The 144,179-nt window shown below is 42.4% G+C and overlaps 1 long non-coding RNA gene across 1 annotated transcript; it reads left to right on the top strand.

Annotated features, from left to right (window-relative positions):
* Window positions 1–24,533: 24,533 nt before the first annotated feature.
* On the top strand, window positions 24,534–127,497 carry LOC104867805. Its single transcript, XR_781860.2, has 4 exons — window positions 24,534–24,603; window positions 36,257–36,394; window positions 84,164–84,325; window positions 127,435–127,497. It is a non-coding gene; the product is annotated as an uncharacterized LOC104867805 (long non-coding RNA).
* The last annotated feature ends 16,682 nt before the right edge of the window (window positions 127,498–144,179 follow it).

The raw sequence follows: 144,179 nt of genomic DNA, 5'->3' as shown, positions 1-144,179 counted from the left end.
CCAGAAACAAGGTATGTCTGTTCATCTTATATTCTCTTCTATGTCTTTTTTCAGAGTGCTGTAATTTTCAGTGTAGAGGTATTTTGTCTTTTTTGTTAGATTGATTCCTAGATATTTCATTGTTTTGGATGTTATTGTGAAGGGAATTGTTTCTTTAATTTCTCCCTCAGTCTGTTATTTGTGTACAAGAAGGCTATTGATTTTTGAGTGTTGACTTTGTATCCAGCTACTCTACTGAATCTGTCAATTGTCTAGAAGTCTTTTGGTGAAGTTTTTTGGGTCTTCTATGTAGAGTATCATATAATCATCAAATAGTGGCAGTTTAACTTCTTCCTTTCCTATCTTCCTTTTATTTCTTTCCCTTGTCTAATTGCTGTTGCTAATGGTTCTAGAACTATATTGAACAGGAGTACTGATAGTGGACATCCTTGTCTTGTTCTTGATTTTAGTGTGAAGGTTTTCAGTTTTTGATCATTTAGTATGATATTGGCTGTTAGTTTTTCATAGATAGCCTTTATCAGGTTGAGATAAAGACCATTTATTCCAATTTTCTGTAGGGTTTTTACCATGAATGGGTGTTGAATTTTGTCAAATTTTTTTTCTGCATCTATTGAGATGATTATATGTTTTTTGTCCTTGACTCTGTTAATATAGTGTATTACATTTATTGATTTATGTATGTTGAACCATCCTTGCATTCCTAAGATAAATCTGACTTGGTCAGGGTGTATGATCTTCTTGATGATCTTCTATATTCTGTTTGCCAGGATCTTATTGAGGATTTTTGCATCTATGTTCATTAGGGAGACTGGCCTGTAGTTCTCTTTTTTGGTTGGACCTTTCCCTGGTTTTAAAATCAAAGTAACACTTGCTTCCAGGAATGAATTTGGAAGTATTGCTTCCCTTTTAATTTCACTGAAGAGTTTAAAGATGAGTGGTGATAGTTCTCCAAATGTCTTGTGGAATTCAGCAGTAAAGCCAGAAGGACCTGGGCTTTTCTTTGTTGGTAATGTTTTAATTACATTGTCAGTTTTACTGAATGTAATTGGTGTGTTTAGATTTTTATGTCTTCTTTGTTCAACTTTGGAAGTTCATATGTATCTAGACTCTGTCCATTTCTTCTGTATTTTCCATTTTATTAGAGTACAGGTTTTCAAAGTAGATATTGAAGATCCTCTGGATTTCTGTGGATCTGTTATGACTTCATCTTTTTCATTCTTAATTGCATGAATTTGAGCCTGTTCTTTCCTTTTTATGATACGGTTGGCTAAGGGCTTATTAATTTTATTTACTCTTTCAAAAAATGCAATTCATTGATTTTTTTTTGTATTCTCTTAGTCTCCATTGCATTAATTTCTGCTCTGATCTTTATACTTCCCTCCCTTGTATGAGCTTTTGGTTTATCTTGCTCTTCTTTTTCTAGAAGCTTAAGATTAAGCACTAGATTATTTATTTGAGCTCGCTCTGTTTTCCTAGTATGGGCATTTACTGCTATGAATTTCCCTCGTAGAACTGCTTTCATTGTATCCCATGGATTGCTGTATGTTGTATTGGCATTATCATTTAATTGTAGAAACTGTCTAATTTCTTTAATTTCCTCTGTGACCTGATGCTTGTTCAGTAGAGTATTATATAATTTACATGTGTTTGTGAAGTTCTTGCAGTTTCTTAGGCTATTGATCTCCAGTTTACTTGAACTATGGTCTTATAGTATATAGGGGATAACTTCAATTATTTGCATTTATTTAAGCATGTTCTATGAGCTAGCATGCTGTCTATTTTGGAGAATGACCTGTGTGTAGCCAAAAAGAATGTAAATTCTGATTTTGTGGGTGGAACACTTTGTAGACATCTACTAAATCCATTTGTTCTAAGACTTGGTTCAGTTCTGTTATTTTGTTGTTGATTTTTCATCTAGATGATCTGTCTATTTGTGATAGTGGAGTATTGAGGTCCCCCAGTACAATTGTTTTAGTGCTTATTTCATTTTTCATATCCATTAATATTTATTTTGTATAGTATTCAGTGCATATATATTTATGATTGTCAGTCATTTCCCAATTGTTCCCTTCACAAGGATGTAGTGGCCTTCTTTGTTTCTCTTAATTAGTTTTGACTTGAAATCTACTCTGTCTGCAAAGAAGATAGCTACCCCTGCTTTTTTATCAGCTCCTGTCACATGGCGAAGTGTTTTCCACACTTTTACTCTCAGCCTGTGAATTTCTCTGTGGAGTAAGTGGGTTTCTTGTATACAGCATATTTTTTGGATTTTGCTTCTTAATCCATTCTGCCAGCCTATTTTTTTTTGATTGGTGAGTTGAGGCCATTAACATTGATAGTTATAACTGTTATGTATTGAGTTTTCATTGTCATGTTATTTTCCTGTGGTTGGTTCTTTTATTTTTTATTTTTCCCTCACTCCCATTAATTTCTTGCCTTGCCTGGTATAGTTGCTCTGTTGGCCCTTATGGAGTTGTCTTCATTTTCTGTTTCCAGGATATTGTTTAGAAGTGTTATGAGTGCCAATTTGGTGTTCATGAAATTTCTCAGGTGTTCTTTGTTGTGGAAGTATCTTATTTCCCCATCAATTTTGAAAGATAGTTGTGCAGGATACATCAGTCTAGGCTTGAGGTTGTTTTCTTTTAGGACTTGAAGTACCTCACTTCAGGCTTTCCTTGACCTGAGTGTTTGTGTTGAAATATCTGCTGTGATTCTGATGGGCTTTTCTTTGCATGTGATCTGTTTCTTTTCTCTAACTGCTTGTAATATTTTGTTAATCTGTTGGGTTTCCAGGATCTTTATTGTTATATGTCTAGGTGTAGATTTTTTTTTGATCATGGCTAATTGGAGTCCTTATTCCTTACTTATTTGTGTGTCAAATTCTTCCCCTCTGTTTGGGAAGTTTTCTGTCATTAGTTCTGTGAACAGTTTTTTTTTTTAGTGTCATTTGTACTTTCTCCTGCTACTTCATGTATTCCTATCAGTCTTATATTATTCTTCTTTGCATCATCTAAGAGTTATTAGATTGATTCTCATGATCCCTTACTGTTTTTGAGAGATTTCTCTTTCTAGGGTCACTGACCACAATCCTAGCTTCTACATCTGAAATTCTATCTTCACATTCATTCATTCATTCTGCTGTGAATGCTTTCCAAAGAGTTTTTACTCTCCTGGGTATCTTTGAATCTGTTTCATGGATTCCATTTCTTTCCTATGCTGATTTCCATCATGGTCCTGAGCTCATCTATTTTTTTTTTAATCTGTCTCTGTTCTAGAGTCTCTAATCACGTCTTTCATTCTTCTCACCATCTCTGTGGTTATCTGTGAAATTATTTCTGTTTTGAATTTTTCTAGAGCCTCATTTATCTGTTTTGTTACTTCCTGTGCTTTCTGTTCAGGGTCCAGTTGGTTGACTGTCAGACTTTTCCACCTCATTTCACCCAGAGTTTATCTTTGGTGATGTGGAAGTCTGTGTTTGTGCCTCGTTTAAATGTCTTCTCGTTTCTATTTTTGTTGTTGGTGCTGTCCTTGACTTAATTCCTGGGGTAATACTTTGATCTTCCAGATATAGCTGGTCTTTAGGTTTTGAGTCTCTAACGACTCTGGGGCAACCTCATTTTCATGATACCAGGAAGGACTACTGATTAGATCAACCACAACACCTTATCCCAAGTGATGCAATCAGCAGCACCATAGCATCAAGCACAGCTTAGAAAATGACAATTTGTGGTAGTTATTAATCTATCACCTTTGACTGTGTGAATTAAATCAAAATTGAGGACCAGCCCAAAATATATTTATAGTGAATAAACTCTCCATTATAGCAACTTTACCCTTTAGGATGGTATTTAGAAGGAGTTGGGGAGGGATGGATAGATAAATAGGATAGAGAAAGGTTAGAAGTGAGGCCAGAGGAGACAGAAAGATCACACAAACTGTACGGAGCTGTTGAAGAGAAGAGGAGAAGCACAGAACAAACTAACAGCGATAGGGAGGCTAGAGACTGTAATCACTTTTTGTTTTTTTAAACTAATGTCAATTGAGAGAAGGAAAAAAGAAGAAAAGGAAAAGAAAGAAAATAAATTTGAATTAGGATAGGAACAGGAAGAAAAAGGGAGAGTAATGAAGATCAAGGTTGGAGGGGAGACAAGATAAAAAGAGGAAAATATTTGAGAAAAGAAAAAGATCAAAGTTTAAAAAAATGATTAAAGTAAGAGAAACATTTAACTTTGAAAATAAAAAGTACAAATAGAAATAGAAGTCCTCCTTCTGTTGACTCAATAGATAGCATGGGCAGGAGGGTGCAGATCTAAATTAAAATAGTCTCAGCAAGCCAGCAGCTGTCCCCTGAGGTTCAGGCTGATTTCTGTCTTCAAGGCCCAAGTTGAGATCTCTGATCTCCTGCTGGGTTGAACTCTGCAAGGTTCTACTGCAGCTGTCTTTCCCCTGAAGTTAGACCAAGTTCCAGTGTGAGGTGCTGGTCCCTCTGACTTACCAACTATGGTGCTGTGGTGTGCCTTTATCACAGAGATTTTCATTACCTTTCCAGTGGGCTTCAGTTTTCATCTAGGAGCCTCAGAGAAGCCCTCTTTTTCCTGTTTGCAGCATGGGGGGCACAGACACTGCTGTGTTGGCACTTGAGTGGCTGGGTTCCTCTGCTGTGCTGGGCCAAAGGGGAGGGCCTACCAGAGGGTCTCATGCTGCTTATGTGCTTCTCTGTTGCTCTACACCAAAGAGGTGGGCCCATCAGAGGGTCACAAGCTGCTGCTGATCTCCTCTACTTTTGGTTTTTTGATTGAGATTGCATTACATATTTGTATTAGTTTTGGAAGTATGGCCCTTTGGACAACATTGATTCTGCCTATCTAGGAGTGGGAGATAGCTTTCCATTTTCTGACAACCTCTTTGATCTCCTTTTTCAGAGTAGTCTAATTTCTGTTATAGAGGTCTTTGAATTCCTTTGTTATTTCCTAAATAACTAATTTTTCTTTATGCAATTGTGAGTTAAACTGTTTTCCTAATTTCTTTCCAAGTGAGTTAATTATTGGTGCACAGTAAAGCTTTTGTTTTTTGTGTGTTGATATTATATCTTGCTGCCTTGCTGAATTTATTAGTTCTAGGAGCATTTCAGTGGAAATTTTGGGGTCTATGTAAAGATCATGTTGTCTGCAAATGAGGATAGTGTGACTTATTCCTTTCCTATGCATATTGCTTTTATTACTTTCTCTTGCCTTGTTACTCTCCTAAACTTTCAGATACTGTATTGAAGATGATTGGTGAGAGGGGAAATCCTTGTCCTGTTCCTTGTCCATACTTAATATAATGTTGGCAGTAGGTTTGTTAAAAATGGCTTTTTGTCAGACCAAGATAAGGTCCTTATATATACCCATTTTCTCAGAATTTTTATCTTGAATGGATGTTGGATTTTGTCAAAGGCTTTTTAAATGAGATAATCATGGGACTTTTTTGTCCTTGCTTCTGTTTATGTGATTTATTACATTTATTGATTTGTGTGTATTGAACCAATCCCTGATAGGAAGCTCACTTGGTCATGATATGTGATATTTTAAACATATTGTTATATTCTTTTCACCAGTGTATTGTTGAGGATTTTTGCTTCTTTATTCATTAAAAAGATATTGATATGTAGTGCTCTGTTTTAGTTGTATCATTTGCTAGTTTTTGGAATCAGAGTAATACTAGTTACCAGGAATGACTTTGGGAGTACTTCTCTTAATTTCATTAAATAGTTTGAGGAATAATGGTGTTAGATCTTTCTTAAAGTTTGAGTAGAAGTCAGTGATGAACTGATTAGGTTCTTGGCTTTTCTTAGTTGGTAGATTTTTTTTTATTATGGTCTCAATTTCATTTAGTGTAACAATTTGTTCTGGATTCCCCAATTTATTGGAGTAGAGAATTTTGAGGTAGCTACCAATACTGTTCTGGATTTTGGCTGTGTCTCTTGTGATTTTACCTTTTTTGTTTCTAATTGCATGATATGTATCTTTTCTGTACTGCTTTTGGTAAGACTATGTTTTTGTCTATTTTGTTTATTTTTTTGAAGAACCAGTTCTGTAACAATTTGTTCTGGATTCCCCAATTTATTGGAGTAGAGAATTTTGAGGTAGCTACCAATACTGTTCTGGATTTTGGCTGTGTCTCTTGTGATTTTACCTTTTTTGTTTCTAATTGCATGATATGTATCTTTTCTGTACTGCTTTTGGTAAGACTATGTTTTTGTCTATTTTGTTTATTTTTTTGAAGAACCAGTTCTTTCATTCATTGGTTTTCTTTTGAGCCTCAATTTCTGTCCTGAACTTTATACTTTTCTTCTTTGTACTACCTTTGAATTTGTATTTTTCTTATTTTTCTCAGGCCTTGAGGTGCATCATTAGGTTATTTATTTGGGCTTACTCTGGTGTTCTAATGTGGGCATACACAGCTATATGCTTTATTCTTATAACTGATTTCATTGTGATATATAGGTTCTAGTATGTTTTACTCATGTTATTGTATTTTAGAAGTATTTTATTTCTTCAATTTCTCCTATGAACCATTGATTATTCAAGAGTGTATTGGTTAATCCCTATATATTAGCATAATTTTTGTGGTTTCTTTTCCCATTGCTTTCTAGTTTCCTTGCAGCATGATTTGGTAATATACATGGGGCAATTTTCATTCTTTTCTATTTAGTTAAGCATGTTTTAAGGGCTAGTATGTGGTCTATTTTAGAGAAAATTCTGTGTGCTGCTGAGAAGAATTTATGGAACATTCTATAGATAATCTACCATGTGCATTTATTCAAAGGTGTGGTTCAGCTCTGATATTGCTTTGTTGATATTTTTGTTTAGTTGAACTATTTGTAATAGTGAGGTATTGAGGTCCTTCACTATAAATGCATTGATATTTATTTGATCTTTTATGTCCAGTAGTGCTTTTTTAAAAATGTAGTTGGGCTCACTGCTGTTTGGTGCATACATGTTTATAATTGATATCTCTTCCAGTTGAATTGTTCCCTTAACCAATATGCAGTGATCTTTCTTGCCTCTTCTGATCAGTTTTGGTTTGAAGTTCACTTTGTCTGAAAATATGTTAGTTTTTCATGTTTGCTTTAATGCTCTTATTTCATGGAATATTGTTTACCATCTTTTGATGTTTAGTCTTTGAATATCTTCTTGGATTAAATTTTTTTTTGTATACAGCATACCATTAGGTTTCAATTTTTGATCCATCCTGCAGTCTGTATCTTTTGACTAGAGAGTTTAATCCATTCACTTTGTGAGTTATTACTAAAAGGTATTGATTTATTCCTAATGTTACATTATTTTCCTGTTGCTGATACCTTTTCCCTCTTCTGCTTTAACTGCTCACCTTTTCTGATGCATTAATCCCACTGGATTATTTTTTTGATGTTGTTAGCTTCATTATCTTGCTCTAGGATATCTTTGAGAATTCTTTTTGGAGTGCTGGTTTGGTGATTATGAATTTGTAGGTTTTTTTTTTTTTTTTTTTTTTTGTCATGGTGTCTTTCTCCATCAATTTTGAAAGGTAGTTTTGCATGATATAATAGACTGGGTTGGAAGTTGTTTTCCTTTAGGGTTTGAAACACTTCACTTCAGTCTCTCCTGGCTTTTACAGTTTATGTTGAGAACTATACTGTAATTCTAGTAGGTTTACCTTTATAAGTGATTTGTTGCTTTTCTTTAAGGGTTTTTAAGATTCTGTGCTTGTGTTGGGCTTTGGCATTTTGACTGGGAAGATTTTGAAAAAGTTTTTAACCTGATCATAGCTAGTTGGGATTCTGTATGTTTTGCTTATCTGTATATTAATTTCTGTTCTCATGTTTCAAAAGTTTTTATTTGTGTAAATAGATTTTTTATGTCATTCATGCAGTCTTCTGATTGTTTGCTAATTCTAATTAACCTCAGTCTTCATTGCATCTTCTGACAGCTGCTTCATATGTTTTCCATGAGCTCTCATTGTTTTAAAAGTATCTCTGAGTGTATGGTCACCTGCATGAGCCCCATCTTTCAGCTCTGACACCCTGTCCCCTCATTAGTCTCTTCTGCTGCCTATTCTTTCATTATGGATTTTTTTCTATCTCCTAAATTTCTATTAACTTTTCATAGAGTCTAATTCTTTTTTTCCCTTTTTTCATATTTATTCCTCTTCCTTACCCCTCCCACTTCCCCTTCCCCTTTGGACCTTTTCGTTCTATTTCACATTACCTATTATATATTTTGATTCTCATTTACACTTTCAGTTTCTCACACCAGAGAAACTGTCTGGTATTTACACATGTGTCCTATTTATATCACTTAAGATATGGCCTCAATGTTCATCAATTTATAGGCTCTAATTCTTTATAAAAGTTGTCATTCATGTTTTGTATTGGTCGGTTTAGCTCATCTAGCTTTTTATTAAATATCTTCTTGGACTTTACTAATCATTTCATTTGTTAAGTTTTTTCTGTTTCTTTATATCATTTTGAGATAATTGAGCATCTTATTGATCTTTTTTTGTCTCCTCTTTTGTCATTTTATATGATTCAGGTGTTTTGCTTTTGGTTTCTTCCTCTCCCATGGATCAGCTTTGGAGGAGCCTAGTAGTTTTTGAAGGCATTTTTGGGGCCCATGTTTTCTCATGTTTGTATTTCTTTTCTGTTCTTTTTTTTTGGGTACTTGGGATTGAACTCGAGACCTTGTGCTTGTTTTTGTTTTTTTTTAATTTTGTTCTGGGGATTATGAATTAATTATAGTAGAAAGAATATGTTGCTAGTTTGGCGATCCCTTCAGTTAGTGTCTGTTTTTCAGTAATGTGCTGTGAGCATGGCTAACTAGACACCTTTGTCTCTGTCCTAGATTCTGACCTCTGCTAATGTGGGGAGAGGAGGGTGCAATGTGAAAGGTCAGTACCCAGCTATCTGGAAATGAACCTCAGTACTGTTGATGACACAAAGACAAACTAGGTATTGGGATAGCAGTAAAAACCCATTAATAGCAACAACAATGTCTCCAGGCAATAGGAACAAAATCAGAAATAATAACAAAGTGATAGCCAAATGATATTGTAATATCATAAGAACAAATAACAGCTACCACTGTACCACCCTTAACAATAGAAAAGTGGTCTGTAATTATAATATTGAACCAAAGACTAATCAAATTTTGACATAAAATAAACACTAAATGCAACAAGTATCTACCATTAACAATAGAAAAGAATTCAATAATAATAGCCTAGAGCCAACTAAATATGTAAAGAGTAGTAAAGCTTAATAGTAATACTAGTAAGGATGGATGCACCAGGGAAGAAAAAAATGAAAGAAGCAAGTCTTGAAAAAGAAAAGAAAGATGAGAAAGAAGAAAGAAATTGACATAAAGGATCCCATTAAAGAGTAAAAGAAAATAAATAGATTTAGATCAAATTAACAAAAGAATAAGGGAAAGAAAGGAAAAGAGCAAAATAAAAAAGGAAGAAAAAAAAAGAAAAAAGACAAAAGAAAAGACACCCCAAACTACTGAAAAACCAATGAAGAAAAAGAGACATGAGTTAAAAATATTTTTTCTTGTGCTTTTGAATGAGTGGTTCTTTTCAGGGTCTACAATACTGGAATCCACCAGATATCAGGGAGGGCTAGTGAATCCTAGCTAATAGCAATTTTGTTTCCACACTCATTTTTTTTATGTGTGTGTATGAATGCTCAATCCAGTACCACCTTTCTGCTGGGCATGATCAGTCAATGATTTATCCTAGGATGATATTCACTTCAGCCCCTCCCAGCTTTTGTGTCCTATATACCACAAGTTATGCCTTTCTCTGCCTTTACAGCCTATGGATTTGTGAGCCCCTCCAACACTCCAGGGACACATTTGCATATACATCCCAGGCTGTAGTAACTGTCTACACCTGCAAGACATGGCTTATCCAAGATCACAGCAGATGGGGGAAATAAATGAACCTCTGAGATCTATGCTGAGTGTAGGCAGTAGGTCAGTGGGAACAGGCATCAGACCTGTCTTCCAGCTCTGAACTCACTGTCCACTTGACTTCGTGGTAGCACTGTAAGACCCAGCCCCCTCTGAAAGCCACTCATTACTGGCCTGGCTTTTCACGATGGAGGATGGGGCCCCTGTTTCTTTCCTGCTATGAGTTGAAACTTCTCAGGAGGTCTACGTCTAGCTTGCACCCTCCCTGTGACTGTCTTTTGTGGCTGTCTCCATCTAGTCACTGTTGTACAGTGATGCCAGAAACCCGGAGGGGTAGTTGTATAGCTCAGCCTTATACAAGCAACTCCTTCCAAGAGTGGCCAGTATGACGAGTACTGCACTGGATTTTTTATGTAACTCTTGTCTCACTTTTGGAAAGAGTCACTTTCAGAGTGAAACCTCTTGCTGTTTTTGCAGTTTACAATAACTGTGGGCTTTTCCTGGGGATAGCACTGCTTCCCAGTCAGTTGTTTGTCTCTGTAGCTGCTCACTTTCCCCAGGCTTGCCTCGTGTGAGTGGAGACAGGTCTCATTCTGCTCTCTGGGAGCCATGGTCATTTGAAGGCTGCTTCATTCATTTTTCTGTGCCTTGCTTCACTTCTCCAGCTTCTCTGTAGTTTTTTTGATTTCCTGTCAGCTCCCTCCCAGTTCCTAAAGATCTACTTCTGTTTTTTTTTCCTCCCTAAGTTGTTGTTTTCCAGATGTCTTGATTTCAGGTCCTGGAGAGATTGTATTTTGCTGCCAGTCTTATTCTGCCACCTTTAATCCTCTCCATATTTCTTACTGGAACACAATATCTCATTTTGGTATTCTTCCATTTTGTGAACAAGAAAACAAACCTCCAGAGAGCCTCCTAACCACACTTATTATAATTCATTAATCCATTATTACAGAGGAACGGTTCCATATCAGGTAGTACTCTGAGGTTCTACAAATACTATCTTGTTTAATTCTCAAAGCAATACTAATGAGCTAAGGTCTCATTGTCCCTGTTCACAAATGGGAAAACTAAGCACCATGCAAATCTTAGTAACTTAATTACTGTTTCATCCATGTGCACATACTCAAAGAGTGGTGTTCAACAATTGAGCTCTGTGCCAATTGGCTTTGGGTCCTGACGCTGCCATGAGATACTGGTACAAATTATCCTGATTTAAAATGGATGCATATTGAGGATATACTCCTAAGTGAAATACATAAGTCACACAAGTGTAAATACCGAATAGTTTCTCTGGTGTGAAAAACTATAATATTACTTAATATCCTAATGAGATAATTGACAGTGTGAAATAGGAAGAAATGGGCTAAAGGTGTAGGGAAAGTGGGAAGGGTAGGGGAAAGGTAACAAGGGAAAGGAAAAAATATGACAAAATGAAAAAATGGAAATTAAAATATTTCTAAATGGGGAGGGGAGGAGGGGTTGAACAGATGGCAGGGATAAGGGGAAAAATGAGAACGAAGACTTGTCATGTAAAGGTACAAGACCCCAATAATGAATGTAACTGTACTGTATACCTAAAATGTATCAATAAACTCAATAAAAACAAACAAAAAACCCCCAAATTATCCTCTTTGGGCCCTTAACTTTAGAGTGTCTTCACTTCATAAAACAAATTTATTTGAGAACACATGGACATCTCTGTCATTGGTAGCTCAGCTCTGGCTTAAACATACATTTTCTTGACAAACACTGTTCAGGCCCCTGGGAACAATTTCTTTATATCTTGTCCTATGTCCTCAAAGTAAAAAGCAACTATGTTGGAAGGTGATGAGGGTTCGGAGCTGTGCCATTACTATTTTTTCAATTACTATCCCTGTGCCAGGGATTAAACTTGGGTCCTTGCACTTATAAGGCAGGTGCCAGAACCAGTGAGCTAAATCCCTGGCTCTCCATTACTAATACTGAGAGGTGAATGCTGCTTTAGAGACAGGGGAGATTAGAATTTCAGGAGTACCAAGGTAAAGAAAAGTATGAGCTGATTAAGTTATCAGATTCCTCTTGAAGAAAGAGTTAAATTCGCTCTCAATACATGAATACAGTAATCTTGCAAAACAAAGTAGCATTACTAGGGATGAACACAGGGCCTTCCCACTGAGGTACATCTCTCACTTGTTTGTTTTTTATTTTGAGGCAGAGACTCACTAAATTGCTGAATTGGGTTTGAATTTGTGATCAGCCTTACCCTCCCAGAGTGCTAGGGTTGCAGGCGTCACCACAATGTACAGTTTTTACTGTTGCTGCCACTGGATGGGGTCCAAGGAGGTTCCCCATAGGGGAGTTAGGGATCTCAGCTTGCTCCCCCCACAGGACAGGTCATAGACTCTAAGGATGGAAAAATAATTTCCGGGGTATGGCAGTATAAGCACAGGCACATTTACTAGGCAAATGTAAAAAGTGAGGGAAAATATAAAGAGGACTTCAGCTTTAACAAAGGGAAGGGCTCACTCATACTTTAGAGGTTCAGACAGTGCACAAAAGAATCAGGCCAGGTTTTACAAATTTTCTGGGCTAGGCTAGAGTCTGGTTGATCATTATTTCCATTCTGCTTCTGCAAGATGGCTACAGGACAAGTTCTTATTGCTCAAGCAGTGTAATTCTCTCTTCATGTGATTCGTTCTGCTCGGGGCAGCCTCAGTCTTATGAACCTCTGCTGGAATCCAAAGAATCTTTTTTGCAACCTCCCAAACTGTAAGCTAAATAAAAGTCTTCTAAAAAAAAACCCTAGCTTCAGATATTTTGTTTTAGCACAGAAAAAAATTCTTGGACATATCACTAGGAGCAATTCTCTTAAACTACCCTCTTTTTGTGTTTGTTTCCTTCCCTGATGATGATAGTGTTATGGCTTATATTTAGATTGTCCCCCCGCCCCCACAAGCCTCATGAACTCATAGCGAGGCTTTTCAGAGGTGGCTGGATCATGGGTATGTGATAACTAAATTAGTTTAACATAGATCTGGGTGTAAATAATAGAAGGCCCACCCTGGATGTGGGTGGCACCACCCAAAAGGCTTGTAGCCTGGATGGGATAAAAGAGAAAGGGATGCTTGCTGCTTCTCTGCCTCCTGCCTGCCCTACCATGAACCCTTTACCTTCTGTGATGCCCTCTGCCATGTTGCCCTGCCTTGCAGGCAGGTGACTATGGACTGAAACCTCTACAAACTATGAGCCAAAATATATCTTTCCTTCTTTAACTTTGGGTATTGGATATTTTGTCTTAGCAATGAGCAAAATAACTAAGAGATCTTGATTATTACATGTCTAGGTGTAGATTTTTTTTGATCGTGGCTAGTTGGCATCCTATATGCCTCACTTATCTGTATGTCAAATTCTTCCCCTCTGTTTGGGAAGTTTTCTGTCATTCTGTGAACAGGTTTTTAAAGTCATTTGCATTTTCTCCTGCTACTTCATGGATTCCTATCAGTCTTATATTATTCTTCTTTGCATCATCTAGGAGTTGTTGGATCGATTTCTCATGATCCCTTACTGTTTTTAAAAGACCTCTCTTTTCACAGTCACTGTTATCGTATCTTCTATATCTGAGATTCTATCTTCGCATTCTTTTATTCTGTTGTGTACACTTTCAGTAGAGTTTTTAATCTCCTGGATATCTGTTTGAATCTGTTTAATGGATTCCATTTCTTTCCTATGTTGGGCATTCATTGTTTCCATTTCTTTCTTATGCTGGGCCTTCATGGCTTCTATCATGGTCCTCAGCTCATCTATTTTTTTGTCAGTTTCTGTTCTAGAGTCTCTAATCATGACTTTCATTTTGCTCACCATCTCTATGGTTATCTGAAATTATTTCAGATTTTATTTCTGTTTTGGGAAATTATTTCTGTTTTGAATTTTTCTAGAGCCTGATTGATCTGTTTTGTTACTTCCTGTGTTGTGAGTTTTGAGTGTCATGGAGGTTCACTATCAGGCTTTTCATCCTCCTTTGCCCTAGTGTTTGCCATTGGTGGACTGGAAGTCTGTTTTTGTGTCTTGCTTAAGTGTTTTCTCTCTCTCTCTCTCTTTTTTTTTTTTTTTTTTTTTTTTTTTTTTTTTTTTTTTTTTGTTCTCTGGGTTATTAAATCTTCCTCATATCGTTGCATTTTAGCTTTTGTTTCTCTACTGACTCATAGACATTCTCACTTTCATAATATCAGAGAAAACAACTCGTCCAATCTATCCCTATCCCTTGTCCCAATCAATGCAATCAGCAACACAACGGGATCAATCACCTCCTGCAAATTGACCACTTGTGGTAGTCATCAATCCATCATCCCCTAACCTTGTGAATTAAATTATAATCAAGAAGCAGCCCAAAATATGTTTGCAGTGAACAAACTCCTCAACATAGTATATTTACTAAACATTTAGGATGGGGGCCTAGACCTAGTTAGGAGAAGAGTAAACAAGTAAAAGAACTGGAGAAGATTTCAAGTGAAGCCAGAGGACACACAATGACCACAAAATCTTTAGGAAACTGTAAAACTCAAAAGATATAGACAGTGCAAGTATAAGTACAAGAATATATCCCCTTAACAGCAATAGGGGCTCACTTTCCCTTGAAACTACCGACCCTTGAGTGAGGCTCAATGATAGGAAAAAAAAATGGTAATGAAAAAGAAAAAAATGATGAAGGAAGGAATCTGAATTAGGCCAGGAGCAGGAAAAGCAAGGGAGATGAGGGACGATATGGTGGATCAAGAGACTGAGTTGGTGAAAGAGAACAGAAAAAAGAATTTACAGAGTGGAATATGGAGAAGAAAGGAAAGGACAGAAAAATGACTTTGGAGGGCCTCTTTCAGACTATATCTCTGCTGTCATAATACACATCCTATGCAGCCATGTGCAGAACCACATCGACCTATCTCAGCTAGCCGAGGGCATATCCCCACCACGCAGACTGACCTCGGGCCACAAGGAACAATTTGAGCTCTCCGACCTCCTGCAGGGCTGAATAGTTGTATCACAGGTTTCCCCCACCCCTTCTTTAAAGATGTTCAAATTTGGGAGCTCAGAAAATTACCCTTTATAACCAGCTATGTCTCTGTGGAGTGGGTCCAAGGACTGGTACAATCAGGAGATGTGAGAGTGTGGGGGGAGAGGGTGCTCAGCGGCACCTGCACGGCTACCCTTCTGGCGCTGGAGCAGCAATGGCGGCACCCGCAAGAGAGGGCGCTTCTACCTGGACTTGTGGGCTGGGCTCAGGCTGGCGGAGGGAGATGCGATGTCCGAGCCTAGCTGCTTTCCCTGGATCTCACCTTGCTGGCTGGTGTTAGAGGAGCAGCAGTGGTGGTGCCCATAAGAGAGCAGGAGATCAGTGTTGCAGAGTAAGGTTCAAAGCAAGGTAGAGATCCTTATCATAAAACAGGTAGGTAGTGTAAGGGACATCTGTCATGGAGCTCTGTGCAAGACTTTTATTCTTGGGGAGGGGATTTAGAAAAGCAAGATGTGGTCCCAGCACCAAGGAGATTGGGATACTACAAAAGGCAAAGACAAATGTTCTCCCTAGAGGAATCCAGTGATCAGTGTTAGGACACAAGATCTAAATAGCCTGAGTATGGAGATTCTTGAGTATGAAAAATTTCCAAGTGTGGTCACAGCTCTTTTGAACTAGATCTGTCAGAGTGGGGCTGAGCCTGAGGGGAATGGGTGAGGGAGATGGGGAAGCTTAAATAGACCCAGAGCAGGGAGAGTAAAGTACAGAGGTAGGGGCCAGCAAGGCCTGGAAGCCAACATCTTTGTCAGTCTATGAAGAACAGGGAAAGGGAAGTAGGCGAGTGAGGCCAGATCTGGGAGTGGCTAGATCCTTTCTTTCATTTAGGTCCTTGTACAAATATCTCTTCTTCATAGGGTCTCTCCTGATTAGGCATTTTGTTATAGTGATGTGAAGCTATCTATCTGTCTGTCTATCTATCGAATCTTTCATCTACCTCTATATCTTATTTTCCATCTTCCCTTCTAGGCTGAAATTTTATCTGACCTGTTCCCTCCTGCTTCCTACCTCTAGGAAAGTGAGTGAGTGACTCACCATAGCTACTGAATAAATATTAAGTAAATTTATACCAGGAAGCGATCCCTCACTCTTCATGAATACCACCATAGTCAAACAGTGGCTGTTTGGCTCTAGATGGTGTTTCTGGCCAGGCCCTCTATAGTTTTCACATGGAAGCATTTTCCCCATGGCAAAGTATCTGTTCTTGCTTGGAGGGGAGCCCAGCAGGTGTCTGGCCCTCACTTCAAGGGGAGGACTTGGCCCATACAGGCCTGGGGTCTGCCAGGGGGATCTGTTATGTCTTAAAGGTCAGAGGGTGTGTTTTGGATTCTAGGAACCAGAGGTGCTTGGCTTTCTCCTGGTACTTCTCCTTTCCACTTTGTTTCCTGACTGTTTATGGGCAGAGGGATCAAAGCTGAGGGAAAGTGGCTTACAGTGTGGATAAGGAAGGGAAATTGAGACCATCAGTGGCTATGAAGGGAAGAAGACAGATGGGGCCTTAGTGATTTCCTGATTTCTGGATAAGAAACCCTTTGGAGCACAGATAGGAATCACAGAGAGGATGAGTTGGGATCCAGCTAAGTTGTATGTGTGTGTCTGTGTGTGTGCACATGGCATGAACTAATGCTTCCCTTTAGCTGACATGCTGCACAGCTGCTTTGCCAGTCTTTGTCCATTCCTGTGGGGTTGGTCAGTGGCACCAGAACCCTTGGGGAACTTTGATTTGTTTTGAGAAAGACTTGGATTTGAATCCCACTGATTGCTTGTGGATGCCACGCTAGGCGCATTTCTCATGTGTGAAAGGTGCCTGCAGCAGATGTTCATTGATCTGTCTATTCAGCATGCTTCCCCCCTCTTGTACACTATCCTAATCTCCCTTGGCATTTGCTCCAGTGGTGGTCAGATTACCTGGGCTTTCCAATCAAAGTCATAGAATATGGTTCAGGCTGGGCATGTGACCCTGTCCTGATCAAGTAAAACTCAATTCTGAGACTTTTGCTGAATGACTAGGACAGAGGAGACTGGCCTGGAGTTACTGGTGGACATCTCAGACCCAGTAGGGAGAGAAAACTTGAATGAAGAGGGGGAAAGGGGTGAGTGAAGTGAGTATCAATCCATCCAAAGAGCAGACAGAGCCTGGTGGCTCCCTGGTCCCTGGGTCCAGCTGTGCTGCATCCACCTGTGCCTTGACAGGTTATGTGCACCAACAGCTCTCTTTTTCCAGGTCTGCCTTTTACAGTGGAGAGTGTCTTCTTAATCCATTCAGTGTGCAATGGAAATTACTGAAAGAGCAAATGTTTTGATGTGCTCTCAATTATTACTAATTATTGTTGTTAATAATTATTATGAATTGTTAATACTAATAATAGTAATGAGTAATACTTATTAATAACCATCATAATGACAGTACTGAGTACTGGCAATGTGTCAGGCCCTCCTCTCCCAAGTCCCTGCACACCTGCAGTCTCCCTAGAGGCAGAAGCTACCTCCACCCCTGTGTATCAGGTGAAAAGGAACAGAGAGAGTGGTGACTCACCCAGTGCCTCTCCAGGAAGCAGTGATGGACACAGTGTATATGCAATCTGGATCCTGATGCTGCATTCGGGGTCGCTGTGTAGATGAACTGTGCAATATAGGATAGGATTCAGAAGTCACACAAATGCTTTTGAATTTATAGACGCAAAGAATCTATTTCTTTTCCCTGGAGAACTCCTTTTCAGAAAACTAGCTAGAAGCCTAGGGTCTATATATTAGTAGAGTTCTCAAGGGAACTGGTCTCTCTCACTGAATTCAAATGATTTATTTGTTTGTCTACTTATGTGGAGGAATTAGCTCATGTGATTGGTGTGGTGAGGGAAGTTGGGGGTGGTTGATTCAGGTGGTGGTGCTGCAATCTGTAGAGAACCCTGGAAAGTCCGCAAGAGTTCATGTTGTAGTCTTGAGTTTGAATTCCCCAAGGAAGGCCAGAAGGCTGGAAATACATGTAACAAGGCTTCTGTGTTGCAGTCAGAGGCTGAATTTCTTCTCTGGGAAGCCTCACTCTTGGCACTTAACACTTTCAGCTGATTAGGAAAGGCCCTTTCACACAAAGGAGGGCAATCTGCTTTCTTTACAGTCTACTGATTTAAATGATAATCACATCCAAAAAAATGCCTTCACTGCAATGTTCTGGCTCATGTTTAAGCAAACAGCTGGGCACCAGTCTAGTCTTCAGGCTGAATCAACAGTCTAGTCTTCAGTCCATCACTGGCACCTTGGATAGCACTGCTCCATGGCTTCCTTCTCTGGTCTCAGTTTTCCCTGTGTAAGAGAGGAGGTTCTGCTAGGGAGATGTCTGGGGCCTTCCAGTAATAATTCTTGTCTCCCTCAAGGGACTCGATGAGCCCAGTTATAAGTACTGGAAAGTGTGTAGATGGCTCTTTTTCCTGCCTCTCCCCCTTGGGGTGAGCCTTCCATTTCTGCTCCTCTCAGAGTCCCCACACTTCTGCTTTTTTTTGCATACTGCCAAGCACTCAGCTCTGCCCTAGTGGGAACCACATGGGTGTTCCTGTCCATCCCTGGTGCACAGAGCTGCACCCCTCATTCAGAATCAAGGCAGAGAACCCTTGCTTGATGGCCTGCCGGCCAGGAGTGGGCCCTGCCCAGGCAGGTTGGCAAATTGACTGATGCTTCCATTACAGGTCTAGGCACTTATGCGGGATGACCTGCACCTTGTTGTCAGTGCAGTTCCTGTGTTTCATCTGTGGAGACTGTGTAGAGCCAATGTCATCATGCCCCATGTCAAAGGTGCTCATGCTGATTGTGGCAGCGATGGAAAACACTGGAAAGAAAAATATTCTGAGGGCAAACAGGTGGAGAATGAGAAGGCTGCCTTCCCCTGCACTAATGACCCTAAAATTTACTCAGTGATCCAGAAACTTCAAAAGCAAAGCCATTAGTCATGATGTTGCCAGGGTAAGAAAGAAAGAGAAAAAGCTGTGTGAATTACTTTGTCGCTGATTCCACACAAGTGCCCATTTTGAATGCCTTAGTGCCTGGACCAAGCAGGGTCATTTAATGATTGCTTGCCCTGCATGCTATTAAGTGACCTGCGCTCTGAGTGGTAGGAAAGGCCTGAACTGACCTGGGTGAAGCTGGCTCTTTTCTTTTGTGGAAGTGGCGGGGGCTCCCTTGCCAGCCTGGCACCATTGCCCCATCAAGTTTGAAGGCAGTGGGGTTCATGAGCAGAAATCTAGAAGGGACCCCAGTACTACTTGTAGGACTTCCCTAGGTCAGAAGTGAGACGGAGGAGGGAAACATTGAAGCAGGATGGCAGGCACAAGAATGCACCCAGTAGCCTGCAGTGGGTAGGAATAACTCTGATTTCTGGGTGACAAGTTACCACTGTGTTTTAATCATTACATCATTAGCTTACTTGTTTGTCTCCCCCATTCAACTATAAATTCAGAAGGCATGTCTCTGGCTATTGACGTTGTGGTATTAGTAGTTTTTATTTATTTATTTTTTTGGGGTACCGGGGATTGAACTCGGGTCCTTGCGCTTGCAAGGCAGGCCACCAAACTGCTGAGCTAAATCCCCGGCCCAGTAGGTTTTACTGATAAACCAGTATTTTTTATCAGTCACGTGCAGTGCTAAGTTCTTTACATTGTGCAGATACGCTTTAGTTTTTCATGGGGCCGTGTCCCTATCAATTCAGCATAAACTGAAAATACTACAAGCTGAAAGTTCATCAAATAGTCCTAACCTGGGACCATCCTCATTCAGCTGCGCAGCCCACTGGAGCACATCTGTTGTTTTCCTTTGTGATCATGGGGCTGTGGCTGCTTACATCCATAGTCCAGGAAGATATCCAAATTCAAAGTGTGAAGTATGGTTTCTAATGAATGTGCATTGCTTTTGCACCATGGCATGGGTGAAAATTTCTAAGTTGAATTAGGGTATGTCACTCAGGACCATCTATATTTGATCTGTAGATTACCACTCCTTGATAGGGAAATAAAGTTTTTTTTAAAAAAGGTTAAGTACTTTGTTTAAAACTAGATAACTGTGTGAGGGAAAGTTGGTATTCAAACTCATCCATTTTTCCAAGAGCCTCTCACCATCCTGATGCTGATGCCATACACAGTGCCGGTGAAGATACTGGTGGCTGTTCTCCATCTCTTCTCTGTGGCCCCTCTGTGCTTGAGCAGAGAGAATGATCTTCCTGTTTTACTCTGAGAGATAAAGTTGGCCGTAGGCAAAATCTGATACCCCTCCTCTCCTTTCCTTGTGTTTTTCCCTTTCTTATGTTGCCTCACCCAGTTTTGAAGTAGCATAGTGTGGCAGAAAAAAGGCTTAGTTTGAATCTCATCAGAGCTGGCAGTTTTCCACTTATTTACCAGGGACAACAGCACGCACAGTGGAGAACTTGGCTATGGCTTGGTGTCATTGTACGTGGGGACTGAGCACCCAGTAAGTGGAAATCCCCACTTCTTTCCCACTGACACCCCCATTCTTGATCCTTGCCTCCCTTTTGGACTCTAGTGACATGTTGTTGTCCTGGTTCCTGGAAAGATGAAATGCTACAAAAAGTAGACTCTAGAAAACTCTATGGAAAACAATGAATGCAGGTCTCTGACTTCTTGCTTCTTGAAGGTTTCACACACAAAGCTTGGACGCTTTGAATTCAATTCAGTTCCATACACCCTGGCCCCTCACCCCTTTCAATTGGCACTAAACTGGCTCAGAGACATAAAATTCCTGTCTCAAGGTATTCACACTTAGGCCTTGGAGAAGAGACAGCGATTAGGCGACGAGTTTGAATCTTTTATAAATTGAGTATCTTCTCTGAAAGTGTTTGGGATGAGATGTGTTTCAGATTTTGAAATTTTTTTTTATTTTGGAATATAATGAGATATCTTCGAGATGAGAGCCAAGTCTAAACACAAAATTCCCTTTTGTTACATACACACACAGCCTGAAGGTAATTGTACACACTATTTTAGATTTTTCTGTGCATGAAATTAAAGTTTGATAGTATGGGAAGTTCTACTTGTGGTGTCATATCAGTGATTTGGGGGCATTTCAGATTATGGATATCTGGGCTACAGACTGTCTTAGTTACTTTTCTCATTTCTGTGACAAAACACCCAGCACCCAAAGTTAAAGGAGGAAAAGTTTATTTCAGCTCACAATTTGCAGAGGTTTCAGTCCATAGTTGGGTGGTTCCAACACAGGGTGGCACATGGCAGAGGGTGTCACAGAGGAACAACAGTCCATAGTAGAGTAGGACAGGCAGAGGGCAGCAAAGCAGGGAGGTGGCAGTAGCAGAAATAAGCTTCTTTTTATCCTTTCTAGGTTGCCCTTCCTTTGGGTGGTGCCACCCACACCCAGGGTGGGCCTTCCCATTAGCCACAACCAGAACTATGCTAAACCAATCAATGAACTGATTTAATGATTACATACTCTTAATCCCAGCATTACACACTCTAGATCCAGCTGCCTCTGAAAAGCCCCTCCTATGAATACCTGAGGGGATGCCTAGATACAAGCCATAACCTTTACCCCTGGCACCCACCCCAATGACTCATGTACATCCTTTTGTGCAAAGGCATTTAGTCCATCTCTAAGAACTGTCAAAATCCTAGCAGTTTCAGCATTGCTAAAACATACAAGTCCAAAGTCTCCCCTAAGATTTAAGGTTGCAAAACCCTGTATGAATGATAAGACAGCGAAATGTTTTCAGTATTCAGTGGCACAAGATAAACGTTTCCATTCTAAAAGGTACAAGTAGGGGGATAGAAAGGAGCTTGACAAAGCAAATCCAAAATCCACCAGGGCAAACAGTAAGTCCCATAGTTCCATGTCCAGCATCTGAGGAAGTCTGTGGCAAGATGTGAATTCCAAAGGGCTTGAGTGGCTCTCCCCCAGTGGCACTGCTGGTGGTTGTAGCTCCCGTGGCTTCTCTCTTAGGCCAGTTTTGCTCTGTCCTTGCAGCTTTCCTCAGACGATCCACGTTCCGGTCTTCTCCAATGTCTTGGGGTCTCTGCTGCACCTTTTGCTTCACACTCACAGCTTCACCCACTGCCCTTTCTTTTTGGAAGAAGGTAGTATCTTATCTGTTACTAGAGCAGCAAACATGACACTGAGTAATTTATTAAGAGAAGAACTTGTTTTGGCTCTTGGTTCTGGAGGCTGAGAAATCCAAGACTGAGCAGTTGCATCTGGTGAGTGTCTCAGGCTGCTTCCTACAAAGGCAGGAAGGTACACATGGAGGACAGAAAAGGGGGCCAGACCCCTGGCAACACTAATGTATTTCTTATATGAAAAAATGTTCAACATCACTGGTCCTCTGAGAGCTGCAAATTAAAAAAACACTGAAATTCCATCTCATTCTTGTTACAAAAACAATCAACCACAAAGAAATGGTGGTGTTGTGGGGAGAAAGGAACCCTTCTCCACTGTCAGTGGGAGTGTAGACTGTGCAACCACTGCGGAAACCAGTGTGGAGATTCCTCAAAGAACTAAAACCAGAGATTCCCATTTGACCGCACTATTCCCCTCCTTGGTATCTTCCCAAAAGAATGAAAAGCATCATACCACAGCAGTGTATGCACACCCGTGTTTATAGCAGCACAGTTTGTAATAGCTAAATCATAGATGCAGCCCAAATGCTCATCAACTGATGAATGTAGAAAGATGTGGTTTGTTTTTATACAGTGGAGTACTAGTCTGTGATAAAGAAGGATAAACTTGAGACATTTCTAGGTAAAGGGATCCACCTCGAGACCATACTCTTAAGTGAAATAAATTGGACACCCATGTTTAAATATGGCATTGTGTCTCTGGTGTGAGAAACTAAAAGACCAAACTGTATAGTAGATATTATGAAATGGGAAGAAAACGTTCAAATGGGAAGGGGAACTAGGGAGGGAGGGGGAGGCGGAGGGAAGGAAAAAAGGAAAAGAAAAAAGAATAGAAGGAAAAAAACGGAAACAAAGTTTTTGTAAATAAAGTGGGAAAGAGGGCCTGAAGGGTGGGGAGGGGAATGGGAAAAGAAGGACCAAGATGCATCATGTACAGGTATAAATTCCTCATGGTAAATGTTATCATTATATAAATCTAAAATGTTCCAATGAAATTAATATAAAAAGCTCATGTATTTTCATGATAAAGGAATTAATCCATTCCTGAGGGCTCTGCCCCATGACCCAAACCTGTCCTACTAGATCTCACCTTTTAACAAGGCCTCACTGAGGAATTCAGCTTCCCACAGGTGAACTCTGGGGACACCCTGGGTGCAGGGGAGGTGGTATTTATTAAGTATGGACAGGGTCCTCTTATAGCTAGGGTTCCACCTAACAACTCTGTTAGGTGGGTATTGTCAGTTCCGTTTAGTAAAAGGAGCAGGAGACCCATGAGGTTATGTGACTGGGTGAAGGTCAGATAGCTAGTAAATGTGCCAGGCAGGATTTCAGTTCAGATCGGAAGGGTTTGAAATCTCAGCTCTTAGGTGTGCTGTAAAGACAACTCACATCCTAAACCTGTCCTGTGGAAGACTGTAGCCTCCACCCTCACATCTTTTGGACACTTGAAACATGGCTGGTGTGACTGAACTAAATGGTTACACTTTGGAATTTTAATTAATTTAATTAAAAACACACTCTTTTCAGTTATTCTAGAGGATGTTTTGTATGTGTGGAACAATTTAAGCTTGTGAACATACTATTTCAAGAATAGATCTAGTGGGGCCGGGGGGTTAGCTCAGATTTAGTTCTGCCACCTGCCTTGCAAATGTAAGGTCCTGAGTTCGATCCCTGCTACAAAAAAAGAAAAAAAATAATAGATCTGATGAAACTTAAACACAGATTAAACATTTCTAATACAAATTTAGTATTTTTGTGCAGATCCACTGTAATATATACAATACCTCAGATTTCAAAGACATATCGATTATGGATTAAAAGGATAATAATAATACTGTATGCTGAATATATTGAGTTAAATAAGTCTTTCAAAGGTTAATTTTACTTGCTTTTTACTTTAAATCTTAAAAATTATGTTGAATTTTTTCATTGGGATAATAGTTGTACATATTTCTGGGATATATCTGATGTTTTGGTTTGTGCATACATTGAGTAATGATTTAAATCATGGCAATTAGGGGCCGGGATTTAGCTCAGTGGTTCTGGTGCCTACTTCACAAGCACAAGGACCTGAGTTTGATTCCTGGTACCAAATTAAAAAAAAAAAATCAGGGTAATTAGCAAAACCATCTTAAACTTTTGTCATTTCTTTGTGGTCAGTACATTCAGTAGCCTCCCTTCTAGCTATTTTGAAATGTACAGGCATAATCATATATTTTCCCTCCTTCTCAGTAGAACACCAGAACTCATTTAATATGGCCGGTTGAAAATTTAAAATTAAATATCTAGCTTGCAACCTATTTCTACTGCATAGTGCTATTCTAAGCCAACGTTTTGAGTAAATGAATGAAAATTGTTAATTTGTCAGGGTAATTATATGCAGAATATGATAGTAAAAAAACACACTCCCAAAATATGTGTATTTTCCCATCTCTCAGCTGACCTGACTGGCCCTGAAGTCAACCTGGGAGGACCATCCTGGAACCCCGAAGGACACCACCACTCAGTAAGGCAGAGGCCCATTACCAGATGCAGAACAAAAACCAAAGTGGGAGGTTGATGACAGTGCTAATGGGAGGTGGTAGCTGGGGAGGAAGGGAATCTGAGTCTGTCATAGTCCTAGAGATAGTCATGGCATGAGCTTTCAAAAACCAGACCGCATCCCCACACGACAGCCCAGATTAACAGCCACTCAGCCTCCCAGCTCCAAGAGCGTAACTGATTCCATAAACAATTTAGACTTTGTTATTCCAGCTGATTTCCGGGCTTTATTTTTGTCTGAGTCCATTATTATAAAGGTTTTCTGTCTGACTTTTTCATTACTACTGTATTTGTGAAGCTCAGATTCAATATTTGAAGTTGGAATTTTCCCTTCATACCAAACTTTACCGACAGAGTAATATAGATGTATTTGAGGGCAGCCAGGGAGATGAGATGAGGTAACCTTCTAAGTTAATGAAGAGAACATAGATGATACTGAGAGAGACTTGAATTATTTTAATAATTTGGGGCAGAAGAAAAAGGATTGTGGCTGATACTCGAATTTCATTTGATGCCAAGTTTTTTAAAAAATATTTTTCTGAGGCACATTACAAAGCTCTTGTTTAGTATTTGAATGTTTGCATTTTATATTTTTCTTCCAAGGTTGTATGGAGGATAGAAATACATATTAAACTAAGGGTGACTTTAGACACTTAGCTTTTGGTGACTTAATACTTATTCTATCAATTATTTATTTGTAAAGTACTCTAAAAGCCCTTAAAATATGATGTCTTAGTTGCTTTTCTCATTGCTGAGACAAAAAAAAAAAAAAAAGATACCCAAAGTTAAAGGAGGAAAGGCTTCTTTTTTTTTTTTTCCCCCAGTACACAGTTTGTAGAGATTTCAGTCCATAGTTGGCTGGCTCCAAGGCAGTGTAGCCTGGCAGAGGGACATCACAGAGGAGACATAGTTCATGGCAAAGCAGGCAGGAGACAGCAACAGTAGCAGCAGCAGCAGCAAGTGTACCTTTCCTCTCTCCCTCTATATTACATCCAGGTATAAGCCTGTTGCTGGTGACACTTACACTCAGGGTGGGGCTTCCATTATCCATGCCCAGAATTATGCTAATTTCCATCAGTGGACTAATTTAGTACCACACACTCTTAATCTCAGTATCGCAAGCCCTAGACAGAGCCAGCTCTGAAAAGCCCCACCTATGAGCACATAAGGCTTTGGGGGGACATCTGCATGGAAGCCATAACACATAATCACATGATGAACAGTCATTTTCCAAGCAAAATTTGAATAGTGGATGGGGTGAGGCTGGTATGGAAGAAATCAGTGAGTGAATGAGGCCCAGGTTGTGACAGCCACATCTCTCTTTACTCTTGATATTTTGAGTTCATTTTAGAGTGCACAGTAATAGCCACTAAGGGTTTAAGAAGCTACTTAAGTGTTTTAGCTCTGCACTAATCCCCCTTATCCTTGTGGGGGACACTTTCCGAGACGCTCATTGGGTGCCTGATACCACAGTTAGTATTGAACTCTATATATTGTTTTTTTTTCTATAAAAGGGGACCTGTAAAGGGGAGCAAACTGGGGTCCCTCAGTCCCCTTTGTGGCACTCCTTCAGTGACCTAATGACCCCACTAGGCCTAACCCCTTAAAGTTTCCGCAGACTCCTAACTGTACCACCCTGGGCACCAAACCTATAACACAGGAGCCTTAAGGGGACACTCAAGATGGGACCTAGAGCAGGTATCAGTATCTGGGGAGATCCTGAGAGTGCCAGCATTGGTTGGAATTGTGTTTTTTAGGGAAACACTGATATTGCGATGAGGATAAGGGTCAGGGAAGGCTTCATCCAGGAGGAAAAGCAAAAGGCAGTTTTATTATAATTTTGTTATAATTTGCTCCCACCTTCTGCCCGGGGTGGGAAGAAGACTGTGAGATGTGACCAGGGGAGGCTGTGACGAGCAGCCAGGGCCCCTCCAGGTAAGACCTGGCGGAGGTAGGGAGGGTCCTTGGGAATCTTGGCCGCCTTCTGGGTCAGTGCATGGCCTAGGAATTGTGCAGTGTGCTCCTACAGGCTTTAGGCAGAAAGCTGCCTCTCTCTGTCTCCGTTTCCATCTTCCTCTTCCTTCCCCTCTCCTCTTCCCTCACAGCACAGGACTTGTAAACGTTGGGCTACAGTTCACGTGTGCAGTGCATAATGATTACATTCCTCATGGGGAGTGGGTGCGTGTACGTAACACATCTCAGTCCTTTTTTCTTTTCCTTCCCTCTTTTTCTTTCCCTCTTTTCCCTCCCCTTTCCCTCCACGTTTTGATTCCTTTCCAATTTGTTAAAGATCTATTTCCCTACTTCCTAATATCTATCTTTTATTTTGCTCATTATTTATAACTTGGGATTCTCTTATAAAATAAACCAGTTGATATTTAAGCTTTTCGTCTGATTTATTTCAGTTAACATTATAATCTCAAGGGCTATCCGTTTTCTTACAAATGACTCGTTTCTCCTTTTTTAGGCAAAGTGGTACTCTACTGTGTATAAATACCACATTTTCTCAATCCAGTCATACGTTGTTGGGCATATACACTGATTCCAAGATATAACTAGTATGAATTGTGCTGCAGTAAGCATTGGTGTCCGTGCACTGCTGTAATATGGTGGCTAAGTCTTTCAGGAAGACATCTACATGGGGAATAGCTGGTTTGAATGGAGTTTCAGGACAGAATGGAGGATGTGTGGAGACCACCCCAGGCAGTTCAGCCGTTTGATCTTTGACAGAGGGTACAAAACCATACACCAGAGGGAAGGTAGCACCTTTAATAAATGGTGTGGGAAGATGGGGTATCCACATGCAGGAGAGTGAAGCTAAACCCCTATCCTTCACCATTCACTATACCAAAATCAAAATGGATCGAAGATCTAAATGTCAAACAATGAACACTTAATATGCTGGAGGATAAAATAGCTAAACTCTTTAAACTGTAGGTACAGACAAAGACTTTCTGATTAGAGTCCCAGTTGTAGAAGAAATAATATCAAGAAGCAACAAATGGCATCACATTTAATCAATATGTCTAGAAACAAGCATTTAACCTCTCTGGTCTCACCTTTATTTTTTATTTTACAAAAAAATGAAATAAAATTTCATAACAAAATAGTAAGGGAATAACAAGAGTTAATGTATTGTATTTTGTTATCTTCAAAGTAGTTACCCCGATCTGGTATAAGACATAAAACACTTTTCATCTCTGCAAAATGGAAATAATTCGTGGCCCATCAACTTCATGATTAATGTGAGTGTCAAAAAATTAAAACATAGGAAAATGCATTGCAAAACATATAAAATTCAATACGAATGCAGTAATTTCTATTGTTATGATTAAGCTCCCCCGCCTTCTGATTCTCACTAGCCTACCTGATCCCAGGAGAGTCTCACCTTGAGGGCCAAGGCTCATTGTCACTGTATGTGATGGATTAGTGGTATTGAGAGGAGAGAAGGGGAAATAATACTTTGGGAAAATAATAGAAAAATCTTAAATTTTATGACCTTTAAAATGTTATAACACTATATTGTACCTGTGAGGACAAAAGACAAATCTTGAAATCTGGACTTGTCTTATTTTAGATGTCAAAAACACTTAGAATACTGAAAGCCGCCCCATCTCCAAGAGTGCCAGGAACAAATCATGAAGTTTGTCCCTGGGCCACTCTTGCCTCTTCTTGCTTTCTATACTTACCAATCTCCTGCCCAGTTGGAGACATAGCTGTTCACTCTCCTCTGTTCAAGTCTCTTTTGCAGAGGTACAGAAGTTACCTGTAAGGAGCTGGGAGAGAGCACTGGAAAGGCAGGTGGGGTGCTGGTGGAAAGGAGCCACTCTGTGAGCAGGGATTGGCAGGCACTAGGGGGAGGGGACAGTCCTAGCTGTGCGTGGAGTTCAGAGCCCCAGGGCTTACCCTGGGAATGGACGTTGGTGACTTAGAATCTTGAGTTTACTGGGTGAGGAGGGAGCCCAGGGTGGCAGTGGAAGCCGTGGTCAGGTTGTGCAAAGGGACTTCGGGTGAGAGTGCTCAGTGAAGTGCTGTGGCAGTGTGTGTCTTAAGAAGAGGTGCTGTGGCTTAGAGGATGTCCTGGGAGTGGCTCCAGGAGGCAGGTTGCTCCAGGCAGGCAGGGAATGAGGTGGAGGACGGAGGCTCATGTGAGGACAGGGAGAGCCAGGTGCAGGAACCGTCCAGATGAGGAGTTAGACTGAAAGGAGTCTCTGGGACTCTGCTGGCTTGGAGGTAGGAAGTGTCCTGGACTGAAATGGGGCATACAGAAGGCAAGACAGCTTGGGGGTGTATGAGGAGGGATGAGAAAGACCAAAGAGAAAATGTGTCATGCTGAGAGTGTCCTAAGCGTGACTTGTGGTGAATTTTCACCATCCTTGAGACATACTTTAGCTGTGACAGCTGGTCCTGCTTGTGAAAACTGGCCATGAGTTTCGCCCAGTCTTCTCCATCTCCCTGGCTTGCATGGATCAGATTCTCAGAGTACTGTAGTTACTTGTTAAGTAGAGTCCCTCATCTTTCAGAAACACAAGATGGAAGAGCTCTGTTGGCCCAGCATCTCCCAAAGTGTTTCTGAGGAACCTTGAGTGTCTGTAAATAACTGAGAAGGAATGTTGCACTTAGCTAATTTCGGGAAATGCTCACACCTGTCAAATTAACAGTTTCTTGACTGCAGGACTTCTCAGAGCCTTTACCATGTTTATATGAATTCTTCAAAAGGAAGATTTTTGAAAGTAACATCACAGACAATTGTTTTATAGTTGAAAATGTTGCATAAATGATATGATAGCAATTGTATCCTCCTGCACTTTGCTCAGCCTTCAGCTGTGGTTGGGATTTCCCTTGTGTGAATATACCCTCTGCCGTCAATCCATTTCCATTGTTGGACCTTTAAGGTGTCTTCAGGGTTTTTGTTATTACAAATCAAGCCACTGGAAACATTCTTGGCCACACATCTCCTTGTGCACATGTGAGGGTTAAGCTTAGTATTAATTTAATTTGTTTGGGAGCTGCCTAGGGAATTAATAAAGTACTTTTCCAGGTGAGTCTGGGTGGCTCATGGAAGTGTGACCTCGGGGTCTATATTGATCCCTGGTTCCTTCCTTTGGTGCTGTTCACTTGTGCTTCTGGCTTCTGTGAGATGAACAGCATTCCTCTGCCAAGGTCTTTTCCTATAATATTTCTGCTTTAAATTTTAGACTGAACCTTCTGAAACCATAAGCCAAGACAGACCTCTCTGCTGGAAGTTGTAGATATTTTTTTCCCAGTACCAGGAAAGCTGACCAATGCAGCACATGAGTGAGATCTTCCCCGGTGAATATTCCCAGAAAGAGAATTAACAGGATCACATTCTCAGGCTGCAAAAGTAACTTGTTAACACAAGTTTCTGTTTCTCCACACTCTCACCAACACTTGGTATTATCAGATTTTTCTCCATTCTTTTTGTTGTGAAATGGTATCTCATTGTTTTCGCTTGGATTTTCCTGATTCCTTGTGAGACTGATCTCTTTTCATAAGTTAACTGGCTGAATCAGTTAAGATTCTCTAGAGAAACAGAACTGATAGAAAATATGTGTGTAATTTTGCAAGGGGATTTACTAGGTAGGCTTACGGGATCAGAGGTGGGAGAGTCCAGAAGAGCCATTTGCAAGATCAGAGGTGAGAGAATCCACAAGAGCTATCTGTGCACTGGAGAGCTGGAGAATGCAGTTGCTGTTCAGCCCAAAAGATGGAAACTGCAGAATAAAAGGGTTCAGGAACATAGCGCCAGTCCAAAGTCAGAGGCCTAGAATCTCACTGGGGAGTTTGCAGCGTGAGCCTGCACTGAAAGGCTGAAGAAACTGGAGACCTGGAGAGCAATGTCCAAAGGTGACAACAGCAAAGGACAAACAAAAAGACTGGGGCTCTTCACAATGGGCACATTTCCTTCTGTTTTTTCCCCTTTTATTTCATCTGGGCTATAAGCCTACTGGTTGGAACCACTCACACTGGGGTGGCTCTCCCTCCTTCAGTGATCCACAGACACACCCGGAACTATCTTTACTGATCTGCTAGGCTTCCTTCCTCCCATCAGGTTGACAGCTCACAGCGGCCACACTGGCCACTTGGTTTTTCTCCTCTGTGACTTGTTCATGGTTCTTTTTTTGGTCTGATTGTTTTTTAAAATTATTTTTCTTCAGCACATGTGTTGAATTTTGATGTTATTTCTGATGTTTATTTAAACATTTCTTTTTACTAGAACATGTTCACGGTAAAGAGCAGTTACATTCACTGTGAGGAACTGGCACGTGTACATAGCACATCTAAAGTCTTTTTTCCCCCTTCCTCTCCATCCCCCCCTTTTTTGGGCCAGCATCAGATTCATTCACTTATTTTATAAATCCTTATAAAGGTAATTATCATACATACAGATTAACCACCAGATTAACAGGCTAAAAAACATATAAAACATGAGATAATTTTTTACAACAAAGAAGTTTTAGAAGTTTAATGTCATCGTTTTTACCAGTATTCTCCTAGGTGGTTTGTGTCTTTTGTGATCTCTTTGTAAAGCCTTCTTGTTAGGGTTCATATAGGACACATCACCACTGCTCATGTGTTGGGGGTTCCCAGTGCAGCAGCGGGGCTTTGGGGGAGCAGTTGGATCATGGCGGCTCTGACTTCATCAAGTGGGTTTACCCACAGATGAGTTCATAGCTCAGTGGGCTTATCAGGAGGTGGGGCCTGGCTGCATGAACTGGGTCATGGAGGCCATGAGTTGGAGGGGTGTATTTGTCCCTTCTTTTTGGACTTTCTTGCTCTTTCTCTGCTTCCCTGGCGTTGTGAAGTGAGCAGCTTTGTAACAGCACGCTCTTCAGCCTGGAAATTCTCCATTTCCTGAACCTCCCAGCAATGAAACCAGCTGCCTATGGGCTGAAACCTCTGAAAATGTGAGCCAAGAGAAACCTTTCCTCTTCTAGACTGTTTACCTCAAGTATTTCGTAACAGCCCCAGACAGCTGGTTAACACACTTCACCTAAGAGTTGAAGCATTTGCTATCATTTCCCCTAAAAGTTTGAAATTTTGCTTCTTTCATTTATGTCTTAATTCTTTCGGGGTTATTTCTGTAGGCCGTTTGAAGACTGGAATTTGATTTTTGTTTCCATTTTGATTAGGAAATGTCCTAGCACCACTTATTGAATGATTTGTCATTTTCTTATTGATTTGCAAAGCCGCCTCTGTTGAATATCCCCAGCTTGCTGCTGGAAGAAACCCTTGTCTTTATTTTTACCCCTTTTCCTTCTCTTTTATTTATTTATTTTTTTTGTTTTTTGAGACAGGGTCTCACTATGTAGTTGAGACTGACCTGGAACTCACTATGTAGCCCAGGCTGGTCTCGCACTCACAGCGATACTCCTGCCTCAGCCTCCCGAGTGCTGGGATTACTGGCGTGCGCCACCACCCCCAGCTTTTCCTTCTCTTTTAAATTCTTTCTCAGGGCTATGTTTCAGCTTTGAGGCCTGTTTTTACACACAGCACAGCCATGAAAACATAGCTGTTTTTCAAGCAAATATTTTGTCAAGGATATAACTGGACTGCCACCTGCCTCGCAAATGCAAGGTCCTAAGTTCAATCCCAGCACCAAAAAAATAAAAAAAAAAAAAAAAAAAAAAAAGACTGGGTAGATCCTATTTCCTTTTCATTAGCAGGGGCTGGCTGGGCTGACCTCTTTTCCATTTAGAAGAGACAGATAGTTGGGGCTATTAAAATCTACAGCACTTTGCTTTGGCTCCTGGTGATTCATGGGTACTAATCCCCCTGGATATATTTTTATTTTCTTGGATATATTGGATGTGCAGGTGGTATATATTGGAAAAGCCTCTTGTTTATTGACACGAGCCCAGTAAAGACTCTGATTAATCTTAAAAATAAACAGAGAAAAGTGGAAGGTCACACTCCAGATCAAGAGCTCTGATTATATCCTCAATCGCTGAGTTATTTATTTTTCAGCTGAGAGAAACCCTCCCGGTGGAGGCGTCAGGAGATGGATGAAGTTTTAACATATGAAGTGCGTGCTGCATTTTTCTTGCTTTCTCTTTGAAACTTATACTATCTCATCTGGCCAAATGTGCCTTCTCTCACTCATCATGTTATGAAGGAATCTAGCATTTTTTTGTTATGATTCCTTTGTTTCATAGATTGTTTTCTATCAGAGATAGTTCCCTCCTCCTTCTGACTCCCCAAAGAATCTGCAGGTTCACCAGTGAACCCAAAGGGCTGTATGTCCCTGATGAGGAGTTCAGGACAGTCTCTGGGCTGCTTCCTATGTTGGGGTCCTCCTCTGGGATGTGCAGGGTGATGGCCATGGGTCCCCTCCTCTCTGGCATTAGTGATGGTTGTGGGACGGTGCTGTCTTACTGGGGTGCATATGTGTGTGTGTGTGTGTGTGTGTGTGTGTGTGTGCTGTGCATTAAGGTTGGCAGGGTGGACAGATCATGAGACAGGAAGTGGCATTTGGAGATTTGAGGTTAGGTGACAATGCCCCCTTTATGTACTCACTCATCTGACTAATATCCCTCTCCCCTATCAGCTCATTTGATTTTTGCCTCCTGCTTTTCCTTAGTGACCCAAGGTGAAAGAAAGGCATCTTACAAATTTCTGTAGCTCTTGTGTTTCCTGCTGACCACTCAGCACTTTTTTGAAGCGGGTACCGGGAATCGAACTTGGACCTTGTGCTTGTGAGGCAGGAAGCAGCACCACTCATTACTTTTTACAATTTTTTTTTCTTTTGTGGTACCGGGGATCGAACTCAGGTCCTTGCACTTGCGAGGCAGGCCACCGAACCGCTGAGCTAAATCCCCAGCCCACCACTCATTACTTTTTAAAACATGAACTGGACTGTGACTTCCTTGGTTAAAACTCTTTCTGAAAAGAGGCTTGCCTTATCTGGGAATGGTAATCCTGGTGCTCTTGAGGCCAAGGCAGGATGATCAGAAGCTCAAGCCCAGCTTGGGTGTTCAACTGATTCTGAAAGACCCTATCTCAGGAAAAGAGAGAGAAAAAAGTATTGAGTATGTAGCTCTGAGTAAACGCCCTGGGATTAATCCCCAGGCCTAGGGGATTTCTTTTAAATTGAATATGACCCAGATGTCGTACACATAGATCAGTCCTGTTCCCCTCTGATGACCTAAACTTAGGTTACTGGGAAGCTGGAAGCCTATACCAGCAACCACACTGTAACCAGAAGGCTGCCATAATGGACTTGGTAGGCATCTGGCTGTCTCTTTTGTTTCTGAGGACCCTCTAGCATTTTGTGGGAAGCCTCCTTCCTACCCTGTCCTCCATGGAGCCTTCCCAGCTACCCAGTGATCCACTCCTGCCACTCTCTCCAGAGGTATCACTCATTTGAACACAAACCCTGGCTGCTCAAAACCTGCTTCTTGTCATTTGTCTCGAGTGTACTTTGAAGTCCCCTTGGCCAGTGCTTGGTCCCTTGGCCGACTTCTCCTTTTGCATCTTTAGATCTCCTGTGCAGAGTCAGGGCAAGGCACAAAATAGGGGATCAGCTGATGTATTACAGATCGATAGGCCCTGAAATGTCAGGGGGCCTTTTGTGGTATTTGTGCCATAATGTGTAAAAACATATTTTAAAACATCAAAGAAAGACCTGAAAAGCCAGTCTTCGTCTGACTGTGCATTTGAACCATGCAGGAAGCATGTGAAAAATTAGGGGTCTCTGCCCAGATATTGTGGTGTGAGGTGAGGGGCTGGGATCCCTGTGACTCATCCCTATGGCCAGACCTAGGGGAGACAGGAAGTTACAGAAGCCCAAGGAAAGTGAATTATGAAGGGATCTTTGGGCCCCTCTCCTTTAGAGATCAGGGCAGGAAACAAACTCTCACTGCCTCTGCACCCTCCCTCCTTTTCTTTTTATTTTTTTTCCTCCAGTGATGACTTTCATTATACACAGTAGCTCAGGGCTGAGAAATTCTAATCAGAAATATATCTACTTTATCCTGCAGCTTCCTCTTTTCATCTAGCCCCATGGATGCAATCTGTGGTGATTCCATTTGATGAATTGCTAATGCTTTTCTGCTCCTGGGAGTGGCATCCCTGGTGGACTGGGGCCAGCACCAGGCTCCCCAGCTCTGCCCCAAGGCTTTGGGCTCTAGAAAAGCTACCCTTCTCAGCCAGGGTTGAGCCTCACTCGTGGTTCCTGGAGAAACTGTCTTGTAAAGCAAGGCTGACATGAGAACAAGTCCCTGGTATTTTCCCGTATCCTTCCTCAACCTCATCACTGGCGCATCCAGGGAAAATGGATAACAATAATGATAAAATACACTTAGAAAGAATGATAAAAAAAAATCCACATGCTGTAATGTAAAGGCATTATTTTCTTAGACTCCAAAATACTTGTAGGGTCATAAACCCTAAGATTGCAGTAGTGGCTATACAGATAAAGTATCCGAGTGGATTTCAGGTATTAGGGACAATGCAACAGTGGCAAGTTAGAAAGTGTCTAAGCTCGTAGACATTCACATTCACTGCTGAGGAAATGTGCTGTTAGCCACATTAAGCACACCTGCTCTGAAAACATGATTTTTTTTTTTCTTCTAACCAAACAGTGATGAATCGATGGTGCTCACAGCACCTATGTGTAATTCCCAAGACCTGGTTCAGGGGCATCCTGGTTGCCTTTTCTCTTGTGCCTTCATTCCTTCTTGATATCCAAGACAATGTTTGCTCCTTGGTCTTGAGGTCAAAGACTGCATCATTCCATCCAGTTTGGCTCGGAGGGAAGTTGTGAACAGCCATGGGGTTGGAACTGAGCTGATCTCGTTGTTATAGATTCAGGCCAGGCACAAGACATTATGTCCCTGGAGGTACTTAAGAGAGAGCTGGGGAGACAGATGTACACACAGCCTAACTGGAGACTAGTGGGAAAGGAAGAAAACCACAGGAAGGAGGAGAGGGGCGCAAGGCTGTTCAGAAAAGAGAGAAGTCCTGAACTGGTGGTGCATCAGAAAAGCTAGCTCTCAGGCAAGCAGTTTGCTATCTGTAGGACTTGGCCTTCTCTGAGATGAGCAGTCTCTCCAGGATCAGCAAAGGATCAGAATACAGAAAATAAGAGAAGTAGCTCATGGACCTCAGTCTGACTTATTCTTGGGTACTGTAGCAGTGCATTTTCTTTTTTTGCCTTAGTTTAAGAATTTTTCTGGGCTATTTTGTTGCAAAGCCTGAGCAAATGGAGAGATCCTGCCTTTATGCAATTATTCCTGGACTCAGCAAGGGGCTGGCCACGTGGTGCGGGGATAGGATATGCAGGGCTTTGCTGTGCTGATGCTCAGATGCTGCCTGTGGGCAGGGGTCCTCCTGATGTCTCCACTGGGACCTGTCCTTTGGGACAAGGGCAGGTCCCATTCTGGTGTGCTCCCACCTAAGCGTTCCTTAGTTTATTTATTATAAATTTCCAGAAGATGGCAGCAAAGTGTCTTGATCCAGTCTGTCTTATTAGGATGATTCTTCTGACCAACAGAAATAAAGCACCTGCAAGGCACACATAGGTCTGGAGGAGCTCCATTGTCTGTGGAACAGCCATCTGGGTCTCCCAGATCACAGGGCTACTTTCTCGTTGGCAGGGTCTTCAGCTCTGCCCACCTTACCTAGGACAGACATCTTCTCAGCTGAGCCCTCTGGAAGTTCCTCATACTTCTTCAGCAGCCTCAGGTTAACTCCACTACCAGAATCCCGAGAAGACTGCCAAGAGGTCTCAGAAGGTCAGAGCAGTAGTATACCACATAAGTCAAGTGGGTGGCTTTTCAAGTTTGGGGTTCTGACACCCTGAAGGGAGAGGAAGACTCTGGGACCCTGTGTTGGAAAGTAATAATGGCACATACAGATCCTGAGAGACACATAAAAGCAGAAAATGTACATAACAAGTGTGGGGTCTGAATGGATCCTATACTAGGGAAAAATCCCTGGTCCTCCCTAATCCTAAAGGATTAAGGACCTAAAGGTCCTAAAGGAGCTAAAGGGACCTAAAGGATTAGGTCCAACTATTTGAATACATAATGAAATTTAAGGCAGGGAATGTGCTGTGCCTTGTACTGTTGATGGCATTGCTGAAGAGGAGGGAGGTGATGTACTGAACCAGTGGGGCCCCTTGGTTCTTGCTGTGCCTGGTCTGAGTGTAGGACCAGTGGTTACTTAAACTTTCACCCCAAGGAGGAGCTATCTTTGATTGGGAAAGATTTTTAACAAACCACTGAGGAAGGGAGCGAGACTCTATAGGCTTGGGTGGTAGAGAGTCTCAGGTCACAAAAAGGGTTTGAGCTACTCTGAATGAGACAACAAGAAAGATTTGGCTGAGAAATTTAGTGTAATGGTCGAAGAATGTGGGAGCTTTGACAAAATTGAAGCTCTACAGAACCATGAAAATGAGGGTATGTACAAGGCTTCATTAAGGGCATAATGCCAGTTTTCTCATAAAGGCACAGAGACTTGGGTGTATAATACTCATGTTTATTATTTATAATATTTTGATTGATGAATTCTCAATTTTAATTTTTTGTTTTATCATATTAAACAATTAGTACTTAACAGGAAAAAATATCAAAGAAATAAAATATTGAAATTTTAATATTTACTGAGTGTTCATAAAAAAGCAACAAACTTTCAACATAAATTATTTTTTGGTGTACAAAGTCTAAAAAATATCAACAGAAGTAAACTCCTATATGAACTACCAATAAATCTATATGAAATACCAGGGCCGGGGGATTTAGCTCAGTGGTTCCGCCACCTGTCTTGCAAGTACAAGGTCCTGAGTTTGATCCTTGGTACCAAAAAACCCCAAAAAACAAAACAACAGCAACAACAACTGAAAAACAATACTCTATCAAAGAAATCTTTACTTAAGGCAGTCTTCACACATGACAATAGCACATTCCATACACACATATCGCCTACACTGACAGTACATGTGTTTTGTTTTCTTGGCCTTTTTGTAGTATATATTTCATATCTTGCTTGTCATGTAGTTTTGTCAGGAGGTTCTTATATTACACAATGTATAGTTAACAAAACTATAAAATATCAATAAAGTACATTTGTAATATGTACTGTGCTTTTAGAATAAGCATTTTCACATTAGCTGTGCACTTGCTTACAAAACCTAAAAGATAACATTAGAAGTAAATTCCTATATGAACTACAATGAAAATACCAATAGAACTGTATAGCAAAACTAACCTTTCCTTCAACTGTCACTTTCAAGGCAGTCTTATATGTGATAATTGCATGTTCCATGTACACATCTTGCTTACACTTTCAGCACATGTGCTTAGCTTTCCTTTCCTATATGGTAGGCTGTTCTTGTCACCTCTTTTCTCTTCCTATTTTGTCGGGAGCTTCTTTGTATTTTGTACATTGTGCACATAGCAGGAAATTAATATATCAATAAAATAAAATATCAAATATGTAATGAGTATTTAGAATAGGCATCAATATTTTCACATTAGCTGTTTACTTGCTTACAAAATCTAAAAGATAATATCAGAAATATGCTAACTACTATGTAAATACAAACAAAAACCTACCACAGAAATGATCTTTGCTTCAACTGTCACACCCAAGGCAGTCTTCACTCATGAAAACTTCATGCTCCATACACAAGTATCACTTACAATGATAGCATGCATGTTTTGTTTTCCCATCCTTTCTTTTCTATTTTCTTTCTCTTGTTTTCCCCCAGTCCTGGGGATTGAACTCAGGATCTTGTGTTTACAAGCCACATTGCCACGGAACTAAATCCCCAGCTTCCTGTCCTTTTTATTTTTTGTACCAGGGATTGAACTCAGGACTTGCGCTTTCAAGGTAGGCAGCAGAACCACTAAGCTAAATCCCCAGCCCTTCCCATCCTTCCTTAGAGTCACAGTTGACATCTTTTTGGTTTTCCTGTTGTTGTTAGTTCTTTGTGGTGCTGCACCTGCTTGTTCAGCTGTCACTTCATCAAGTGGGCTCCACAACTTGTTTTGTGTAGTTCCCTTGGCAGAAATGTTTTGTTTTTCCTCAGCTGTAAATGGTCTCTTAGGAGTTCCAGTCCCAATCCTCTAAGAAATTTTCTCTATGTTATTTTGTACTTGTTATTTTCTTTGTAAACTGTCAAACTATTTATGTCACACATGTTTAGGGTTGAGTAAAACACCACCATTGTCCAACACTTTGTGTTTTTTTGTTTTGTTTTGGTTTTACATAGAGTCTCACAGAGTAGTCAAGACTGACCTGGAACTCACGGTGTAGCTCAGGCTGGTCTAAAACTCATAGCAATCCTCCTGCCTCAACCTCCTGAGTGCTGGGATTACAGGCATGCACCGCCACACCTGGCTCAACACTTTGTGTTTTGAGAGACATCATAGTTGCATCTACTCCACCTTTAGTTTTATTGTAGAAAGTTTCTATCTCAGGCTTCCGTCTTGTTGAGATTTCCCTATCAATATTTTCATCACGGTGCAATGTTGACATCAGCAGTACCAGTTTGTTTTCCTTTTCCATATTTGAAGTCATTGTAAATCTTTCTGAAATCAAAGATAGTACTATAAAATTTTCTGTTTTAAAATTGCAACACTTTATTTGAAATTTCTACTTTCTTTCTGGGTATATTTCCTATGCTGGTCAACTTGTGCTGTGTTAGCAAATGTAACATCAATTGAAAACTGGTAAACCAATTGGATTGTTGAATATCACGTTCTGATTAGTTTGGGATATGGGAGCAACAAGTCTGCTCACAACATCATTTGGTTTATAACTGTATGAAGAAGGACCTGATGGCCGAGTTCTAGCATACATCTAAACTAAAGGCATAATGTCTTTGCATCTGCAAGGGAATAAATTTTTATGCCATATTTTGACCCATTAATTTTCTATAAGTCTTGTGATTACCATGAGAAACCCCTGCTAAGTACAGCAGACCTATGAATGCTTTTAGTTCAGCTACTGAGGTGTCATGATAAATACATTTTTGAGTATGGCTATTGGTATGCATAGAATGTTTTACTTGTATTTCAGCCTTTGTGTATTTCACATCCTGTAGCATCTTGTCTGTTACAGTTTTCAACAGTGAATGGCAGTGCTGGTATTCTGTCTAATAGATTTTACCCCTGCCAAGATCCTCACTATATTTTCAGACCAGTTCTAACATTGGATTATTCCATTTGGTTGTGTGACCACTTGCTGTATTCTTCTTTATCTGAATCAAAGTGGTCTGCATTCCCTGTATCTGTATCAGTTGTTTCTTATTCCATTTCACTGTCACAGGAACTTTAGCTCACATGACCAATGGCAAAGTCATTATCATCTTCATCATCCATGCATTAGTAACCTGGTGATTCACTTTTGAACTCCAAAACTCACTAATTTGGGTTTTCATGTGCCATTGTGCTGAATTGGGCTACCTCTATCAGAAAAATCCAAAGAAAACTTAAAAAAACCAAATCCTAAATGCACAGAAATTTAGCAATGAGCATTTTATGGGTAAAATTCACCTGTTGTTGCTTTGGAGTTCCTGTGCACACCTTGCAGTTCATCTGCCAAGTATGTGAATGCACAGATGGGTTTTTGCTTTCCCTGGGTCTACATATTGTGAGTCACACCCACATTTCATTATGTTAAAATGTATATTTTTATAACAAAGGAGTGGTGTGGGGTGTATTTTACCCCCTGTGATGCTCAGATAAACTCTGTCAAATCTTGTTAGACAGTATTAAGTGAATAAAAATCCCAGCTTGACACTGTGGCACACAGGCATACACCTTGCTGCTCATGGTACCAAGTGGGTAAATACAAATATTGCTTCCTGTATCCCTCAGGAGCAGCTACTGAGATGCACAGCCAGTTACTATAATGCTAAAGTACAAATTTTTCATAGGAAAGTATGGAATGCATTGTTGTAATTCAATATTATGTCCTTTAGGTGCCTGATTGAGAAGTATTTCTCAGTTAAGGAAGAGGAAGGTCAAAATGTTGTGCCAGCAGCTAACTACCTTTGAAGATGACACTTTCTAGGTTTAGGATGGAGCTCCTAATACCTTTAAGCAGATTGTATAAAGGAGGCATCAAGTTTTGTTGTGTACTCTGTATATTCAGTATAAGTTTGATGCATTGCTTTTTTACTAAGAATTCTTTTTTTAAATGTGCTTTGTGATTATAGCACTTTTGTTTTTTTTGAGAGTCTCATTATGTAGTTCAGGATGGCCTTGAACTTACTAGCCCAAACTTGTGACAGTCCTCTTGTCTCACCCTCCCAAGAGCTGGGATTACAGGCATGCACAACCATGGCCAGCTTTTTATTGTGGCACTTTTTACAAATAAACTATATTTGAACAGTTTGAAATTATAATATTATGAAGCTTGTCCTCCGAGGGGATTTCTTATCTCTTTGTGGAATTTCATATTTTGCAGTGTACTGTAGATAATTATTAAATTTCACCCTTTACTTCAAAAAGAAAAAAAATAGAAAGGGGAGAAGGGTGGAGAGTGACAGAAAGAGGGGACCCTGTGTTCCCTGGGGTGGGACCCTGGAGAAGAAGCAGGAATGCCCAACTGCAATTTGGAGGGTATGGGGTAATGCACTGTGGGTTCTGACCCCACTGACACCTTTCCTGTTCTTTAGTGAATCTTCCTGCACTAGCCAATGTTTTGTACGAAAGTTGTCATGGTGTGAGTTGTGCTGTGTGCTCCTGTCAGAGAGACATCTGGATGGGCAGATGTGGCACAGAATTAAGAAGGCAAATTGTATGAAAGCCCAGCAGCTGCACAGCCATTTCAACAGAAGCTCCCAGAATGCTGCAAAATCTTGGTGAAGGCTCTCAACTTCAAAAGTGTGGAAGTAGGGCTTTCATTCACTTTTACCTGCATGGATGTTCCCATAACCCTCCAAGTCACATGGTTAACAATGGATGTATGAGAATAATTTTGGGAAGCTTCTTGATCTGTAGAATTATGTGTACAAACAGAATAAGCCATTTAAATTCCTAAAGATTGCCTATACCCCACCTTGTCATAATTCAAGAGCTAATTTTTCTCCTTGTGTCCTCAATCATAACAGCACTGGAGTGGAGCACTCATCCAATACATTCAGTTCTTTGATAAAAATATTTTAAAGGAAATGAATGGTCTTATATTGATTCATTGACTGATTCAATATATATTGATCAGCAAGATAGGATGTGCCAGGACATCCTTGGAACTGTGGGCCATGGAGAAAATCGCTGCCCCAAAGGAGATTGCAGGATATGGGAGTGGGATTGATGAGTGGACCAAGAATACATGGCAGCCTGGGGTCACATTTTTAGCACCTACTTTTTTTTCTTTTATTGAGTTTATTGGTACATTTTAGGTATACAATACAATTACATTCATTATTGGGATCTTGTACCTTTACATGGCAGGTCTTGGTTCTCTCATTGTTTTCTCCTTGTCCATGCTCTCCCTTCACCCCCTCCTCCTCTCCACATTTACAAACACTTTAATTCCATTTTTTCATTTTGTCATATTTTTTTCTTTTCCCTTATTTCCTTTCCCCTACCCTTCGCACTTTCCCTACACCTTTAGCCCTTTTCTTCCTATTTCACATGGTCAATTACCTCATTAGGATCTTATGTAGTGTTATAACTTTTCACACCAGAGAAACGATTTGGTATTTACACATGTGTGACTTATTTATTTCACTTAGGAGTATATCCTTATTATGTATCCATTTTCCTATGCATGAATCTAATTTCTCATTCTTTATGGCTGAGTAGTATTCCATTTTATAGAAAAACCACATCTTCTTTATCCAATCTCCAACTGATGGGCAAATGGACTGTTTCCAAGATTTAGCTATTACAAACTGTGCCACTATAAACATGGGTGCGTATATATCACTATGGTATGATTCCTTTAATTCTTTTGGAAAGATGCCCAGCAGAGGGATGTCTGGGTCAAATGGAACCTCTAGTCCCAGCTCTTTGAGGTATCTCCATATTGATTTCCATAGTGCTTGCACCAGTCTGCACTCCCACCAACAATGGAGAAGGGTTCCTTTCTCCCCACAACCCTGCCAACATTTGTTATTGTGTGATTTCTTGGTGGCAGCCATTCTTTGTGGGGTGAGGTGGAATCTCAGTGTTGTTTTCATCTGCATCTCTCGAATGACCAGTGATGTGGAACATTTTCCATATATTTACTTGCTGCTTTTACTTCTTTCTCTGAGAAGTGTCTGTTGATTTCAGATGCCCATTTTTGAATTGGGTCTTTATATTTGGGGCGGATGATTGTTTTGAGTTCTTTATATATTCTAGTAGTAGTCCTTTGTCTGAGGAGCAGCTGGTAAAAAATTTTTCCCACATTGTAGGTTGTATCTTAGTTCTGTTGATGGTTTCTTTTGCAGTGCAGAAGCTTTTTAATAAGATGAGATCCCAGTTGTTGATTCTTTGTGCTAGTTCCCATGATACTGAGGATTTGCTCATAAGGTCTTTTTCTATGGCAATGCCCTCAAGAGTTCTGCCTGACTTATCTTCCAGCAGATTTAGCGTCTAATATTTAGATCTTTAATCCACTTGGATTTTAGTTTAGTACATGGTAAAAGATAAGGGTCTAGTTTTAATCTATGGCAGGTTGCGATCCAGTTTTTCCAACACCATTTATTAAAGAGACTATCTTTGGTCCAGTGGGGGGACGGTCAGCTTCTTTGTCAAAGATGAGGTAGCTGAGTACATCTGGCATTGTTTTTGTGTCTTCCAGTCTGTTCCACTGATCCTCAGGTCTGTTTCTTTGCCAGTACCATGCTGTTTTTATCACAGTGGCTTTGTAGTATAGTTTCAAATTGGGAATTGTTATACCCAGTGACATGTGTTTGTTGCCTAGGATGGCTTTTGCTCTTCCAGGTCTCTTATGGTTCCAAATGAATTTTTGGATTCCTTTTCTAGTTCTGCATTGTATTGAATCTGTATAGCAGTTTTGGTAGTATGGCCATTATATCTTTCCATTTTCTTCTTTTTTTTATAGATGTAAAATATTTTATTTGTAAATGGTGATCCTCTAAATCTGTGTCCACAAATTCCAAAACCCATATTTCCATTTTCTTATATCCTCTTCTATCTCTTTTTTCAGAGTGATATAGTTTTCAGTGTAGAGGTCTTTTGCTTCTTTTGTTAGATTGATTCCTAGATACTTCATTTTTTTGATGCTATTGTGAAAGGAATTGTTTCCCTGATTTCCCTCTCAGTGAGTCTGTTATTTGTGTACAAGAAGGCTATTGATTTTTGGGTGTTTACCTTGTGTCCAGCTACTCTGCTAAAAGTGTCAATTAAGTCTAGAAGTCTTTTGGTAGAGTTTTTTGGATCTTCAATGTAGAGTATCATATCATCATCAAATAATGACAGTTTAACTTCCTCCTTTGCTACCTTTATTGCTTTAATTTCTTTCTCTTGTTTAATTGCTATGGCTAATGTTTCCAGAACTATATCGAAGAGGAGTGGTGACAGTGGGCATCCTTGTCTTGTTCCTGATTTTAACGTGAAGGTTTTCAGTTTTTGGACATTTAATATGATGTTTGTTGGCTGTTGGTTTTTCATAGATAGCCTTTATTAAATTGAGATATAGACCATCTATTCCAAATTTTTGCAGGGTTTTTATCATGAATGGGTGTTGAATTTTGTCAAATGCTTTTTCTGCATCTATCAAGAGGATCATAAGATTTTTGTCCTTGTCTCTGTTAATACAGTGTAGTACATTTATTGATTTATGTATGTTGAACCATCCTTGCATCTCTGGAATAAATCCGACTTGGTCAGGATGTATGATCTTCTTGATAATCCTCTGTATTCTGTTTGCTAGTATCTTATTAAGGATTTTTGCATCTATATTCATTAAGGAGATTGGCCTATAGTTCTCTTTTTTAGTTGTGTCTTTCCCTGGTTTGGGAATCAAAGTGATACTTGCTTCCAGGAATGAATTTGGAAGTATAGCTTCCCTTTCAATTTCATTGAAAAGTTTGAAGAGTAATGGCAGTAGTTCTTCTCTGAATGTCTTGTAAAATTCAGCAGTGAATCCATCCGGGCCTGGGCTTTTTTTTTTTTGTTGGTAAGTTTTTAATTACATTTTCTATTTCACTGATTGTAATTGGGGTGTTTAAAATGTTTTTATCTTCTTTGTTCAACTTTGGTAATTCATAAGTATCTAGAAATCTGTCCATTTCTTCTGTGTTGTCCATTTTATTAGAGTACAAGTTCTCAAAGTAGGTATTGATTAGCCTCTGGATTCTGTTGGATCTGTTGTGACTTCACCTTTTTCATCCCTAATTGCATGAACCTGAGCCTTTTCTTTCCTTTTTTTGATAAGGTTATCTAAGGGTTTATCAATTTTATTTATTCTTTCAAAAAACCAACTCTTTGATTCATTTATTTTTTGTATCATTTTCTTAGTTTCCACTGTATTGATTTCTGCTCTTATCTTTATAATTTCCCCTTTTTTGAGCTTTGGGTTTTTCTTGCTCTTGTTTTTCTAGGAGTCTAAGATTCATCATTAGGTTGTTTATTTGAGCTCGCTCTGTTTTCCTAGTGTGGGCATTTAGTACTGTGAATTTTCCAAGTAGAACTGCTTTCATTGTGTTCCATAGATTCCTGTATGTTGTATTGTCATTTTCATTTATTTTTCAAAACTGTCTGATTTCTTCTTTAATTTCCTCTGTGATCCATTGATTGTTCAGGAGAGCGTTGTTCAATTCCCACATGTTTGTGAAGTTCCTATGGTTTCTTGTGGTATTGATCTCCAGCTTGATTGCACTATGATCTGATAATATGCAGGGAATAACTTTGATTCTTTTGCATTTATTCAAACCTGTTCCTTGAGCTAGTATGTGATCTATCTTGGAGAATAACCAATGTGCCGCCGAAAAGAATGTATATTCTGATTTTGTGGGGGTGGAACACTTTGTAGATGTCTATTAAGTCCATGTTTTCAAAAGCTTGGTTCAGTTCTAGTATTTCATTGTTGATTTTTTTGCCTAGATGATCTGTCTATTTGTGAAAGTGGGGCATTTAGATCCCCCACTACAATTGTATTAATGCTTATTTGGTTTTTCATGTTTCTTAATATTTGTTTTATATAGTTGTGGGCATTAATATTTGATGAATAAATGTTTATGATTGTCACCTCTTCCTCTGGAATTGTTCCCTTTGCAGGGATGTAGTGGCCTTCTTTGTTTCTTTTAATCAGTTTTGGTTTGAAGTTTACTTTGTCTGCGAATAAGATTGCTACCCCTGCTTTTTTCTGGCTTCCTGTCACATGGAGAATTGTTTTCCATCCTTTCACTTTCAGTCTATGGGCTTCTTTTTGCACTAGGTGTGTTTCTTGTATACAACATATTGTTGGATTTTGCTTCTTAATCCATTCTGCCAGTCTATTTCTCTTGATTAGTGAGTTGAGGCCATTGACACTGATGGTTAAAACTGATACGTCATGTTATTGTCCTTTTGTTGACTCTTTTTACTTTTTTTGCCTTTTCCTTTTAGTTTCTTGCCTTGCCTATTTGATTTGGTCTGTTGGGCCTCATGATGTTGTTACCTTCATTGTCTTTTTCTAGGATACTCTTTAGAATTGCTTGTAGCGCTGGTTTGGTATTCTTGTAGTTTCTCAGGTGTTCTTTGTCATGGAAGTATCTTATTTCCCCATGCATTTTGAAAGAGAGTTTTGCAGGATACATCAGTCTAGGTTGGAGGTTGTTTTCTTTTAGGACTCAAAATACCTCACTACAGGCTCTCCTTGAGCTAAGGGTTTGTGTTGAAGAGTCTGCTGTGATTCTGATGGGCTTTCCTTTGCATGTGATTTATTTATTTATTTATTTTTTACTGCTTGTAGTATTTTGTTTTTCTGTTGGGTTTCTGAGATCTTGATTATTATATGTCTAGGTGTAGATTTTTTTTTTATTGTGGCTAGTTGGAGTCCTATATGCCTCACTTATCTGAATGTCAATTTCTTCCCCTCTGTTTGGGAAGTTTCCGGTCATTAATTCTGTAAATGACTTTTTTGAGTCATTTGTATTTTCTCCTGCTACTTCATGGATTCCTATCAGTCTTATGTTGTTCTTCTTTGCATCATCTAGGAGTTTTTGGATCAATTTCTCATCATCCCCCACTGTTTTTAAGAGAACTCTCTTTTCAGTCACTGACTGCAATCTTATCTTTTATATCTGAGAGTCTATCTTCGCATTCATTTATTCCGTTGCATACACTTTCAATGTCGCCTTTAATCTCCTGGATATCTTTTCAAATCTGTTTTATGGATTCCATTTCTTTCCTATGTTGGGTATTTATTGTTTCCACTTCTTTCTTATGCTGCGCCTTCATGGCTTCTATCATGGGCCTGAGCTCATCTATTTTTTTGTCAGTTTCTTTTGTAGAGTCATGAATCATGACTTCTATTTTGCTCACCATCTCTATTGTTATCTGGGATATTATTTCTATTTCGAATTTTTCTAGAGCCTGATTGATCTGTTTTGTTACTTCCTGTGCTATGAGTTGAGGGTGTCCTGGTGGCACACTATCAGCGTTTTCATCCTCATTTGCTGTACTCTTTGCCATTAGTGAACCGGAAGTCTGTCTTTGTGTCTTGCTTAAGTGTTTTCTCATTTTTATTTTTTGGTTTGGGCTGTCCTTGGTTTAATCTCTGGGTTGTCACCCAAATCTTCCTGGTATACTTGTGCCCTAGCTTCTGGGTCTCTAATGACCCACAGACATTCTCATCTTCATAACATCAGAGAAAACAGCTCATCAAATCAACCACAATCCTTTATCCCAACTGATTCAACCAGCAACACAGTATGATCAAGCACAACTTGGAAACTGACCACCTGTGGGAGTCACTAGTCTATCACCCTTAAACCATGTGAATTAAATGGAAATCAAGAAGCAGTCCAAAACATGTCTGCAGTGAACAAACTTTTCAATATAGTATATTTACCATTTAGGATGGTGGCTTAGATCTAGCACTCAAGACCCCTGATCTCAGCTAGCTGATGGCAGAACCCCATGACTCAGACTTACCTCTTGCTGTAAGGCCCAGATTGAGTTCCCTTATCTCCTGAATGGTTAAACTCCATAGTATTCTATTACAGCTTTCCCGTGCCCTTTCTTTTAAAGATGTTCAAAGTTGGGAACTCAGAAAAATACCCTTAATGACCACCTCTGCCTCTGCAGAGTGGGTCCAAAGACTGGCACAATTAGGAGGTCTGAGAGTGCAGCAGGGGGGCGGGTTCAGGGGCTCCCGCACAGCTACCTTCCTGGCACTGGAGCAATGGCAGCGGCCTGGTAGGGGAGGGCAGGGCTAGCCCGCCCAAGGTCTGGGCCCAAGCAGGCTCTCCTGGTGCTGGAGTGATGGCGATGGTCTGGCCATCACTTACTTTTAATTTGCTTGACAAACTGATTTGCTTGATAAACTGGTAACAGGATCCTCAAGTGGAAATTGTTGTATGCTAACAAAAATACAGGCCTACTTTCTTGCATAGGCCAAATATACTTGTGGAATTTTTCTTTTGATCAGGAAGGAAGGCAATAGGATTGGGGTGGGCCTAATCCAAAGTAATCCTTAGAGGGAAGTCTCAGGACCATGTGGTCTTAGCCACTCTGCTTTTCTATTACTGAGATTGTATGCATTCTTTCTCATGCTGTCAGCAGGGGGGCGGGTTCAGGGGCTCCCGCACAGCTACCTTCCTGGCACTGGAGCAATGGCAGCGGCCTGGTAGGGGAGGGCAGGGCTAGCCCGCCCAAGGTCTGGGCCCAAGCAGGCTCTCCTGGTGCTGGAGTGATGGCGATGGTCTGGCCATCACTTACTTTTAATTTGCTTGACAAACTGATTTGCTTGATAAACTGGTAACAGGATCCTCAAGTGGAAATTGTTGTATGCTAACAAAAATACAGGCCTACTTTCTTGCATAGGCCAAATATACTTGTGGAATTTTTCTTTTGATCAGGAAGGAAGGCAATAGGATTGGGGTGGGCCTAATCCAAAGTAATCCTTAGAGGGAAGTCTCAGGACCATGTGGTCTTAGCCACTCTGCTTTTCTATTACTGAGATTGTATGCATTCTTGGTCTCATGCTGGCTCTAGAAAGGGACTGCAAAAATTGTTTTTAAAACTGAAGGATAAAATTGCACTGGAGAGCTCTCATTTAGGTCTCCTGGTGGGTTGTAAGCAAACGCCTGTTGAGCATACTTGGAAGCTAAGCAATGAAACCCTGTTGTTTCTGGCCAGAAGGAAGAGGCAGCTGCAGAGCTTGCTTTGCTTGGGGAACTCTGGCCATCTGGCCCATTAGCAGGCACCATTTTGGGTGCTGATGACAGAGCCAGGGAATTCACATGCCTGGTGCAGAGTAAGTGCTCAGCACCAGCTTGGTAGAGAAACAGAACAGGAACCCCTACATAGTACAGACCTCTACTGTCTCTTTTATCTCCCCTGTGATATATGTGTTTTATTATTTAAAGCTTAAGTACAATTTGCGTTTTTAGACTATGGTTCTGAGAATTTTGAAAATTGTGTTTGTATAAACAATGAGGATATGGAATTTGTCTGAAGTCCACCAAAGTTCACTCATGTTTCAGCTTCTGCCAAATACTGGTCCATTTGATGTCCCCCTGGCTTTATCTTTGCAGAAATGTTATGTAAATACATTTATATGGTCTGTACATTTGTGAGTCTAGCTTCATTCATTTAACATAATGGATTTGACATTCAGGGTCAATAATCCCTGCTTCCTTGTGTTTGCAGTCTTGTATAATTTTCTCGTCTTGAGTGTGAGTGGTTCCTACACTTCACTTATAACCAACAGAATATGGCAAAGGTAATAGATGTTATGGCCTTGAATGAGTATACAGCCACGTTGGCAGGCAAATGTGGCCTAGAGTCTAGGGTTGTAAATAGCCCCCCCTCTGACTACCAGTTAGAACCCAGGGCTTCCAGTCTTATAGCCATAGGAAATGAATTCTGCTAATGAAGAATGTCTGGGTGGGTCACAGAGGCATGACCCTGTACAGTATATAAAATGGTCTTTCATCTATTCCTCTTTGACACTGTCCCCTTCCTCTGCTTCCCAGACACTGTGAGTTGAGCAACTTTGCTCCACCACACCCTCTGCCATCATATTCATGCCTGTTTACCATAGACTGAATCCCCTGAACTGTGAGCCAAACAAACTTCTTCTTTACGTTGTGGATGTTGGGCATTGTTCCATCAGTGGGAAAGCTGACTAATACAGACAGTAGCCTGGAGAGGCTAGGTGGCAGTTGCTTCCCTAGTTGATCTTCCAGATGAGACCCTTGCACTGGCCAGCACCTGAATTGCAGCCTTGTAACAGTCTATGTGCAGGATGCAACTATGCCATGACCAGACCTGACCCCTGGCAGTTGTGAAACGACCAGAGTGTGCTGTGGAAGCCTTTGTGTTTTGTGGTAATTTGTTCCACAGTAATAGCCAATACAGACTTCAACTTTATTTTTGTGCTTGTCTATTTTTTTAGTCATGTCAGTTATGTATAAGATATTTATCTTATACATAAAAAACAACTAAGTTGAATTAAATACTTAAATGTTACACCTGAAAAAATAAAACTTAAAGAAAAAAACATAGGGGAAATATCTTAATATTGGTCTTGGCAGTGATTTCTTTGATATGACACCAAAAAGCAACAAAGGCAAAAATAGACAAATTAAACTATAGCAAACTAAAAATCTTCTGCATAGCAAAAGAAACAGAATGAGAGGCAATATATGGAAAGTAAGATAATCCTCTTAAAGCATATATTTGACAAAAGATTAATATTCAAAATATGTCAGGAACACCTACAACTCAGTAGGAAAAAATAATTAAAATAGGCGAAAGATTTGAATGATTTACTCCAAAAAATACATATAAAGAAAAAATTTGACAAGAAGTTCAATATCACTAATAATCGGGGAAACGTAAATGAAAACCACAGTGAGATCACCTCTCACCCTTCAGTATGGTTACTATAAAAAATACCAAAAAACAAATTGACAAGGATGTAGAGAAAGTGGAACCCTGTGCACTATTTGTTAGATTTTAAAATGGTTCCAATGCTATGGAAAGTAATATGGAGTTTCCTTAAAAAGTAAAGATGGAGAAAGAAGTACTTTATGATCCAGCCATCTTACTTTTGTGTATATAACCCAGATAATTGAAATCAGGATCTTGAAGAGACGTCTGCATGTCCATGTTCATTCTGCTTTGTTTATTATAGCCAAGGCATAGAAACAGAAGTTCACAGATGGGTAGACAAATGGATAAGGACAATGTGGTGGATTCATTCATTGAACCACTATTCAGCTGTAAAAAAGAAAGAAATGCCATCATATACTACTTAGAGGAACCATGACGAGATTATGGAAATTGAAAACAGCAATTATAGAAACACTGATCTCACATGAATCCACTTATCTTAGGTATCTACAGCAGTTGAAGTTATTGAAGCAGAAAGTATAATACTGGCAACCCGGGGTTGGGGGAAGTGGATAAAGGAGTAGCTGTATGATGAATGATAATTTTCAGTTATGAAAGATGAATAAATTCCAGAGAGCTACTTTACAACATTGGCTTAGGGTTAACAGTTCTATAGTATACAGTTAAAATTTGTTAGGAAGATAAATCTCATGTTATGTATTTTTTATTCCAATAAATGAAGATGAGGGGTGGGCTATGTGGACTGGTAAGGCAGGCAATTGTCTGCCATTTTTGTAGGTACAACTCCTGATCAATAGTAATGTAGTCTTGTGAGGAAACTTTCACTTTCTTGATATGGCACTTTCTGCCTGATTATAGGAAGAAAGGTGTTTCCTATTTGAGAAAAGACAAAAAATGTTCCTGGCTATTATTCAGTTCTCCATGGAGTCTATCTGGCTCACAGGCCCTCTCTGATCATTGCCTTCTTGAAGGCTGGAAGCACTCAAGGGCAATATCATACAATTTAGGATTTCTGTCCAAGCCTTCTTGTTTTGTTGGTTGCCTTGTCCTATGTATTTATTTATCTTCTACCCCTAGCTGGGTTGTAAATTCTTTGATGTCAGACACATTTTTTTCTTTTATATCTCCAGGGGATTCAGGGCTGAGAACTTGGGTGTAGCACAATAAATACTCATTAAATGATTTATGGAGTGGCCAGTTTCCGGCAAGTCCTGGGGAAATAGACTAATGTGAGGTCATTTATTATCAATGCATTTCTGAAAAAATACTATCACTTTTCTGTTTGGATCCTGATGATAAGATACAACTCAAAGAAGCTAGATTTTACTGGGAAGGTATAAGGTATAGCAAGCAAATGATTACCTAGGGTAAAAACACTCTATTTGTAACATTCTGTAGTGTTCCGCTAGACAAGCCTGCATCTTCAGGGACTTTTGCATTTAATAGACCGTGTACTTTGATTATTGCTATGGTTTAGATACAAAATATCCCTCAAAGTCTTCTGTGTTCAGAGCCGGGGCTTTTGGGGGGCAAAATGTTCATCAGTAGATACATCCATTGAGGAGTTTATGGCTGAATGTGCTGTTAGGAGATGGGGCCTGATTGTAGGCAGGACCTGGCCTGGAAGTGTGTATCTGGCCCCAGGCTTCTGCCTTTTGCCTCTCTCTCTGCTTCCTGATTGCCATGTGTTGGGCAGCCTTTTTTCACCACTACTTCCCACCATACTGTTTTTGCCTTGAAGCCAACCACAGACAGAAGCTTTCTGAATAAATCTCTCTTCCTTTAAGTTGTGGGTGTTGGATATTTTCTCCCAGTGACAAGAAAGTGACTAATGCAGTTATTATAGAAATCCAATTTAGGTTATATTCAAGTCTTGTATCTCTTAGTTACCCAAAGATTTCTCTACATTTTCCAAAGTGAGAAAATTACTTAAATAGGTGTTGGGCAGTTAAATATATTAACTCACATAATGCTTTTTACCTCTCCGATGTTTTCACTTGCATTACAGAGTGTTATAAGTAGATATGTAGGGAAACTGAGGCCCTGAAATAGGAAGTACATCTGCGGGACACACAGTTACTTCTTTTTAGGCCTGGACCAGACTCCAGGAAGAATGACTCAGTTTTACCCCTTTTCAGGGCTGCTTTGAAATTCTAGTTTCCTTGAAGACTTAATATTATTTTGACTATTTAGTAGAGTTGGCAGGAGAAATCAGTTAATTAAGCAAGATATTAAGACATTAAAGCAAGATCATAGGACATTAATGTCTTATTAGATGCTTTATGGGAGAAAAAAGTGGTAGGTACTTGTGTTTGTGACACCTAGAAATCACATAAAGAGGATAAAGGCACCAGTTAAGAGAATTGGAAGAAAAATGTCACAATTATGTTACCAGGCTCTGGATTTCTGTGGGGGTCCTTCTAGAGAGTCTTTCCAAGTTCTCGTTGTCCTGAACAAAGAATTGAACAAGACAGACAAAATACCTAGCGAGGTTTTACATTTATTAAAGATAGGAAATGAGTACATTCTGCAGAGTGGGCCTCTGAAAGAGAATGCTCACAGGGGCCATGAGGTTAATGGCTGCTGTCTTTTCTATCTCCCATTCTAATGTCCGATCCAGTCCATCATACAAAAGCCTTCTTTATCTTATGCCAGAAGAATTGAAGGTAGCATTTTTTGATTAGTCCTAGGTACAGGGCAAGTGTCCTGGATCTCTGTGATTGACAGGTCACACCCACTTGCCAAGCTAGCTAGCCACACTCTAATTTCTTCCTCAGTTATGCTGCATAAGCCACACGTTGCAAGTGGCAATTTCCCCTGTATTATCTGGATAAGATTGGCTCCATTCTCCGTCTCATGCTCAGTATAAGACCAAATGCCTCCACCAAAGTTTTTTTGGTACCAGGGATCGAGCTCGGGTCCTTGCACATGAAAGGCAGGTGGCGGCACCACTGAGCTAAATCCCCGGCCCTCCACCAAGGTCTTTATGAGTCAGTGTAGAGAGTCTACACTGGTGTCTACAGGATCAGACTGAGAAGTTGCACATATCATGGTTGTTCATGTTCCATTTGCAAGCATCTAGTCATGAGGCACCACTAGCCATCTAGAGCCTGGATATGCAGTCTGGGTGGCAGCCAGGTGCTTGGCTGCTGTTCTGTATCCTGGCTGAAGGTAGAGCATGGATTTGGGAACACACTAATCTGTGCTCAGGATGTGTCAGGGGGACACCCTCATGGATAGTTTGATTAGTGCTGTGCTTTAGATCAGGAATGCACCTTAAAGGCCTATGTGTTAAAGTCTCGGTTGCCAGCCTGTGATGCTATTTGGAAGTAGTGGAACCTTTGAAAAGTGGGACTTAGCTGGAGGAGATTAAGTCACTGGGGGTGCGCTCTTGGAAGGGCATTTTGGGACTCTGGCCCCTTCCTGTCCCTCTCTTTGCTTCAATGCTTTTGTGAGATAAGAAGCCTCCTTCATTACATGCTACGCCATGATGTTCTGCCTCACTACAGCCCCAAAGCAGCAGGGCCACACTGCCATGGACTAAAATCTCTGAAACTGTGAGCAAAATTAAATCCTTCCTCTTTGTAAGTTAATTATCTCAGGTGTTTTGTGTCAGTAACAGAAATATGACTAACACAAGTAGCAAGTGGAATGCATGGCTGTGACAAAATGTAACTTCCCTTTAAAGGATCCCTATTGGAGATTTTGCACTGGGTGAAACTGTCAGGAACGTAGCTTCTCTCTTCTCCCTTGGGGAATGCACTGCCACACGAGTGCTTCAGTCTCCATTCAGTAATAAAGAATGTCAGTTGAAGATGTTAATGCCTCTCCTGGCTTTCCCAGAATTAGAGGACCTGAGTGTGTTTCTCTTAGTTTCTCCATGCTTTGCTTCCTTTCTAGATTCAGGTGAATTTCAGATCTTCCCTGTGCAGGACAGTGGAGATGTTAGAAGGGAAATGGCCGGTCTCACTCCAGCTGGCCCTGCCGGCAGCTGGCTTCCTGCTCCCTGCTCCCTGGGCATGGCAGGTTTGTAGACCTGGTTGCACCTCTCTGGCCGGACTGAGGAATGCTTTTCAGAGTGAGTCCCTTGACTATATTCCTTTGAGAAGGCATGAGCTTCATTATTCTGGACGGACGCTTGAGACAGGACTTAGTCTTATCTCTGACTTACTGCTGCAAAAACCTTTCTAGCTCTTCAGGTGGCTCAGATGGCCCCAGGACATCCCTGATCTGGCTTTGTCTCCTATAAGGCCCACATCTGTCCCTTGGGAAATGCTGACATAACATTTACTCTGCACTCCCCTCACCCACCTTTTCCTTCTTGAGCTTCCAGATGGGGGTTGAGCCCAGCCCTCCCTTCCCTTCAGATTATCAAGGGTACATCCTGAGCTCTCTACAAAGCCCTGTTTGCAGGAGGTGGGACTCACAGTACAGCCAGATCCAACCACATGGTCCCTTTTTGTATTCATGGAGAGAGTGAGGACGTTCTCAAGAATTTGCAGGTGATCTTCTTGGCCTTGCCTTTAGAAACCCTGCCTTTGGTGATCTGCCTCACAGACTTTGGTGTTGGACATCTACTGTCTGTCCAGCCTACATGGAAGCAGGAAGAATTTACCCTACCATACTCTGACAGAAGTGAGTCGTGCTGCCCACAGAAGGCAAAAGGAGCTATAGTCAATCTGGGTTTTAATTAACAACTTTTGTCTCTACTCTACAGTGGGAGACTTGACTGTGTACAACTCTGTCTATGGACTGGCAAACCAAAAAGGGACACCAGCATAAATGGGCTTCCCAACTGTCCCTGTCTCTCACTCCTTCCCACATCCAAAATGTTTAAATCACTGGATGGGATGCTCTTTCTGAACAAGAGTTTTATCCCCAGTTTTCTGTGGTGTGGCTCACCCTGAAAAATAACATTTTCATATTGAGTATTTTTTAAGCTTGGCAAAACAAGTGCTTCATATTCTGTGCACCTTTGCTGTCACATATGTTATAATTATTAGGTCATTGAGTGACAGAAGTAAGAGGAAACTCAAGGCTGTGTTCATTAGACCCAATTAGTATAGACCCTGGATTAATCTTCTTCCACCTTCACATGTCCAAGCCCTTTTCAAAGTTGTGAGTTTAACAGAAAGATTTATAGCAATGTGGGCAGGGGCTGAGTCACACCCCAGACACATGGAGGCAGTAGCCCATCTTTGTGCCAATGTGTTCCTGAGTGTGAGCCTAAAACTAAAAGCTTGTAATGAAGGGCTGCATAATCACTGACAAAGAAGAAGCCTCTAACACCAAGGCTCTCAGAGGCAGAGCCTAGAGAGGAATGGAGTGGAAAGACATCCTCACCAGCCCACTCCAGAGGCCACTGGATGCACCCAACCCTGCCATATGGCCAGGTATGCTTATCCACTTTACCTTACCTGGTGTTCCTTCCCACTTGGCTTCCAGAATGCAGCTGACTGCCTCTCACTGGCTTTCCTGCTGTCTTTCCATCGTAGTATCCTGGGCTTCGTTCATCTGAGTCCAGTCCTTGCCTCTCATGATTTGTTAAGGTCCCTGAACTAATGATACAAACAAGCCTGAATATAATAGTTTTGCTCTCCCATTCCCATTCATGTAGAGCCCTCTGTGATTCACCTTATCATGATCATGGTGATCTGCCACCCCTTCTGCGGTGCTTATCCTAGCTGTGAGAAACTGGCCCTGTCTTTTCTGTGAAAGTGTATAAACAGGAGCACCTCCTTCTTAAAATCTCGTTCACTCTAGGCTGACCTCCTCCACTTGTAACAGTTTCAGTTGTTATAGTTATAAAAAAACACATCTGCTCGGCCCAGAGCACAGCCCAGGACATTCAGTTCCCTGCCCTCAACCCTCCACCTTCCTTAGCAGTCCTGCTCAGCAACACTTTGGGCCTTCCCTCATACCACCTACACGCGTCAATCAAGGTAGATTGTGAGTCTTTGAACCAGCCAATGGGAGAAGGTCAGTTGCTTCTCATGTGTTAGGATACAAAAGGCGCCTGTAGCTGCCTCTCTGTGTGCTTACTACCTCACCTTAGAATGTGTTCACACCCTCTGCAGAAGTAAACTTTCCCTTGTCAAGAGTTCTTAGTGTCTGAGTGCTTTATTTCTGCAGTGACAAATTGAGAGCTTATTGCCAACATCAGCCCTGGACAATCCCAAGGCTTTGGTCCAACTGTGTTCTTGAGATAAGGAGAAGTTACCTGGAAACCTGGAGTGTTAACCCACAGTGGGGAGTGTCCAGTATGGAGAGCTCTTTAGTTAGTGTCTGCTTCTCAGTGAGGTGATCTTGGCTTTGGTCTCTGTTTGTTATTTTTCTGCCTATTCATCCTAGCTTAGTATAATAGGATTGGACTCCGTGTTGTAAGGAGGGTATTCCTATGGATTATATCAGTATCAGTGCATCCAGCCACATGTCAGTCATGTACATTGATACGTGTTTTAAACACTTCACCCTTTTATCACTTCTTCATATAGACTTCGCTGCTACTAACAGGTACACTGGGGAGGGGTGGGAGAGTGCAAGGAAAAAGGAAGAAAACAAAAAGAAAAGAAATAAATCAGTAAGAAGAGAATGAGAAGAGAATTACCAATAGGTAAAATGCAGGGCACTGGACTCTATTAGATTATTTGTATAGCTGGAGTAGAGGGCTAGAGTTGGAGGGAGGTTGAGAGAATATTTTTGAGAGTGGGAGAGGGAGTGCAGAGGAAGAGATGTGTGATTGTTGATTGAGAGAAGCTGGAGAGCTTCAGAACCTGTGACGATGTCGATGGCTATGTCTGGATCCTCTGTAGACGATTTTGGTGACTAGCCTGTGAAAGGTTCTAGTTATTTTTTTATTTTTTATTGTTTTCCCTCATTGAGTTTATTGGTACATTTTAGGTACAGAGTACAGTTACATTCATTACTGGGATCTTGTGCCTTTACAGGACGGGTCTTGGTTCTCATTTTTTCCCCTTGTCCCTGCCCTCCCTTCACCCCTCCTCCCCTCCCCCTTTACAAACACTTTATTTCCATTTCTTCATTTTCTCATATGTTTTTTCTTTTCCCTTTTTAGCTTTCCCCTACCCTTCCGAAAGGTACTACTTAGATTAAAGCACCTGGTAACTTTTATTCTCCTTTGCACAAATATATCTCCTTCCTCTATGCTATATGCTAGATGTAAGATGAGAGGGAAAATAAGGGAATAAGAAAGAGAGGTAGAGAAGAAAAAAGAAGAGATGACAAAAGAGAAAAAGAACACACATACAAAAGAAGAAAACCCAAGATGTTGCAAACACGTACTGTTAAAGTGTCATTACAGCCCTATTTATGGCACAGCCAGGGTCCCACTAGTGAGTTCTTCCCCTCAGTTTACACAGGAGATTCTTTGACCTGCGGGGTGGCCAGGACGGAGCCTTGGGTCTCCTCTGCTCTCTTGGCGGTGGTGTGGATCTACACTTCACCTCTTCTCCTCACCCTCCCCCATCTACAGTGCCGTTTGCTCCTCTGAGCCTCTGCGGGTCCTGACCTCTGTGGCTTGCCCAGCTGTCTGCTGGCCAGTGAGGAAGCTGTCCACCTGGATGGCTCTGTAAACCTGCCTCTCCGCTGCCCGGGGTGGTGAGGCCACAGGTAAATCTTTGCCCTTGTCTGAAGATTCAGTACCCTCACACAGTTTGAGGATGGTTTGATATGACTGGCTTACTACGTATTCAGTTTTCTCTGATTTTCAACAGGGCCTTCCTGATCCCTACTCCTCTGCAAAACAAATCCTCTGTGTTCTTCCTCACAAGACTTCTGCCAAGCACACTGCTCACCATCCTCTGGCTGGGTCGCACTCTCTGGCCTCTGCGCTCTTCAGGTCCTCTGTGTTTGGCGTTATTGAGGGCTCCCATGCAGGCACCTGATTTTTTTTCAGCTTTAACATTGATATTTATTTCTTTTAAATGCTTTTTCAATTTCTTGGGAAACCAGAGTGAGCTATGCTTTCATTCTCACCTACGTGTGCAGGACTCTGCAACCATACCTTCATGTTCTTTGTACAAAATACTCCCACTTGCCTCAATAAGAACACTCATGGCATCATACTTGTAAGGGGCACAGGAAGGCTGAGGGATGCTGTGGTTCACCAGCTCATTAATAAGGTTCTGGATGATGGTGTGATTAGGGGAATTGAGACCATAGTGTAGTACTCGAGGAGAGGTTCCTTTACAGTAATTTGGGAGATAGTGGTGGGGAGCAGTGATCCAGTGATCCCAGCCCAACTGACGGAAGCTGACTGTGTAAGGGTGGAGGGAACACTGGTTATTTTCAGATGCATCCTGTTCCCGAGAGCGGGGGCAGAAACTTCAGATGCAACACTATCTACTTGGCTGTGAGCAGTGAGCAGGATGTCCTAGAAGTCTGTACACTCCTGGGATTCAGGGGAAGAACATGTTTGTGCTTGTTTTGTGGCCTGTATGGTTTCCTCTCTTCCCAAGGTCTTGCTGCTCACAGATGCTACCTCCTTGTTCAGCTCCTGATCCATGGTTTTCTCAGTAGTCACGTCGGATCCCTAAGGAGGACTGTGGGCTTGCATCAGCTTCCTCACAGGCCCACTGGTGCCCTCTCAAACACCACTCTGCTGCTTTCAGTTTCTTGGATCCCCTGGCCTGTAAATATCTTACTCCCTGTGTTCACCTTCCTGGTGACAGAAAATGAAGAGCCTCTTTCAGCGGCTGTTCTGGCCCCTTCCCTCAGGAAGGAGATTGTCTCCCAAGAGGCATGTACTGCTCACTTGGGGCACAAGACATGCCATGGTCCCAGAGCATTCAGAGTCCCCCAAAGCCCCCTGGTACTAGGTTTGAGTCTGGTGAGTTTCTCTTTCTGCCCGACTTCCCATGTCTAGCTTTCTTTGCAACCCCATGTGGGAGTACCTGAGTATATGTGTACATCTGGTACCTTCCTTATCTTGTCACTGCCACCTTGCTGGCCACGATGGAATTTCCCACCTCCAGCCTTCCCCGTGCTTCCCCTGTCAGTAACCATGCTCTCCCTCACATAGCTGGTCAGCCTAACTACCTTTGGGGTCTCAACTTTTATTCTCTGGACCACCCAGATAGATCTTATCCTGTTTTTCTTTATGCTACCTCCCATACTTTGTACTTTCATGCTGTCACACAGAGCAGATCAGAAAACACCAGGCTATAACCAAGCCCTTCGCCCACTTTAAAAAAATGGGATTTGATTCACACATAATAATCAAACATATCTATGGTGTACATGTGTTTTTATTTATTTTTTTGGTACCGGGGATTGAACTCGGCTCCTTGCGCATGCAAGGCAGGCCACCAAACTGCTGAGCTAAATCCCCAACCCAATGTGTTGTTTTGATATAGCTATACATTGTACAATGACTACGTCAGGATAATTAGCATATCTTATCATCTTAAATAGTCATCATTTCTTTGTGGTAAGAACATCAAAAATCGGGCCTGGGGATTTAGTTCAGTGGTTCTGCTGCCTGCCCTGCAAGTGCAAGAACCCAAGTTTGATCCCTGGTACAAAAAAAAAAAAAAAAAATCAATCAAAAATCTTCCATTTGTATATATTTTTGTGGGCAAAAGTCATTCTATTGTACATTAGAACACAGGAACTTATTTTTCTTATGTAACTGCCCACTGGGCACCATGCAGTGTACAGATCCACAGCTAGTAGGCCATAGGTCTGAGCTGATCTGGGATCTCAGCAGACTGCAAAGTCCATGTCCTTTCTATTTCATCATATTGCTTGCCTGTTATTGACATTCCCTAGCATAAAGTTTGCCATCTTAATAGTTTTTAAATGTATGCTAAAATAGATCTCTAGGACTTTTTAATTTTGCAAAACTGAGACTCTATACCAATTGAACAATTCTTTTCCTCATCCTTCCAGCCCCTGGCAACTCTGGGTTTCACTACTTTAGATAATTCATGGAAGTGAAGCCATTTTTCTGTGAAGAATGGAAGACTTGGAAGAATGTTATACAGGTTCATTCAGGTTGTATCATGTGACAGGATTTCCTTCTTTCTAAAGGGTGAATATTTCACATTGTTAATTATACCATTAGGATCTTATGTCCAATTATAGTTTTTCATATCAGAGAAACTATTTGGTATTTACACATGTGCGACTTATCTATTTCACTTAAGAGTATATCCTTAATATGTATCAACTTTCCTATGAATGACTCTAATTTCTCTTTCTTTATGGCTGAGTAGTACTCCATTTTATAGAAAAACCACATCTTCTTTATCCAGTCTCCAACTGATGGGCAAATGGGCTGTTTCCAAGTTTTAGCTATTACAGGGCTAAAGGTGAAGGGGAAGTGGGAAGGGTAGGGTAAAGGAAATAAGGGAAAAGAAAAAATATGAGAAAATAAAAAAATGGAAATAAAGCATTTGTAAATAGGGAAGGGAGAGCAGGGGTATGGGAAAAAATGAGAACCAAGACCTGTCCTGTAAAGGTACAAGATCCCAATGATGAATGTAACTGTACTGTATACCTAAAATGTATCAATAAACTTAATGAGAAAAAAAAGCTGAATAATATCCCACTGTAAAAATTTGTCGCATTTTCTTTATCTTTTTATCTGTTAATGGACATTTGGATTCTTTCTGTTTCTTGGGTATTGTGAACAACGCAGCTTTGGACACAGGCGTGTGAATATCTCTTTGGGATTCAGTTTTTCTTTCTTTTAGCTAAATGCTCAGATGTAGAATTGCTAGGTCATATGCTAGTTGTGCTTTTCTTTCTTTTTTCTTTTTTTTTTTTTGGTACTGGGGCTTGAAGTCGACCTCACACTTGCCAGGCAGGTGCTGTGCCACTGAGCTAAATCTCTCGCACATATTTTTCATTTCTTGAGGAACCTAGGTATTGTTTTTTTATAGGGTTAACACCATTTTATATTTCCACCAATATTGTACAAGAAGAGTTCCAGTTTCTCTATATCCAGAGACCCTGTGCCTTACTTCAAAAGCAAACTGAAGGATTAATGACCATCTACTCTAAGTAGATTATAAGCTCCCTGAGAACAAGGACTATACTTTGGACATTTTCCCTAGTGTGGGTCTAGTTCCTTTGCATACTTCTTGCTGCCTTTTCTGGAGATTACTTTAATTAAGAACTTTAGGAGACTGGTACCCTGCAGAATGTTTGCCTTTCTAGGGCACACAATATAATTACCATCCACATGGCCTTTTCTCCTACACTAGGAAGCATCTGATGCTCAACTGAGCTCTGGACATAAGTGTTAATGATTTGATGAGAGGGAGACAGAGATACAGAACTCTGTGTGCAATAGGTGCGTAGAAATGTGTGCTATAATCAAAGACTAGATTTCTCTTATAGTTTTGACTACATGGCAGGAATCTTATCACAGAATCCCTGTCCCTTTGTATATGTAATTTAATAGACACACATTCTAAAATGTCATCCAGAGACATTAGGTATGCAGAGATTCACCTTGGAATGGGCCATTAACTTCCGTTTATGAACTGGTCTAAGCCCTGTGAATGGTGCATTCAAGGATGACCTTAGCTCAGGTGTCATTAAATTATTCTGCACAGCATTTTGCTCCACATTCCAGTCACTGGTCTGAAGGTGGTCTAATTATCACGTAGTCAGCAGGCATGTCCTTTCCATATTCATGGAGTTTCCACTCCTTGGTTGTCTGCTCACTTCCAAGTACTTTATGAATAAAACTACTTTTTTCTGACTTCTGGAGAATGTATGGCTTAATTTTCATGAGGAATCATTTATATTTATACATAATCTCTAAAAGTAACTCTTTGCCTATTCAACCTGGGTAAAGGTTTTTGGGATGAGGAATGTAATAATTAATAACCAGGGTTCCGAAACAGGGAGCCTGGTTAAATTAAAAGTTTGAAGACCATTGCACGATTGTTCCCATTTTGTGCTAAAATTGTGTGATATATATATGCACACATATTAAACTTGATTAAAAAAAGATGGAGAAATTGAGGTCATGGTCTTACAAGCACAGTAAATATGGGGCAAGCAAGCTGGCATATAGATGTTGATACTATGGTTCTGTGCAGGTATTAGAGCTCATTACAAATCTGGCACTGAACTTCTTTACATCCAAAGTGAGAAAGTTATCCACAAAACTCACAGTATCATTAGAAAAATAATGATCCAATGACTTAGCAGAAGCTCAGTGCTGCCCGTCATGGAGTCCTGTGGATTGCTACAACAAGCAGACAGAGCTATGCCACACTGAGGTCTATATGCTATGGGCAGTGCTCTGGTGTGCTGCCTCTGCATGTTTTTGTGTTGAGGTCAGCTAGAGATGGGTGGTTTCTAGGGAGCTAAGGCTCTTGTGAAGGGGAGTGGGTTTCTGTGCAGTGTCTGGTGGTCTGCATAACCCAACCTGAAAGAAGGCCTTGGAGACAGCCTCCGTGTGCAGGCCAATCTGGATGTCTGAGCAGACTCAGAGCACAGCTCCTGTATCCCAGGAATTCTTAGGAAGCTCACTGGTTGGGGCTAGGGTGAGATGGTCCTTGGTGCCTGAGAGTCCTGGACTCCTCCATCCTGCATCTGAAGCAGTTCCAGAGCCTCCCTAGCACCTAGAATGAGGAGTTGGGTGGTCAGAACCTGTCCCTTGCTGTTTCCTGCCTTGTGACTCACTGTGGGACAGGGAATAGCAGGGATCAGATATGGAGGGAGGTGTGATTGGACCCCCAGGGCAGTCACTTTCTCAGAGCCACAGCAGTGTGTCAGAAATGCTTGTACAAAGATGTGTCTGGAGCACAGGAAGTAGCAATGTCGATAGGTTCCTTTATTCATTCAGAGAGTCCGATCCCGGGGTTTTTGGCAATCACTAGTGTGGGGAATACACCTAAAAGACTGTTGCCTCACTGTGCTTGTACATGCATTTCTGTCCATCAAACGCCACTGTGTCTTATTTTGTCTCTGATTGACATCCTCCGTCAACAGTTTCTCCTTTGCTCTGATTGTTTACCTCAGATTATTTTCAGTTTCTAGAACTAATGTCTTAAGATAACAGCTCAGTAGCTGGCAACACAGATAAGCACCTCCTTTCAGTCTGGGGCTGGGGTCAGTCCTTCACAGTGCCTGAGTCAAGGGACACCCACGGCTGTGGCTGTGAATTTCCTGATTACCGTGGTCTCTGTTAGGTTTCAATAGTAGCTGTGGTGGATGGACTCAGAGTGTTAAGAAAGTTCTGGTTCAGAGAGACACCTCAAACTTGGAGATAATTTCTCTGCAGGTGTGATCAAGTCTTGGGTTATGAAAAGTGTGGGCTGTGGATATAGCTCAGTGGTATGAAAAGTGTTTATTCGGCAGCTGTTGAGTATTTCCTGCAGCATAACACTGCCTGGGGTGTGGAGAGCTTTTTGTAGGCTTCAGAATGCTTTTCTGTACTTAATTCTCACCATGCCTCCACGAAGGAGTGTCAGTTACAGCAGGTCTGGTTCCAAGTGACATAAAGGACTTCACCTAGCTTTATCTATAAAGGGGACTTGCTGGCTTAGTTACTCAGTTGATATGCACAGAGGCAGTCTGTTGTCAGATGAAGCTTGATCTAGGGCTCAAAAGATGGCTTTAAGGGCCAGCACTCTTACTCTTCCTGTTCCTCCTCTGCTTTCCTGGTGTGGGATTCACCCTCCAGGTTTACACAGTCAGCTCTCTGTATCTTTAGGTTCCACATCTGTTGTTTCAACCAACTGCAGATTGAAAATATTTAAAAATGTCTGTACTGAACATGCACATATTTTTTGTTATTTCCTAAATAACAAACTTTGTACATAGTGTGCTAGTCAAAATACCTGAGGTGAATCAACTTAAGTGAGCTGAAATTTGCTTTGGCTCATGGTTTCAAAGGTTTCAGCCTGTGGTTATTGGCCATGCTGTTTTGGGCCTGTAATAGCCCAGCATATCATGGTGGGGAGTTTGCAGTGGTTGCAGCTGATCAGCTCATGGCAGTAGGGGCTGTGGTCTCCATATCCCTTTGAAGGCCACGCCACAATGATGTAACTGCCTCACACTAGGGTCCACCTCTTCAAAGTTCCACCAGATCCAAATAGTGCCATAGGCTGGGGACCAAGTCTTCAACATCTGATACTTTGAGGGCCGTTCAAGATGCAAACTATGGCACCTAACATTTATATTGTATTAGGTATTTTAAGTAGAGATTATTTAAAGTACATGGGAGAATGTAGACTATATGTAATTACCATACCAGTTTCTATAAGGAATTTGAGTATCTGTGGATTCTCGCATTCACAGGGGTCCTGGAACCAATCTGTTGTGGATACTGAGGGAGGACTGAAGGTTCCTGGTAACTCAGGAGATCTTGCAATTTCAGAATAGCTGCTGGAGTGTTTGTCCTCTTGTTACAGCATCCAGTGGAAGATAAAGTTTCCTGTAGCAGAGTTGGTAAAACAAGGTGAAATTCTCCTTGGAGCTTCTTGGTTCTAGTTAGCTTGTGTGTCCATTCTTCAGCTGTTACTGGTGGCCAGAGAATGGGATTCCGTGGATGATCTCTTGGAGCTGGGGATGAATTTCACCTCACCAAATCACAAGGCCAAGGGAAACAAAGAGTTCTGTCCACAGAGGAGAGGACTTTGCATGCAGACTTGCAAGGAAAGCTTGCCCTTTCCGGGCTGGCAAGAACAGGCTTATACCAGTTGGCAGACCTAACCTGGGCTTTGACAGGGTCACATGCCAAGGGAATGACGCCATAGTGGCAATATGTGTTCACCGCCACTACAGTTCATTGAGGACCAGGGCCACAGACTATTTGTTTCTGTTTCTCCATGACCCAATACAATGTGATGTTGAGTGAATGGAATAGGTAGTTTGGGATGTGTGAAGTGAATGAGTGGAACCAGTTAGACTCAAGTAGTGGTTTAAAACACATACCCAGGAAGTACATTGGAACAGATTTGAAGATTTCTTCAGATTTTGAGAAGCTGGGCTGGCTCAACAGAGAGTGAGACCTGGTGAAACATTAGATGGGGGTGACAGTGGAAGGATGGAGCAGGATATAAGGTGAGCTTGCAAGATGATGCTAGGATGGTCTTCAAGGAGATGGCGACAGCAGTCCCCAGCTTGTGGGAGGGGAAGCCTAGATAAGGCCCTGTGTGATGGTTAAAGTGGATTGTCAGTTGGATTGGTTTGGGGTCCACCCTGGGGATTAGAAAAGTTCATTTCTGGGTGTGTCTGAGTGGGTCATGGAGATATAACCTTGGATCTATATCTGGCCCCTGGCCCCTTCCTCCCTGGCACCGTCCGCTTGCTGTGTGTTCATTCTCCCATGAATTAAGCAGCCTTGCTCTGGGATTTCCTTCTTCCACAGTGTTCCTGTCTTGGAGCCAGCTGGTCATGGACTGAATCCTCTGAAATTGTGAGCTAAGTAAACCTCTTCTTAAGTATGGGTGTTAAGTAGCCGTTCTTGCTGAGAGTCTGGTTTGCCTTCCCTGCTGTAGCCATAGAATGTAGTCTCTTGGGTTTCCAACCATCACTGGAGGCCACCCCTACTGCACACAAGTTTGTCAGTACCGAGCCTCTGCAGTTTTTTTCTCCTTGGTTTGAATTTCTTTGATAGGAAACCAAAGCAGAAACCCTCAGAAGTATTGTCTGCTCATTATACGGGTCTGCACCTCTGGTAATGTGAAAAATCTCTCTGGGCATTCCAGGTCCTGTGGGTGCTAGATTTCTAGTACCCTAGTGGGATGTGAGACCAGGATACATTGAAGGAGAACAGGAGACATCTTCAGACTCTTGTCTTTCTCATACACCTCACTGACATCAAACTGAGCTCAGTTCCACTGAGCCAAGGAAAGGGAATCAGCCACGTATGACTTTGCAGCAGTGTGGCTGATTCCTTTTCTCCAGGGAGCACAGAACACTTGACATAACTCTACAGCCACAGCCTTAGACAAGATAATAATATGGCCCTGGAGTTTTTTTTTTTTCCCTAAAAACATTCTAAATGATTTTCCACATACCATACATTCTGCAAATTAGAACACAAAAGTTCATTTTAAACCCATAATTCTTTCAGAGCTAAAAAGGTATTAGTCATATTTGAGTTCAGAGTGGCTGTTTCTCAGCTGAGCCCACCAAAGTCATTGTGTTAGTCACTTTCCATTGCTATAACAAAATCCCTGGGACAATCAGCTCCCTTGTTTCTGGGCTGTGGGAAAGAGGGTGGAGCAAAGCTTCTTACCTCATGGGGGCCAGGAAGCAGGGGTGGGGTGTGCTGGAGGGCTTCTTCCTTCTTCCCCTTTTGTTCACCCAGGTGGAGACTCTCGTACAGACACACCCAGAACTGTGCCTCACTAATGTTCTAGGCTTCTTTCAGACCAGCGAAGTCGACAAGATTAACCATCATAGAAGGCAAGAAAGTGCTTTCTGTAACGCTTCCTTTTACAAAGGCACAGGGACCATTGAAAACAGGGACACCTCAAATAAAAAGTATATAAACGTAAGAACAAGAGTTGAGGTCCAAGGGAAATAACAGTGACATACATCGAGTCAGGAAAGGACGAGTGAAGAGCACCCAGGCCTTGTTGCACTTTCAGTTGAGCCTGACATGTCTCCAATCTCCCTGGCAGCCGATGTGAGGAAAAAGCTAGGATCAGAAAGGAGCGGGGAGCCAGACTGGGCCACGCCATAAACACACCATCTGGCTTAGTTTTTATGACAATCCCAGCAAACAGGTCTCTGTATTAGTCTGGCTTTTTTTGGTGTTACTATAATGAAATACTGGAGGCAGGCTGATGTTATAAGAAAAAAGGTTTATTTAGCTCACAGTTTGATTTTGGTGAGACCCTCATGTGCAACCCCAGCAGTGTGTGCCTATGGGTGGGAAGGATCACGTGATTGCATAGGACACCAAAGAGTTATTCAGAGGTTGGGCTCACTTTTACAACTTGCTCTGTGACAGCTCAGAGGTACTGTGAGAATGACCTTGATCTCTTCTGAGGGTAAGATGCCTGTGAGGCCCTCTTAGTAGGCCACATCTTTTAAAGTTTCCACCAGCTTCAACGTGACTGCTCCAGGGACCAGACTTCCAATACATCCACTCTTGGGGTCAAATCACATCCAAACCACAATAGTTTCAATACACCTTAATAGGACTTTGGGCCACATGATTGTTAAGTGGCAGAGACAGCATTTGAACTCAGTGCTGCTGCTTCTGAATTCTGTGCTCTTTATCCCCAGACCCCACATTTCTGAGGTAAAGGAGCTAGCAGATGGGGCTGTTGGTATTAGGTAGTGTTTGTGATGGTTAACCTTGTCGATGGATTGGCCTGGGTGATGCCAGGAAGTTGAGTGAAGCACACTTCAGGGTGTACCTGGGTGTGCCCCGGGGTGCAACTGTGGGGTCTACATCTGGTCCCAGGCCCCTTTCTCTCCTTCTCTCTACTTCCTGGCTGCCCTGAGTCCAGCAGCTCTCCTCCACCACCCTCCTGCCGTGCTGCTTCTGCCTTGGAGTCAGCTGCCCATTGACGGAAACCTTTGAATCTGTGAACCAGTTAAATACCTTTCCTCTTTTAAGTTGTTTTTGTTGGGTATTTTGTCCCAGAAATAAAAAGCTGACTTATACAATGCTCTACATTTTTAGGAGCTCTTCTGAGGTAAATGTCCCTGCTTTTTGTAGTCCCAGTTCATCAGAGGGATTTTGATTTTGGGTGGAAGTGTGGATAGCATCACCATGAACTGCTGTAGGAGAAGAAACAAATATATTTAAGTGAAAACTTGGAGGTCCGGTGAATGAACTAGTGAAGTCTCCATTGGCTGCTTACCATTCCCTTGTAGAACCTTCTGAAGAGGTCCCCCTTTCTTTGAGCACAAGAAGAGCTTTGCCGTGCAAAGATGAGGTTTGCAGATGGGATTTGTAAAAGGCTCACCCTTGGCTTTTGGTGACAAGAGGGACTGTGGGGCCAAGTGGGGCAGCAGTGGCAGTGTGGGAAGAGTCCCCTCTATTCAAGCCATAGACTTTCCCAGTCTTCTGCCACCTTCCTGGGGTACCTGGAAGGAGGAACTGCAGGGCTCGTTATCCTTTGCTCGCTTTCTCTAGGTGGGGTTCACCCTGGGCCCAGCGTCTTCCTGCCTGGCTGTCTATTGATCAGTCTGTGTCCTCCTTCCTGGAGTGAGGTGTGGTCATCAAACTACTAGGTCAGGTGCTGAGCAGGAAATACGCTCACCACCTTCTGCCAGCAGAGTGTGGAAAGGCTGGCACAGACAGTGAGGCTGAACCAAGAGGAGACAAGGGAGGAAAACTGGCTCCTGGAGTTATTCTAATTAAGAGCGACCATCCCATGGACACAACAGTGTACACAGGCTGAGGAACACCTGGGGGAAGACGTGTGAAGGGAGCCTTTCACTGCACCGCGCCCCTCCAGGTGCATTACCAGTACACCGGGTGTTAGCCTCAGAGCTGGAGAAAAGCAAGCATCCTTCACAGCCCACTGAAGGTGGCCTCTGGGGTGGCTTTATTATTTACAGAATCCTGGATGCAGACTCTGCTGCACCTCGGTGTTTCCTCCCCCTGAACACTGGGTTGGTGTATTCCATTTGGTTATTACAGGTAGATTTGTTTTACTTTGGGTATATATTTATTTCTGGCATAACTAGCTTTTGGCAGCCCACCTGAAAATTAATTTGAAGTACTAAGGTGGCTCAGGGAAGCAATAGCTCCTTCCAGACCTAGAAGAGATGCACTCTCCCTCCAGGGATGGGGAACCAGGCCACAGGCTTCCTGAGTCCACTTTGTTAAGGGCAGGTCTCAGTAAACAGAAACCCAATGAGCATTGCTTCCGTAGGCATCGTTAGAACACTTGCTTGCCTTTCAGAGGGGTTTTGGTTTATGGAAGCGTCCTTTAAACCGGTGTGCCCTCTGTGCTGTGAACTCCCTAGTGACGCTGAGATTGGGCAAGAACAGTGGCTCAAACAAGGGTCCTGATTTAGACTCCAAATAAGAACTGCTGATATTTAACGTAAATGAGAAAGGTAACTGGAAACCATGAGCTCTATACCATGTTGCTAGTGAACTGATTTTGGAATCCCTTATTAAACAAGTAGTTTTTGAAAATAACTAGTTTGTCATGTTAAAAATGTAATACATAACTCAGGGCTAACTTCAGGATCTCCAGAAGGATGCAAGGTGGACGGTGTAATGATCCCTCCCTCGCCAAACCTCTTCTACTTGAAGTTACCATGATTACTCACTTATCGTTTACCTGTCAAGAAATGTTTTATGCAAATGAAAGAATATATGCAGTAGCATTTAAAAATGACAGATAACGGGCCGGGGTGTAGCACAGAGGCATGGTGTGTGCTTAGCATGTGCAAGGTCCTCCTCAACATCACTCATGGGATCACACTGCGTAGGCCATCCTGAAGCTTGCGTTTTCATTTTGTCTTCTGTCTCAGAGCTCCCCCCATATCTGTATAAAGATCAGCAGTACCCTCTGAAATGGCCACACACCATTTCCTTGCATGGATGTATCCTAATTTTTCTAGCTTACTGTTTGATGAAGAATATGTGTGCTGCTTTTTTAGCTTTTGCTATTACAAACAATGCTGCTAGCAACATCTTCATTCATGGGTATTTGTACACACCAGCAGTACCTGTATGGCTAACAGATAAATTCATTTTATTTGGCCCAATTTAAGTTGGCCTCCAACAATTTTTCTTGCTAGTCAGAAATGGAAATGCCTGATTCTCTTTGCACCTTTTTGATATTGACCAACATCAAAGGAGAATGCATTTCTTTCATCTATTGTCACTCAGTATTAGTGGAGCACCTATGGTGTGCCAAGCATCGGGTGTTAGATTTTGGGGAATACAATAGAAGTAAAGAGCTTATTGCCCAGATGGGGAGACAAGCAATTAAATAATCCCATAAATAAATGCAAATTATGACTTTTAAAAGAGCTGTACATACATGCTAATTAGGAGAGCATATAAAATAGAGAACAGATGTAATTAGGAGGTGGGCTGAGCAGGACAAATTTCCCACAGAAAGGAACAATTGAGTTGCAACCTGTGTGGTGAATAGAACTTTCCAGGGGCTGAGGAGAGGGGGCACAATTCTTGTGAGGGTCTTGAGGGGGAGCCCTGCTGGGGAAAATCAAGGAAGGAGGGGGGTCTCGGGATCAGACCACACAAGACCCTTCTAGGGCTTTGATGCAGACCTAAGAGGAGAAGGAACACTTCAAGGGGTTTAAACAGAGGAGGGTGTAATCAGATTTGTGTTTTGAAAAGATTACCAGTGATTTTGCTTTGGAAGGTAGATAAGAGAAGATAATGTCTCACACTGGGAGTTGGGGACAGTCCCTTATGGGCACATTCCAGCCACAGGTTCAGCTAGGCAGAGTACACGTAAACACTTAAACCCCTGGGCCGTTGGGGAGGGCAGGCAACCCTTCACTTCTTCCCTTAAGGTAGGAAAAGCTGATATTGTGGGCAGCATTTCTTGTGTAGCACAAAGGGGAGGAAAATATCACCTAGCTTCTGGACAGCAACCCTTTCCTGTGCCTCCTAGGCAGGTGCTGGTTGAGCTCAGCCAGGCAAAGTCCGTGTTCTTTAGTGTCCCTCAGTGTCAAGGGTGTTCCCCGGAGAGTCAGGGACACCCAGTTCAAGTCTGCTGTTTGCAGTGGGAGGTGGAGGATGGAGCACCAGCGACTCAGACGAGGAGTGTAGAAAAGATGAGAGTTTATGTAGATCGGGGGACTGCAAGGGGACAGTGGCTGCATCCTCAAGAGAGGAGCTGTGAAGCCAGGGTGGCGTTTTTATAAGTGGTTGAAAGCGGGTCTAGGCAGCAAATATTGTGACCTGGTTTTTCCTGGATGATTTAGACCTTGCAGACCTTCCAGGGGCACCTGTGTACAGCTTCACATTATGTTTACACTTGCGGTTTTGATGAGACCACTTCCTCATATCCTTAGCTTTACATAAGAAGGTGATAAGAAGGCTTATATATATATTTTAGAGAAGATGAGCTAGAAGATGAGTTCTTTGGGAGGAAGGAAAGGGCCTCACATAAAAAATTCTGGGGCCGGGGATTTAGCTCAGTGGTGCCGCTGCCTGCCTTGCAAGAACAAGGTCCTGAGTTCGATCCCTGGTACCAAAATCAATCAATCAATCAATTACAGATTCTGTTGAGGGATGTCTTTAATTGGAGTTCCTTTGTTGTGGGGGTGGCTTTAATTGGAATTTCTGTTGAGGGTTTTACCAGTTTCATTCCCAGTGGGCAGCCGCTACATCACCTCCTTGCTCTGTGACCTTGGGCCCCCCAACCCCTCAGAGCTGGGCTCCTCCTCCAGACAGGTGCAGCTCAGGACCTGCTTGATGAGCTATTCCAGGAAGACATTTCAACCCACACAGCGCCTGACTGCTAACCTGTAACTTGTCATTGAGTCTGTCACACACTTGTTTCATAAAAAAGCGATTGTTTTCCCAATATCTGGTCCAACCTCTAACCTCTGAATGTTGATTTAAATGCAGGTCACAGAATTTTTAGGGCCTTGGTCATTTGCTGGTCTTTCTTTGGCAGTGTCCAGTAAAAAGCTGGGGGAAAATATCCCAAAACAGCAAAGCGAGCACTAAGGTGTCCTGTTCCAAAGAGCAGCTTTTGACCTGGAGGTTTTGCAGCAGGCCCCATTGTGCTGCCAGGACAGAGTCACTCTGGTCTACCCTGTCGCCCCTGTGGGGGCCAAAGTCTCAATTAATATGCAGAATCACATCAGCTTGTACTTCTGGAATGAACTTTTCTCCGTTTCCTCATTTTGCACGTTTAATTAGCTAAAGCTGAGCTAGTGGTCTGGAGTAGATGGAAATGCTTTTAGAATGAAAATACCAGTTACCCTCCAAGCTTCTAGGAGACATTAGGAAATAGTGAACTAACAAAGCAAAACTGGAAACCCTATTGTCTTTCTCTTTCCTCAAAAAAAGAAAAAAAGAAAAAAAGAAATCGGGGGAGGGACAGGCAGCTCTGGGTCCAAAGTGAATTCTCTCCCGCGATAGAGTTTTCTAGGCCTCTTCGAAGTGTGTTCAGTACAAAGCCACCAATCCTTGCAAATATCAAACCTAAAGGAGGTTTTAATCACCATGCTATTTCATTAACAGAGAGGGTCACCAAGCACTGTGGTCAGGAGTAGATAATGTAATTTTGACAGGAGTAGGGACATGCAGTGAGCCGGCTTCTGTCAGATGGTTGCACTTGGATCTGAAAGGCTGCAGACCTTCATTATGTGATAAATACCAAGGGACGTGCTTCATGATGGATGAACTTGGGAAGAGCACAGAGTTTCCAAGGTGCAGCAAGAGATGTGGTCCTTGGGAAGCAGAGGGTAGAAGGCCTCATTCTCAGACTGTGAGGGAATCAGCGAGCAGACTTACTGTTACTGCTTGCCCCCCACCCCAGCATTGGGACTCTGAGGCGCCCTGAGACTCAAGGTGGCGCAAGGACAGGATGGGACAGGCATGGGGAAGGCAGCCTAATGCTCTTTGACCTTGCAACAGCTGTGGGTGTCTGAGAGATGAGGATGCCCTACTATTGCAATGCTCAGATGTTTAGCAGCCTCTCCTCCTCTGGCCGGTGCCACCATGCTGCCCGTGTGTAGTCCCCGGTGGCTCCATTGTTTCCCTATAAGGCCCTCATTCCCTGGTCCCTGTTTGCCTGCCTGGCTTTGTCTCCTTGTATTGGGTCTGGGCACCCACATCACCAGTTATCCTCTTAGCTGGCTCTGGCTCATTGCTCAGAGCAGAACTTGAGCATCATTTCTTCAGAAAGTCTCTCTGGTACTTCTCCTCAGCTGGGTCCCTCTAGGCTGAGTTACAGAAGCCCCTGTTACAGTAACCCCTGTAACAGGCCCATGGCCCTGTGCCTGGAGCACTTGATCTTCCCACCTCTGTGTTGCTGATCCTTGCAGGTGCTTCGCAGTGGAAGGAGCTTATTACAGGCAGGCTTCTGACAGGTTTGGCAGGGAAGGCCCTGGAGCCACATCTGTGCAGCAGTGGGCAAGGCAGCAGGAGGACGCAGAGGAGAGGTGAGCTGCCATGTGCAGGTAGGTGAGCTGTGGCAGCCCCTGCAGGGGTCCAGGCCGAGTGGAGGCAGCCAGACCTGGCACCTCGATCAGTCCCTAGATGTGGGCCTCCCGAAGGAAGGAGTAGCAGTGGAGGAGGACCCTGGAGGGGCTGAAAACTGTCCACTGAGCGCTGGTGACACTGAAGTTTGCCCGAGGGGCGTATCCCATTGTTCACGTAGGACAGGCCCTATGGTGTGAGTAGGGTTTGTCTCCTCTGAAACCCAGGTTGAAATCATGTGATCCCCCTGATTGGAAGGGTCCCATCATGTGACCTTAAGGGGCGGGACTTTAAGGGGTGTAGGATTCTGCTCTCGGGAATGCATGCATTTTTTCATGTGATTAGTGGATCATTAGGTTTCTCTGTGAAGTAGATCTGCTAGATATGTGAGTTTGTCTATGTCTCTTGTGAGTGCAAGGTGATATCCTTTGTCACCTTGGAAGTCTTCCAGAAAGAAGGGCATCACTAGATTTGGCCCCTTTACTGATCTTGGACCAGAAAGGGGGAGTCAGAATAAATTTTTCCCCCAACCTACCCAGTCTGGTGTATCATAGTGTTATTAGCAGCTGGAAACAAATGAAGACAGAGCCTAAGAAGGTCAAGATGGGTTATGCATGGGTGAGTCCAGCATCCAGGCCAGCACTGGGTTTCTCAGCCATGCTTAACCTCCTCAGATGTCTTTAACACTCACCTATTTAATTCAGTAGATAACTGAGTACCAACTGTTGGGCAGGTGCTTCCCTGGACACTGAGATAAAGGTGGGCTGGGCAGACACAGCTCCCACTCTCCTGGGCAGTGTTCTGCTTGGGGAGAGGGGCACACAATGTCTCACTACCTTGTTCGAGTGAATAGGTAACAGGAGGGTATCAGGGCACAGGGTGAGGAAGGTGGTTGTGTTGTACAGAGCTTTTGGAGAGTCGCCCAGGTGGAGGGGCATTCAGCTTGTGACCTAAGAGCGAGGAGTTAGCCATGAGCACTGAGGCAGAAGCAAGTGTAAAGATCCTGAGGCAGAAAGGAGCTTGGAAGGAAAAAGCAATCAGTGAATGAAGGCAAGAAGAGAAAAAGATGAAAAGAAAAAGATGACAAAGGAAGTCAGACCCTAGGGGTTTCATTTACAAATTAAAATAGGGCTTTGATTTTATTGCAGGGACAAGGGGACATTTTCAGAAGCAAAGACTATGAATTTTTCTGATTATATTTTGGGCAGCTCTCTCTACCTCGCACCATATGGGGTGCAGGGGTAGGGATTGAAAGCCAGGAGATTCACTGGGAAACAACCACATTAGACAAGAGGTGCAGAGGTGGGCAGGGCAGATAGAGCTTGGGAATGGGGAGTAGAGAATGAGGAGGAACACTGGGAGAATTGGCACCCAAGCATTTATGAAGGGAATGAAGGAAACGAGAGACTCCCGGTGCTTTGCTCTGAGCCCCACATGTTGTGTGGTGCCAGTTTCTAACGATGTGGATCTATCCCTTCCTCCTTTTCCACCATACTCTTCTCTTTTCTGTCCTATTTCCTTGTTGTTAGAGGACAGATGAGCCAAGTCCCACTAATGCTTCAGTTGATTGGAAAATGACTTATCAGAAAATACGTCTATGACAGTGGATGTCAGGGCTTTTCAGGGGAGAGACTGAGAATGTGACAGCCAGTGACACCTGTGCACACAACCAGGCCTTTATAAAACTTTTTTTTTGTGTGTGTGTGTGGCATGAGGAAAGGATAGCGTGTGGTTCTTTTTTCACAAATAAAAATTCATAATTTTTCTACATTTGATCTGTCCTAGGTAGAAAATCAAATCAGATAAATGCCAAAGAAATAGGACTGTAACAGCAATTTCATAATAGATGAGCTGTGAAAAGAAAGGACAAGTATTTTAGAAAGAGCACCTTTGGCATTTCGCAGCCTGTCCCGTGCCTGGAATGACAGCAGACTCTGGCTTCAGGCTTTCCATTCTCAGGCAGATCCCGGGAAAGTGTTGGCTGAGAAAGTGCTCTGGGTAGTGCTGTGGAGCTGGGGGTGTCACTGTCCAGGGATAGCGGAGCCTCAGCTCCCTGCTCCCAGCTGCATGATGGGGAGGTCTCGGGTTCACAAGTGCTTAACAAAGTCTTTAGAATCTCCTGAGGCTGGGATGGGGCCAGGACTGGCATGAGCAGGAGCCAAGGTCATTACCGCAGTGCTGATGTGAAGATGACTGTGGGAGCCCCAGGAGCAGCTCAGTAGCAAGACTGGTGCAGAACAAGGTGGGCTGAGGGGAGCCTGGTGGGTGTGGCAGAGCCTGGGGGCAGCTGGCCTTTCTCATTGCCTTGGGAAGGCCTGGGGGTGGAAGAGGACTGCAAGGAGACTATAGCCTGGACCACAAGGAAAGTTATGAGCCTTTCATAAAGAAAGGGTGAATGAAGTCCAGGTGGGCCAGTCAAACTGGGGTTGTTTAGGACAGAGCTGGGTTTTGAGATTTGAGAGATCACCAGTATCTCCCAGTATCACCGGTGTGACCAAGCTTCAGAAAAGGCATAGCAGCAGTCTCCCATGGCCAGTTACAACTCCTCCCAGTGGCCAGGAGTTGGTGCTGAGCCCTCCAGTCACTGCGTTGGGTTTGAATTACAGCTTGGCTGCTGTGCCAGGGATCTGACCTTGTGGCTGAAGTAAGCCTGGGTCTGTCCTTCAGTGGTATAAAGAGCATCTTGTCTTTATGTGATAACAAGAAGAAGGAAATTATTGGGGAGTGATCAAAGTCTGGAATCTGCATCCAGGGTGTGGGGTTCCCAGTCCAGCTGGCCTGCAAGAGCTCCATGACTTTAGGACAAATGGGGGGCTTGGAGAACCTTTATTTCCTCATAACTGTACTTCCCTTGCAGGATGCTTGCAGGGGTTAAGTGGGTTGCTATGCAAAGCACTTGGAACAATTTCATAAGCACCCAGTAAATGTTCTTTTTTTTTTTTTTTTTCTTTTTGGTACTGGTTATCGAACTCTGGACCTTGTGCTTACGAAGCAGGCAGTAGAACCACTGAGCTAAATCCCCCAGCCTGATGTTACCTCTTCTTATCATGGTTACCATTTACTGATGCAGGCTGTGTACTGGCTCTGCGATGGGAAGTACATGTGTTCTTACAATTCCTGAAGCCTTGCAGTAGCCTTGAGGGTGACATTATCCCCATTTTATAGGTGAGGAAACTGAGTTTGAGATTCTACAATGACTTGAGGTCAGAGAGCAGCTGCCCAGCCTACCTGCTGGAAGTATAAAGTGTGTATAGGAAACTCAGCTGATGGGATCTGTAACTCATGAGGATCATACTTGCAAGGCCTGATACCTAGCTCAGAAAGTGTCATTGGTGCCTTCAACTGAAGCAGGTGCCAACCTTAGCTGTGACAGTTCTGGGTCTTCAGGTGCAGCAGGTAAGCCACCTGCTACTGGCATTGAGGGACCCTAAGGGATTGTGAGCAACAGCGTGGGTTTGGGGTCATTGATAACTCTTTTAACGTTAGTGGGAGAAAAGTAGGCCTAAACTAAATCAACAAAAACCATCATTGTCTTACTAAAGGATGTTATAATCAAAAACACCATGCAGCACAGAGCACCCGGGATGTCCTGAGTCTGCCCTGTGAAGGATAACTGTAGAGCTCAGCCAGTGGCCAGGGTTAGCATGCACTTCTTCCCAGGTCCTGGAGTGCTGGCAGGTGCACACAGATTTGGGCTTGCAAGGCCCTTGCCCTTGGCTTTCTCATGGCTGTGCAGCTGCAGCACAGGCAGCTTTAGTTAAGAGGAACTGGCGAGAAAAGGAGGACTCAGCTCATAAACTTTTATTTAAAAGAGATTGAAGACTGTTCCGATGACTGTTTTGTAGCCCAGAAATCTGCATGCATCTGTCAGGATGGTGCTGAAATTAAGTTCCTGCCAACGTTACCATTTATGGAGTATCCATTGCCTCCTACATTGTCCTAGGGCCTTGGCAGGCACTGAAATCAACAAGGTGGGTTTCGCATACAAGGACCCTGCTTCCAGAGAGGTGACAAGACCCCAGGGTGTTGAGCTGGTGTGTGTGGGGGGGTGGAATGTCATCTTCAGAGCTCACAGTTGCATAGATCCTCAAAGTTTCTCAAACTGCCATACCACAAATTTTTGTCATTTTCATCAAACTTGGTTCAAGCTAGCCTGAAAATGTCTCTCTGAAGAGATTTCCAAGCACGAAGTGAGATGGTCCTTGCTGTATCACGGATGGGTCCTTCCTTAAGAAACAATCTTGATGCGGAAAGTACAAGTGATATTTGTAAATGGGGAAATGGGCGTTCTGCTTGGCAAAAATGTCCAGAGCTTTGTTCTCTCATACTGAAAGACATAGATTTGTCGAACAGAGCACTTGGTTGGAGGCAAACTCACAACGTAGCCAGCATTCCATGTTCTCTGTCATTTGCTCCCTTCTGCCTTCTCGGCTTGACAGTGTTCCAGCTGAGCTCACCCATCGACCCTCACGGTTTCCCACTCTAAACTCTTCTGTCACTGACCTTGCCCAGAAATCCCTGTGATACCCGCTACGCCTTAACACACTGCTTTCTTGACAGCCACCTCCTCTGAGGAGCCGGGATTGAGCTGCCCATGAATATTTTAATTTCAGGTAAACAGTTAACCACATTGTTTCATATAAATCTGTTCTATATATTGCAATATGTCCCATGAAACATTTTTGTATATACTTTAAACATGATAAGTGTTTATCTGAAATGCAAATTTTGTTAGACATCTGTCTTAGTTACTGTCTCATCACTGGAACAAAATAGCTGACACCAACAAGTTAAAGGAGGAAAGGTTTATTTTAGTTCATAGTTTGTAGGGGTTTCAGTCCACAGTCATTTGGCCCCAAGGCAGGACGACATGGCAGAGGAGCATGGCAAAGGAGAAATAGTCTGTGGCAAGGTAGGCAGAAAGCAACAAGCAGTAAACAACAGCAGCCAGCCTCCCTTTCCCCTTATATTCCATCCAGGCTAGAAGCCTGTTGGTTAGTGCTACCCACACTGAGTGGGGCTTCCCATTACCGACACCCAGAACCAATGCTGAAACGATCAGTGGACGATTTCAGTCACAGCAACTGTTAATCCATGTTCATGCATCCTAGATCCAGCCACCTCCACAAGCACCACCTATGCCCATGTGAGGCTTTGGGGCCATCCAGATACAAGACATGAGAGGACTACACACAATGCTTCATATATAATACATTCTTAAAAAGCTTCTAAAAGGAAAAACACAGTCTCCTAATTACTTTATACATAGGATTGTGTCCTTACCTACACTGAGGGCTTTTGAAGCAAACTTTTGTGTCCCAAGATTACTGAGGTTTGAACTGGGCACAGGGCAGAACTCAGAAACTGCTCTGTTTGTTTGCCTATTTAGAACCATTGTACATTCAATATGGCTTCTGAGCATGCTGACTTTTTCTGAACTTTTTGAGACCATTCTGTCAGCATTTATGTTCTTTTGAATGAAAAATTTGCTAGCAAATTAAGAGTATGGACAGCACTTGTGAAAAAAATTGCTTTTCTTTCAATCAAACCAATGTTAGTAATGTGAGATATATTTTCAATCATTAAAGTTGGGCAATTAAATGTTTACTTGGTTAGACGGAGAGGGCCGCAAAGACAGGAAGTCACAGTAGGCTAGTGAAGTACACCTTCACACAAGCGATGTTTGTGAAGCCTCTCCCCTCTGAAGGCTGAGCTAATGATGATTTCTGTGGCAGAAGCCAGACGTTCATCTAATCTAGACCTTCCATGAAGAGAGCAGGACATGTGGTCATCAGACCACGGGGAACACCTCACTATGGCGTGAAGTACACCACCGGTGGGTACTTGCTTCTTGGCAGGATAGCTTTCATGCTGAAGATTTGCCCTCCCTTGAGATACAGTTGACCCCTACAAATCACACACACAGTGTGGATCCATTATCTCTGGCATAAGACAGCCCCTCTCAGTGACTGTCAGGCAGCTCTCAGGGGCCATGTGAGCCTTTCTTCAGCAGCCAAAGCTGAAATGGTCTTTTAGGAGCAAGGTGAAAGAGAGAAGCAGTGTTTTTCTTATTCATTTTCTCTCTGTTCTCATGGTCATTCTGAAGGGAAGATGGGGGAAAGTGTGCTCAACTTCTTTCACCTGAGTTCTTCCTGACCTCGTATCCTTTGTGTTAAATATGATGTTTTGGAGGGTTGTTTGGGGTAGGGATTGGTGTGAGATGTGGTTTGTAATAAAAGATGGTAGGTAAATGTCTTCCATTGGGTTGGTCCTCTTGAGATGAGCACAGTGGGCAACTGTGGAGGTCGGAAGTGGGAAGGGTGGAATTTTTCTGAACAACATTGAGGAGAGGAGTTTGAAATCAGAGGCAGAGAGATCCAGGATCCAGGAGCCAGGGGAGCTGGTTTCCCATAGGAGAGACAAGCAAACCCTGCAGGAAGGTGCCCAAGGGAGACAATGAGAACAGAAAACATCTCTTTCTAAACTGAGGGGAAGGCAAACAGAAAACACAGGGAAACAGCTGTTTGTGAGGTTCATGTTTGTCCTCAGCTGCTTTCCTATAACTCAAGAAGGAAAGGGTCAGGAACCAGTTACTCTGCTGGTAAAAGGCTGTGTGATGACTCTGGTCTCTTGGCTCCCTTCCACCAGTGCAGAAAGATCCACACCCTCACAGGAGCCTGCAGGAGGCTGACAGGTTCCCCAGCCCCTTCTCTTGGGTCTAAAAGGCCCAGCAGACCTTGCTAAAGGCTCTGCTTACAGGCATGGCACTTATTCCTCTCCTTGCTTATTTTCAAGTCAAGCAACTTTTCAGCCTTGAGCGAGTGGGCACATCACTGTAAACAGAAGCCTGTCATATACTTTATATTCATAGAAACTACAGAGCAAGTGTTTTAAAGTCAACCCATCTTGGAGTAATTTGCATTTTAATTAATACTTCAAATGAATGACTTCCTCCTCTTTTTAAAAAAAATTCTTGGTTTTTCTTATGAAATCTTTGAGAGCAAAGACCAGCTACCAAAGTCCTTGCTTTGGCAGCATGTGGTTGCCTCTGGTCCACATTTAGGTTGTCTTAGCCATTGGATGCTGGATGAGGATGCTGAGATTTTGTTGCCCACCAATTGCTCTTTTGTACGGGGTGGGAGATTCTTAATTCCTTTCTTAGAAGCATAATATGTTAGAGTTGCTATCCAGCTGGTGGTTGAAGGGGACTAGAGATCATGCGTTAAAAAAATACACTTGTCCAAATTCTTCAAGCTATTTGAAGATGGCCTCATGATTTTATTATTTTTTATAATCTTTCAATACTTTCTAGAAGCATGTATTTACATATCATGTTGTTTTCATGTATGTAGGATAATTTTGTTCTTCAACTTTGATCTGAAAATTTCTTTAAAAGAAAAAAAAAGGAAAAAAACAAACTATACTGCTTTGGTAAATCATAGCAGTATAGGCCAAATCCAGCCTCAAACCTGCTTTTGTAAATAAAACTTTATTGAAACACAACCACGTTTCTTTGCTCACACACTGCCCGTGGCAACTTCTTTTGCCCTGTGGTGGCAGAGTTAAATAACTCATGACAGAGATTTTATGATCTGCAGAGACTAAAATATTATCTTTTTTTTTTTCAGTACTGGGGATCGAACCCAGAGCCTTCACATGAAACTCCAGCTCCATCATTTAAAACTTTTTTATTTTTGAGACAGAGTCTCACTAAGCCACTAAATTGCCCAGGCTGTTATTGAACTCGCACCCCTTCTGCCTCAGTCACCCAGAATGTTGGGATTACAACTTTTTGAAAGAAATGGAATTTTGCTGTGTTGCCCCGGCTACTCCTGATCCCCTGGGCTCAAGCAATTTTCTTGCCCCAGCCTCCCTAGTAGCTAGAACTGCAGGCACGTGCCACCATGCCCAGCTTTATGTAGACTTGAATAGAAAATGTTTGGTGACTCCTGTTTGAATTTAATTTGCTCAGCACAACCAGATCAACACTTCCTTGTTGAGCTTCATCATAGTGGGGCAGAATAATTTGATCATTTTTCTGTGGATGGACTTGGGGTGGCTTCTGACTTTTTGCTGTTATATTCAGTGCTACAGTAAAGCAGAGCACATGGCTACATTAGCAGCGATTGGCTACATAGCTAATCTTGGGTGAGTTTGGTGAACTCTCTGGGCCTCTACTTATTTATTATAAAATAGGTGTAGTTCCAGCAGATCACAGGGTGCTTGGATGGATTCAGTGAGATAATTACTTTTCCGTTAAGAGGAAGAAACTGAAACTTATCCTGTGACCCCTGTGATGGTCTTTCACAGAGTGCCTTATCCTCAGGGTGAAGTTATCTCTCCAACATACTCTTGTTCTAGGTGGTAGTTATTCAGATATTTTCAAAAAGTTTTTGTTGTCCTCATAGAGTTGTGCACTAAACACAGCCTCCAGATGTGGTTGCAGAAAAATCCCTGGACAGGGGGGCCCTGCCCTCTGCTGCAGGTGCTCAAGATACAGGTACTCAGTGTGGGTGTCTAGGAGAACAGCAGCCTCATCGCATAGGGCCAGCCTGGCCCTTGGATCAGAATCTGCCAAAGGATGGCTGGTGTGCAGTGCCAGTACCACCTGAGTATCATCCTGCTGTACATTTGTGGGCCAGGAGGGAGTACGCATGTTTTGTGAGATTTGAAGAGAAGTCCTTCTGCTATCTCTGAGAACCAGTGTTAGGGCAGGGTACAGCATCAGTAAGGTCAGGTGTCCGCTAGGAGCTACAAGATGCTGCAGCACCTGGTGTGTACCTGCAAGTGTGCCTGTTGGGATATCTGTAGGTGTAACCAGTGACATATCTATACAGAAGAAGATGTATCACCAGGTCCACCTTCCTGCTGGTTTGTTTCCTAGTCCTGAAAAGAAGTTAGTGCGAGTTCAGTGTTAAGATGTAGATATTTTCCACGTACTGTGCTCCAGTTTTTGAGTTCTCCCTGCAAATGGCTCATGCTCTGTCAAGTCTTCCAAAAGTTGTTCAAAAGCGGTAGACAGGTTGAGCTTGCTCATTCTTTAGAATTCTCCCGAGATGCTACGTGGACTTGGATTTAGTTATGACATGCTATATGGGCGAATCATTAGAGGAATGTGGGACAGACTTTTGACATTTTAAGCACTGGTAACATTTGAAAGCAAGGTAGAATAGTGACTTTTATTAATTATCCATGTCTCCTCCTGCCCTTCTGTCCTCCACCCCCCAGCAGCTGGTAAACATTTGAGAAAATGGTAAGTGAACATGTTTATAAGCAATTATGAGTTTTTCTTTTTTTAAGAGACAGATGGAGTCAAGATTTCTATTTTAAGAGGCTTTTAAATTTAGGTTATGTCTACACAATACCACATCACAGTGAGGGAACCATATGTTTTTCTTTAGTGCCACTGAAATTTCATTCTAGAATGGGCTGGAATCAATGGTCACTGATGTGTATTGGCATAAGTTCATATGTACTTCAAGAATACAAACTACTTCAAATCACTTATTCCGCTTTTTGAAATCTTAATTGTTTTCATGTATCCTGGGCCAGATTAATACTTGTGCTGTACTGTTAGGATACAGAGATGAAAGCGATATGCTTTTGTGACCTGGATGAGCAGTCTGTTATGCCACATAGCAGTTTAATATAATTAATATAATATCATATTTTCAAGTCTCATACATTTCTCTGTTCACATAATACAGTAAGGGATTATTATCCATCCCCTTATGTTAAACCTCAAGCTGGTAGCAAATCACTGGACAATCAGCACTTTTGAGAGATTACTAAATAAACCAGCCAGCAAGTCTAAGACTTGCACAGGATCTGTGTTATAGGGGCCTTTGGGTTGAGTGCCTGTAGGTAAATTTGAATTCCTAAGATCTCAGCAGGAATTTTGGATTAAATGCCTTCTTGTTGCTTGGAGCAGTGATTCTCAGCATTGCTTGGAGAGCCTCTGTTATAACATGAATTTCTGGGCCTGTCCTTGTGACTTTCTGGTTCAGAACATCTGGGATGAGCCCCCTGAATCTATGTTTCTAACAAGTTCCTAGTGCTTGCTCCTTCTGGTCTAGAGATCACACTGAGAACCACTGACTCAGAAATTTTAGGATGCATGTGGGTTCCTTACTGTGAGAGTGAGCATGCCATTCCGTAAACAAGAACTTTCAGCCGTTGAGCAGCTCTCTGGTCCTAGCACGGTTCTGTGCACTTTGTAATAAAAGGAGAGGAAGGGAGGAGTAAGGCAGAAAATGGCAAGTCCAGTTTCTATGTGAGACCCTATAACTGCCCATCTTTGGGCTAGGTTTGGTAGCTGCTCTTCACAGGACAGCTGACCTTATGCTACAGCCTTAAGGACTTTTGCCACCTGAAATGATGTTGCATTTTGTCAATTACTCATCCCCTAGCATAATGATTTTTCATCTCCCAAACAGAAGATATAAACACAAAGTGATGTTCTGGCACTACAACTGTGGACAGAAACACACATCAACGGGCTGGACAACAGAGTATCATGTGGAACACTGAGTTTGTGCTTCTATGGATAAACTGACAGATTTGTGTGTATTCTTGCACCACATGAGAGAGATAAAGAGGTAAGGATTTCTCCATCTCTGCAAAATACATGTGCAATTCCCCATGTTTTGAAATCCTCTTTTTCCTTCAATCAACAAATTTTTGTCAGACATATCTTCCACATCAGGAGATTCTTTAAGTCTGAATCTTAAGGAAAATAAAACATCATCAAGCTTGCCTGATTTTGATATGAAATGCCAGTGTAAAGGTTGGCATGCTCTCCTACCTTCTAGAGGGTGAATTCTGGTAATCCTCCTCCATCAGCCTCACCTCTAACAAATTTTACTTCCTTTGTCACTGTGTTGTACATCATGGACACATGGTATTTGTTTACTTTAAAGTTTTCTTTAAATCACTTAAATTTGTTTCCCGGGTTCAGTGAATATGCTTTTTTTATGTGCAACAATTGAAAAAATTTCTATAAAAATCAGTGAAAATATTTTGTTCATAATGGCTTTTTACTTAGTGTCAGAAGTTTCAGGAATGAATGAAATAGTTAAGCAGGGAGTGGGGTAACTATCACAAAGAGCTAGGGGTTGCCTCTGAAAAAGAACTTGACCATTTTCTATGTGCTGTTCCAGCTCAATTAGTTGCTTTCTAACTAAAACAAAGGAAAAAATAGAAACATGAAGAAGACAGGGTGTGTTAGTCTGCGTTTCCTTACTGTAACAAAATGCCTGAGAAAAACAACTTGAAAGAAGAAAGTTTACCTTGGTTCATAGTTTTAGAGGTTTCAACCCACAGTCACTTAGCTCTGTATTTTCTGGGCTTATGGTGAAAGAGTCTATCATGGTGCAAGTGGATAGGCAAGCAGAATTGCCCACTTCATGCAGCTGGAAAGGGGAGAAAAGGACCAGAGGCCAAGGACAAAATATACTCTTCACAGGCCCATACTCTGATCTACTTCCTCCAGCTCAGCCCCCTCCTAGAATCTCCACTACCTGTCAAAAGTGCCATTACCTGGGAACCAAGATTTCAATACATGAGCCTTTGGAGGACATTTCAGATTTAATTTATAGCCCAGGATAAGTGCATTAGTTAGCATTCTATCACCATAACAGATTTGTGAGGTAGTCAACTTAGGAAGAGGGAAGTTTTGTTTTGTCTCACACTTCCAGAGATTTCCAGCCCTAGTCTTTTGGCTCTGTTGCTTTAGACTGGTGGTGGCATAGAAGCGGAGAGACAAGAAAGAGCTGAGGTCCCAGTATCCCTTTGTCAGGTACACTTCCAATGACCTCACTTCCTTCCCCTAGGGCCCACCTCCTAAAGATTTATCACCTTGTAGCACTGAGCACCAAGCTTCTGACATGGCTCTTTGGGGGACATGTGTCCAAACTGGAGACCAAGCCGGTCTTTAACTTCCCCGAGGAGAGACAGAGGAACTCCTTCATGGAGGAAAGGCAAGGACTTGCGAAATGAGTGTCAGCACTGTGTATTTTGAGCCATCTGTGGTATGTGTGACTGGCACCTTGGTTGGTAAAAGCATACTATGAATCTAGTGTTCCCTTCCATCTTCATTTAACTCAGGCCTATTGTGAATAGGTCTATAAGAGGATTTGGTTTGTGGTAGAACAGTACAGACAACACACTCATTGTTCAACTTTCAACCAGAGCAGCAGCCCAAATTGATGGATCTTCAATGACAATGAGCTGGAATGAGCGGAACCTCATGGCTGGGCCACGGCTATTGTCCTTTTCACGTGGGCAGCTCTGTCTTCCAACCTGGCAGATGTCTAATGTCTTCAGATAAGCCCTAATGAAGTGCTCGGCAGGTGCCACTAATGGTTTTGACCCTCAAAAGGGAAATACTGGTTGGATAGTAGGGATTTAAAAACAATAATCATAAAACAAATACTTTTAGGCATTTCTTTGCAAGCCAGTTTGGCTGGAGTCCAAGTTGCTTGGGCTGGTGAGGTGGGTTGGCAAGGATAGGAATCATGCAAGCAGAACAGGTTGTGATAACACTTCTGGGGACCAATGCTCCCCAACTGTTGCCTTTTGACCCATTCCCATCTGCTTGGTGCCTGCAAAGGTAATGACATTATCATACAAAGCTTGGGCATATGTGGCTGTAACATTTTGGTTGTATTTAGTATGCATATAGAAAGCTATTTAAATGTTTTTTAATTTTCTTAAGACACTCAGATTTTTAAAAACTCCTTTTTGTAGCAAAGTAGCATGGCGTTTTAAGCTAATGAGCTTGTTCCCTTTATCTTGTCCCACTCCACGTTAAATTGGATCTGCTTATAAAATCTCAGCTCTTAATTGCATTTCTTAAAAAGCCATCTTGCTAGGAAGGGTCTGGCTAAATAATGGCTTACTCTTAATTAATAGTAAGCAAGGTAGCTGCTTAACTCTTTCTGCAGAGGTAGAGAGGAGTCTGACCTCTTCTTGGACCCAAGCAGATGCTCAGGGATATAAGAGCAGAAGTACAGGTTTTGTAGTCAGGCTGACCTAGTAAGGAATCCTGCCTCTACTTCTGATAGCAAGAAACTTGTGTCCAACTCGACATCTCTGATGTAGAAATCATAATACTTACGCTACTGGGTTGTTGCAGGGATTACAGGTATTGGATGTAAAAAATCTGCCATTGTTCATAGTACTGAAAAATGAGGGTGGTGGTCATTACTACTTCCAAAGGGCAGCCCTTGTGGAAGGTGATATGGGTCCTAGAACAAGGAATTCCACTAAAGAGTCATCATGGACACATCTGGGGATAATTCCCAGTGGCATTCCTATGTTGCTCAGACCATCTGTTCAAGCATTTTGAAATCAAACAGTGTTGGAAGACAAAAATGGTGAAGCTTAGTATGTCTCCCTCTTTGGAGACATTAGAGAACAGGTAAACTTCATTCTTTAACCTGGAAAGGTTTGCATCCATTCCAGGATAAAATTCTCTCTCTGTCTCTCAATTTCTCCGTCTCTGTCTCTGTCTGTTTCTGTGTCTCTCTCTTGCAGTTACCAGCATCCTATTAAATTCAGGCTCCATCTCATCAAGGTTCTCTTCTTGTAATGCACCACACTGGGTGTACAGGCACCAGAATCCTCACCATCCTGCCCTGCAGAAACCAGGGCTTAAGAAACTGGTGCTCTGGCTGCTTCTTTTGCAGAAAGTGATCTTGGACCCAGAAGTTTTATGAATTCTGTCACTATTTGCATATAAAATGGTGTCAGGCTAACTTGCTAGCTTACCAGTAGGGTAAGATCATAGGCACTTTACAGTTTTTGATCTAACTCTTTAATATTTGGTCCTGGTTCGAAAAATAATTGTCCCTGTTCTTAAGTGTTGTTCTTAGAATGAGGACAAGAATATACCTGAATAACAGACATAGGTAGAGACTAGACTGATGGATAGACAGCTCTCCACCCTAGTGTTTGCTTGGTATATATCTGACTATCAAAAATTACAGTGTATTGATTGCCCAGTTGTGAATGGATCCATTGAAACTGCCAAGGGGCACTTGTATATGCAAATGGAGAAAAAATGAGACTTAGGGAGAGGTTAAAGCTGTTTTAGAAGCAACATGAGATGGGAGGCAAGCCTGACAGTCCACTCTTAGGGAGCCCCCCTGGACAAGCACATGCAATGTTGAGGAAAAGTGCAAGGCAGCATTGTTCAGTTTCCACCTGAACAGTGGTGGTCGTGACAGTATGTGATCAACAAAAGAGTGAGAAATGTGGGTGGAGGTCATTAGGGATGGCTTCCTGGTGCAAGAGAGAGTGTTCTAGGATGTGTTGGATGAGAACTATCCAGGCAAAGGGGCAGAGGGAGGAAGGAGCGTCAGTGTTCTTGCTTTTCTGTTGCACCTGAGTTTTGGCCAGCCTACAAGTGCTGCATATTTATTTCTTGGTTTCTGCTCAGGTAGGACCTCTGCTTCTTGTAGTAGCTATTAATCTGTCGCCTTTAACTGTGTGAGCTAGGTCAAAATCAAGGACCAGCCCAAAATATGTTTGTAGTAAGTAAACACTTCAATATAGCAAATTTACCCTTCAGGATGAGGACTTGGGGAGTTGGGGAGGGAGGGACAGAGTGATAGAAGGAGAGGAAAAGGTTAGAAGTGAGGCTAGAGGACACAGATCATACAAATTTTGGGAAACTGTTGGAGATAACAGAAAAAGACAGAGTGAACAAAGGCAAGAACAGAACAAGTTAACAGCAATAGGGCCGCTAGAATGTGTATTCACTTTCCTATAAGAATAGATAATTTGCCATAGTAAAGTCTTGTTATGGTCCAAAAAAAAAAGACAATTGAGAAAAGGAAAGAGAAAAACAATCTGAAATAGGACAGAAACAGGAACAAAGTGAGAGAGAAATGCAGAACAAGAAGAGAGAGAGAAGGAAAAAGAAAAGAAAAAGAATTTATATGTATAATACTTAAAAAAATTAAAAAGGGCCTCTTTTAGGGTATATCAGTGCTGTTGTGCGTAGACAAAGTGGGCAGCAGAGTGCAGATTTAAGTCTTAGTCTCAGCAAGCTAGCTGTAGTCCAGTGAGATTCAGTGAGATTCTGGCTGCAAGGTCCAAGTTGAGGTCCCTGACCTCTTGCAGGATTGAACTCTGCAAGGTTCTACTGCAGATTCCAGCTGCCCTTTCCCTGAAGTGAGTCCAGGTTTCTATGGGAGGTGCTGATCCCACCAGCTTACCAACCAAGGTGGTCCAATGTGCCTTATTGCAGAGATTTTCTTCACTTTCCCAGTGGGCTTTAATTTTCATTTCCTCTGTTGTTCACTTCTGCTCAGAACAATGGCCTTTATTTACTCCCCCACCTCTGCAGTGCAGATTGGCACGTTGTGGTCTGGGGGGCGGCTAGCTTCCACATGGAGTGGTCCTGGGGTGGAGTGGTGCTGGCCTCTGAGCCTGGGTTCCAGGACGGTGGGGGTGGTGCTGCCCTGAGAGCTGGTTCTGGGGCAGCAGGGGGCCGTGCTGGCCTCCAGGGCCTCTGCTTCTCCTCCTCTTCCTCCTTCTTTTCCTCCTCCTTCTCCTCCTTCTTCTAAATTAAAAAAATTTTTTCATAGTTATTCTTTTCTTTAAAAATTAATTTTATTGGTACATTTGGGGTGTACAGTATAATGACACTCAGCATTGGAAGTTTGCACCTTTACATAATCCACCTTGGTTCTTATGTTTTCCCCATTCCCCTGCCCTCCCTTCAACCCCTCCACCCCTCCCTGTCTACAAAAAATTTATTTCCATTTTCTTATATTAATTCCATTCCCTTCTTTCTTTTCCCCCTACCCCTCCCACTTTCCCCTTTGCACCTTTTCTTCCTATTTTACATTATCTACTATACTTTTTTTGTCCTTATTTACACTTTCAGTTTCTTACACTAGAGAAACTATTCGGTATTTACATGTGTGTCCTATTTATTTCACTTAAGAGTATGGCCTCAATGTGCATCCTTTTAGCTATAAATGTCTCTAGTTTCTTGTTCTTTATGGCTGAGTAGTACTCCATTGTATTTTTAAAAACCCACACATTTTATTTATCCAGTCTCTTGTTGATGGGCAATTAGGCTGTTTCCAAGTTTTAGCTATCACGAATTGTACTGCTATGAACATGGGTGCACATATATCACTGTGGTATGATTCTTTTAATTCTCTGGGGAAGATACCCAGCAGGGGAATAGCTGGGTCAAATGGAACCTCTAATCCTAGTTCTTTGAGGTATCTCCATACTGCTTTCCACAGTGGTTGCACCAGTCTACACTCCCACCAGCAGTGGAGCAGGGTTCCTGTTTCCCCACAGCCCTAGCAGCATTTGTTACTGGTGGATTTCATGATAGCAGCCATTCTTTCTGGGGTGAGGTGTTTGCATTTGAATCATTTGAGTTGTTTTTATTTGCATCTCTTGAATGAATGACCAGTGATATTTAACATTTTTTCTTATGTTCATTTGTTAATTCTACTTCTTTGTCTGAGAAATGTTTGTTCATTTCAGAGACCCACTTTTGGATTGGGTCTTTAAATTGGGAGCTCTGATTTTTTTAAAGTTTCTTATATATCCTAGATAGTAGACCTCTGTCTGAGGAGCAGCTGGTGAAAGTTTTTTCCCACCACCAGGGCCTCTGCTTCTTGATGCTGGGCTCTTGCTCTCTTGTTGGCCTCAGCATCTTCGCCGGGATCGTAGTAACAGTCCCAGAACTGTCCTCAAGGCTGTATTCCCCATCCTCTCTTAGTTTCCAGGATGATCTATAGAAAAGCAAACCTCCTTTGCTTAAACCATTTCTGGGGTCTCATTGGCCTCAGAATGAAGATGAGCTTTCCTGTCTCAGCTCACCAGATACTGTGTGGCCTGGCTCTTGTTTGACATTGTCCTTTCATCTTTTCTACGTTGAGCTCAGAACTGTGGCCTCCACAACACTCCAGGTTGTGGCGCTCTGTAACTTGCTGAGTCTCAGCGTGACTCTACAGGTTCTCCTTTGACTTGGGTGCCACTGTTCTCCCTTTTGACAGTCTGGTCCCTGATTACCTGTACACAGGGTCACTGAACCTATGGTTCTTGTAGTCTCTGTGTGTGCTGTGATTCCTGATTTGCCCACACCACTTCCTCACTTGTGGCCACTGGTTGATGACCATACTTGGACTAGTATAAACATTCATAAATAACTGTGTAGGAGAGCACCTTCGGGAGTTGCTTAGTACAGGGTAGATGTGGACAGGGAGAGGAAGCCATAGGAGGTTTAGAAAATCAGAGAGAACCGTAACTTGGATTGGAAGTAGAGGGACTAAGAGGTCTTAACCTTTCCACATCTAAAGATGGTAAAATAATAGCACTTCCTACTCTGCAGTTTGAGGTAGCAGCATGAAAGATTATCCAGTAAAAGTGTTTAAGAAAGAATGTTTTTACCTACACTTGCTTACCTCCAGTTCTATAAGAAGTCTGTATCTTCACACACCAAGGCTGCCTCTGTGTTATGTGAAGGTACGATCGTTTTCTAAAGCTGTACCTTGTGACCCTGTGTACAGGTAGGTCTTTAGGAAGAAATAATTTTGGGATCTTCCAAATTGGCTTCTTAGGGAAGAAATCAGAACTGAGTTCATAAGTAGGAAAATCTCCTCTCTCAAAGACTTCCTTCTTGTATCTAGATTTGAAGGAAAGAACTGCCCTGTATAGACCACTCCATGAGGAAATGAATGTGGTGTCCATCACAAAGACACAGGGAGGTCCAGAAACAGACAGCCCCAGTTGGGAAGGGGAAAGATGAAGTCATCATATTGGGTGATCTGGGTTTTCCATGTTCAGAGATTATTTTAATTCTTGATATTTGAGTTGACTCCTATCTGAATATTCTAACCTTGCCTTACTTATGCTATGGCACCTGAGGGGAAAGATTGATTATTGCTCTTGAGTCTGATTAACAAAAGTACTCTGTTCCCTGTCCTCCAGTCTGAGGAGAGGGTAATCATTGTAGCCCAGATCTGAGCTGTGGATAGCTGTGGATCCAAAACTTTTCTTCATGGGATGAACCTCCTTCCACAGCCATCTCTGTATCACTGGTTTCCCCTCATTCAGGGAAGCTGCTATTGTGTTTCACATTTTTTTGATGCAGAAGCACATCTCAATTTTCACCTTTCAACCATTATCTACTGTTTTAGTACTGTTTTTTTTTTCTTTCCAGCTGTAACAGTACCTGAGGCTGTGTGCTTTTAAATGAAAGAGTTTATTTTGATCATGGTTTTGGAAGGTGAAAGTTTAAATCACGTGGCTCCGTCTATTTGGCCTCTGATGAGGGCCACTTTGGCTGTGTCACTCATGGTGGGTGGCATCACGATGGGAACATGGCTAAGAGGAGAAATTATGTGGTTATCCAGGAAGTCAGAGACTAGGGAGGATCTTGAATCACTGTTTTCATAGCAGCTCACTCTGATGAGAACTATTTAGTCCTAAAGACCAGCCTTATTCTCTTTGGAGAATGATACCCTCCTAATGACCTAATTACCTCCCACTCAATCTCACTCTTAAACATTTGACCTCTTAACACTACACACTGAGGACCAACCCTCCAGCACATGAACGAGGGTGGGTGGCGGGGTAACACATAGCTTTCAAGCCATAACCACTGCTTGCAGGAGTTGATCGATCCCTTTCTATATGAATGCCTGCATCCAACCCTGATTTTTTTGGCCAGATTGTAAACTCCTTAAGGACAAGGACCCTATCTTCTCCTTTATAGTCTGAGAGAAGCTTGTGAGCTATGAGTATAAATGCCAGGTGACCCAGGGCAGCCCAGTTCCCTCCAAGCTCCCCCACTTTCCTTTCTTTCTGCAGGGCCACATGTCAAAACCCTTCACCCGTGTCTCGGTTGCAGCTGAGTGGAACATTCTGTTGACAGGATGGGATTGCCTATGGCAGTTTTCTCAATACAGCATTCAGGAACACTTTAACTTTTCACATTTTATGAGGATTTCTTCCCTCCTGAAATTGCTTTCTTGTGGCTTTTGCTAATAGCCCCATACCTCGGTGCCAGAGAGCCAAACTTAATGGATGAAAATATAGGTGCAGTGGAAATTGCCCCTAAATAAACTCCACGATTGGGTGTGGGAGGCTGATGTAGTAGGATGAACTTCACTTACTTTGGTGTGCGTGACAAAATGGGATGCAGGGTTCTTGCTGTCCATGGACACATAAATTCACTGGGTTGTCGCCATGAAGTACAAAGTTTTTAAGCCCTCTACCAACCATGAAATTTATAACAGAATTGTCATTAACTTATTCAAACAAACAGAAATACTTGTATGTTCCAGTATTCTGATAGCAAAACAAAGGTTGGCTTTTCTACCTCATTCATCTCCACCTTCTCAAGATTCTTACTGTCTTGGAGTATTACGTGTTGAATAAATGCCAACCTGCTGTTGAATGATGGGAATGATGAGTCTTTTCCACTTGGGATGTCATGTTTTATGGCACCAAAACCACAGTAACAAATGAGAATCAAGACTTGTCATGTAGAGGTGCAAGATCCCAACAATGAATATAACTGTACTGTATCCCTAAAATGTACCAATACACTCAATTAAAGCTGAAAAAACAAAACAAAACAAAAAAACCGCAGTAACAATTATATGTTACTAGCAATGACTCTGGGTAAGGAAAATGGAAAATAAAATAATTGTAAATTCCAGTCCTCTGAGGAACACTGTGACTGTTTGGACACCGAATGTTTAAAAAAAAAAAAAAAGGAGATAAAAGCATTATAATGGAAGACAGAAGTAGGATGCTGTGGTCAATGTTTAATTCCCAAATAGTCCAATGCCATTATGTTTGTAAATCAACAACACATACTGCCCAAGACTTTATCTCCTCCCAAAGGTCTGCACCAGTAGGTGAACCCAACAGAGTGACACAAGTGTTGTCAGATATTGTGAGTCATTCAAGCCATTTTGTTGTCATTTTGTAAGGGCATTTCACAGGAGCTATGTGGTTTGATCTCCAAACTGGCTTTGGCTCCCTCCAGGCTGAAGTCAGGATTTAAATAAAAGAGAGGTACACAGAACAAATGGTGGCCTTCCTGCTGTGATCTGTAGAGATGGCATATCTCTGATAACTTCTTTTTTTCCCAGAGTTTCCTTTTGGGTAGCACAGAGATGAGAATCCTCTTATTGATCTTGAAGCTGAAAGAGTTAGTTCCCAGTCACTGCAATTGACAAAGGCTTTTGCAGCTCATTAACCGCCAGATTATGTGGCACAATTCATTAAAATTCTGTTTCATTGACTGCATTTGTAAATAGGCTTGGAGAATCACTTTTTGCCTCTTGCCGACATTTCTTCCAATGAGTGCATTTTTCTTCCCCCCTTTTTCCTGATAGAAAAAGCCTAAAATAATTTGCCACAAGATGCATTATCATTTAAATGCAAACTAAAATAAAACACCAACTAAGAATCACAGGTTTGTAGATTTTTTTCTCTTTTCTATTTGCTACTATCTGATTATGTGGGTTACTTTAATAAATACATGTGCTTTGAGCTCTTGTTGCATTAACTTTGTATAAAGTGTCATACTTCCTAGCAGCCCTCTGCACTGTAATTGCGTTCATTTACATACAATCAGAAAGGAAAAGATTAGAGCCAATTTAAAAAATATTATCTTTCCCTTTACTAATACCTAAGCATTAAAGAAGTTATTCTTCAAATGCACCCATGGCACAAGTCCAAGCCTCTGGGCACCCGCTTCCATCTCAGGTGTTTCACAAAGCTATTTGCTTACCTTTAAAGAATATTATTAAGATGCAGACTTTCATACTTTTTCTGTAAAGAACCTCAGAGTAAAAATCTGTGGGCTGCATAGTGTTGGTTGCAGTGGTTCATTTCTAACATTGTAGCACAAAACCAATCATAGACAAAGCTTCAATAAATGAACATGGATTTGTTTCAATAAATCTGTATCCCACACTGAAATGTTATGAATTAATTATATGAATTTCATATAATTTTCAAGTGTCAGGAAATGCTCCCTCAGGAGATGCTGTCCTTTGCTCCCCAACCATTCAAAAATGTAGAAAGCATTCTTAGTTCCGGGAATGTGGAGATACAGGTGCCCTGCTGGTCAGTTGTGACTTACTGACTGCTCCCCTGAACCACTGGTTCTCAGTTGTAATCCCTGCATTTGTAGAATCCACAACATGGGAACTTGTGGGTTCTGCTGTAGACTCTGATCTCAGGAGGGGGTGTAATGAACCTTATGGCCCATAATTGCATTTATCTTCTTCAGACACTTGCTTGAGTTCTGCTAATATGAGAAAGCCATGTCTTCTACCCTGGATTGTCCTGGTCACAGTAAGGGGGGTGTGGGCAGGGATGCAGAGGATCTCTGACCATGTGGTCTACTGTAACGAGGAATGACACTTAGGTATTAAATAGCACCCATTTGTCCATTTTCATCAGGGACAGAATGACGGAACTGGCTAAAGTTATGCATTTCCCAAGAATAAGAAACAAATCTGAGGAGCCGTCTGGGTGTTCTTTGCACTCTGCTCAGAAAGTCACAGGGCAGCCATCCTGTCCTGCAACTCCACACCAACTTCTCAGAGCTTACTCAAGACCCAGTGACTCTTAGGAGGAGGAGCTTGGATTGGCTCATGGGACTTCTTCCAAGCTGAGCCCTTCCACGCTCACTTTTAGGATGAGACGGTCCTCACACCACATGGTGAGTGGTGAGCTACTTGTTGCATTGAGAGTCTGTTCCTGGAACTTCATATAGATTAGCTCAGAGCCTTCAAGTAGGACTCTGGGAGTGAAAGATTTATATTAATAGCCTAATCATAGAAATGAAGACTCAGAAATTTAGCAGTTTAAGTTGTCTGGCTAAGAAGCTTTCACAGTTGCAAAGTGGCCAAGCCAATTTGCACATTCAGATTCCATTAGAACGAAAGTTTCTGACTCCCCCTCCCGCTTTTAGGTTACTCTAGGTTCATAATCTACAAATTTATTTTTTTTGAAGCAAGAATCAGGAAAATATAATCTGCTTAAAATAGCACTTGGCCTTATGAAATCTCCATTCTCCAGCAATTTTCCAATTAGTGTTACGTTAGCTGTGAAGTCTTCTGCCCAGGTACCTCCTCGTTTTCCCAACTGGTAATGAGCCACCTCTCTGCCTGGTAAAGTGAGGCAGAGCCTGGAGTAAGGCCACTGGCACTTGTGATGGGCTCCATTTGTTGTTATTTCCTAAGCCCAGCTGAGACTAGAAATTACTCAGGCAGCTCTAGGTTCCACCTCTGTAACTTTTCTGCATGCTGGAGGGGTTATAACTGTGTGGTATTTTTCTTTTCTTGTAAATGAAACAAAACAAAACGTTTGTTTTAGATTTTGCAACTGATATTGCATTTGCAGAGCTTGAGACCAAATGCAATACTCCCCAACTTGTGATGGAATTGTGTCCCCATAAACCCATCATGAGCTGAAAATATCAGAAGTCAAAACTGCACTTGCGATGTCTAACCTACTAAACATCATAGCTGAGCCTAGCCTACCTGAAGCATACTTAGAATATTTACATTAGTATGTAGTTGGGCAAAATCAACTAACAGGATGCCTGCTTTATAACAAACTATTGAATATGTCATGGAACTTATGAAATATTATACTGAAAAATGGAACAATTTTCTAGGTATACTTTCCCAGTAAATGGTAAAGACAAAAAGTTATAGATGGAAGTATTGTAAGTTGGGGACTGTTGGGTACCTACCTGGAAGATTGCCTCTTGATACTCTTTTTCCTCTTGTTCGAGAATAAGGAAAGCTATGAGTCAAACACTTCTACATAGTACTAGAAGGCTCACATTAGGATGCAGCTGTCTCTCTGGTATCTTCTGCATTCAGCTCTGGCACGATAATTATCTGCTCACTAAAGTCACCTCCTCTCCCTCAGCTTTTGTGCCAGTAAGTCTAGCCCTGGAGGCTGAAATGAATTTCCCAGGGAAGGGAGAAGTGATAACCACCTACAACAAAAAGCCCAGTTTTTAGCTTTGATTTTAAACCAATGGTCTTAAAATCTCAAAAGCTGAGCCTATAAAAAGGGGTCTTATTAAGGATTTCCAACACACAAACATTCATGTGAAGAAAGAAAACATTTTATATGAGTCATATGTCAATTACTGCTAAGTTTGAATGGCTTATCAAGAGTCTGAGGATGAGATGCTGATTGTAAGTACAGTGGAGGGATTCCACCAATCCAAAGGATTGGTAGTGGAAGAGAGAGAGGGCAGAAGTCAAGATCACAGGTTCAGGTATTCTTGATTTGCTTCCATCCTTTGGGGGAGGATACAAACAAAAGCTTCCAGAAAATGAATTCCCAGAGCCAAATGTTTGTACTTGCTTCTTCAGGCACAACATACAAAGTGTATGCACCTCTTAGAAAAAATTGGCAGAGTTCTTCTCATGGGGCACCAATCCAAAATATACTGAACCAAACCACAGCAAACAAAAAGCTTGAGGATGAGGTGAGGTAAGACTCTAGGAAGGCCAGGATTGGAGCAAATTGTCCTTCATAGCTGGAGATTCAATAGGAGTGAGAGGAGACTTGGGGTCTCCAAAGATGGCAGCCCAGCAAGAAGGCTAAGTGAACAAGCCATGGTTCTACCAATCACAGACACTCAGCTGTGACTCTGGCTTGTCACTCTTCCTCAGTACCAGTTTTGTGGCCTTTCCTGGTACCCATGCCATCTGGAGAAGTAGGGAGCAATGGCAGATAGTCTTTAGGAGAGAAGATATCCAGGCAAACCAATTACCCAAATGCTTTCAGTTGACAAGAGTGAGCATAAACAAGTATCTTTCAAAAGAAGGTTAAGAAGATGTGGAAAATGATGGAGGTAGGTTTTTCTTTTTTTCTATTTCACTCATATTGTAATTTTTCTAACTAAATCTAACAGTTTTATCCTTTTCATGTTTTTTTCCTTTTTTCCCTCACTATCTGCATGCTTGATTAAAAAATTTAAAATTTTTATTAATAAATGTGTGCAGTACACAATGGTTATATTCATTGTAAGGAGTTGGTGCATGTGTGCATGCTTGATTTGCAAAGACTTTCTTGTTAGAAGAAACTTAGTATCATTAATTCTATGACCAACACTGCATTTTTTATTTTTGAAATCGTGAACTATATGAGTTACACAAAGTGGCATATATAATGTAGAGTTGCAGTTTAAGAAATAATCATGAAGAAGATAACCATGTAAGAAACAGAAGAATGCCAATTCTTTAGACTTGTACACCCCCACCATCTTGCCTCTGCCCCAGTCCTCAGAGAAATACACATATGCAGTTTCAGAGCTTACAAAGAACTGGGATTCCCTCTACTGGAGGGATTTGTCTTGGTTTGCCATCCTTTTGTGGCTGTGCCTGGGCACATCTCCAGACTTCTTTGCTCACCCAGACTTCTCTGGGCACCCAGTTTAGATCTGCTTATCCCTGCACTGGCCTGATTGACTTTCCAGGATTTCTACTCCATTCCTCAACTGAAGCCAGTAGAAGATTCTCTTCCTCTCCATGTTTAGCTTGATTTCAGCCCTTGATAATCTTCCCTGGGAGACCCTTTCCTGGCCTTATGTGATGAAAGAGAATCCTAGGCATCTAGACTCAGTGTTTAAAGCCCCAATTTTAAGGATGAGGGGGATTAAGGAAGCTAAGGAACAGGTTCTGGATTGCTCAGTTTGTGGCAAGATTGAAACTCTTGCCTGAGTATAAATCTCGTCCATTGTTCTTTATTCCGAGGGTGGCAGATCCCAGTGCTCTCAGGAAGGTGATATGAAGGTATCTTCATGAAAAGGAAGAAAGTAGAAACTGAGGGTCTTAACTCGAGAATACAAGTCTTTCTTAAAGGCATTCAAATTATAAAAATGTAAAGGAAAACCAACAGACTGGCCACACATTGCCTTCCTGTCTGGCCTGAGCCACTGTGGGATTCAGGTCCTGAAGGACCTGGGGGCTGCCATCTATTAGCCACAGAACCATGTGGTTCACTTAACTGTGTGCTGCCTGATCACATCATCCAGCTTTATACTCCCAGAGCCAAGCACCGAGCTCAAAGACTCAGCATCTGCTCGGGAACAAGAAAGCTTAAAGAGTTTTAAAGAAGACCGAACAGTTCTTCTCAAGAGCTGAAACCTTCACCCCTTTACACTTACTGCTTGGCCTCCTGCTCCTGTTCTAAACACTACAGGCACAGGGGGTCCTATCTGGCTGGCTTTCACTGTGTCCTCCCTGCATAGCCTTTGTCTTCTGAGCCACTTTCTGTGACTTTGCTAATCTGTTTTTCACCTGGAATACTCTGCTTCATTCACTGGAAAAAATTATATTTTAAAATATCATTCCAAAGGCTTATTAAAGAATAGTCAGAAAATACAGACAAGTACAAGAACTTTCAAATATTCATAATTGTGTCCACCTACAGTTAATCTTTCTTAGCATAATGATACATAACTTTCCACATCTTTTTGTATATGTACATTGACACACTTGTAAAATCAGACCATAATATACATATTGCTTAATAAGTTTTTTGTACTTAATATATTGTGACAATCTTCCTATATTAATAAAAGCTTTTCTACCAAAATCACATTTTTCATGTATGAATAAGACTCCTGTGAACACAGTTCATTAACCTCTGTTTTTGGAGATTTAGATTATTTTTACATTTTTATCATAAAAGATAGAACTGCAACAAGACTTACAGCTAAATTTTGTGCTCATCCTTAATTATCTCCTTAAGAAAAATTTCTAGAACAAAACTTATAGTTGGTCCTCTGTATCTGGGTTTTCTTTCCATCTGTGGATTCAACCAACTGTGGATGCAAACCATTCAGAAAAACTCTTGTCTGTACTGAATGTGTATAGATATTTTTCTTATCCTTATTCTCTACATCAGACAGTCTAAGAAGTATTTACACAGCTGGATTGTTTTAGGTGTTATAAGTAATCTAGAGATGACAGTGTATATATACAAGGAGATGTATGTAGGTTAAATGCAAGTCCTATGCCATTTTATGTCAGAGACCTGAGCATGTGCAGATTTTGATCCTGGAACCCTGTGGATATGTGGAGACAACTCTATTGCCCACATTTAACTCATCCAAGGCACAGTGTCCATCATATCTCTCCAGAGAGCTTGTAATGATATGCAGCGTATGTGAGCATCCATTGCCCCACACCCTGGGTGGCACTAGATCTTTCTATTTTAATTCAATTATATTTTTAATTCTTCAGCTGAAACAGCGCATCTCATTGCTTTACTTTATCTTTCTTTGGTAACTGGTAACATTGGTTCTATTTTCTATGTCCTTGTGAATTTGCATTTATTCTTTTGGAAATTTCTTTAGTTCCATTGCCTTCCTAATGAAAGTTTTGTCTTTTCCTCACTGAAGTGACCACACTCATTTTTCATAGCCTGGCTTATGTCCTCCATGACATTTCTAAAGATCCTGTCTAGGGAAATCTTATACTTTATTTTTAGGATTTCTGTTTCTTTTTCAGACTTCTCTGTATCCTCTTCCCTGTTTGATACCTGGTGCTCTGTCATTCTCTGCTTGATAAGGAACTCCTTCAGAGACAGGTCATGTATTAGATACTGAATTTGAGTAATTCAGTATCACTCAGGAAGGGGTCATTCAGAGTACCTAGGGTTTTACTTTTAAGCATGAACCACTAAGATATTAATTTTCCTCATTCTCCTTTCCAGATCCTCTGGTTCAGATGACGCTTCGCCTTTGCTATGTTTGGACATAGTTTGAGCATATGGCCCCAATGCTCACATGTTGAAAGTTGGTCCCCAGTGTGGTGACAGTGAGAAATGGTGGGACCTTTAAGGAGTGAGGCTTAATACAAGGTGATTGGGTCATTGGGGGCAATGCCTTCAAAAAGGAGTCAAAGAAGCTCTTATGTGACCTGAGTCGTGGTTTTCTGTCTCACCATGTGACCTCTCCCTTTTATATGTGCTCCCATTATTACCTCTCATAGAGTCCTGGCCAGTGGTAGTGCTGTGCTCTTTGGATTTTAAACCTCCAAAATGATGAGCCTAGCAGACTTCTTTTCTTTATAGGCCACCTGGCCTGCAGTATTTTACTATGAAAAAAGAAAATGAAAGTAGCCCTTGATACTATTCTGTCATCTGGCCCCTTTTATTGCCTGACTTTTCTACTGCTAGAATATTTGTATTTCCTTAATGCATTCACTTATTAATTTACTCACTGAATGTTTGCTTAGTGGCTACTTAGTGACAGGCACAATGGTGTGTCAGTGTTACACATACATGTTCCCTGGCTTGTGAGCGCTGTGGTTGTATTTGTTAGGAGTCCCTAGGGGAACAGAAGTAATAGAACATATATGAATAATTATACATGGGGATGTATTAGGTAGGCTTACAGGATGAGAAGTGAGAGAATCCACAATGGTCATCTGGCTGCTGGAGAGCCAGAGAATCAAGTAGCTTCTCAGCCCAAGAGTATGGAAATTCCACAACAACAGGGTTTTCAGGATGTAGCACCTGTCCATGGTTGGAGGTTTGGATGCTCCCTGGAGAATTGTTGGTGTGAGTCTGCTTTGGAAGGCTGAAGAAACTGGAGACCAGGACTGGTGACTATGGAGAGAATATTCTTGCTCGAGTAGATTGACACTTAAAAATGGGCTTGCTTCCTTCTTCTTTCCCTTTTTATTTCATCTGGGGTACAAGTCTTTTTGTTGGTGCTTCCCTCAGTGTGATGGCCTCCATCATCCACAGAAACACCCAATAGTGTGCTTTACTAATCTGGTGTTTCTTCACCCACTCAAATTGGCACATCATGAAAAAGTCATTGGAGTGTTGGAGAAAATAGACACCTGCGGCATGGAGCAGAGCAGGGGAAGAGGATGGAGAGGGCGTCCTACACAGCTTCCCCATCCCAGCACTCAAAGGGCATTTTCTTCTAGCATTTGACACAATTTAGTGCTCTCCCTTTCCAACTATCTCTCTTTGCTTACCTTCTGTGATATTACACTTGCTTGATCTCCTTCCTATTTCTCTATTCATTTACTCTGTTTCCTTTGCAATATCTTACTTCTGTATTTGACTCTGAAGTGCAAGCTTCTTTCCATTTCTTGTCCCTTTTCCCTCTTCTACTTTCCTACTTTGTCCTCCTTCTCCCTTCTTTCTCTACTTTTCCACCTCCCTTTTTCCTCTTCTAGCTTCTTTCTCTCCTTTCCTCTTCTTTTACCTTCCCCATTTCCTTCCTCTTCTTTTTCTCTTTCTTCCCTGGCAATACCTTCCCCGCATCACCTGAAGCTACTCCAGTGTATATCCAGTACAGACCTTGGCCTGAGCTCTAAATCTGTACCTCAGATTCCACACTGCAGATCACACTTCCTGTGGTGCCTTATGCCTCACACTCAGTATAGCCAGGGCTAAACCCTTCAGCTTATTCCCAAACTCTCCTCTTCCAGGGCTCTCTAACCTCTATCTATTTATGCTATCTAACAATAAAATATTCTTTATATCTCCTTTTTATTCCAACCCTAAATCCTTTCCACCAAGAAGTCCTGGTTGATTTAGTCAACTAAATAAAGGCATCCTTCTCTCTGTCCATCATTATCATGGTAATCCAAGCTATAAGCCCTTCTCAGGGACATTGCAGTGGTCTTTTATGTAGTCTTCCAAATTCCATTCTGGTGCCTCTCCTACCACCATCCGTATGGTACACTCACTACTACTTCAATGCACATCAAATCATGGCACCAAACAGCCCCTCACTTGCTGCCTACTGACCTCAGAATAGCAACCTCCCAGTCTTTACTGTTCTGCTAGGACTGGTCTGACTTTCACCTTCTCTCAAAAGCTGGGCCATGGGTGCACCATGTTCTGCCTTGACAGAAGGACTCTTCCCAAGGGTCTTGTGTCTTCTACTAACCTGTGGCCCTGAGCTGCTCCCCAATCTCCATATCATGGAGCAAAGGAAATTATTGCCAAGCAGTGTTTCAGACCCCAGCCCAGGATGGAGACACTGTTTTATTTTTTTTTTTATTTTTTATTTTTTATTGAGTTTATTGGTACCTTTAGGGATACAGTACAGTTACATTCATTGTTGGGATCATGTACCTTTTTCCCAGTCTTTACTGTTCTGCTAGGACTGGTCTGACTTTCACCTTCTCTCAAAAGCTGGGCCATGGGTGCACCATGTTCTGCCTTGACAGAAGGACTCTTCCCAAGGGTCTTGTGTCTTCTACTAACCTGTGGCCCTGAGCTGCTCCCCAATCTCCATATCATGGAGCAAAGGAAATTATTGCCAAGCAGTGTTTCAGACCCCAGCCCAGGATGGAGACACTGTTTTAATATGTTGGCATCTTACTTCCTATCTCAATATCATGGCATCTTACTCCTTTTTCTTGGGCACTCATTCTGTTTGTAATTATGCATTCAATTCCGTGGCTCCTTCTTGGATGTCTTCCTTGTCCTGTATATGAGCAGGGACTGTGTCTTGTATCACTGTTTGCTAGCACAGAGCTGGGTTCAGGAAGTCTTGGTTGAGTGGATGAGTGATGGATCTGTGCCATCTTGTGTCATCTTCTCACCCTTGCCCATTAGCCCTATCCAGAAAACATGAGGCCCAGGGCTGAAGGAGGCTGTGCATCCTGAAGGGGGAATTATCAGTGTGCTACTTACAGGCTTGAGACAAAAGCCCAGATTCACACTAACTCTTAAAGAGTTGGGTTTATTGTTTTTGTAAATTGATTTGTCTGCTGGGAGTTTTGGAGCAGCATATATCCTAAAGGATAGTGATTATCTACTAATGGACTTCATTGATTAATGGTGAATGGGCATTTGGCTATGATGTAAAACTTGTAAACCTGTCCATGATTGCATTTAGGTAGTCAGATCTGCTTTCAGGGAGAACTGTCTACTTACTGCCAGCTTTGATTATGCACTCCATCCTGCAGAGTCGAATTTGGAGAAAATGTACCTTCCTTGGAGTACCCTGGCTCATATATCTCCACCATGAGAGGGTGATAGCCATGAAATTTATCTTCCCAACCTACTTCCCTTCCTAGTTCTCTTCCTGTTCCTAATTTGGGTCAAATGATATCTGTGTATTTGTGTAAAAGTTAGAAATGTTAAGAAAAATGGTCTAAAATTTGGCTAAAAGATAACTATATATTTTCAATGTCTCGCTAACACAGTGCTTCTGAAAGCAAGGATTGAGGACTCCAGGAAATCCCAAAAAACTTTCAGGGGGACTGTGAGGCTAAAACTGCTTTCATGAAAGCAGAGGAAGATGTTATTTGTGTTTTTCATGGTGTTGACATTTGCTCAGTGATGCAAAGCCAATAAGGGGCAAGACTGCTTTTACCTTAGCACAAATCAAGGCAGTGACCAGATAATTAGTTGTATCTTTCCTGCTACAGACTCATAGTAGAAAAAAGAAGACTGCTTCACAGACAAAAACAAATGGTGATGCTAATCATTTTTTCAACATTGTATAGTGAAATGTGCCAATATTTGGAAGGTCTGTATAATTTAGTATACCAATTTTTTTTCTAAATACTAATCATGAGAAAATTATATATGGGTAAAAAGTCCATTGAAAGTGGAAGATAGGCACAATAAAAGACATGATTAGAGACTCTAGAACAGAAACTAACAAAAAAATAGATGAGCTCAGAACCATGATAGAAGCCATGGAGGCCCAGCATAAGAAAGAAATGGAAACAATGAATGTCCAACAGAGGAAAGAAATGGAATCCATAAAATAGATTCAAACATATCCAGGAGGTTAAAAACTCTATTGAAAGTGTACGCAACAGAATAAAAGAATGCAAAGATAGAATCTCAGATATAGAAGATAGGATTGCAGTCAGTGACCATGAAAAGAGAGGTCTCTTAAAATCAGTAAGGGATCATGAGAAATTGATCCAACAACTCCTAGATGATGCAAAGAAGAATAACATAAGACTGATAGGAATCCATGAAGTAGCAGGAGAAAATGCAAATGACTTTAAAAAGCTGTTCACAGAATTAATGACAGAAAACTTCCCAAACAGAGGAGAAGAATTTGACATACAGATAAGTGAGGCATATAGGACTCCATCTAGCCATGATCAAAAAAAAAAAAATCTACACCTAGACATATAATAATCAAGATCCCAGAAACCCAACAGATTAACAAAATATTACAAGCAGTAAGAGAAAAGAAACAAATCACATACAAAGGAAAGCCCATCAGAATCACAGCAGACTTTTCAATACAAACCCTCAGGTGAAGGAGAGCGAGGAGTGAGGTATTTCAAGTCCTAAAAGAAAACAACCTCCAACCTAGACTGATGTATCCTGCAAAACTCTTTCAAAATGGATGGGGAATTAAGATACTTCCATGACAAAGAACACCTGATGAACTTCCTGAATACCAAACCAGCACTACAAGGAATTCTAAACAATATCCTAGAAAAAGACAAAATCACAACACCATGAGCCCCAAAAGAGCAAATCAAATAGGCAAGAAACTAAAGGGAGAGGGAGAAAAATTAAAAAGTCAACACAAGGACAGTAACATGAAAATAATAAGTCAGTACATATTAGTTAAAACCATCAATGTCAATGGCCTCCATTCACCAATCAAGAGAAATAGACTGGCAGAATGGATTAAGAAGCAAAATCCAACAATATATTGTATACAAGAAACACACCTAGTGCAAAAAGAAGCCCATAGACTGAAAGTGAAAGGATGGAAAACAGTTCTCTATGTGACAGGAACCAAGAAAAAAGCAGGGGTAGCAATCTTATTCGCAGACAAAGTAAATTTCAAACCAAAACTGATAAAGAGAGACAAAGAAGGCCACTACATTATTGTAAAGGGAACAATTCAAGAGGAAGAGATGACAATCATAAACATAGATGCACCAAATATTAATGCCCCCGACTATATAAAACATATATTAAGTAACATGAAAAACCAAATAAGCACTAATACAATTGTAGTGGGGGACCTAAATACCCCACTATCACAAATAGACAGATCATCTAGGCAAAAAATGAACAACGAAATACTAGAACTGTATCAAACTTTTGAACATATGGACTTAATAGAGGTCTACAGAGTGTAAAATCAGAATATCCATTCTTCTTGGCTGCACATGGGTCATTCTCCAAGATAGACAACATACTAGCTCATAGAACAGGTTTGAATAAATGCAAAGGAATCAAAGTCATCCCCTGTATATTATCAGATCACAGTGCAATTAAGCTGGAGATCAATAGCATAAGAAACTGTGGGAACTTCACAAACACATGGAAATTGAACAACACTCTCCTGAACTATCAATGGGTGACAGAGGGAATTAACGAAAATGCTAGTAGAACACACACCAATCTATGGGACATGATAAAATCAGTTCTACATGGAAAATTCATAGCATTGAATGCCCACAGTAGGAAATCAGAGCGAGCTCAAATAAGCAAACTAATGATGAATCTTAAACTCCTAGAAAAACAAGAGCAAGAAAACCCAAAGCTCGTACAAGAGAGGAAGTCATAAAGATTAGAGCAGAAATCAATGCAGTGGAAACTAAGAAAACTATACAAAATATCAATGACTCAAAGAGCTGGTTTTTTGAAAGAATAAATAAAATTGATAAATCCTTAGCTAACCTTGTCAAAAAAAGGAAGGAAAAGGCTCAGCTCCATGCAATTAGGTGAAGTCACAACAGATCCAGTAGAAATCCAGAGGATCGTCAGTACCTTCTTTGAGAACCTGTACTGTAATAAAATGGAAAAACACAGAAGAAATGGACAGATTTCTAGATACTAATGAATTACCAAAGTTGAACGAAGAAGATAAAAAAAATTCTAAACACCCCAATTACAATTAGTCACATTGAAAATGTAATTAAAAGTTTACCAACAAAGAAAAGCCCAGTTCCTGATGGCTTCACTGCTGTCTGTAAGACATTTAGAGAAGATCTACTGCCACTACTCTTTAAACTTTTCAATGAAATTGAAAGGGGAGCAATACTTCCAAATTCATTCCTGAAAGCAAGTGTTACTTTGATTCCCAAACCAGGGAAAGACCCAACTAAAAAAGAACCACAGGCCAGTTTCCTTAATGAACATAGATGCAAGAATCCTTAATAAGATACTGGCAAACAGAATACAGAGTGTCATCAAGAAGATCATACAGCCTGACCAAGTTGGGTTTATCCCAGGGATGCAAGGATATTTCAACATATATAAATCAATAAATGTAACACAATATATTAACAGAGTCAAGGACAAAATCCATATGGTTATCTCAATAGATGTATATATATCACACACACACACACACACACACACACACATATAAATTGAATTTTGGGAAACTTTAACGGTGCTGCCAACTTTGGAAAAAGTCATCCCAATTTACTGTGTTAACTTGGCATTGTACAGAAATGGACAACCATATTGGTCTAGAAATGTTAATTTATTTTATTTTATTTTTTTTCCATGTGTACAGGGGTAACACATCATACTAAATATGTAAGGTCTTATCTACGAGGGTTTGATTACAGAAACTAATAAAGTATTCTCTAAATAATGAAAAAAGAATAAGATAAGACTATAAGAGTGAGAAGCAATTTAAATATGTTCAGGGACCATTTTCATCTCCAGAATTAATTTGATGTTACATCATTGCCTTTTCTCTTTTACTTTCCTTTTTAGTTTTATTTTAGGATTCCCTATTTTTAATGTTCATACAGAGATTTCTTTAACTGAAATACCGAATAGTTTCTTTGGTGTGAAAAATTATAATAGTACACAGGATCCTAATGAGACAATTAATAATGTGAAATAGGAAGTAAAGGGCTAAAGGTGTAAGGAAAGTGGGAAGGGTGGGGGAAAGGTAATAAGGGAGAGGAAAAAATATGAGAAACTGAAAAAATGGAAATAAAGTGTTTGTAAATGGGGAGGGGAGGAGGGGGTGAAGGGAGGGCAGGGACAAGGGGAAAAATGAGAATCAAGACCTATTATGTAAAGGTACAGAATCCCAATGATGAATGTAACTGTATTTGTATACCTAGATTGTACCAATAACCTCAATAAAAAGGAAAAAAAATCATTAATACAACTAAGAGACAATCTACAATGTGGGAAAAAAATTTTTACCAGCTGGTCCTCAGACAAAGGACTATTACCTAGAATATATAAAGAACTCAAAAAAATCAGTCCCCCAAATATAAAGATCTGATTCAAAAATTGAATATGAGAAAATGAAAAAATGGAAATGAAGTGTTTGTAAATGGGGAGGGGAGGAGGTTGTGAAGTGAGGGCAGGGACAAGGGGAAAAAATGAGAACCAAGACCTGTCGTGTAAGGGTGCAATATCCCAATGATGAATGTAACTATGCTGTATACCTAAAATGCACTAATAAACTCAATGAGAGAAAAAAATGGGCATCTGGAATGAATAGACATTTTTCAGATGAAGAAAAGTATGAAGTAAATACATGAAAAAATGTTTCACATCACTGGTCATTTGAGAGATGCAAATGAAAATAGCACTGAGATTCCGTCTCTCCCCAGAAAGAATGGCTGCTATTAGGAAATCAACTAATAGCAAATGTTGGTAGAGCTGTGGGGAGAAAGGAACCCTTCTCCATTGTTGGTGGGGGTGCAGACTGGTGCAAGCACTATGGAAATCAATATGGGGATACCTCAAAGAACTAGGATTAGAAGTTCCATTTGAACCAGTTATCCCTCTGCTGGGTATCTTTCCAAAAGAATTAAAAGAATCATATCACAGTGACATATGTGCACCCATGTTTATAGCAGCATCGTTCGTAATAGCTAAAACTAGGAAACAGCCCATTTGCCCATCAGTTGGAGGTTGGATAAAGAGGATGTGGTTTTTCTATAAAATGGAATACTACTCAGTCATAAAGAATGAGAAATTAGATTCATTCATAGGAAAATGGATGCATATTGAGGATATACCCCTAAGTGAAATAAATGAGTCACACGTGTAAATACCGAATAGTTTCTCAGGTGTGAAAAACTATAATTGTACATAAATTCCTAATGATATAATTGATGTGTGAAATAGGAAGAAAAGGGCTACAGGTGTAGGGGAAGTGGGAATGGTAGGGGAAAGGAAATAAGGGAAAAGAAAAAAAATGACAAAATGAAAAAATGGAAATAAAGTATTTGTAAATAGGGAATGGGGGGGTGAAGGGAGGACAGGGACAAGGGGAAAAAATGAGAACCAAGACCTGTCATGTAAAGGTACAAGATCCCAGTGATGAATGTAGCTGTACTGTATACCTGAAAAGTACCAATAAACTCAATGAGAAAAAAAATATAAAAAAGAGAGTGGAAGAGAGAGTAATAGATTTCATTGTCACTGAGTACAAAAAGTTTATTGATACGGTTTCAGGTTTCATACTGCAACTAACTTGTAGAAACTAGCACAATACCAGTGAAGCTATCGAAATATCCCTCTGTGTACTTTTTGACATATTGTGTGAAGTTTGTTTTTTTTCACATACTTCAATGGAAAAAAATTGTAACAGTTTAGTGCAGAAGCAGATATCACAGTCTAGCTCTCTTTTATGAATCCAGACATCAGAGAGGCATACAACGATGAAAAACTTTCCAACTTTCTCACTGAACTTTATTTTATTGGAAAATACAGCTAATTTTCTTTAAAGCATGTTATTTATGTTACTAGATAATGGGTTTATTATTTGTTTTTTAAATGAAAACTAAAATATGTCTACAGAAAATATCGATAAGATTCATATCAGTGTGCTTAAAGTTATTTGAAAGGGTTAAAGATCACAAGATCAGCTTGTTTGTAAATAGCTGTGCTGGAGTCTTTTTTAATGAGTTAGCTTAAGAATGATCTTGTTCTCTGGGAACAGTGCTTAGGTCATATACCTGACTAGGGCCCAGGTACTTCTCCCTCCATGTCTGTAAAGCTATGACAATGTAATATTTTTTTCCTATCAGTTTGAAAAGATAATCCTGAAAGTCACTTGAAGGAATGAATCAGCTTTTTGATCTAATTTAGCAATCTTATTTTAACATTTCATTATATATTTTCAAATTGAGTCCAAAAGCCCATTTTTCATACATGTTCTCTTGCTTTTTTTCCCCATTTGTATCTAGTTTATTGGTACTTTTTAAGTACAGTACAGTTACATTCATCATTGGGATCTTGTACCTTTACATGTTCTCTTGCTTTTTTGCTGGATGCTTCATTTCAAAAATGTTTATCTGTTTATTAACCATCAATTATTATACTATATGTTTTATTATACTATCCCATGTAACTCTTTCAACAACCCTGGGAATTAGGCCTATTGATTCACTCTTAACAGGTGAAGAAGAGACTCAGGAATGTTGAATAACTCAAACTCTGCTGGGGAACTTTCTTTGGATTTAGCTCTGCCTGCAAAGAGCTCTCCTTCTTACTGTGCTTTCTAAACCTCTCCATCAAAATTATCCCATGGGCAGAGGAGAGTGAGTGAATTCACACCCATGGGGGGGCCTGAGAGCTATTGCCTAGATTGCTTATCACAGCATGAAATTTCTTCCAAATTATAACTTTTATCTTAAAAATTAATACCAGTTTGGCATTTTGCTTCATACTACCTTTTCATATATTACATCCCCGCCCCAGAATCTCAAAGCAGAGTACAGACCCCTGGAATATGTGGGTCACTGTGGAGCATTTCGCAGCACCTCTGTCATGGGCTGCAGGCCTCGGGAGTGTACCCATCTCCCTCTAAGAAGCACGACTTTGCACCTGGCAGCCTGTCTGGAACAATGAAATTGAGTGGCAGGGTTTGTTTGGTTGTTCCTATGCTCCATTGCAAAAAGGATATGACACATTTTGGGCTTCACCTGTCACTTTTCTTTTGACATTCCCAGACACTTCACCAGTCTTACAGTTAATTTGTCAACTGGGTCTTCTTCAAGAATGTCAGCAGCAACCCAGCAAGAAGGGTCAGCATTGATTCTGGGCTTTTGAGGCCTGATGCTTAAATGTTCTTTGAACAATGACGCTTTTCCTTTCACTCTTCTGTTTCTTATTGACATCAAAGCTTGCTTAAGGATGTTTAGGTGGGAATGATTTTTCATAGGCACACTGTTGGGACATGATATTGTCTGCACCATCAAGCAGTTCCCTTTGCTCTGAACATTCCTGTGTAATCCCAACACATCGTTGGAATTTTGCGTTTTTGGTCTTTAAATAGTTAAATGGGGCTCTGGCTAGAACCTTGAGCCTCTCGGGTCAGACAATCATGGCAGGAGCAGGGGCTTTCTAAGTCTTTCAGAAAAATGGGTCATTGTCATGTTTCTGTGATCATAAGATAGGCTTTAGCACGAGAGGACTTGCTTCCTTTCAAGGTCAACCAGGGCTGGATGTACAGCTCCTCAAAGTCTCTGTTTCCCTTTCTCTGGATGGCGCCTCAAGCCACACCCCTGACTGCCTTCCTGCCTTCAGCTTCTTTCAGTGGTTGAGCTAGTCAGAGCTTCTCAGCCAGTGTGTGTGCAGAGAAGGTGACATCTGGGACAATCACTTAGCCCTGGGGGACAGGACCTGACCAGTAACCCCCCCACCTCTTGTTTTTTCTGGCAGATAGCCCATGGGGGCAGTCTGTGACTGCTCAGGAGCCCACTAGGGTATGCATTCCTAGTGCCCTCAGCATTGGCCCTGGTAATACCCCTCATTTTGGTCTTCTTTCCTTTTCTGCCTCATTTGCCCTGGCCCCTGTTTCTTGGGATCTTTCCTAGCATAACTCACTCATGTCACAACATCTCAGGCTCTGTCCTCTAGAGAACCCAAATGGAGACACCGGCGTCTTGGGCTGGGTTCCTCTGTGCAAGTTGCTTCTTTTCTCTGTTCTTTCTATTTGCCTCAACTACTGAACCGTCATTCCAGCTCCGAAACTCTATAGGCTGTATTTGATCGTTCCTTTCCTCTTGGGAAAATCTCTCATTCTCCCATTCATTTGTAAACCAAACCTTTGACATTCCAATAGGCTGGTCCTACATTTTTGATGAGCCACCTTATACTCCTGGGTGCTATGAAAGGCTCAAAAGCATCATTTCGTCTACTCTGTGGAGGACACTCACTGCTTCCCATTACAAACAAAAGGCAGGCAGCATCTAAAGTTTGGGCTTTAACACCAAGGCCCTGATGATGGGGCTCATAGCACTTATTTCCTGACAATTTTTCTTCTTCTTCTTTTTTTTTAAAATTTGTATTGGTGTTGATTTGTTTTTTCTTAGATACAGGCTTCCTGTCTAGAAAAGGCTGGTGGCTGAATGACATGGAGTCTTCGCTTTCACTGGTAGCGTGAGTGGTTTAGAATGGGAAGTGGCTTAGGGAAACAGCCTTGTGTTTCTTTGTGCTGTCACCCAGTGTCCACACTGTGGGAAAGATCACATAATCATTTGAGGGTCCTCTGCTGTAAGGCTGTAGGATGGGGGAGAGAAGTTGCGGTGATGGGGAGTCACCCATGTTTTCTTATAGTGCTAGGGATCAAACCCAGGGCCTTGCACAGATTAGGCAAATATCACTGAGCTATAGTCTCAGCCCAACTCACCTCATTTTTGTCCGTTATTGAGCAACTCCTGAATTGTCAAAATCTACTCTACCACAAGCGTTGGTGGTATAGTGGTGAGCATAGCTGCCTTCCAAAATCTACTCTACCACCTGAATCACCTGACTATAGATTCTTGTATTGGACCCCAACCTCCAGTTCCAGCTGCAGGAACAGGTACCATTTATTAAGCAAGTATAATGGTCCATCAGGTGAGCATGTTACCTAAATTCTCACAATGACCTGCAATGTAGTGATTTTATTCACTTTGATTCGTGTGAGGCATATTCCCTCTGTTTTAGTAATAACAGTTTAAAAATATTTCTTAAAGAAGTAAATACATCAATGAAACTTAAAGGTTAAGAATGTTTCTTGGAATGGGAAACACACATAAATACCAAATAGTTTCTCTAGAATGAAAAACTAAAAGTGTAAATAAGGTTCAAATTGTATAACTGATAATGTGACATAGGAAGAAAAGGGCTAAAGGAGTAGGGGAGTGGGAAGGGTGGGGGACAGGAAAGAAGGGAAAAGAAAAAATATGAGAAAAGGAAAAAGGTGGAAAAAAGTCTTTGTAAATAGGGAAGGGTGGAAGGAGTGAAGGGAGGGCAGCGGAGTGGGGGAAAAATAAGAACCAAGATACATCATGTAAAGGTACAAGACCCCAGCGGTGAATGTAACTGTACTGTATGCCTGAGAAGTACCTGAGGATCAGGTTAATGACTGGCTGAGTCAGGAGTGCCACGCCCACCTCTCGGGAGAAAACTCCGAGGCCTATTAGGGCTGGAATAATCCGCCCCCTCGGGTGCATGGAGATCTGACTTTAGACAGATAAACTGTTCCTCTCTAAAACCTCTAAAGTCCCAACTCCATTCACCTCAGCCACTAAAACATACAATCCAAAAACTAACATGTGGTCAATAACTGTGTGCCAAATATCCTGACTCCACCCTGGCTCCACCCCCGCCTTACCCTATCCAATAGCCATCCAATAGCGCCACCCTGGCTCCACCCCCGCCTTACCCTATCCAATAGCCATCCAATAGCGCCACCCTGGCTCCACCCCCGCCGTACCCTATATAAGCCTGCGCATTTCCTGAGTAGAGTGGAAGCGTTCTGGAAACCACCACGGAGTCTGTGTGGTGATTCCGAGCCTTGCCCTCCCAGTCCGGGTCCCTGAACCTTGTTCAGCGAGTAGGCTCGTGGACGAAAACATCAAGTACCTATACACTTAATGGAAAAAAAACACACTTGTGTCTTGGGTAGCACACGTGGCTAGGAATTACACCCCCCTAGTAGAGGGGAAGCGTTCTGGAAACCACCACGGAGTCTGTGTGGTGATTCCGAGCCTTGCCCTCCCAGTCCGGGTCCCTGAACCTTGTTCAGCGAGTAGGCTTGTGGACGAAAACATCAAGTACCTATACACTTAATGGAAAAAAAAACAGACTTGTGTCTTGGGTAGCACACGTGGCTAGGAATTACACCCCCGTGTTGCTGAGTCTGAGCCAGGCCCTTCCTCACAGGGACTTTCTGCTGGTCTCTGCTCTGTCCAGTTGTTTTTGCCATTGTTCTACATGGGAGGATCATTTCTTTATTTATATTTTTGTTCACATCTCTATCAATCTCCTCTATCCCTTCTGCTACATATTTATCTAACTTCTTTCAAGCCAGTGTTGACTCAGCACGCACACACGTACAGGCATGTACACAGATCACACTATATTTGTGATTTTGGGGCCCAGTATCCACAGAACTGCTTGAGTTTGGCTTCTGCTTCTAACACTGGGAAGTCAACTCCCAATCAGATGCACTGTGTTAGTTACTTTTCTGTCATTGCTGAGACAAAATACCAAACACCCTAAGTTTAAGGGAGAAAGGTTTTTTGGTTTACAGCTCTTAGAGGTTTCAGTCCATAATCACCTGGCTCCAAGGCAAAGTAGCAGAGGGACAATTGTTGATAGCAGTGTAAATAGCAAAAACAGCAAGAGAGGCCTTACAGACATCTTTCTGCCCCTTTTATCTTATTCAAACTATTTGGGGCAGGTAGCACTCATGTCCTTAATCCTAGTGCCCTTGGGCCTAGCCCCACCTTGAGTCAATCACACACTCTAGATTCAGCCACATCTGGAAAACTGTGAGGCTTTGGGAGAACATCCAAACACTAGCCATAACACACACCTTAATGTTTTTACTTGCAGACTGGGCCAGGGGTGGGCCCTCATGATTTTACTTCTCTTGACCTCCCAGCCACGTGATTTTGCAAAGTTAAAGGGAAGAAATGGACAAAGGTGCCAGTGTCCATGGATAGAGCCAGCTTGCCCTTAAGGAGTCCTTACTGGCATTATCTTCTTGGCTTCGGTGTGAGCGAGGGAGTACCTTGGCTTCCAGAGCTATACTTGTCACTGTTCTTGTCCCAGGTATGTTTGGTCCTGTGTCTGTGCTGTCAAACCCTTAGTGGTATTTACCAAGGGGACTGAAAATAACAGGTACCTGGTCCTCCCCTCAGGATGTGGGCTACTCAGGACAGGTGCCATTGCTTGTTCAACCTGTGTCCTTCACACCTGCCTACCTAGTGGGCCCCTGTTTCCCTCCTAGGGTGCCTGGTCTCAGAGCCTCCTGCATGGTTCTTTTGTTTCCCAGTTTTTTTTTTTTCCATTGCAGGATATATTATCAACATCTTTTAAAAGAGTGACTCTGCCTTGCTGTCTGCTGCCACTTTCAATAGTTCCCAGGTGCCTTAGCTAATGGTGTGTGGAGGTTTAGCACATGTTTTCAAGTCCAAGAATTACAGCCTCTGACAATGACATTCTTCCAATATCCATCCGTGGTCACCTGGTCGGTCCCTCTTGGGTGTTCTAATGAGCAGTACTTAGCTCTCCCAAATAAAGCATTCTCATATCACAATTGCCTTTTAATTAAGCTATCATGGTCTCTGGAGTTTAATGATCCTAATCTCCTCATAAAGAAGGAAAAAGACAACAGTTTTCACCAGGTGGTGTTCCTGGGTTTACAAAGACCCGTTCATTTAAATGAGTTCAATTGCTTTGAAGAAGAAGTGGGGGTCAGTTAATGTGGATCATTTGGTTAGCTATTCCATAGGCGTCTTAGGGTGGTTTTCTCATTTTCTGAGCAGTTCACAGTGGTGGTTATATGCACAGTGTTTGAAACAAGACTGCCTGGGTCCAGCTCTCACTTTTGCCACTTGCTTCCTGTGTGATAAGGGCAAGGTAGTTAACCTTTCTGTGTCTCATTTCCCCCGTTACTCTTATTTCTCTGTTAAGAATACTCTTATGGTCCCCTGATGTTTCAAAATGAAAGTTTAAAATACTTAGTCTGGTTCATGAGGCATTTCTAACTTTGTTTCTGGTTCATTTTTTTATCTTGTTGGTACAGTTTAGATATACATATGATCACATAGGGAATTTTCACCTGTACATGATAATCTTCAGTCCTCTTTTTTTCCCTCTTCCCTTTCCCCTCCCTTAGACCTCTCTTACCCTCCTTACATACAGTCACCTCATGGATGGTATGACATTCTCAGACTGCTGGTAATGCATGTTCTCATTGGTGATTCTGTTTCACAGTTAAATATTTTGGTGGTTGGAGTCCACCCCTTAATTTGGGGCAAAAGAACATTAAGGCATATAGGATTCCAGATCCTAAATCTTGAAATTCAGATATTCGTACAGCTTCCTGAACTCTAATAGAAGCACCTCAAGTTAACATTAACTATTTCTAGGATATATCACCAAAAATAAAATGAAACTCATTTCTGTTTCTTTCTGTCTAAATTTCTTGCTTGAAATTTCCACTTGACATGAATGGTGCTGCTTTTTAGTCTGCCAACTTCAGTTTTTACTATAAGATGACACAATAAAGAGAAAACCATTAGTTAAATAATTAGATTTTTATAAAGTAGGCTCCAGGGCAACAATGATAATTTTGGTTCTGACCTCACAAAATATACGTTTGGATGGGAAAACAGACCAAATCTATGTTAGTAAAGAGTAAGTTTGTAAACAGACAGCTAAATACTAATTTTCTTCTGATATTGTTATAGAGAAAACTAAAACAGGACTGAGAATTACAGATAGAGAAGTCACTACCTATGTGTGGTTACCAAACACATGAAATAAGGCCAGTATGATTGTGGAATTGGAGTTTTAATTTTATTTAATTTTAATTAAATTGAATTTTAAATGGTACATATGCCTAAGGATTATCATATGGCACATTGCAGCTCTATATGATTTCAGTCTTTAAAAAATATTAGGACTTGCTTTATGGCTCATACAATGGCCAATTTTAAAAAGTACTAAGTATTTCTCAGTTGTCAGGTACTGTGTTTTGTATGTTGTTTCCATAAGGCCAATTTCTTTGTGATGTTCTATTTATAAAAGTCTGCTTATTTTATTTCTATTAAGAATGTGTATCAAAATCTTCCACTATAGTTATAAATGTTTCTCCTTCTAATTTTGTAAATATTTACATTTTACATTTACATTATTATGTGCATCCAAATCTACAATTGTGTAATTCCTGGTGAGGCATTTTTTTTTTGTTGTTGTTAAGAAGTAAATACCTTTAGTAATGCTTTTTTTTTTGCCATCAATTGTATTTTAACAATTATTAATACAGAGGCAACTGTTGTTTCTAGCTAATATTTGCATAGATACCTTCTTCATTCTTTTATTTTCAACCTTTCTGTAACTTTATATTTTCAATAGGTTATACTGTGTTTTTAAAATGCAGTGATATTTTATCTTCATACCTATTTGCTTATCTTTGATTATAATGGAACTGTATTTGTTGAAATAACTTGAGGTCTACCATGATATTTTCTGCATTTGGAAGAGATTTATATTGTTTTGTTGTGTATCTAGAGGCTCTAGGTATGTTGAGCTACTTGGATCTAAATGTACTTAATCTAATTTGAAGTGCCTGGTTCATCTGGTGGTGTCAATAAAGGCTGCCCATGGCCTTCATGGTGCTTATCTGAGACCCCACAGTGCAGCACTGTGCCACACTCCTAGTCCAAAGCCAAGGGTGGCAGCTTAGCTGGACTTCCTGCTTTGAAAGGTACGGGAATCATTTTATTTTCTATTCCCATGGGTCTTCTCAGTCTTTTGGCTGATTCATCTTGACCCTCAAATATTCCATACAAAATGAACTTTCACTGGTAGGCTCAGCCCTCAGCGACCCAGCCCTCCACTAGATGGCTCCAAGTAATCTCACTAGCCTTTCCATTGTTGCTGTAATTTCTTTTTGTAGTAATGAGAATTGAACCCAGTGCCTGGCACAAAGCTAGGTAAGTGCTCTGCCACAGAGCTACAACACCTGCTCTCTTTCTCATCTCTTGTCCAGTTGTGAAAGTAAGAATTAAATGTGTGCCTTTAAGAAAACTATTTACATTTTAAATCTAGTTTTTTAAAACACAAGTATGTCGTGTGACAGTTCTCACTGATACAGTCTTTGGCATCTTGTTCCGCAGATCCCTTTTGTAATATATTCCCAGGAATAGATTAATATTCTATTCTTGAGTAGCAACTTTGTCATGGGGCCAGTGCTTATGTGATGCTCCACTGAAACATTTTATAGAATATTTGTGGGTTTTTATGGAATCAAGTAATGGGAATAAACATGCTTTTGTTTTCTTCTCCATTATGCTGTCAAAGACTCACATGTGGTGTTCTATGCAATGAGTGTGTGGGGGAGATGGAGCAGGCTTTGCCCAGCCTGGGAGGTAGGAGTTGTTGGTAAATTACACGTGTCTGTACCCCACAGAAGGGGAGGGGCAGTACAGTGAATGGATGTGTACTCATGCAGTGTGTTTTGAAATTGATTCCTGATACATTTGCACAAATTAAATGTTTAGATGTGACAAGTGTAATAAATCAAGTCAAGCTCGTTTCAAATAATTATCTTCAACTTTGATAGAGAAATGAAAATTTAAATTGCGCAAGTGTCTTTTAACTTTCCATGCAAAGAAAAACTGGAACAAGAAATGGCAATGCATAGTGTTTACTGGGAACCAACTATGTAAGACAAGTGTTTAAAAAATCTTCACAAATGTCAGCTTATACCCTATGGAACCTGTTCTCAAGAGTGAGGCATGGAAAGGTTGCCTGTTCTATACAGTTACTGGGTATGTGAGCCAGGAGTCAAAGGCAGGCACCACGGGCTGTTGTCCACTCTGCATAAGTAATTTCATTAGTCCAAGGTTTACCACTAGTGATGGTTGTAACTTACACAGTGTGGTGGGGAGAACAGATACGGAATATTAGAGGCATTCATGTTCTGCTTAATGTTTGACTTGGCTTGCTGGCTGGATGAATCTGGGGTGAGAGACCATGGTTTGTGAGGCCATCCCTCTTTTCTGAGGTCATAAGGGGCACAAGTAAAGCTCTCTCTCCCTTGCTGTTGTAATTTCTTCTTGTCCAGTCTGAACCCTCACTTATAAACCACCAACCTTGTACACTTACACATTGTATTTCCTTCTGGTGTGCTCAACTTTTGGGTGCTCAGAGGTTCAGCCATGTGTACTGTCCTGCCATTTGTCACTTGTCCTTAGCTCCTGCTCACCCTTCACTCTCAGGGCATAGTGCTGATGTTTAGAGAAGCTGTAACCCAACTGCGGAAGCGAACTGGGCTCGGTGGGACCCTTGGGATCTGAAGCAGGAGGATTGCTGTGAGTTTAAGGCCAGTCTGGGCTACGTAGTGGGTTTGAGGCCAGCCTGAACTATATGGTGAGAAATAAAACACACAAACAAATGAATAAAAAACCAAAACAAAACAATAACTTGTTAGGGAAGTGGGATAATTGGAGAGTAGTACAAGAAAGAAAGAAAATTACTAGTGGCCCTCTTGGTTGCTACAGTCAATTGGCTCTCCAAGTTTGGCTCCAGACCTTTGTAGCTGGTGGTCCTGAGTGCCCCAGGTGTGGCAGTGTTCAGGGGCTGAGGGTGCTTGTTGCATGTGGTATGGTAAGCAACAGGTGTAGCAAGGCCTGCAAGGTTGAGAGAGCCATGTGGGTTAGGAAGAAGACAGTCTTCAGACTCTGGGCTGGACGAGTGTGTTTGAGGGAGGTGGCAGGAAGAGCCACAGTGCAGGAACAGGTGTCCACAGAGCAGGGAGCACGGAGGAGCGCTGATCTGTGCAGCTGGCCTGAGCCTTGGCCCAGCAAAGGGAGCATGGCTCTGGAATCTAAGAGGCAGGACACAAGATCCCAAACTGGCTACTTACTGGCTACGTGGGTCTGTGGATACAGCCTCTCCTAGCCTCTGGGTCAGCATTCACCAGATGGAGATAAAATGCACTTAATCTCATTGCTGCAAGACTGAGTGACGTGAAAAGTTGTTCCCAGTCTCTTTTGGGCACATTTTGCTGTTGATAAGGGAGGCAGGTTTGTCTTCTCCGGATGATTTCCCTTAGTATCTTTGCTCCATTACAGCAAAAGTCGAGGATCAGGATGACACACGTTACTCCGTGGTGTCATTGGAGGAAAGGATAATGCTTCCTTCCCTTTCTGGCTGCCCTTCCCGTTGTGCTGCTGGTTTGCTGGCTGGTTTAGCAGCCGCGGCACTCTGGTCCAGGGTTTTTTGGGAACAGCCTCCAGAGGCCTGCCCATTCCCAGTCTGAGTGGTAATTGATAGTTCCAAGCTCATCACTTCAGAAGCACTGTGCGAGTTACTGCTTTCCAGAACAGCTTTGCTGGCCCACTGGTTCTCACCTGGGCAATCCCCCCTCCTGCTCACTTAGCACTGAGGGGTCCACCACTCGACCCCAGCGGGTGTCTCCATCTGGAAGACCGCAGTGGCAGCTGTCAGCTTGGTTTCATTAGACATTCCCAGTTCTGGAGGCTTTTGGCAACAGTGAGCACCCCAGTCCCCAGAATAGGTTCCAAAAATGCACTCATTTATTATATCAGTCCAAGCTTCTGATCTGATTGCCTAGCATGAGCGAAACGTGCCCCTCTCCCCTACCCCGTCCGAATGTGTATCTCTTTTCAAGTACTTTTGGGAAGGTGGAACGGAATCTGAATCCCTACTGTGGGATTCCAGGCATGTCACTTAACTTTGCTAAGCCTCAGTTGCTTTATCTGTAAAACACAGATAATAATACCTGCCTCTTAGGACTGGCACAGTCCTAAAATATTGTTTGTAAGCGTAATTAATGTTGACCTATTATTAGTGAGCCTCCTTTATTAGATGAGCCTTAGCAAAATATTTTTAAGAAAAAAATACAAAGATTTCTTTTAGTACACTATTGGGTTACTATTTGCCTGTGTGAGGAAGATGGCTCTCTGCCTCCTGCCACCCGGTTTGTTACACTGGATGGTTCTAGAATTCACTATGCTTAGCCACGTGGACTCCAGATTGTCAGGTTTAAATCCTGGCACAGTACCTACTGTGCACGTATGATTCTGAGCAAGTTATTAAATCCCTCTGTGTTTAGCTTTCCTCCCTTATGAAATAAAGTTAAGAATAGCAGCCACTTCATAGCGTTGTTGTGAGGATTAAGTAAGTTAATCCCTTCAAGTTCTGATAACAGCTCTTGGCAATAGCTCAGTAATTGGTCTTCTGCTTTGGCCCCTAAAGTCTACCCTTAAAATAGCAGGCAGGGGTCCACACAAAGCTTTTTTGTCATATCAGCTGGTCCTAGCCCCTTGCTCCTGCCTCAGGCCCCGCCCCGGCTCTTCAGAGGACAGTCCCTTTCCCTGCCTTTAGGGACCCTCTCCAAACCTTGTTACCCAGTATATCCCCCCAGCGGCCTGACACCTGCTCCAGCCCAGCCTAGTCAGAGAGGCCTCATTGACCAGTGGTAGAAATCAGCTCTGCACTTAGTCAGTCTTTGTCTTTTCAACCTGCTTTCTTTCAGAACAGCAGGTATCAGTACTCAGCATGTTCCAGACTTATTTGTGTGTTTGCTTGTGGTGTTTCCTCCAAACTGGGTATGGTGACACAGGCCTTGAAAGTCTGAGCTCAGTTGGGGCAGTTCAGTAAAACCTAGTCTCAAACAAAACAAAACAAAATCAAAAACAACAAAAACTCAAAACTGACCAACCAACTAACAAACAGAAACAAAAACAAACCTAAAAACGACCCTCTCCCCAACAAAAACCACCACAACAAAGACTATGGATTTAACTGAGGGAAGAGGCCTTGGGTTCAGTCGCTAGTACTGAAAAAAGAAAAGAAAAGAAAAAAAAGATCTGTTTCTTTCCATTCAGTATAAGCTCCGATTATCAGCTTTGTTAATTGCTAAATTTTCTGCATAGAGAATAGTGCTTGCCATGCAATATAAATCCAAAAGGTGTGTGAATAAACAAATTATCTGTAACCCAAATAATCACTGTCAACTGGTGGCTGAGTGTTACTTGTAACCCAGCTTGTGTTGAGTAATGCAGACACATGCGTATTTTTATTATTATATGTACACAGGGGTAAGCCCGCCCTGTTAGAGCACGGCTGGGGGTCCTGGGGACCCTCCATTCCTGCCATACTCTATAGGCTCATGCGTTATGGAGCATACAAGACAAAGGCAAAAGACGAGAGGGATAAGAACATCTCTGAGCCTTCATTTCTTCATCTGATGAGCTGATAAATAACAGCTGCCTGCCTTGAGACTTCTGAATGGTTGAGGAGGATCCATACACATCTGTGCTTCACGGACCATCATTGAGGAGCAAATGACAGTTGTAGTTATTTTGAAATTCTGGATTTTGACTTCTGCCTAGAAACTGGGCTAGGAATACTTGCTCTGCCTAGGAATTTGTCTGCCTATTGCTCCTTTTTGTGAATTCACCCATTCATTGAAGCATTTTACAAATATTTGGTGAGGAGGCGCTGAGGACTGAGGATCTCAGGGTGATGGTAACAACTATTGCTTATTAATCACCTGTCCTACACTCTTACCGCTTTTCCTTGATGGTTGTAGTAAAGCTGGGAGGGGAAAATAGGTCTGGATCTCCCTTGTACAAAAGGAGAAACCGAGATGCGGAGAAGGGGCTTTGCCCAGACTCGTTGCCATGGGCATCAGTGCATGTCATACTCGCACTGTACCCTGACAGAGCACGCTTGGAGTCTGTTCCACTGGACTGCCTGTCTGCACCCCTCGAGTGCTCCTGATCTGTGACTATTTCATGGCTGTGCATCATCAAAGCCATAGATGTAGCCCTTAGAAACCGTGCTGTTTCCATCCCTCCTCCATCACCATTCTCAAACTTCCCATCCCTTTCCCAAAATGTCTGGAAGTCAGAATCTGACTTTGCAAAAAGTTCAGGACATCTGATCACAATGCCTGCAGGAGGCTCAGGGGCCCAGCCAGGCCATTAGCCATTTGCACCACGTTCTGCCTCCACTGAGAGGTGGGTGGCTCCAGGACTTTCTTGTGGCCTCCTGGCAGGTGTTGGGCTGGTCGCTTGGCCCTGAGATGTCCTTGTGTGCTGTGCTGGGCAGATGCCGGCTGTGAAGATGGGTCAGCATGGCCTGCAGATACACTGTGTGGTTGCCTACAAGGCATCGCAGTGCTTCCTCCAGGAGAGTTTGCCCAGAGCCTCCAGGAAGCTGCTATGGCTGTCTATCTGGGACTCATGAGGTGCTGGGTTCCTGAAACCTTCAGGAGACTGACTTGGTTTAATGGCAGTGCTCCCAGGGGGCCTGGACAGAAAGTCCGCTGGCTGCAGAGAGTGGTATTTAAGAATATGGACTTCAATCAGCTCTGGCCTACAGGTTGGACTCACAGAGATTCATAAGATATTGCTCCGATCCTCCAGGCCTTCCAGGTTAGATGTCCAGGCTTCTCTTCCGAGGTGCAGGCAACAGTATCTGCTGCTGAGGGCTGGATTTACTGCATAGCTGTTTTTCAATCACTAGAACGATGCTTCAGGGTGAGCAAATGATATTGTCCCCTCCCTCTTTTTGTGGTACCAGGGGTTCTACCCATGGCTTTAGCACCAAGCTACATCACCAGCCCTTTTTATTATTTTCAGACTGAGTCTCCCCAAGTCCCTAAGTTGTCCAAGCTGACTTTGAACTTGTAATGCTCGTGCCTCACCCTCTCAGAGTGCTGGGATTATAGGTGTGCGTCCCACACCAGACTGACATTGCTTCTTTCTCTTAGAGGTTTGCGTGGATGGAAAGAGACAGAAAAGTTTGCAGGCTGCAGTTTCCAGTGGTTCCTAACCCTGGCTGTTAGAAATGCTCAGGCATTTCTCCCTGGAGCTTCTCACTGGATCGGTCAGATATTGGCATCTTTTAAAGCACCTGAGATAATGCAGATGTGCCCGTCATTCTGAGGGCCTCCTATTCACACAGCTGCTCCAGGCTCACCCCAGTCCTGCTGAGCCACAACCTTCTGTGGGATGAAGCTCCAGTATCTCTATTAATAAAAATTCCACAGTTCTGTGAACGGCCACAACCCTGGTCAGGAGTTAGATTTATTTTTGGATCTTACTCAGGCAAGTGCCCTTTGAGAAGGTCAGTCCGTTTTTGGGACATGGGCTACTGCGCAGCAAGCTGTGGGCATTCAGGCCCATCAAGCGTGTTCTGTATTTAGCACACAGTTGTCCTTGCTGTTGTTCTCAGCTTCCTGATGGCTGTGGACTCTGGCTGGTTGGCTCGACGGGTGTGAATCCCCTGGATCTTTGTCCTTGTTCTTACAGGGGATCTCCATGGCTCATGCCTCTTGTCCTGCGGCTGATTGAGCCAGCCAGAACTGCAGGCTTCTATTTTGGATGAAATAAATTTTTTTTTTTTCTGAAGGGAATTCGAGCCTATTCATCTTTATGTCAATTTGTTCGGGGTACTTGATGTATATGTTCATTTTAGAACCAGGTGGATGGTCTGGAGACCCATTCAGTCCTTTAAGAGACACAGTTGACAGAAGACACAGACATAAATAATACGACTACTTAAATTTATTAATAAATATCAGTTAAGCAAATGATAATGCTAATCATCTTGTGAGATCTCTGTGTTGTCTATGTGAAGAACACATAAGAAGCACTGATCTCCACTTCTTCTCCTCTTTTCTTTTAGTTCTATGGTACTGGGGAATGAACTCAGGACCTCTTCACTGAGTTACGTCCTCAGCCCTCTTTACATTATTTATTTATTTTTCTTTTTGGTAACGGGGATCAAACTCAGGTCCTTGCGCTTGCGAGGCGGTGGAACCACTGAGCTAAATCCCCGGCACTACATTTTTTATTTTAAGACAGAATCTCACCAAGTCACTAATTTGCCCAGGCTGGTTTTGAGCTTGCAATCTTCCTGCCTTAATTTTCCAGAGTGCTGGAATTACAGGTGTGCATCACCATGCCTGGTGGTGACCTCCCTTCCTCCTCCTTCCCGTTCTGCTTTACATTTTTACAAAGGCAAAACCTTTGGAAACAGGGTGATTCTTGGATGTTTTTAATCAGTTGTTGTCCCTTGCCCCATTTCCAAAGCCAGTATATTGATATTTCTGCTCCTGAGAAATTGTAGAGGACAGTAAACCACCTTAGGTTCTGAGCAGGGTGTTCTTGTGTGGGAGAAAGCCTCTGCATCTGGGGTAGGTGGTCTTGGAGGTGGTGGCAGCAGCCTTTACTCTGTTTTACCTGGGCCAAGAAAACAATGGGACCAAGCGATAAATGTACACCTGGCAAACACCTCAGAAATGAAGTGGGTGGTATATTGACTAGGCTGGCCAGGGAGGCGGAGACACCTGCTTTCAGAGAAGTAAACAAATCATTCTACAACTATTAACTTAATGTACAACACTGTTTCACACTTGGTCATCAATGCAAAAATGTCTCTTTCATTTGCACTTGGCCCCCAGAATTCCCTTCCTGATGTTCCTGTCCCTCCATGTAGTCCCTCCACTCTGTGTTTGAATATAAATGTTTGAATAAGAATTATACCCACACCCTGTAATATTCATTGGAAATGTTATTTTTCCGTGTAAACTCTATTATGAAATTTAATTTCTTGCTCAATTTTCTATGAAGTACAGTTAAATAGACTTCCAGTTGTTTCTACTATTACTTTTCTGAAACTATTTTTTTAACAAAATCTTTTCACACACATTTTTGCTCTTGAGGTTTAATTTATTGGTGAGTTTTATTATTACCAAGAAACTTTTACCGACTGTGGTTTTTGTCATTGGAAGTTTTCTTTTGTGGTCAGTGATTCCACAAAGCCCAACTTTCCGGGTTGGATTTTACCAGTATACATTTCACCCTGCATGATCTTAGCTATTGTCAGTTTTAGCTTGAACTGATTCTTTCTACTGGTATTATTTGATACAGAATGGATGAAAGACTGATTCTGTTTCTCCCTTTGCTAACCTGTGGGAAGGTGAGAGCCATTCCCTGCACACGTCCAGGTGCGCCCTGTTGCACAGCGTGGCCTATTGTTGGGCTAATCCACATTTCCTCCCTGTTCCTGTCACTCCATGCCTTGCAAATGAATGTGTCCTCACTGTTAGATCAGCGACGAGACATCGAGGGTGAAAGAACGGGGTTTTAACACATCTGTGCACATTACCGAGTGGCTCTAACTGGGTCACATCACTTGTTCCTGGGAAGGAGCTTTTCCTGGAACATGTCCCCTGCTGTGGATTTCCTGGGTCCCAGCTGAGGGCTGGACTGATCACTCTCCCAGATGAGGCTCTTGTCCAGTGGGAAGCAGTGGGATTCCTCTGTGGAGATGCTGGCGGATAGAGGTGTTGTAAACATAGACTACATCCTGAGTGAAGTATTATTCCACTCACAGGTTTTATAGTGGACGCTTGAGCTCCAAACTCCATTAGTTCCTGAGGTCTGGTTGTAACTCAAGTTGGTCAGTGAACATTCAGGCTCCCCTGCACAGCCTTCAAAATCTCCTGTATACAGGCAGACCTCAGTGTCCTTAGAGAGACATTGGCCAAGATTTCTCAATTAACCCCACTCAGGTAAGGATGTTGTAATGTTCCTTTCAGAACTCTTATCGCAATTGCTTTTTGTCAGCTTAAAGAATAAAGAAAGCATAATCTGTGATTGTACTATATTTTGGTGCCAGGGATCAAACTCAGGCCCTTGTTCTTGTGAGACAGGCAGCAGAACCACTGAGCCAAATCCCTGGCTCTTCTTTCAGAAGTCTTTAAGGATTAAATCTGCACATGAGACTATCAGGGAAGCACAAGCAGCCAGAACTTGTTCCATGACTCAGGACTTTGGTTGTAAGTTAAAACTAAAATTCCAGTCATTGCCCAAGATGTTCGTGTGTCAGGCTGGTTGTAGCTTTAGGATCCACTATACTTTAAAAAGTCTTTTGGCATAGATGGCAAGAAGTCCAGCTTGATTCTCAAAATGTAGTGAGTGAAACAATAAGCGAAAATCCGGAAGATGTGGCAGGAGATCCAAGGGGAGGGATGAGATGGAGGACCATGGAGCCCAAAGGACCAGTGGACCATCCTCAGCTCTGTAGGGGACTTCACTGGGAGCCTGCTTAGCTGGCTAAACTTACCAAAGTGGAGGTGAGTTGGGTTTCCTGGGAAATCAGTGGAGGGACTCAGGAAGTTTTTCAGGAGTTGGTGGAAATTATAAGAGTTTTGGACTTTAATAAACCAGAGAATCAGGGATTCAGGCAAGGTTTGGTTTTCAGAGGGTTTCAGGTATTTACACAGATACTGTAAATAATATAAGCTTATGTATATAAGGTACATCCTCTATCTTTAGATTCATGGCTATCTTCATAAAAAGACTTGAGGTGGTTTATAGGAAAAGGGGAAAAAGTAATTTGATGAGGAAACTAGGGGAAGTGAGAAAACTAGAGGACTAATGTAAATATTCTTAAAGTGATCACACAAAAATGCAGAGGGAAATAGAAAATTTCAGATTTTGTAGACTGTATATCGGTGCTAAACTTCCTGTAGCCAAGGAAAAGAGCAGCTAAAGCATTTTATAATGTCTGTAAAATACACATTTTACCCAAAGGGCCAGTGAGCTTAATTCTTCTCTATTCTTCACAGCATTTAGTGAGCTTAGCCAACTTTGGTAGTGGAGGGGATGATTTAAAACAGATTTATATTGAAATTTTAATAGCACTTATATACTTTAAATCAAATTCCCAGATGCAGTCTTCAACTACAGAGGAAATTGAAGAAATGAACACTTTGGGGAGGACCTCTCACTAATCTGAATTAACTCAGTAAGCATTTATCCATCCTGCTAGCTGTGACATCATGACCTATGTCATTGTCTTTCCGACAAAACAGAGATGGTTAAGAGGGGACTAGAAACATTTTAGTTTATCCCTCTTGCTCTTCATTCATTGATGCCACAAACATGCCATGTTTATAAACATGGGATATGCTGGGTATTTTTCTGGATGCTGGGGTACAGAGAGCAAGTCCCCATGCTCCAGATGTCACTGTTGGGGACATACGAGGGCCCCAAAGATGTCAGCAATGAAGAATGGCCCATGAAGGGTTGAGCCACAGTGTGTGGGACCCGAAAGCACACTTCACTCCAAGAGGCACCTGTTGGTCACATGAAGGGCTCTGTTTGGAAGACATTGGCTTCCTCCCTCCACATCCCCGCTTTGGTCCCTCCAGTTCCAGCTGCAAGGGATAAACCCTGGTCCCGTACCACGTGTAAGCAGGCCTGAAACGCCTGGGCTTTCCCCCTAAAGCTTGTGTGCTGGATAAGGGCTCAGAGACCCTCTGTGTGGTTGTCCAAAAATATGACCCTGCCCTCCCTGGTGTCCAGATCCCGAGACAAAGAAATTTCCCAAGGGCCCCCAACCTTTAAATACCACTGCAGGAGGCCCCGTTTGGGTGTGTCCATTCACCGATAAGGCGCCACCTCTGGTGTCTGCTTTATCTCTCACCCTGTGCACCTGAAAGCTTTGCTTGCCTGACACCAACAGTCAAATGAGCATCTCAAGTTTGCTTTTCTGAAAAGGGTTAGGTTACAGGGCACATTAAGGTAGCTGTTCTCTCCTGCTCTGTTTCTTCTTTCCTTAGGCCTGAGCAAAGGGGGCCCACGTCTCCATCCCTAGGATCCTGCACAGTGGCAGTGCTTATGGAACACAGACTGCTTACGATCATGCTACACTTGTAAGCACTTTACACACCCATGGCATCTGATAGACACTGCTGTTATCTCCATTACAGAGAAAGGAAACTGAAGCATTCACGAGGTGTGGGCTAGAATTCATCCAGCTTCAAATGTTGTATCCTTCTTCACTACGTCGTTCTGACTCTGAAATAGCCAAGGTGTGAAAGGACCTTTGTTGTGGGCTGGTGGAAGAATGGAGATTTTTGCCGGTGGTATTCAGGTGTCCTTAGAGGCCCTCTTCACGCACCTTCTGGAAGACTGGCACTTTTGAAATGGTCTGCTTACGGAGACCATCTAAGACAGTCCCCAGGGCTATCCTGCAAGTGGTGACATTCTTGTGGGATGACTTGGCATCTTGCAAGTGGTCTGGATAGAATCATCCACATCTCTGAGCACACGGATGTGTGTAGTTGTCAAAACTCACTGTACTGTATCTTTAAAATAGGTGCACTTTATTGTATGTAGATTATAACTCAGTTGAGTCAATTTTAAAAGAAAAAAAAGGAAAGCCCCAAACACTTCAAACCCTAAGCATCTGAAGTCCCACATCCTTTGTTGCTCATCTGTCCTCCTTGTCTCCATCAGCTGATGCTCTCTCTGGCCATGACCTTGCCTGATAATTGGGAGCCAGGCTATGACAGCTGAGGGAGAGTTATGTGTTGTGTTTAAGGGTGACAGTGGAGCTGGGAGTTCTTGACAAGCTCTGTCCTGATCTATTTTATTACTGCTGCTGCCACTGCCATGGACTGAAGAGCCATGAAGCTCTCTCTGGAAGCCCAGGGAGGCAGAGAGCCAAGCTTGGGGGAAGACAAGGGGAGCCTATGGCTTGGAGTTGCAGATGGCCGGAGAGGTCCCAGTTTTCCAGGAGCAATTCTCTTCTGTCATCTGCCTCTGAAACATAAAACAATAATCCTCATTTTACGAATGTGAATGTATCTATGAGCGCTTCTCAGGAGCTCTGCGACAGCAGATTTCCGTGTGACCAAGTGTGAGCCAAGACTTGGCACAGCTCGTTACTAGCAGCACAACTGTGGGGTCTGACTCTCAGTTTGTCTGTGAGGTGGGTATGGTAAGGCCTGGCTCACGGGAAAGGCTGGATATTGGTGACTCTCCCAGGAGCTCCTTCTCTGTACCGTGTCCCTAATGAGGCTGTCCTCTCTGTCTCCTCTTCCCTCCTCTGAAGTCTTACAGCTCCAAGGTCTCAGCCACATTAGCTTACAGTATTGCATTGTAATATCATAGCATCACTGTTGTTGAGTCAGGTGAATTCCTCCACTCGGATGTAGATTCCCGGTGGGCAAGGATTGACTTTCATCCTGCTGTCTCCATCCTGCCTTCTGCCCTCAGCCACTGTGTCGTGTGTCGTGTGTGTTTTGTATACCATCTACCCACCAGCTGAAGAGACCTCACCATTTATTGTTTACTAATTTATCATCTGTCTCTCCCACTCAATCGTTACCTTTGGGTTACATTTATTACCCCACTCCCTGGTATCAACAGTGGCTCCCATCAGAGACACCACGGCCCTCTACAAATACTTGGGGATGGGTGGGTGGCCCTCTTCAGCATCCCCCACTCTCAGCACAAATCGAGGCATACCTTGGGCAGCACATCTCTTCTGGTCTGTTAACTGGTTGATTGAATTATGCACAGAGCCAGCCCCTATAGCATCTGATGGCCTGGGATAGGATCGGGAGGGTCCGAAGGTGTCTGGCATGAATATGCACAGGGGCACGGCTGACTTTATGGGCCCACTTGTGGTTGCCGATAGGAGCCGTGTCAGCAACAATGACTTCAGCTGTGGAGAACGGCACCATCTATCACTGGCAATTCGCTTGGCAATTGTTTGGCAAACTGACATTTATGAAAGAGAATTTTAATGGAAATTCTAGGTTTGTGAAATGGAGGGCAAAGATAAAGTTGGGATGATGTTTTGAGGCCTATGAGAAATTTAGATTTTGACTCAGAGGGCAAATCCAAAAGGGGGAATAGGCAGGTTTTAGCCTCCTCTATTTTCCAGTGGGATAGATCTTGCTTCCACCATAGAGGCGTAGGACAGGCCACCAATACCCTCTCAAGCGGAAACCCATGGTGTGGGAATCGTCTTAGTCCCAGCCTACAGGATAAAAACAGTATATTGTTGCAAGTTTTCAGGGTCAACATGGCCAGTGTCTCATCTCTCCTGTGGGTCTGATTCTGGGTTGTTTCCTCTTTCAGGGTATAGGATTCCACTGTTTGGCCCTAAAACTTATACCAGTTCACAGGTTGGAAATGCCACCGACGCTCACTATGTTAGCTTCCACCTTTCTGTACTATCACACATGCTGCTGCGAATAATGAGCCTTTCCCTTAGCAGGTCTGCCTGGGTTCACAGTTGTGGGGGTTTCAGCTCGCCCATGATCAGCTGGCCTCACTGCTGTGGGCGTGTGACGAAGCTGCACTTCTCATGGGGGTGCGTGATGCAACCACTGACCTCATGGTTTGGAAGCACGGGACGGAAAGAGGAAGAGGCAAGGGTCTCACGCTTCTCCTGCTAGACCCCATCCCTCAAATGTTCTGCCACTTCCCATAGCGTCAGGCTGGGGAGCCTTTAACACATGGCCTTTGGGGGACATTGAAATTCAAAATGGCAGCGCTTGCCTAAGTGGCGCAGCCTGTGAGTGGTGGGGCTGCAGCTGGGGCCAGCTAGGAGGACTCTGAACCCTCACGTGAAACCAAGTGTGTCAGGCTGTCCTGCCTCTCAGGAGGGAGGAGACAGGGAACTGCTTTCTGTTGGATTCAGGCCAGACTTTCTGGGCCCAGTCCTTTCCATGGCAGCTGGTGTTTATTCACGCATTGCCTCTGACAAAAACTCTAGAAGATCCAACAGGTGCCAGGCAATTCTAGAATGTGGTTTCTGATTTCCACTCCATCCCCAGGGTGGTGGTGGTGGGGCACAGAAAGATGAGCCTGCTGAACAGAACCTGCTCCCCATGCCCAGGTAGGAGATCAAGGTGTCAGCAGAGGGGAGGAGCTCTGTAAGTTACAGTGGGCCCTGTGGGGTTCCAGGAGGAGGTGGACTTAATGCATTTCAAATGACAGGAGGACTTGACTGTCCCGAGTGGACAGTGAGAGTGTCCCTGGTTGCGGAAACCATGTGCTGTGATGGACACAGGTGTGGGTATGGTGTGGTGTGGTAAGAGCTGATGGAAGGAATAAGAGGCCCATTTACAAAGGCAGGTTGGGGAACTGCAAGTTACTAACCTACCATAACTAGTGGGCAGTGGTAGAGCCAGGGGGAGTTTAGCTTAACCACCATAGCATAGTGCGCAGAGGAGCTGTGAGATCGTATTTGGGTCCTGACACAGTTTCCTAGGTGATTCGGTCCCTCACCTGTAGCTGGCTCCTGTGCCCTTTGTGTCATCCCAGGACATCTAGCTTTGTGTCGCCTAGAGAGAAGATCAGAACCATGAGTGCAGTGATAATCATGTGTCTGGTTATATAAGACGTGTCTGCATTTGGCTAGTCATCAGCATAGACTGGTGAGTGAAGCTTGAGGTACATTGATCTGCTCCTGTCCAGATCCAATTTCGTTGATAGGATGAAGGTCTCATCTCTGAAATGTGGCACCTGTCCCAAGACGACCAGACAGCCAGGGAACTGAGATGCCTGAGTGTGGCGGGACCTTCTCCAGCTCTTTTCTACCAAACTTGCCATTGCTGCCATGTGGCAGTTATATGGGGGATCGCATTCAATTGTTTAAGATTTTAAGAAAATTCAGCTCTGCTCCAGTGAGTTAGAGAAGCTCTCACAAAGTCACAGAAAGAAAGGAATGAAAATGAGAGGCATTTTATTAAGTCTGCAAAGGGTCCTGCATCGCACAGCTCAGGGAATCTAAAAGCAGAGAGTGTTAGGGACGGACACGATAGCCTCCATTTCTTATGCAGCCTCTCCTTTTGGTGATAAGGATGTATCTTTAAATGATTTTGCTTCTGGATGTGTTTCTCTCTATCACTAAAAATGGCTTATAGTGAAAAGAAGATAAAAAGCATATATACACCATATCCTGGAAAACTGCATGATTTGGTGTTGCAAAAACCTGTGTTTAGCTATTCACTGGAACTCCTGTGGTGCAGGGCCACAGTAATCTCTATAATTTCCCTTAGGAGAAACATGTTAGGAACTGTCTTTAAAAGAAATTTAAGTGTTCTGTCTTTCTCTAGTGTCATTGATCATAATAATATAAAAATACCAACATGCTACTAGACATTGTGCAGCTTATAGGCTGCCATTATTCTTATTTTACAGAGGAGATCACTGAGATTCTGAGAAATTGACTAAAGCATTTAAGGTTGGCCGGGTGGGCAGTGTCAGCTGATGTTCAACTCTGGGTTTATCCAACCCCAAAGGCCACAAGTCTTTGCCATTCTGCTGTGTTCCCCTCCAGGCAGGGTGGCCAATGCTTTTGGTGGAGAATTCTCAATGTCTCTCCAACCTAGTGATTCCTAAAGAATATGGTATTGATACCATTAATTAATAAAGTCTCTAATCTTCCCCAGAAAACCCACCAATTGAGAATTAGAAGCTTGTAAATGACACATTTTTATTTAATTATAAAAGCTCTGGAGATGGAATGTAATTTCATGCTACGTCTCCTTGTCTCGCTTATTACTTTAAAGCAACTGTATCACTGAAAGTATTTAAAAGAGAAATTGCTCTAAAGGATATAAAAATCCTTAGATGCTTGCATCTAAATACAGTGGCAGCACCATTAAAGGACAGATAAAGGAATATTATTAAGCAGTCTGTAATTAATGTATTGATTCTTTCTGCATGACTAAAAAGCAAAAAAGTATTAATTAGCAAATAAGATTAGACTAGGAAGATGCTCAAGTGAAGTGCTCAATCTAACATTGAGCAGTATATTGTTTTCCAATTACAGGGTTTATGCTGGAGGAGGAATTATAAACAGGCAAGTTAATGTTTCTACTCAACTAAAAGCTGGAATTATTCTTTTATAAAAATTGGGGATTTTTTTTGCATTTCTATGAGTTCTGGAGTTCCTGGTAGGAACAGGAAAACATGGCTATTTAGTGCTGGGGCAGCCAGGGGTGCCAGGAAGAGACAGGAGTAAAGCACAGGACTCTTAAGTGTCCAGTGGGTCCTCAGCTAATGGGTGGATGTGTACATTGGTCCTATGTCTTCACTAATGAGAAACATTCCTTTCTTTTGCAGGGAATAAAACATTTTATTCTACTTTGAGCTAGAGTTGAAAAACCAAATTCCGCAGGAGCCCGAGTGGCCACACCGATATCTCTCACTGTGCCGTGTTTAGAGGGTCAGTCTTATTTTCTCTCCGGCTGGGTTGCAGGGTAGACAGCTGGAAGTGGGAAGAGAAGAAAGCTGTGGAGAAGGGGTCAGAGAGGACGACTTTGAGGTCCAGCAGGAAGGCAGAATCTGAACCCGGGACCTGTCACCTAAGAGCTGCAGCTTCCACTGTTTTCAAGTCAGTAGAGCAGCGGCTCCTTCCCAGCATCCTATGGGCATGTTTGACCAGCACCTGCAGAACCCTCTGTGTGCAGTTGTTCATTGGCAGCTGCTCTCCTTCTTTGCCTGTAGATGGGCTGGTATTACGGCTTCAGCCTCTGCAGTGGTTCCAAGCTCCATGACGGGGCAACAGTCTGTCACGGCTGTGTAGAAATTTTAAACAAAGGACCTTGCCCTTCGGTTCTGTACTTTTTGCCTGCAGACTCATAGCTCCCCCATGGCACCAACTGTCCTTATCAGAAACCTGCCCATGGAGAGAGTTTTCCTTCTTTGGGGCACTGGGCTGCCCTCTGTGGCTTGTTCTCCTTCACAGTAGAACTGAGAGACTGGAGACTGGATAAAAAAGATGTTTTTTTTTTTTTAATAAAGTGAAGTACTACTCAGCCATAAAGAATGAGAAGCTAGAGATATTTATGGCTAAGTGGATGCACACTGAGGCCAAACTCTTAAGTGAAATTAATAAGACACACATGTATAAATACTGAATAGTTTCTCTGCTGTGAAAAGCTAAAAGTGTAAATAAGGATCAAAATGTATAACTGATATTGTGTAATAGGAAGAAAATGTGTAAAGGGGTAGGGGAAGTGGAAGGGTAGGGGGAGGGTAAAAAGGGGAAAGAAAAATATGTGAAATGGAAAATCATGGAAACAAAGTGTTTGTAAACAGGGAAGGGTGGAGTAGGTGAAGGGAGGGCTGGGGAATGGGGAAAAATAAGAACCAAGACCTGTCACGTAAAGGTACAAGCCCAACGATGTACAAAGTGTTTGTAAACAGGGAAGGGTGGAGTAGGTGAAGGGAGGGCTGGGGAATGGGGAAAAATAAGAACCAAGACCTGTCACGTAAAGGTACAAGATCCCAACGATGAGTGTAACTGTATCGTATACCTAAAATGTACCAATAAACTTCATTAAGTTAAAAGAAAAATAAAGCAATATAAGCAACCAGATAGCTGAAAGGGTCCCAATTTAACTCCATAAACCCATTTTCTTTGACCTATTATGAAATCCGAGGGTCTTGACTGTTGAGAACTGAATGTCGTGCTTAAGTAGAGCTTTCACAGCACAAACATTTAGCTAATAGTATGTGAAGGGATTGAATATGCTGCAGAGTAGGCAATCTATTGGCAAGCTCTCAACCGAATTTTCTAGAAGCTGTTTTCATCAAGGGAAAGGGAAGAAAGACAAGCTGAAGGTAGAGCTAAGTGAGGTTGCTGCACCAGGGTGCCTTGCTCTAAGAGTGTGCTGGGACACTGGGGAACCTGCGGCGCTTCCAGGGCCTGAAATGCCAACCATGCCCCCAACAGAGCTGAGGTGAGTTGTCTGTGAAGTCTTAGGAGTAAGAGGCAGAAGACAGTGGGGCTGTGGACAAAGGGACAGGAGGAAGGGCTCAGAGGTCCAGTGAAAGGTGAAATTTGGGAAGGGTCTTCCAGCAGGAAGAAGCTGGTCATGCTTCTGGTGTGTTGGGGTGGAGAGGGTGAGTTTTCCCCCCAAATCAAGGGCAATTTTAGGTAGGAGATTCCTGCCAGGGACAGGAGTCTTCTGGGAAATTATGCATGAGCTCATGGTAGGGTTGGCTTTAAATCCCCATCAAACCCAGAAAAACACTGATGCTAAACTATTGGGAGAGGATGAGTTGAACTCCTCCTGCCTCTGTCACCTTCCTTCCTTGAACTTTAAAACAAAACTGGTCAAAAATCTTAATGAGCAAAGCAGATGGAGTCACAAAGGGGTAAGTTGGATAACGAGGGGAAGTCCTTCGTCCCCATACTCTGCTGTCCCACCTGTAGCTACTGGGCAGTAATCCCTGGGCCAAGGCAGGAGAAGGTTCAATTTTCATTAAGAATAAGTTTTGAAATATGACATAAAACTAGGCATATTCATACAGAACTTAGTATGTGTTTGTGACTTCAAATGATTCTGGACTTGAGATTGTTCCCTGGGACCTTCTGTAAGTACCCACTGTGTTGAGGGGTTTGAATGGGCAGGGTGCAGGGGTACGTGGTGTATGATAATGTCTCAGAGTTCTGCTCATTCAGCAAGTGGATCTCAGGAACGTGTCCTCAGGCTCTGGTGTGTGTTAGTTTTATCCAGGTTTCCCCATACTTCCTCTTCCTGAATTGCTCACGACAGGTCTAGCAGGTAGATACAGTCAATCAATCAATACCCACTGGCACCTGCTAATGCAAGGCCCTGTTCTTCCACCGCACTTTCAGGTTAGGCTTGATCCAGTCTTTAACATAGTTGTTCTATTCTTGGGTGCCGCCACCTCAAAGACAGAATGCACAACACCTCTGGAAGCCTGTGGAGTTTGAATGTTCCTCTTCTGCTGAGTCTTCTTTGTCACGAGTCTCAGCTGGCCTGGCTGTTGGAACAATCCATTTGTGTGGCAGGACCACCTTTTCTGCCACTTTTTATTAAGTCCAGATTTAATTTGGAGGACCGATTGGATGGAGCTGCACCAGCCACCATAGGCGGTGTGCCACCCCAGCAGGTGGGCACCATGGGACATATGCCAGGGAAGCAGAAGTCTGTGGATTGGGTCCACACACCTGTCACCAAGCATCAGCACAGCCCCGCAGGCTGAGCTTTGCCCACAGAATGCAGGCCAAGCAGTGACATTTGCAGGCCACAAGCCATACAGTCCTCATCATGTCCTCCCAGGCAGCTGCTGTTCCTGGCTCCTGGTGATATTTTTTTGGTTGAATTTGACTTTTGCCTCTTTTCATAGTGAGACAAGGTTAGACCCCGAGCATCTCGTTTTGAGTGGGTTGCCAGGACCAAACCCTGGCAAGTTACTTGCTGTTTCCTCCATGACTGAGGAATCCTGGACCTGCTAAGCCCCTTTCATTCCCTCACTGTGACAATCCACCCTCCCAGAACTACTGCTGAGCTCCTTCTCAGATGTACATTCTGAGACGAGTTCTATCACAATCAAAGGATGTGGTGCACTTGGCTTGGGCCAATGCAGACCTTCCCAGAATATGCAAAGGACTGAATGTTGGTGTGCTTTCCAGATCTGTGTTGAAGTCCAGTCCCCGCAGTGATGATATTAGGAAATGAGGGCTTTGGGAGGTGATCAGCTCATGAGGGCAGGGCAGCTCATAAGATTGGTGCCTGAAAGAGGCCCTCCAAATTGGCACCATTACTCCTTCCTCCTTGTGAGGACACAGTGAGCAAATAGCCATCTATGAACAAGGATATAGACCTCACCAGACACCAGGTCTTCTGGTGCTCCATCTTGGACATCTCAGCATCCAGGTCTGTGAGAATTAAATTTCTGTTCCTATAAACCACCTAGTATACAACAGCCCAAATGGATGAGTCAGCATGAATGGTTGAAATCCTTAAGACGATATTCTCAGCACTGTGTCATAGCACACTATGAAATGTCACTGAGAGGAAATTCGTATTAATTGTAGAGATGTTGCTATGGGTATTTTCTATTTCTCATTAAGAATTTCTGGGAGAGGAATTTCTTTTCATTCTAGAATATTAAAAACAAATTTTTGCTTTATTTAATCCTCAAACTACATTTAAGATTTTCTTCCGCAGATGATGTAAGTCGAACAATTCATACACTATCCCTTCATTCTTTGACTGCCAGGAAACTCAGTGATGAATTTGCAGACAATTTTAATAACATCAGGATAACAACTACCTTTCTCCTGGTTTCATTGTACTATTCTATCAATAACTTTTCTCTTCTTGGTTTTTAAAAATTCTGTCCCTATGCTACTTAACTGAATTAATATATGTAGTAAGTTGTCACAGTTCCTTTATGGAATTGTGGGGGGAATATAGAAATATAAACATTAGGATATTAAGACAGATCTCTCTCAATATCAGATTCTTTTTGATACATGAGGGTCATAGATGACACATTCCAAAAAGACCACTTTGCAAAAATTTCAAAATAGATGGCAAGCACTTGTCTACCTGATTCTTGAATCTATTATCTGAGCTAAAGATGTACAAATTTTCAGAGCGCAAAGAGTGAAATATTGGGAAGAGGGATTTCTCTAGAGAGGGATCCACCTCCTTTCGCTTTGTTGACAGGGAATTGTACTTTGAGTCGGGAGAGAAGGGCTTGGTAGGACAGGGCAAGTCTGGTCAGTGCCCCTGGAAGCAGGGGAGGGCTGTGACTTCCTCCTTGACTCCTGCAGAGCTGGGTCTCCGGGTAGTCAGCAGCTACCTGGGACCTGAAGAGGGAGACTCCAGTTGGGCCAGCCCCTGTGCAGATGATTCAGCACTTGGGATATGAGTTTGTTTCTCAAAGACTGGAAGGTGATCCTCCTGGAGACAGGGCTGGTCCAGGGTCATTTTATATTCTGCTTGAAAGGACCATACAGGAGTAATGAGTTGTGCCGGAGAAAACCTGTGTGGAGGGTTCTGAGATGTTCCAAAGCTGGAGAGGGCTGGGCCAGGTGGAGGCCAGAGCTCTGGCGGGCTGTCGGACCTGTTTCCAGGGAAATATCTGCAGAAGTCATGCCAGCTCCTGTGGAAGAGGAATAGGGAGGATAAAGCCATCAGAAGACACATGGATGAGAAAGGTTCTTCCTGTTCTCCTTACCTGCCTCCCCTTTCCCCAGCACCACCTGAGGGCTGGGAGGCTCTGAGCCTGGGCCTGAAGGAGAGCAGCCCAGCCCAGCAGGGGCAGAGTTGGTGTTGGCTTCTGTTTTCTAAGTTTGCTCAAGACTCTGCTCCCTCTACCAGATGTTTGAGTACTGAAGGGAAAGCAGAAAATTCATCAGCAGCCTGAGATGTCACCTAGGCGCAGGGGAAGGACTGCCACACACATCACTGGAAAACAGTAGGAGACCAAGCCCACGTTTGGTTTTTGGATGATTTCCCACAAGTCCCGCATGGTTGGTGTGTTGATCTTATAAATGGAATGGAGCCAGGCAGTCTGACTGGCCTTCTACAGCCAGTTTGATCTTAGGCTGTGACATCAAGGGCCTGCCTTAGGCAAAAGGTACTCTCTTTAATTCCTTTCCTTCTTGCCTGGCTGGCCTTTCTCATTCCTGCTCTCCACATGTGAATGTGCTGTGGTTGTGCAAGCTTCACAGTGCATATAGGTGTGGGTTTTGGCAGGCTACTGACAGTAAAGACTGGTTCTAAGGGCCCAGGGAAGTGCCTCAACCTCATCTGCAGGTGCCCACTAATGTTACGCTTGCTCCATACCTTCCCAGGTGTCCTCCTAAGCCAGACCTTCTAGAGTCTTTTGATTATTTGTGCAAAGGTCTAAAAAAAAAATCCCTTAGGAGAGGTGAAGAGGAGGAGGAGAGGTGAAGGGAAGGAGCTCTGAGAATCAGGTTTCATGTGAGGCTTACAGAGTCCTCTTGTCAGGGCCCACAGATCGACAGTGAGGAGAATGCCTCTCTGGACATACTGAGCTCACCTGGACAGCTTAAGCAGAGAGGCTCAGAGATGGCAAAGTTTGTCCTCAGCTGCACAGCCAAAAGAGGAGAGACCAGGATTGGAGCCCGTGTCTTTGGCCTCAGAGGCCATCATTTTGTTTATCATCCATGTTCCTTTGCCTCCTTCAGACTTGGATGATTGAAAAGCAAGGAGGAGAGAGGAACACTTTGGTCTAAGTTTCAGCTTTCTTAGGGGTAGAAGACTCCAGGAATAAAGTGGTGGGAGGAGCCTTGAGGAAAGAAAGGTAGGTTGAGTTTTCTTGCAGAAAGCTAGGAGGAAAAGGTCCATGTGACTGACTGGGCTCTGAGAATTTTTTTGGAGGTTTTAGCATGATTGCATAGCTATTCCTATATCCTTGATCAAGGAAATGGGGGTGGTCGTCCTCTTTGACCTAGAACACATCTTTGGGAGGGACACACGTAAAGCAGTGAGGGAGGAAGGCGATACTAGCCTAGCCAGCCAGATTAGCTTAATCAATCCTGGCAATCAGTGGGGTGACAGATCGCCCTCACATCCCTGGTTGAGGTCTGAGAAGGTCTCCTTGTTTCCACTCTACTCCATGGCAGATCCCCCACCAAAATCAGAGCAGGCTATAATGTGAACGTTCAGGCATTTCCCTCAATAACTGACCATAATGCATTTGGAGCCAGACCAAAGCTTACGTGACTCACAGGAGCATGGCGGATGGTGTGCAGGGAAACATTACCTCCCCAATCCCCGCTGAGTCCCCAACATGGCTGTAGTGAAGACGGAAACCCTTGTTTGTGAAGTTGCGGGCTCCTAAGTGAGATAGCGTTGTGATGAGGACCGTGTGGCTCTAAACCACATTCCATCCCTCAAGCTGCCACTCCCTTAATTGTTTTAGTAGCTTACTAGTTAATGACAACCTACCTTTGGTCTATTCTGCACTTCCTGCAAGAATGCCTTACCCCCTTTTACAAACTTTGCCCACGTCAGCTGATATCAGTGGATGCCGCACATATCCTCTTTCCCTATTTTACATTTGCTTGTATAACCACTACATACTGGTGGCTCTGGTTGCTTGGGGTCCTTGCCATATGCATGGCCTCGTCACCACATGCTCAGTGTGCCCCATCCGAGTTCTTTGCTGTCTGTCTGAGTCTTGTTTCCGTGTCTTTCCTTCACCTGTGCATATTTCCTTGCAGGAGATGAGTCTCTTGGCTGGGGCCCTCAGTACTGTTCACTGAGGGTGCTAGGGTGTTGCGGGAATGACCGGGGTTCTGCGTCAGTATGCCGTGTGCAGCTCACATAGAACAGTAATGTGTTTTTTTGTGAACCTCAGTGCTCATTGTCCAACTCAGCCAAGCGTGCAGCTCGCCTGGACAATGACTGGTCTTGCTCAGCTCTGCAGGGTAGCAGCAGACATTCAGGAGGCTGGAAAGTGAAGTAACCCTTTTGTGACCTTGCCAGGTCCCGCGTCTGGAAACCCTTCCCACATGCAGGTTAGGTTCTGGGACATCCTCTGTGGTCCCAGCCTGGAGCAGAGGCATAGGCCTTGCTTCAGTCAGCTTCCAGGCTTTGAGAAGGAACCAGGTGAGCTGAGTCCACAGTAAGCAGGGGCCGGAGCCGGTAACTCACTAGCGTGGCTCAGCTTTCATCTTGTCTGCCGTCATTCCTGGCCCTGGGATGTCTGGCGTAGCAGTCAGGAAGTGGGCATGCGATGCTGTGGGAAAGGGTTTGCATTAAGCTCCCCTTTGGTTCTGCCTTCGTTTTACTTCTGTGATCTCTCGCTCCCGATTGCGCTGTGAGCAGTTTGCACGAGCGCATGTGCCATGACAGCTGCGGTGAAGCTGGGGAGCCAGGATGACATTTGTCTTTGTGTCTCATCCCTTCTGCTGGGTCCTTCTCAGCAGAGCAGTTCCTCCCACGCTCTGATCCTTTCCTGGTGTCTCCACCTCCTGTTCAGGCAGAGGAGAATCAACCTGGCAAAGCACATCCCAGTGAAGGCCAGTTGTGGCTTTTCAACATGCTCTGAGGATTTGTGTATCCAATTGTGACCCTGTTGCTCCCTCTCCCTGAAGGGCATTTTCTCACCTCATCTGACTATGGAATTTCTGAATATATCCTCAGTGGTTTCTGCTTCTATTCTGTGGCTCTCCTCTCCCCCGCAGAAGAGCCAGTGGCTTCAGGCTCCATACTCTGTCCTACAGTGAATCTCTGCCTGCCCTACGCGGTGTGTAACCATGAGTGCAGAGGCTGTCTCCTCCCAGTGGCCTCTCACCAGCAGGGTCCTGTTCTTATGCATCACAACCCTCCAGCGCTTAGAACAGCCAAGTGAATTCTAAACTAAACTTGGGCACTAGGGAGCTGATTCTATGCCTCCCAAGACTATTTCCTTTTAGGAGGTAGAGGAAAAGGTAATACTTAACCCAAAAGAAGGGTTGCTAGGGACTCACGTTTAGACATTTTGCACAGAAATTATTTCTGAGATGCCTCACAGATTCCTGGTGCATTTCTAATTAGTCGCCTTCCATATCTGGAGGTTCTGCTCCCACAGATTCAGCCATCACCCAGTAGAGAATACACTGAGAATAAAAATTCTGTCTGTATTGAGCATGTACAGACTCCCCGCCCCCCGCCCTGTAATCCCTGTTGTAGCTACTTTTCTCTCATTGCTGAGACAAAATACCCAACACCTAGAGCTAAAGGGAGGAAAGGTCTATTTAGCTTACAGTTTGTAGAGGTTTCTGTCCATAATCGGCTGACTCCAGGGCAGGATGGCAGAGGGGCAACAGTGCATGATCCACAGATGGTAGCAAAGCAGCAAGGGAAGGGGGAGGGATCCTCAACAGTGTCTTTCTGCCCCTTTTATTTTATGCAAATTACTTAGGGTGAGTAGCACTCACACCCTCAATCCTAGTGCCCTTAAGCCTGGCATTGTACCATGAATCTACTCCAGAAAAGGCTCCACCTGTTTCTGCAAGGGGCTCTGGGGGGACATCAAGACACAAGCCATAACATTCCCTAGACAATACAGAATAATAACTATTTGTATAGCACATGGCATTAGGTATTATAAGTAATCTAGACAGTATGTTAAGTATACTGGAGGTGTGCATAGGGTATATGCAAATACTGTGTCATTCTATATAAAGGACTTGGACCTCCTTGGATTTGGTATCCACAGGGCTCCTGGGACTGACGTTCTGTGGGTAATGAAAGATGACTCTATGTAGCGTAGGAAAAGTATAAAGAGCTGTTTGTTTACCGATGACTAAAAATTAAAAAGATACTCAGTCCTGTTTTTTCTCAGAATAGTAAGCTCATGCTTGTGTTCATCCTCGTCGAATTTATAAACAAAACACACTTTTTTGGGGGCATGGTTTTTTTGCAATGACTAAAGAGAAATTCATGTTTTAATTTGTTTCATATGTCAGTGGGAGTTGACCCACTTAAGTAAGTTGACAATGGTGGGGTTCTTAGGGTTAACCTTTCGGTAAACTGGAGAGCTAAGACAAGGGTAAGCAGACCTCAGATCATGGTTAATTTGTGTAGGGAACACCCACAGATTGATTAGAGGGCTTTCACGGCCATGTCCCAACTATGAATTGAATATGAACCTCATGTTTAAAGAATGGACTGCTCAAATGGTTTTCTGCTCTGGTGTTGAAGTACGTATCGGTAAAAGCAAAATTTAAAGCTCCCTGAACTAGTAGAGAGTGACTGGAGTTTCATAGAACTCAGGAATGGCCGGAGATGGTTTCTGTATGCAGGAGGGAGGGTAACATATTGATCTGTCCCCCTTCAGACACCTGCAGCAAGTTCAAAACGAGCCCTCTCCTAACACGGTTTTCGGTGTGATTGTTTTACTCTCCTACTCTACTTTAGATGGTGATTTTGGTTATGAGTGCCCAAAGACAGGGCAACAAGATGGATAGAATGAAGGTAAGGGCAGCAAGAGATGCCTTTTGCGTTTGAGTCATAGGTAGCACTGTGAGAGAGGAAGCGCCAATCTAACCCACAGGCGGGCGAAGGTTCACATCTCGCTCTGTCCCAACTTCCCGGTGTAGCTGTCATCATCCTGCACCCCCCCCAGCTCCCTGGTGCAAAGGGACCAAATGTCTGTGTTCAGATGTCGCCACTCTGGAGCCCAGCCTGCTGGAGGCGTCTTGCTGCTGTATCAGGAAAGACAAGGTATACAAGGTTACCCTCACAGAACTAGTCAGACTCATGGTGGCCATGTGGGAGATGCAAGGGAGAACAAATCATGAAATTCTACACTAAGAAAACCCGTTCCTTCCAGAACCCAAGCAACATGCACCCTGGCTGAATAAAGTCATTATATGGGTCGGTTCGTTGTTTTAACCAAGCAGGTAATTCTGTCATCCTGAAAGAATGATCTCTTGGGTTTATGTTCTATTTCACACAGTGTGTGGGGATTATACATTAGAGTGTTAATTAAATTTTTATCACTTGATATAAATCGATGTCTCTAAGTGCCTTCTACAAAGGTAAGGCAGCTTTAAAAGGAATGGCTCCATCTCAGCCCAAAAGCAGCTCTGCTGGTGCCCAGAGGCATCTTGTCCAGGGATATAGTGAAATCGCCTTTTCAGGGGATTGGGTGAGTCGTGGTTTTCTGATATTTGACTGACAGATAATCCACCTCCGTCCCCCGCCCCCGCCCCGCTGTGGCGGCGAGGTGAGGGGAGGAGGGATTTATGAGTGTCTTTCTGAGCTGCAGTGGCTGCCGCTCTCCAAGGGGACAAAGAGCAGAAATGCTGCCATGGCCGGCCAGCTCCAGTCTGACTGAGCCCCTGCCGGGAGCTGGGCCGCTCTCTCCGTGCTCCTGGGTT

Source organism: Fukomys damarensis, unplaced genomic scaffold, assembly GCF_012274545.1.
Source record: "Fukomys damarensis isolate Sample0158 unplaced genomic scaffold, DMR_v1.0_HiC HiC_scaffold_29, whole genome shotgun sequence".
In the NCBI taxonomy this organism is placed as follows: domain Eukaryota; kingdom Metazoa; phylum Chordata; class Mammalia; order Rodentia; family Bathyergidae; genus Fukomys; species Fukomys damarensis.
This window is presented reverse-complemented; position numbering and strand designations above follow the sequence as displayed.